General features: G+C 44.7%; 1 protein-coding gene and 1 long non-coding RNA gene across 3 annotated transcripts; one reads left to right on the forward strand and one right to left on the reverse strand.

Annotated features, from left to right (window-relative positions):
- Positions 1–46,965: 46,965 nt before the first annotated feature.
- On the reverse strand, positions 46,966–60,808 carry LOC132649222 (uncharacterized). Of its 2 annotated transcripts, XR_009587665.1 has the most exons (5): positions 60,644–60,808; positions 60,273–60,492; positions 54,481–54,590; positions 47,846–48,000; positions 46,974–47,393 (listed from the first exon to the last, which is right to left on the reverse strand). It is a non-coding gene; the product is annotated as an uncharacterized LOC132649222 (long non-coding RNA). The 2 variants fall into 2 exon arrangements; XR_009587664.1 differs by having other exon boundaries at positions 46,966–47,393; positions 60,273–60,808.
- A 195-nt stretch (positions 60,809–61,003) lies between these two features.
- Positions 61,004–81,174, forward strand: Mylip (myosin regulatory light chain interacting protein). Its single transcript, XM_060372956.1, has 7 exons — positions 61,004–61,314; positions 62,397–62,587; positions 73,479–73,664; positions 75,015–75,212; positions 75,689–75,847; positions 77,477–77,903; positions 79,593–81,174. Exons 1-7 carry the CDS (start codon positions 61,228–61,230, stop codon positions 79,680–79,682), a joined length of 1,338 nt encoding a protein of 445 aa, XP_060228939.1. The 5' UTR covers positions 61,004–61,227; the 3' UTR covers positions 79,683–81,174.
- Positions 81,175–144,179: the final 63,005 nt, after the last annotated feature.

A 144,179-nucleotide genomic window follows, 5' to 3' on the forward strand; every position in this document is an offset into this window, starting at 1 on the left:
ACCTCTGCCAACAAGTATTAGGTTACATCTATCTACTACCATGCCCAGTGGCATATTAATAAGTTAATAAATAGATGTTTGGACTGGCAAGTAATACAATGTAGAATCTTCCTTAAGGGCCTGACCCTTGGGAAACATGCCAAAGGCTTCTAGAGATGCAGATGGCTAAGACTGGGTTCTGTATCTCGGAGCCCTGCTCAGAGCCTCAGAAGGAAAATCGAGAGACCTGAACAAGCCAACAAGTAGAGCAAACGCTCTTCAGGATTTTCAACTTTCCTTGTGTTCAGACAGGTCCAACTGCTCCTTTGTCCTCTCCTGACTTGCTCCACTCCTTTTTGGATCATCTCTCCAGCCTCCTGCACTCTGCTCAGGCTTTGGCCTGAAGCTGGCAGAGAGGTCATGAGCTTGGAAGCCTGTCCCTGCGGGTTATAGACAGCAACTCCTAGTGAGTACCCTCTGCCCTCCTTCAATCTTTCTCTTAAGAACTTACGGCTTCCTCCCACTCCCCCTTGCTCTGACGGAGGCCTCCCCACCCTCTCCTCAAGTTTGGTTTGCTCTGGCTAGAGCCTGAATGTCAGCCGTGTGTTATCTCCACGCATCTGTCTCTGCTAAGCTGTGACGCTGTTAAAGTTGTATATATCAATATGCAAATTTATGCAACAACTAATGGGTAACTTAGCATTTTCACTTTTGAGCCAAATGATGAAGCATGATCACTTGCAACCATTCAGTCCTCCCCACCCACGCAGGAAGTTTTGGTGGCATAAACATTCATATTGGCAGCACATCTGGTTAGCCACTGTCTTGGTGGCTGTTTGGGCCGCTAACGGGCAATCCTGGGGGATGTAACCAAAGGGGTAGAGTATCTTGGAACTATCTGGAAAAAAAAAGAGAGAGAGAGAGAAAGAGAGGTGTACAAACTGCTGGCATATGGAAGCTAAGAAGAGAAACTAGAAGCTGGAGACAGTGAGCATACTCGCTTTGAAATGGCACAGTATGAGCCGGAGGATGTTCTGCTAACCAGTCTTTAGAGAATTGCACTGCACAAGACAAAAGGGGGAATCAATAATCTTCAATGACCTGAGAAGAAAGCAAATACGTGGAAACACTCGTATACACCATAAAATTAATGAGGAAAGCGAGCTCGATTTTGCTATATGGGTCTACGTACTTAGAAGAATGGATTTTTCATGAAAGTAATATCACAGTATTTCCTATTTATTGTATTATACAATAAATCAAGACACTTAAAGGTGCTAAATATTTAGGGGTGGTTATTATTTAAATGACACCAAGGGGGTTCTTGTTTTTCTGTTTTCTGTCTTTGCTGTTCAAGGATGGTTAAGGTCATTTCTCTCTGCTAGGGCAGCCAGCTCCACAGTGAGTGGCCGGATGTGTAGCCTAACAGCTCAAGGGTTACAGCTTCTTGTCAAGCAACTTCCAATTCATGCTTTAAACTGTTGTCAGAGTCTTACTCTCTGAGCAAGATGTTTAGAGTCCCCAAGGAAACTGAGCAGAGGTCCAGATGTGCCAGAACATGGGTGCTGGGGACGCCTCACACGGCCTAGCTGTGTTCCCATGTGTAAACTGTAAGTGGGAAGGAACAGGAGAGGCTACCTCTGCCCTATGCTTTATACACAGAGACGTTTCCTTCTGCGGGCATCTTCACCTCCTTTCTGGCCTTAGCCTCCCTAGGTGCTCAGTTCCCATAGGTTTGTACAGGGCCACAGTGAGTCATGTAAGATGGCTATGGGTCACATGTGGCAGAAAGCCAACTACAGAGGCGTCAGCCACCCTAGGCTTTTACCCTCTCATCTGAATAAAAAAAGTTCACATGCTGCCAGAGCAAGGAAGGGATGAAGATAGTACCAGGGGCCTTCAACTGAGATCTTCCAGCTTTTTACCCTGTGCTCCCTGTCAGGTGCTCGGTCATGGTGGTTCTAAGAGGGACGTTGTGAGGCCCACCTGTAGTCCTTACTCCAAGCAGAAAGAGGAGGATGGAAGAAGAGGGAGGGGCACACAGGCTGCTCTTTTAATGGGATGCACAATAACTTTCTTGGAAGCTCCTCCTCCTCCTCCTCAATTATGTTGTCAGTCTGGACACAGGGCTACGCCTAACTGCAACGAAACCAAAAGAAGTAACCATTAACCGGGCAGCCCATCCTGAGGAAATTTGCATTCTCCTTGTTAAGAGAAGGAAGGAAGAGTGGAAGGAATTGTAGGATAGAGGATGGGAAGGAAAAAGAGAGGGGGAAAATTAAAATATTGACTTATGGACTCAGAATAAGGCTTCGTCGGTAAAATGTTTGCTCAAGAATCATGAAGAGCTGAGTCCCAGAACTGATTCCCAGAAGTCAGTAGAAATGCTAGGAGAGATGGCGTGCTTGCAGTCCCAGAGGAGGAAGGTGGAGACAGGCCCCGGAGCTCACTGGCCAGCCGACTTAGCTGATCTACAAGTGCCATGCAAAAAGTGAGAGACGGGAGGGCTAGCCCCAACCAGAGTGAGAACCAGAGCATGGATTCTCAGAACCAGCGGAAAAGCCAGACATGAGTGACAGCTCCATGTAATCCCAGAAGTCAGGAGGGAGGCACAAAGGTCTTTAGAACATGGTGGTATGAGTTAAACTAACCAAACTGGGGAGCTCTGAAGTCAGCAAGAGACCCCGCTTCTATGGAGTGTGATCAAGAAAAGCGCTAGTGTTCACTTCCAGCCTGAATGTACACACACACACACACACACACACACACACACACACGAGCATGGAAAAAAAAAAAGAAGAGAAACTTTGTCTCAAAAATATGAAGGGTGACTAAAAAAGATATCTGAGGTTGGCTTCTGGCCTCCATGCCTACATGCATACATGTCCACAGCTCCACATACGTGTGCACCTGCACACACAAACACAGCTGTAGCCCCCTTCCCCCACCAAATCCAGTGGTTCAGTATTTGTACCATTTGATGCTTGTAGGTAGCAACAGGAAGTCTCCAACTTTAAGATAAAGGAGAGGTACCGTGGTAAATGGCCTCCCTCAAGTTGTTTAGGATGTAACTTCAGGAGCAGGATGTCACGGAGTTTGGTTTTGTATCTTCTACTGAACAAAAGTAAAAGAAGCCAGTAGCAAGTAGTATTTAACATCCTACGGCAATCCTTATGGATGATGTGTGGCATGATGATTACACGTTCACAGGAGAAATCTCGACCCAGCGTGGTTATTCAGACTCCGTAGTAAGATCTCAGTCGTTTAAACCCCACCAATTTAAGGCAGAGCGGAGCTCTGAGCCTTCTATGAGGAATTAAATATGAATGAGGTTTGGGGAGGGCCATTTACCTTCTGGAGGAGCCAGCATCCCTAGAAGCTCCGTTCTCCTTTTCTAGGCTAATTACAGTAAAACTTGAAAAGTGCATTAGCTGAAACTTCTGATTTTATTCTTACGTTTCTCTTAATTCGGTGTGGAGGGGCAGGCTCACGTTGTGTGAAGCCAGGTCAGAGGACAGAAAGCATGCTAGAGTTGGCTTTCTCCTTCTAGGATGGGGGTTCTAGGGATCAAATCCATCAGGCTTGATGACCTTCATTCAGAGTCATCAGGCTTGGCAGCAAAAACCTTTACCCTCTAGACCAGCATTTCCCAACCTGTGGGTCCAGACGCCTTCGGGATTGACGAATCCTTTCCCAGGGGTTGTCTAAGACTAGCAGAAAACACAGATATTTGCACCACGACACTTAGCAGTAGCAAAATTATTATGAAGTAGCAACAAAAGTGTTCTTTAAGGTGTGTGTGAGGGGGGGTGGTCAGCACAGCATGAGGAGCTGTAATAAAGGATCGCAGCGTTAGGAAGGCGGAGAACCACCGCTCTAGAGCATCTCGCCAGCCCATCGCTGCTTAATAGAAATCGGGCTCCAGCCACCCAGAGCTCACTGCTTCATTTGAAATTAGTGAGCTTCATATTTTACGAACTTCACGGCTTTGATTTTTGCCTGTCTCCGGGGACGAGGAGTTCCCTCCGTGCTGTTGTCCATGTGTGCCCGTCGTGAGAAGGGGCTCGCCTCACAGGGGATGGCCTCTGATGATCTAGTTTGGGGTAAGGCACACACAGGAGGGAATCAGGCTGTGTTGTGTGGATCCACGGTCCTCAGAACAATGCACAGACTCTGATCCACCTGTAATTTCTTCTTGGGCTGAATTGCTTACAAAATGGCCTCCGAAACTCTCCACTTCCGGCACGTCTTTGAAGATGACTTCTAAAAGCCTGGCCCTCAGCAACTGTCAAGCTCGCACCTGAAATCTGGCTCCCTGGGCATCTATAACTATTTTTAAGCAGCCTGTGAATTCCTCACTCCCGTCCCTCTTGCACCCTGGGTTTTTCTGAGCACAGCCCCTAGGCAGGCATTTGCTCTTGTTGTAAATCTGCTGCACCATTTGGTCCCCTCTGTCTGACACCATCTTCAACACTGAGCATGTGCATTCCGCACGGTGATAGGGCCAGTCCGAAAGGAACTCTGGAGCTAATTGCCCACCGACCCTCAGAAGCTGGTCAGTCAGCGCTTTTCAAATATCTTTTATGATGGCTGAACTAGAAGACTCCCACAATAATGGCAGGGCTCAAAGAGAAAGAACAAAGGTGCGTTACATCTTCCTGTGAAGAGCTGGGTGAGTGCCGAGTAGCTCCCCAAATCAAAGTCTGTCCTTGGTAAATGAGCCCCTTCCCATGATGGGCACACAGGAACAGCAGCCTGGAGAGAATCCCTAGCCCCCAGAGAAAGGCAAATGAAAACCACGATGAGCAGGGAGAGGGACAGGAGGGGACAGTACATGTGGAAGGGGTGGAGAAGGATGAGTAATTAACAGTGTTTGGAAAAGTCATATGGAAACCTACTATTTATAAGCTTCATATACATAGACAGAGAGAGGGAGGAGAGAATCAGAAGGGGCATTAATTGGAGTTATCCAATACAGGAAATGACATTCCTCTTAAAATAAAACAAAAACAAACAAAACAAAACAAAAAAAACAACCAACCAACCCCCCACCCCCAGGTTGCCAAATCAAAAACTCAGTTCCAGATGTGGGATACCTCCTCTTGAGCTGTGGGTCAGGTTTGCCCACCCGACCATGACGATAAGATCAAATTGCTGAAGCTACCACACACATTGGCCACAGGACATGAGGAAATCCATCTGGAACTAACCAGGAAGCTTCCTCCCTGATGGCTAGCTTTTACAGCACGAGATTCTAGGGACTAGAAGTTCTCTGCAGACTGCTGGGGGGAGAAAAGTCATGAGCAGCCTTACCCAGCTATGAACTCTGGCAAAATATGCCCATAGATGCAACAGTGCCATTAGGGTAGCCGTCTGCTTTCTGATTGGATTTAAGGTCCACTCGCCTGGAGGAAATGCATTTTTGGTTCTGCAGATTTGATCAAAAAACCTATGACTTCAGAGCTCACTGGCCCCGGGGGAGGGAAGGGAACCTTCTACCATTGTTCTGCTATGTGGTTTAATGCGTAGAGTTGCAATGAGAAATGGTAAAATGTTGTAGGCATTGATGGATGGTGGTGGACGTTGTGACATAATTTTAATGTACTTTACATACCCATAAAAATAGCTAACGTGGTCAAATTGATAATGTGGATGGTTTACCACAACTCAAAAGAATACAGGGAAAGTGAGACAGCTAAAGACAAAGGTGCCCAGAGCCAAGCCTGAGCATCTGAGTCTGATGCTGGGAAGTCACACAGTGCCAGGAGAGAACTGACTGCTACAAGTTGTCCTCTGACCTCTACACATGCTGTGGGGTGTATATCAAAATACACACAGAAGGAAGGAAGGAAGGAAGGAAGGAAGGAAGGAAGGAAGGAAGGAAGGAAGGAAAGGAGAAAGAAAGAAAAAAACCCTTTAATCCCAGCACTTGGGAAGCAGAAACAGGTAGCTCTCTGATTTCTAGGCCAGCCTGGTCTACAGAGTGAATGAGTTCCAGGACAGGTAAGGCTACACAGAGAAACCCTGTTTCAAAAAATAAAATAAAATAAAATATAGACAAGGCTTCTATAAGATTTATTCCCTTCATAAAAGAAAATGGCTCTTATCTATTCCTTTAGAAAGTGAAAATCTAATCTTCATTTTCTCTCATTAAAAAAAAGTTCACATGTCCTATAAAATCAAATGAAACTATGTAGAATTTCAAAACATTAAAGTAAGTTACATATGACAATACAAGATTAAACATCAACTGTTTGTCCTGGGGGCTGTGCAGGATGGTGCAAGCACCTGAAGGGCTTGGACTCAGAGGTAGAGTCAGTTCCAGAGGAGAAGGAAGAGACAAGACCAAGCAAAGAGACCAGAGCTGTACAGAGCTAGCCATGGGAACGTCATGAGGGACACTGTATAAACCTGCTCCTGAACTTCTTTCTGAGGAAGGGCAGAGCAGGAATACACCTTGAGGGAGAATGCTGCCTCCAGCTCGGCTCTGGGTGAAGGGAGGAAAACTGCAGTTGAAAGCTGACGTTTGTAGAATTCATGCCAAAAGCCCCTCCTCTCCTTTGCTATCCTTAACCTTCAGACTAATTAGTTTTAAAGTGCTATGGATTGGTCACACTTCTAGGAGCCCAGAAAAAGCCAGCACACTAGATTCTCAGTACCACAAAAGAAGGAGGGGCATAAACACTTTCTAGAAAACCCAGAAGGAACTACCCAACAAAAAGTCATTACTAATAACTATGAACTTGAGTCACTGGCCACAAAGAACAAGCCACCACAAACAGGTGCCAGCAGCAACAAGTGGTAGAAACACAGAAAACATCGAGTAAGGTTTAATGATTTAGAGATATAAAAGAGAAATTTATTATCTGAATAAAAGAATGAAAATAATAGACAAAGGCAAGAACTATCTCAGCTCCTAAAAATACCATAAAATGATGAGGAATTCCAAACTGCAGCTTAAGCCTAATTTAAAACCGAAACTAGTGAACTGAAAAATTGATTTGAAGAAATTGCTCAAAATGCAGAACTGGGAGACAAAGAGATGAAAACTATGAAAGGTTAATAAGTGTCCTGGAGACTGGGATGGGGGACTCCCCCTATATCTCACTGCAGATTATTAATAGGGAAGAGAGAATAAAGAAGGGGGAGATTTAAAGAGATAGACTTCTCAAAATTGCTGCAAGGCATTCTTCTGAACAGACACCCAAAGGCAGCTTGGTACGTGTGTCAGATCCAATGTGTTCTCCATTATGGCGAGAATGCCAAGGCACCCTAACAGCTTTTTAAAGACTGCAACCTCATGGCGTGTCGTTACCTTTGTAAAACTCAAGGTAACGTCTTTCTTCTGTGTCCCATTCTGATACAAAGCCTCATGCAGCTACTCTGGTAGAAACTCAGTTCACTTGAGTGGTGTGTGTTCATAATTTGGTCACTTTCAGGTTGAAATTTCTGTCTTGCTTTGTTCTCTAGCCCTTCTCCCTAGAAGTGTCTGTGTGTGTTGGGGCAGGGGGGAGTGTGGCTGGCATTTGGCTCTATATCAGCAAAAGCCTGGCCATTGGCATTTCCCCAAGGACCTGTCTATGCAGTAGAATCTGTCATGGTGTGTCTGGAAGCTGCCCAAGCCCAGGCTTCTCATATGTACATATATTGTTCATGTATGTATATAGGATAGATAGAGTTCAGACATCTGTTTGTTTGTTGTTGTGGCTACATAGTATGTAGTTATTCGGCATTCCAGATTCCTCTAGCTTTTACACACACCACTCAAATGAACTGACTTTAAGGGAGAAGGTCAACTGAGAATTCCATCACGACACAAGATCTCACTCTGCCCCAAGTGCTGAGAGCAGCCCTTTCACAGGGGAGTTTGCCTGGAGAAAGATGGCTGCGTGGTTCCCTGCTTGGCTTTGGAGAGAGAGAAAGCATGTCAAGAGTTTCTTTCAGCCTGACTGGGCCTAGCCAAGAGGCACATGCACAACCCTTGACCACTGTGTTCCTAAAGCAACTGCAAGTCAGGCAGTAGAACTTACAGGACAGATTTGTAATTGCTTTAAGCTGACCAGGGTCCACTTTGCAATGACGATCAATCCTTTCAGCCTCATCCTCTTACACAATGGAAAGGTGAAGTTGAGAAATTGACCCCAAACTCCCGTAGAGATTTAGATAGATCATTAATTTTAAATAAAGTAACGGTTGTCACACTTACTTGTCACTGGTGTAATGTTTTTATGTGAACAGTATCCATATCAAATATCTACATAGCCAGAAACCTCATAACCTCTCCCTCTCTCATGGCCTGAGCTAAGCCTGGGGATAGAAGTCATGGCCATAGTTTGTTACTATTGTTATTATGTCTGGGCCACAGAAACTAGGTATCACTTTGACTTTGAAAGTCAAACAACCCTTGGGAACATGCATATCAGATATTCTGCATATCAGATATTTACATTACAATTCACAACAGTAGCGAAATTCCAGATACAAACTAGCAACAAGATAATTTTATGGTTAGGGGTCACCACAACATGAGGAACTGTATTAAAGGGTTGCAGCATTAGGAAGGTCGAGGACCTCTGCTCTAGACAGTCAGTGTTGAGCAAAGAAGAGTCAGATGAGGACTCTGAAGGGCACGCTCAAGAGAAAAGCCAGGTCTTTGGAGAAAGGTATCCACACTGGCACACCCCACAGACAGAATAAAGGGAATGGATGGACAGATCTTGGTAGTCCCAGGGAGTCTGTAGCTACCATGTCCGAGACAAGAAATCCTAGACTACAAATGTGGAGTTTGGCTATCTACCTGTGAGCACACCAACCTGCCCACCCGTAAAATGCATCCCACAGAGCCCCCAAATGCACTCAAAGATACTGTCTCCTCCCTTATAGAGTGGACACAGAAAGTTGTAGGCGTATTTTTGGGGGGACTACCTTATTTGGGTTCTGATATCTACCACTCTTCTCCAACTCAACCCCTTCCAACCACCCAACACTAGGTAGATGACAAAGAAGGTCAGAGAGAAAAGGTGACATAGATCTCTTTAGACCATTTCCTGCTGGGAAGGGGCACCGGTTCCGGGGGGGAGAGGGCAAGTCCCATCTTCTTAGTCAGAATATCCAGCAATCTGGCAAACCAGCAAACCATCAACAGCAAAGGAGGCAGCAGGAACCAGTAGCAGCCAGGCAGCAGCAGGCAGAACAGCAGAAAGCCCTCCCCTTAATCACATTCTTCAATGTCTGAGAGATATTACAGGTTAATTAATGCCTATAAAGCACTTAGCTATCCATATTAACGTGCATATTCTCATTTCTCCCCACCTCATCCTGCGTGCAGTGACTATGACAGACCATTTTATACATGGAGAGAACAAGTTCTTGGACAAACCTAGTTACACAGATTTCACAAGCATGTGCTTGTATGTCACTGTGTTCTGAAGAAGATAATCAACTGTCCAGAGTTGGGACAGGGGCAGCGGTAGGTGATGGCTGAGACAGGGAAGTGTTTGCCTTGCAATTGCGAGGGCCTAAATGCAATCCCTGAAACTCACTAAAAAAAAAAAAAAAAAAAAAAAAAAAAAGTCAGTCACAGTGGTATATGCCTGTATTGCCAGCCCCAACCTACCTCAACCTCACCCCCTGGGGGAAGTAAAGGTGGGGAGGGGGACTGGCGAGAGGCAGGAAGATCCCTGGGGGCTTCTGATTCTAGTAGAATCAACAAGTTCTGGGTTCAGTGAGATACCCGGTCTCAAAATTAGAAAGGGAGGGTCACCTTGACTGAAAGTCGGCTGCTCAAAAGCACACGTAGCCCTGGGCCAGCAATATCTGTGTCACTTTGGTAGCAATATTTGTACAAGCCCTACCGGACCTAGTCAATCTGAATGTGAATTTTTGTTTGTTTGTTTTTTCATTCTGTTGATTTTTAATACAGCGTTCCACTCAGTGTCCCAGAATGCTCTGGAAGTTGCCGCGTAGCCCAGGCTGGCCTTAGAAGTTGCCACATTTCTAGCCTCCACCTTCCCGGCAGGATCTAGATGTTAACGAACTCTTGGGAGGACCTGCGGTCACACTCAGCTGTGGGAAATACTTACCAAAACATTGGTCTGTTTGGGATATGTAGAGCATCCTGCAAGGACAACGTATTGGTGACCTTGAAAATTAGGTGGGGACACGAAGTCTGGGATGTCACTACTGGAGAAGAAAGCTTCCTGTGTTAGTGTTCTCGGGGGCTCAGTGCCTCCGTTGCTGCCTAAGTTGATAAAGAGTTCCGTGGAGATGGCGCTCGCCACGCTCTTGGCGCGTGGCTGACAACCGCCCTTGCCCTGCTGGTAGAGGGCTGGCAGCCCTTCCTTTCAGGCCCTTCTTAGTCTCCATTCTTTCTCAGGCAAAGTTTTTCCTTCACTCTGGAGAAAAAACAAAAACAAAAACAAAAACAAACAAACAAAAAAACGTAAGGGTTAAACTCTGGGAAGTACCTAAAAAGATTTTAATTTTATTTATTTTTAAGAGCTAGACCCCGCTATATAGCCTATGCTGCTGGTCCCCCAACTGGGCTCAAGGAATCCTCCTACCTCAGGCTCCTGATAGTGGGTATAACACACGCGCACTGTGAGTTTTCTAAGGAGACTGTTTTCTTTCTTTCTTTCTTTTTTTTTTTTTTTTTACATTCCAGGAAGCTTATAGCATGCAAAGTAAACAGAGGAAGAATGCAAAACATGAAGATAAATCTTGGGAGAGAACTGGGTTTTAATCTCTGTTTTGTAAGGCTGGCACCATGATGGAGGGCTAGGGGGGACTCATCGAAGCCTGTGGATCAGAAGCAGAAAGGCACCGCATCTCCTCAGCTCTCTTCCATTTCAGACCAAGAATTGTCTTTCTCCCTCTTTCCTCTCTCCCCTCCCTCCCTTCCTTTTTTCTTCCCTTCTTTTTCTTCTCCCCTTCCCCTGCCTCCTCTCTTCCCTCTCTCTCACTCTCTCCAAACCATGTGACCCTGACCTGAGCAACTGATCTATTATCTTAAATACAATCCTCTTAATCTTTCTTTTGTATTTCATAGTTTTATGCTTCAGAAAATCTCTCAGAAAAGACAGATTTCTTTTTTGTGTTAAAAAAAAAAACAGTCTTCTTCCATTAAAACTCCTTCCCTTTTATTTCATTTTCACAGCATTCTTCATCCTTCTGTGCCTTGTCCTAAAATCTTATAAAACCAAGATTGGGCTCTTTTATAATTCATGGCATGTGATGCTTTGAGCCCTTCAATTTTCTTTAGAAGACGAATGGCCGCACCATTCATTTCTACGGCATGGGGCAAGGCATCTCTATTTTTCTATGAAAGCTGGGGATTTGGGCTTTTTTGATCAAGTCAGATGTCTGTGTACTGCTGTTTCAGAGCAAAGCGAAGCAGAGAAATGTAATCAAGTGTCACTTTATAAGAACTAACTGGGTGTGAGGCCAGACTAAAGCAGTGAAAAGTTTGAGTTATGGACTCCACTTCAAAGAAATCCAATTTTTACTGCTTTCAAGTATACACGAGCTCGGGATAGGCTAATCAAGTGTTGCATGATAAAGGGCCTTTGAGAGTTTTCTTTAGCAAATAGACAAAAATAATTATCCCAGTTGGCTGACTAATCAATATCAGCTGATTCCACTGATTTGTCAGCTCACCAATACCACACAATAGTGTGTGTGTTGTTGTTGTTGTTATGTATGCACATGTGTGTGCAATCATCGAGAAGCCAGAGCTACACCTCAAGTGTCTTTCTCAATTGCTCTCCAGGTTGATTAACGACACAGGCTACTTTTATTTGGATCTCAGCGATCACGTGATGCTGGCTGGTCCGCAGCCCCAGAGATCCACCTGTCTCTGCCTCCCCAGCCCTAGGATGGCATTTCCATACCAGCCAGTTTCCCCACATGCATTCTGGGAATGGAGCTTAAGTCCTCGTGCTATGTGACAAACACATTAGCATCTGGCCAGGTGTGGTGATATACATCTATATTTCCAGCACTCAGGTGGATTTCCATGAGTTCAAGGCCAGCCTGCTCCACTTAGTGAGTTCCAGGCCAGCCAGGACTGCATAGTGTGAGACCCTTTCTCAAAGTAAACAATCTGAGAGTCTTCTCTCTTGCCCTGGTTTCTTTTTATTTTACAAATGATACTCTTACAGCATCTTGCAGCAGACTTCCCAAGTTTACACCTAATTTTAAACCCACATTTGCATATGTTTTACCTTTTTCAACCTGCTTAATAAAGTTTGGTTTCAATCTTATTATCTCAGAACAGAAGTTTAGAGAAAACCCAGGACAAATGATGCCTAACAGGCTTGACAATCTTTTGCAATCAACCCTAGTTAACAGGCTTGACAATTTTTTGCAGTCAACCCTAGTTTTGTAAAGAAATAAAATTAAAAGAGGACCAAGGTCTTGGCTAAATAACTTCCATTCCATGACAGTTCATTTTTTTTATCAATTTGATTAAATTCAGAATTGACTTCCTGGGGCCTGTGAGATGGCTCAATGGACAATATCACTAGTCACCACATAGAGGAAGGAGAGAAGTGGGAAATAGTAAGATCTGGAGAGGACAGGAACCCCACAGGAGAGCAACAGAACCAGAAAATTTGAACACAGGGGTCTTCCCAGAGACTCATACTCCAACCAAGTACCATGCATGGAGATAACCTAGAACCCCTGCACAGATGTAGCCCATGGCAGTTCAGTGTCCAAGTGGCTTCCATAGTAATGGGAAGAGGGACTGCCTCTGACATAATCTGATTGGCCTGCTCTTTGATCACCTCCCCCTGAGGGGGGAGCAGCCTTACCAGGCCACAGAAGATGACAATGCAGCCACTCCTGATGTGATCTGATAGACTAAGATCAGAAGGAAGGAGAGGAGGACCTCTCCTATCAGTAGACTTGGGGAGGGGCATTCGTGAAGAAGGAGGAGGGAGGGTGGGACTGGGAGGGGAAGAAGAAGGGGCTTATGGGGGGATACAAAGTGAATAAAGTGTAATTAATAAAATTAGATAAAATTAAAAAATAAAAAAACAACAACAAAAAAGAAAACACAATCTCATAGCAAATTCCCAGATCTTCTGGCTTTTACACTCTTTCTGCCACTTTTCCATAATGAATCCTGAGCATTAGGTGAGGTAATTGTGTTGTAGATGTATCCTTTGGATTGAGCTCTAAAAATACATATTTTTATTGTTTGTGATTTTCTGTAATGATCTCCCTCTGTTTCAAAGAGAGGTTTCCTTGCTGAGGGGTGAGGACCATACTTATCTATAGGTATAAAGACAGATATTAGAATGTTTCTCCTCCGAGATCCATGACTCCACTAGTCTAGGTTAGTTGACTAGGTTTTTATTTGATTTAAGGCTTATGAGATGGAATCCATATCTGAGAGTACTAAACTGTCCAAGAACTTGAGACCAGGCATGTCGTGGGCCCAGAGGAAACACTACTGCCACTGTTCTTCTAAATCATGGTAATAAATTGGCTCATAATGCGATATTATAGTCCCATAGATGGGTGCTTTGCTCTCCCCTCATTAAAGAAGCTTCTTCTTATAGTCGACAGGAAATAACATCAAGAGCCAAAGGCTAACAATGTACAGAGAGCAAGAGACTTTGGCGAACTCATCTCTAAATAGACTTGAAGGAAGACGGTAAGACACAGAAGTGGCGGGTGACAAAGAAACAGTGTCTTCTTTCAGGCTCAGCAGAACTCATGTGCATATGAACAGAAGAGTCATGGCAGCACACATAGGACGCGCAGAAGGAGTCCCAGCACGGAGAGGAGGAAATGGACTCAAGCTCACGCTCCCACCCACACCAGGGAAGGAATTTGCACCCAGTGCCTGCTCACAAGAGGAAATCAGTTTTTCGTCTTGTTTCATTGAAAATATTTTTGTCTTGTTTTGGTTTACTTTAATTTTTATTTTTAGTATTATTGTTTGTTTGTTTGTTTAGAGAAGGGGAAAAATAAAAAGGCTGGGCATGAAGTTAGATGGGTAGGGAAGATTTGAGCCAGCTTGGGGTTGAGGAAATATAATCACAGTGTATAAAGTTTTTAATTAAAAATTTTAATTCTACTTCTAATCTAATAAAAATGGTTTTATATGTAAAAAAAAATCAAAAAACAAAAAGTTGCCCTCTGACCACCACACTTCTATGTGCATGCATGCTCACACACATCTGTAAAAAATACTTTTTAAAAAAGAAATGCATAGGGTGTGTGCCTGGGAAGCTGTTTTCAGAAAGCATGCATTGAGCTGAAAAGGCCCACGCAGAATGTGGACAGCCCCATCCTGGTGGGCTACCATTGCAGGCTAGATAAAAACAGAAAGAAGAAAAAGCCAGCGGCATGCCAGCACCTCACTTCTTCCATTTCCTGATCCTCCACCAAGTGAGCAAGCAGCTTCCTGATCCTCCTGCCTGAGGGCCACCTGCACCATGCCCTCCCCGCCAAGATGACTCTCCACTCCAGCCACGAGGCAAGACAAATCTAGTTGCTTCTTGTCAGGAATTCGGTTACAGGAATGGAAAAAAAAAAAAAGTAACTACCACACCCTCCTCTTTTCTTCAGCTTGGGGTTGGTACGTACCCAAAAAGATTGAGTTAAGACAAAACAGGTTTTTCATGGGGTGAGCTACTGGAGCTTTGTGAAGAGCAAAGCACTTGCTGATGGTGGTTGTAAATATTTCTGACTCTGGAGCAATGAGGCCTGTGTTAATGAGGTGACTTTTTTCTTTAATGTATTAAAGGAATTTGTTCAGTCAGATTTACCCTGAAAGGGATCATGCGTTGGGAATGAGGAAGGTCACAGGGTGTCTCTGGACTGCGGGTCTATTTGCAAAGTAAAATTCGAGTTAAAGAAAAATTCACCTCTGCTGAGGGATCCAAATTAAGATCCACCTCTTCCAAAAAGCCTGCTGTGGTTCATCGCAGTGGTTTCTCTGCCTTTTCTCCCTGACTAGAACCTGTCTCTGGATCCCTGAAAATGGATTCCTGGAGCCCTGAAAAATGCTCCATGGTGAAGATATACTGGGGTATGCTGAGGTGGAATGGGAGGGGACAGGAGCCAAGGTGAGGGGACCCAAGGACAAAAAGTACTTAGGAAATGCTTTTGCTAAAAATCATTACCTCCTCACTTGAGCTCTTGAGACAACCAAAAGCAGGATGGAAATTTGGTGTCTGTGAGGCTGTCTGTCTCCTTCACTTCAGCCAATGTCACAGAGGTAGGTCATCATCCTTAGCCCCTCCTCATTAGTCACCTCAGCTTGTCAAGATTCAAGAATCTAGATTCCAAAATTCTAAACTCCCTAAGAACTTGGAATATTCCACGTGGGCCATGAACTGTTCTCCTTCCCTCTGGTAATGTGGGATGCTTGGGGCATCCACAGAAAATGGAGCTGAAGCCTTTGTGCTAGTTACAGTCCCCATTGAGACCTGTGGTAGGGGTGCCTGAGTGACCACATGATGGCTCTGTATTTTCTAGTCAAGAGTGAAGGCTGCGTATTCTTGCCTTGGCTGGGCACATGAGGGCCAGTGCTTATCCTTTTTGCCACGGCTCGCCTCCATGTAGCCCAAATAACTTGGATTTTCCCCTGAACTCAAGAGCTTACCTGGGATATGGGGAGTCTCATGACATGTATCTCCTTTCCATGTTGAGTAAGCCACCCTCCCCTCATGCCTCAGGGATTCCCCTAGCCATCCAGGCTGCTGTAACAGAATATCACCAACAGGCTGACATAAGCAAGAGACATTGCTTTCCCCTCAGTTCTGAAGTCAGTAGGTAACACATAAGGTAGTCTTGCTTTCTGGCTTCTAGGTAGCCATCTCCTTTGGTATGTGCTCATAAGGCCTTCCCCAGCTGAGCCACACTCGGAAAGAAAGAAAGCATCATCTTAGCAAAACCAAGCCCTAGCATTTCTTCCTGTTCTCAGTGAAGAGCCTAACCTCATAATCTCATCTCAGCCCAACTGTCTCCCAAATGCTTCGCTTCCAAAGATCATCACATTAAAGGTTTAAGATGCAGCGTGAATGTGGAGGAAAGAGAGCTATTAGACCGTAACAGCGATATATGCAAAAAGCATGAGGTTTTGTAAGTTGGTCTTGCAACGAACAGTGAGAGGCTTGGCTCTCATGTGAAATTAGTAGAAGGAAGGACAGAAACAGAGATCAAAACTCAGGGACAATACCATCTTACAGCTTTTCTCTGAGAAATGTTACCTCTTCATGTGGGTGTTTTTCAGCCTAACTCTCTTGAAGTCTACAGGTGTGGTTTTACAGCATTTTGCCTTCTGTAAGACTTAGGCAAATTGGATGATGAGAGAAAGTTCTCAGAAATGCTTGTTGAATAACAGGAAATGACTGTTCTCCAACACCATCATATGAGGAAAGGAGTTCCATGGCTTCTTGTGAATTAAACAGTCTCAATCATTGGAGCCTCTGTGCACATGTAAATATGCACCTGCAAACATGCAAACACGTTTACATGCATTTAAATACATAAGCCTATTGGGGTCATTCTCATTGAAGCCACCATAGCACTCTTGAAGCTTTGCTTCTCTCTCTCTCTCTCTCTCTCTCTCTCTCTCTCTCTCTCTCTCTCTCTCTCTGCCTGGATTAGATAAAAGCTCTCAGATGCTGCTCTAGTGGCATGCCTCCTTGCCTGCTGCCATGCTCAGCACCATGATGATCTCGGACTCTGATCCTCAGGAACTGTGAGCCTCCATCGAATGTTTTCTCTTACGGGTTGCATTGTCCATTGTGCTTTGTCCCAGCAGTAGAAAAGTACTCAAGGCAAGCTCAATTGCCAGAATCACATGTATTCACACCGAGAGACTAGAATCCTACAGAATTATTAGTTCCCTGGGGGCTATTATAATATATGACCATAAACCTGATAGGAACAGGATTTTATCTCCTCAATTCTGAACTCCAGTGGCCCAAAATCAGTATTACTGAGTTAAATCAAGGTGCTCCTAGGGCAAAGCTCCTTCAGCTCTAGGGCAGAGACCACCCATCCTTTACTTGGCTGTAGCTCCAGCATGCCTGGACTTGAGACTTCAACACTTGAAGCGTGGGCTTGGCCAGATCCATTCTCCCTCCACTATGTCACCCTGCTTTCTTCTCCCCTCCATGTCAACTCTCTTTCTGCCTCCCTCTTTCACAGATAAGTAGTACATTCAGGGTTCGTTTGGATACTCCAAGACACTTTTGTATCTTAAGAGCCTTAACTTCACTCTCAAAGCTCCCCACCCTCACCCCCTTCACTCCCCAGGTACAGTCCTGGATTAGGGCCTGTATAAGGGCTGGTTTGGATTGTCACCTTGGAATAGTGGAAACACGCCTCTGTGCATGTCTGCAAAGGTGTTTTCAGAGAGCTTTAACTGAACTTGGACAGCATCGTCCAGTGGGTTAGGACCCTAGACTAAATTTAAAAAGAAGAGAGTTCAGCACCAGCACTCACCCCTCTCAACACGACCAGCCATTTGACATCCTGCCACCATGGCTTCCCCGCTGTGGTGATGAGTACCCTCGAGTTGAGAACCCAATCAAACCCTTCCCTCCTTGGCTTGTGTTGAGTTTTGGTCAGGTGTTTTTGTCACAGCAATGGGAGAGTGACATAGTGCAGGTATTTGGGAGGGACACTTTTCAGCCTACCACTGAGGAGTTTTAATTAATTACCCTGGACGGCCTCTGATTATGAGTGGAATGGTTGCATATAGATTATCATCGGGGCTCTGTTTTTTTTTTTTTTTGTTTTTTTTTTCTCTGCTCTGATTTTTCTCTGGCCTATTTTTGACCTCATTATCCTAGGAGTTGAGAAATGAACTCAACGAAATCAATTTAAAAATTACCGGCTACCGGCACTGGCAAAAGCTGATGAGGACTTAATTAATTGACTAAAAGGAAAATAATATTATCTGGGATTTGTTTATTCCTTGCCCAATTTAACTCAGATAAGGAAGAATCAATAATATATGGAGAGTTGAGAACCCAGAGGAAGATCAAATACATTCATTTTCTTTGGGTCTTTCTATTGCTAGTTTAACAAAATACAAATGAATGAGCCGCACAGAAGTAAATTATAAAATCTGACCTGCCAGGCAGGGGTCTCCAGTCTGATTCTCACTGTATATACTGGGTTTATTTTGCCCAGTCACTTAATTCCACTGTGGAGAGATTGAAACGTGAAGAGAATGATGACTTCATTTTATACTAGGATTCCTTAAAGATAATGTGTCCACAGAAAGCACTCTGGAAAAGGTACACTAAGGGCTTTTTTTTTTCTAATAAAAAATTTAATGCCGCAATTCTGTTTCCAAGGTCACTTGGTCCTTTATCTGTTTATTTGTCAACTATTTATTATTCACTCAGTGCCAGCCATCTGTTCAGAGCTGTCGAGGCCTCACCTGAAGGGAGAGTGTGCAGCCTGTAGTGTTCTCAAGGCCCATGGTAAACACCTCGGAATCTAATCTGTCACTGTGACTTAACTGGTCTCCTGACACCCTAAGGAGGAGGCTGTTGGAAAAATGAGGGCCAATTCTGATCTTCCCCAGCTCTTCCGAGTCCCAGACAGCCCTGGCAATGCTGTGCTGTAGATGCAAGTTCTCTTTGCAATTTCTTCCCTGCCTGTGTATCAGGGGGAAAAAAAAAGACTTTAGGTCTGCCCTTGTGGTGGTTTGAATAGGAATGGCCCCAACTCCACGCATCTGTCTGAATGCTTGGCCCCATAGGGAGTGGCACTGTTAGGAGGAAGTATGTCACTTGTTGGAGGAAGTGTGTCACTGTGGAGGTGGGCTTTGAGGTCTCCTATGCTCAGGCTACACCTAGTGTGGCAGTCTCCTTCCTGCTGCCTGCCCGTCCGGATGTAGAAATCTCAGCTCCTTCTCCAGCACCATGTCTGCCTGCATGCCGCCATGATGACAGTGGACTAAACCTGAAACTGTAAGCCAGCCCCAATCAAATGTTTTCCTTTATAAGAGTTGCTGTGGTCTTGGGGGTCTCTTCACAGCAATAAAACCCTAAGACAGCCTTATTGCCAACTAAAGCACAGACTAAAGGCGTTCCCTCCCTCTAATATGGAAATATGCATCTGCTCAATTAGCCAACTGATTGGACTGATAAAATTGTTTATAAAAAACCCCTAACCATCGGGGGAAATTCTTTTTTATTTATTATCCCTTGACACACTTCTGAAATGTATATAATGTATTGGTCATTTTTACCTGTCATTTTCTTACTCTCCACAACCCCCACTCATGTTGAACCCCTTCTTTCCAACAACCCCCTCCCATTTTCATATTTTTGTTTGTGTTTAGTTGGGGTTGCTTGCATGAGCATGGGTGAGGGATTTTTCTATTGGAGTGTGGGGTCATGGAGAAGGTGCCAAGACTTTTAGTTCCAGACAAAACAAGTGGGAGATGGTTCCACCTGTTGCTGTTACATAAACAAGTCCATAATATTTCACCCTTTGCGGCCTGCCGATTTTTCCTGTGAGAACTGCATAGGGGGTGTGGACAATACTGTGTCCCAGCACAGCTGCAGAGGGTCTGCTGGGATTACATCCTTCACACACCTCAGGCACAGCAAGTGGTAGCTTAAGTAGCATATTAGATATATTTCTCATTTCTGTGACGGAATACCTGACAGAAACAACTTAAGAGAGGAGAGCTGGGCTCCCAGTTCTCAGGAAATGCTTCATCATGGTGTGGTAAGCAGGACAATTTGGTTTATGGCACAGCATGAAGCAGTTGGTTAAATCACGGTGGCCAACCAAGAAGCAGAGAACTAGGATTAGGAAGTAGGGTTGTAACTGTTGTGCCAGGATCACGAGACCCTCAGAGATCACCAGGAGAGAACTTGATACAAGAGAGCTTTATTACGAGAGCGATTGAACTTGGGACCCAAGTTTCACTGATACAGCAGTAGAGAAGTGGGACCCCAAGCCCTGGGTAAGCAGGGTTTTTAAGGGGAAAAACTGCAAACAGGAGGTTTCCATGACAGCAAGCAGGGAGGTTCATGCCTTGATGTTACAGGATTGGGTAAAAACCATAGGGGCAAAGTGACCTTCTACATAATCACAATTGCCATTCTTCTAAACTACATCTAGAACGTTGGGGAGAATTTTCCCAACCGATTCTCATTGATTATTGCCAGGGAGATTGTCTCTATTTTCTATCAAGTATTTATTCTGTGATATTTCCTGGAGGCTGTTGCTAGGAGAGTTAACTTTGTTTTCTGCCAAGTGCACATTCTGTGATATTTCCTGGTACCTGAGTTCAGCTCCTGGTCAAGATGGCTTCTCATTTCAAAATGGAGTCATCCAGGCTAACTTAAACTCTTCATAACACTCTAGGCATCTAGTGACTTACCTTAGGCAGTGAGGTACCATGTCCCAAAGATTCTGAAGCCTCTCAAAACAGCCCCACCAGATAGGGTCCAAGGGTTCCAACACCTGAGCCTGTTGGGGACATTTTATGTTCAAACTACAATGGGTGGCATCTTCTCTGTGTCCTCTTCCTTTAGCCCCTTACAGCTTTCTGTATATGTATAAAGACTACAGGACAAAGGTGAGCCATGGATTTTATGGAAACCTTTTCTCCAGCAATCTCACCCTTCTCTGGAAACCCCATCTTCTCTAGCAGTCCCACCCCTTCCCTGGAAGCCCCACCCCTTTCCTAGTAGCCCAACCCCTTCTCTAGCTCAGTTTGGGCACTCTTTGTGCTCAGTTAGCTCACAGCAGTGAACACAGCAAGGCTCTACCTTTTTCCGTCTATCAATTCCATAAAAGCACACACTTTGCCATGCTCTTCTTTATAGCATTACTATCTTGCCTAACACCTGGCAATTTGCAGTCGTTGTATAAGAGTACATAAAAGTAAAACAAAATATATATAAAAAAAAAGATGAGATACATGCCAGACTGCTATTACTCTTTTAAATATAAATACAGTTGAAGTTACACATTCATTCATGTATCAATATTCTATTGAGAACTTCTGTGAAAGAATCCACCCCTTTTTCTTAAATTTCAAATACGTAAACACTGTCTGCTGAGGCAAAACAGAATTGAATTTTTAAGTGACCTGTCCGTGGTAATTAGGTAATTTAAATGCTTCTTGCTGCAGACCATTGCTTTCTGTCCTTGCACCATCCTGCACAGACTTGCATGTGTAATGATGTTTCAGGCAGTAAGGAAATATTTCAGTCATATACAACTGCGCTTTTAATAACTCTATCTCCCCACCCCTACGTATGTAAGTGTGCCCCAGAGTGTCCGCACGAGAACAGACTTCTCTCACTAACAGCTTGTTTCTCCGAGTGTGGCCCTCTTGTTAGGAAACATGTCACTCAGTGGGTTGTTTCCTCCTCTCTGTGCTTGGACCCTCCAGGAGAAAGCCTCCTTTGGGGAGGGGAGGGATAATACTCTCTATTACAAATGATAACTAGTACCAGCTCTAATAATAGCAAAACAATAAGATGAGCACTACTTCCACAGCACCTGCTGCGTGATAATCTTCACCCAATGAGGTAGGCGGTGACAGCCTGACTTGTAGAGGCGAAAACGGATGTTGAGCAACTAGGTGCGAGATCCACAGAGAGCATGGGGTGAGCGGCAGGGATTTGAACTCAGGCTCCAGGGCCTATCACAGCCACACTCTAGAAGCGTCCCAGCTTCAGCACCGTAGCCCAGCACGGGGAGGTAAGATGTTCAGTGAATGCCCTCAAAGTAGGAAGCATTCTTAAGCAGGAAAGGTGGATGGGGGCTCCCTTATGGGTCTAGCCAGCGCGTCCCCCTTTGATAAAGTAAGAGATTGCCTGATAATGTCAGTTTTGCTTTCTTTATATATTCTTCGACTCATGGGAGAGTGATATTCTCAGGGCACAAACGTTTGCTGCCCAAACCATATTACCCACGGCCTCCCCACTTACACTGGGTTATTGGAAGTCAGGTAGGCGGCTGGTCCAGTATGATGTTCGGCCACTCGCTTCCCTGGTCAACCAATGTAAGCTCAGCCAGAGTCATGCAGGAATTCTTGCTTCCCGGCTATGCCATACAGTGACTCGGTGTGGAGGTGCCAAGTCACCTCGTGACTTCACTATCTGTTACCTAAACACTTCAGCTTCGGTTCTGCCTCGCAGGCTGTTGTAAAACCAGATGAGATCATGTCTGTGCACGGCTTCCTCCCCTCGGGCAGGAAACTGCATCCTAAACGGTAGTTCTTCATACTGCACTCCATAACCTGTTGCTGATAAAGAGCTCAGAATTACCCTACATGGACTATGCTTTGCCTTTATTTTTGGAAATAGAAACGTTCTAAAATAATAAGTGGAAACTGATGGGCAAGAGTAGGCTGATAAAAATGTTTTCCTTTATTTAAAATTCTTTCCCAAACTAACTGTGTGCCCCCTGCGCTCTCTCTCTCTCTCTCTCTGTGTGTGTGTGTGTGTGTGTTACTTCTTGTAATGCAAACCCATGCCCGCTGAGCTCGGTAACTTTTCAATGACCCTATAATTAGGGAAGAAGGGCCTCCAGCTATTACATCTGCCAGGTGGCTTGTCTCGGCCACCTGTCTACATGTCTACATGTTTCAGCCCTGTACCACTGTGCTTCCAAGAACGCAACCCCTCGGGTCTCAGAGCCCTCCCAGCATAGGTAAGACCTGCGACCGTGCACAGGGATACATCCCCTCAGGTTAAGCATAGATTTTCACGAGAAACTGATGGGCAGGCCAGGTCTGAAGATAACAGACATTAAAACAATAGCACAAACATGTCCTAACTGACCAAATCGGATAGGCAGATTGGTAACTGGCAGCCGTGATTGCTGGGCCCACTGAGTCACTCATTATTACCCAAGGTTGCTCAACGCCCTAGAGACAACTTCTCGGACTCTAAATACAGTTGACATGACTGGCCAGGCAAGGAGGCCCTGGGATGCCTATCAGAGGCTGCTGAGAGGTGTGAACATAAAATAGGCGCCATCAACAGTGAGCGAAGGCTCCTGTGGATTTGGCAAACGGTCTGTGGCCATGCCGCCTGGCTGCTATGCTGACCTGTTTGTGTGTGTAGACTCCTTTATTCCTTCATTCCTTCATTCCTTACAGGTGCCACATGAGCTTTGGCTAGATACCTCAGGTAAACAAAAGCAGCCGTATAGACTTGTGTGTTAATTACTCATGTCATATAGCTAAACAAAAGCTGGGATTAAGACTTTATTCCAGAGAAATAAGTTATTATACCTGCCCTCCTGAGATCTTCTACATTGATCTCTCAATTGATTCTCTTTAAGCAGACCCAAGATTACCTCAGCTAGAAGTGAAGAGAAAGCTGATAGGATGAGAATTTACCTTACAGATCCAGCAGGCCAGTGTTGACGGCACCACAGACACAATCCTGTCTGCAGGCCAAAGGTCTAGGCTAGGCTAGGGAGTCCTGGCACTCAGCATGGGGTGGTGGAGATGGGGTGGGGGGCTGGTCAGGAGTAAGAAATTTGAGCGCAGCTTGCTTAGCAGGAAAGATCATTTTTAACCGTTCACAATTTGACTACTAGATCTAGAGGCAATTAATAGAAAAAAAATGCAAACAAAATAAAAATAATGAACACAAACTAACTAACACAGTATTGTAAATATCCTGGGTAGCCTGCCTCATGAGCCATGGTTCTTTATTCTTTAACAAATATTATGACTCTATTTCTTTTAAAATATTGTTTTTAATTTCTTTTGCTCCCTCGTTTATCACCCTTGTCTTTAAAAAGCATGATGAATATGGTTTCAAAATATGAACTGGAGTTTTCAGTGTAGGCTTCTTACTTATGAAATCGTGGATCACTTCCCTTGTGGACTGCAATCAGTTCTCGTAAAGGTGCGGGGATAGGGGTTTGCTTTGTACTCAGAATGGAACCCCTGTGAAGATGATACATTACAAATCCAAATGGAGCTGCTGCCTGGCTTTCCCTGGGATGGTAAATGTGCCTTTCACTTCTTCCTGCATGTAAAAATTTCTATAGAAAATGGGGGGAAAAAAAAACTTAAAACAACAAAACAAAAACAACCCTAACTCATTAGTAGCTTAAGTGATTTTGCAACAGGTTTTAAAATATCTACAATGTTGATTACTCTCTCCAAAAGTCCAGGGTGTGATGGTGAATAAAAGTGATGTGGAAAGCACACACTTGGAATGCTAAGATCTGGATGGCTGAGGTGGGAAGGTTGCAAGTTCAAGGCCAGCCTGGACTAAATAGGAAAACTCTGTTGTGGAAAGAAGAAAGAAGCAAGAAAGGAAGGAAGAACAAAGGAAAAGGAAAGAGAGAAGGAAAAGAAATGAAACAAAAAAAATGTGGTGGAGAGTTGTTTCTTCTACATTGACAGCCTCTACCTGTGCTGTTACATTTGCTGCCAGCTGGGAGAAAGCTGGTATCAGGATGTGGAGGTTCTAAACAGCAAGAGCGAAGACCAGGGCAAAGCCGCTAAGCTTCCCAATCACAGCCCTTGATTCCTCTTTACCTGCTCACTTACATTCATCTATTGCCTTCTGAAGACCAGACTCACAGCCATCACACAGTCATAAAGAAGATGAAGAATGATTTAAATACAGACGATGGCAAGCCAGTAATGAAGGCATGCACGAGACAAGGGTTGGGACGCAGTTCAGGGTGCAGTGCAAACCTGGCATGTGAGACCCTCGGTTTGATCCCCAGAACCACACTAAAAACGTACATAATATATAAGAAGCACAACAAGAAAGCAGTGCTTAATTCCTCTCGGGAAAAGTTAGTCAGGGGTGACTTCATGGACCTCGGCTCATTTTTTTAAAAAGGAAAACGTTCTCAGCTGAGTTTTAGAGAGAAGAAAGGACGGGATTCAAAAGTACGCAGGGGCACATGATTCAGGGATGCACACTTAAGTAATTTTACATGTCACTGAAGCAGAGTTTTCAAAGGATACCAGAAGACGAGGCTAATAGTGCATGTGTGTATGTTATACAGACATGGTCACGTGTGCACTTGCATACATACCTGTGTGCTCTCATCTATGAAGGTCAGAATTGTTCCTCTACCTTATTTTTTTTAAATAGTTTTTTTTTTCATACAAAATGTTCTGATTATGGTTTTTCCTCCTCCAACCCCTCTTAGATCCTCCCCAACTCACTACCCACCCAAATCCGTTTTCTCTCTCATTAGAATACAAACTGACATTTAAAAACAGTAAATAAGGTAAAATAAAAACAAACCACAATAGGACAAAGGACCGAAAAAAAAGCACAAAAAATACAAATAAAGATACACATTTGTGCACACAGAAAACCCATAAAAACAAAATCAAAATCAGAAACCATAATATGTAAGCAAAAGATCTTTAAGGTTTTTTTTAAAGAAAAAGACAAACAACAACAACAACAAAACAAAACTACAAAAATACCATTGAGTTCATTTTGTGTTGACCATCTGATGGGCACGGGCCCTGCCCTTAAGTATAATTTGCTTACCTAGTGAGACTCCTTCGGCAAAAACTAATTTTTTCTTAGCAAGCAGTTATCAGTTGGAAATAGCTTCTGAGTTATGGATGGGGCTTGTGTCGACTTCCCCTTTCAGCACTGGGACCCCCGTCTGGGTTAGACCTGTGCAGCCTCTGTGCTGGCTGCCACAGCCTCATACGTGTGTTAGTCCGACTGTGGTTATAGGGTCTTGTCTCCTTGGTGTCGTCCATCTGCACTGGCTCATACAATCTTCCTGCCTGTCCTTCTGCAGAGTTCTCTGAGACCCAGAGGAAGGGGTTTTATGAAGACCTCCCACTTTGATCCAAATGTTCCAAGGTCTTCTCCTCTCTGCATACTTTCTAGTTGTGGGTCTTTATTTGTTCTCCACTACTGTAGGGGGAAGTTTCTCTGATGATGGCTAAGAAAGACCCTGACCTATGAGCATAGCAGAAAGTCATTAGGAGTTATCTTATGCTGCATCGCTTTAGCATAACAGTTGTATTTGGTTTCCTCCTAGGTGCACGACCTATCTAGTCTCAGGTCTTGGCTACCCAACCAAGAGTCAGGGGGGTTCCATCTCACGGAGTGGGCCTTAAACCCGTTCAGATACTGGTTCTTACCTCCAGGGCTTTAGTGTCACTATTGCACAAGCATATCTCATAGGCAAATCGTCACTGTAGGCTTCAGGATTTGCAGCTGGCTTGCTGTTTGCTTTCCTCCTCTGCTTGTGTGCAGAGCACATTTTACTATCATGAACACTGGTCGTTCGGAGTGAAGGTTCTAGGTAGGTCCAGATCAACTTCTCTTGTGTTCTGTGAATTACATAGGTGTTGTCTTCGGTGGTAGAACATCGCCATCAGTTTAGACAACCTTTCTCACAAGACCTGGAACTCACCGTTTCAGCTAGATGCGCTCACACCCCGTGCATCTGCCTTGCCCTCCAGTGACATACAGCAGCACACCTAGTTGTTTGTATGGGTGCCAGTGACCCGACTCTTGGGTCCTCATGCTTGCTCAGGACACACTCCCCCCCCACCGACCTATCTCCCCAACTTGATTACATCTCTAGTTACCATCCCATCACACATCAAAGTTACCTAGAAGAAATGCAGCTGTGGAAAATCGTGCTCAGGTAAGGTTTCCTTCAGAGTGATCAGCTCGGTGGTAATCTGGGGGGAAAGAGGGTGGGCTGGAAGGAGAAGGTGCAGAATAATCACTAGCACACACACACACACACACACACACACACACACACACACACACACACAAAGCTGCAAGTTTTCTAACTCCCGACAGGAGAAAATACGGTTTGGAATGCTCCCCTCCCCACCCCTCGTGCAGGGCGAGTACGTGTCTTACAACCTAGACAACTCCTGAGGAGTTCATCCGGTGTTTAGATTGTTTGTTCACTGCCAGATGAGATAAGTCCACCCACATTGGTTATTCTCCGTCACATGAGATAAATCCACCCGTCACACTTAGATGTTAGCATTTAGACTTCTGTTTTGGTTACTGTTCTGCTGCTGTGAAGAGACGCCATGACCAGGGCAACTTATAAAAGAAAGCATTTAATTGTGGGCTTGATTACAGTTTCAGAGGCTTAGTTTATTTTTATCATCATGGCAGGGAATATGGTGGCAGTCAGGCAGGCAGGCAGGCATGTCACTGGGGCAGTAGCCGAGAACTTACTTTTGATCTGCATGACACACACAAACACACACTCACTACTTAAGATGTTATGTGATATATATAATATTGGAGGGATTTTGCATTTAATTATTTAATTTAGCCCTCCCCTTTTAAGAAGCCAGCCCAGCCAGACAGTCACTGATCTCCTCCTGTGAGATCAGTGACCCCCCCCCCCGCCGGCCCCCATCTGAGAGGTGCCACCCAGTAAACCCACCTTTTTGCTATACTTTCGGCTCAGTTCGATATTTTATGTCTCTGGAGAAGCCCTTCATGCACCACAAGCACTTTAACCCATAGATCCATCTTGAAGGCCCAAGGGTACAATTATGTGTACACTTGGGCCCCCTGAAGCCCACCAGCCACAGGCTGACATGCCTGCTCAGACCTCTAGCAAAAATAAATTAAATGAAGATAAACACTTTTTAGAAACTGTGGCCCAGAGCCGAGCTTTAAAGGGTACACACCTTTAATCCCAGCACTCAGGAAGGGAGAGGCCAGCCTGGTCTACAAAATGAGTCCAGGACAGCCAAGGCTACACAGAGAAACTCTGCCTCAAAAACAAACAAACAAACAAAACACCAAAAACAAAACTGATGGCCTATGTCACTTGCGTCTCCACTCCCTCCCCCAGAACTCAGTGATGGGACTGTACCAAGTCGCAGAGGAGGCTGGGAAATGTAGTCCAGCAGTGTACTGAGCATAAAGACGTGGATATGCGGGAAACATCCCACAGATTCTACCACATGACCGCTCCAGATAACACTCAGAGCAACAAGCTTCCTAATTTTGTTCAGCCTGAGACTGTGATGCAGCCGAAGACACCACTCAGGGAAGCTCAGGGTTTCGCTTAGTTCTAAATCCTAGCAAACCTCACTGCTCCATTTAGAATTAGAAATGGTTCAGACACAGCAAAAGCACGCCTATAAACTGGTGCACAGGATATTAAATGCAGGCTAATTAAATGCACTGTGCGTGTGTGTGTGTGTGTGTGGTGTGCATATGCGTGGCCACTCGCAGGCAAAGCATGACTGGCTCTCACTGCAAAGAAGGGAGGGTTTTTAAGCCCAAACCTTAGTGGCTCTGTGGTTTTGGCTTCTTGGCTTCACTTGGCAGGCAAATGCACTGGAGTTAAAAGCGCCTTTAAGGGTGGCTCGAGTTAGTTGCTCTTTTGGAATACATTAGGGGCTTGGTGAGAGTCTGAAGGCCCCCTCCAGTGCAGGCCCGATGCTCAGATATTTTGCTCAATACTTGTTTACTGCCCAGATAGCCTTCTGGCGCGTTACTTTTAAGTGTTACAGAGAAACCATTCACATCTCACAGAAAATGTATTGGGTGTGATTTAAAATGTCACCCAAAGGCATGTAAAAATGTCACCATAGCTCTCTGATTCTTTATTCCAAATCTGATTCCTAATTTCCTTCATCATTTTTCTGTTTTCTCTGAAATTCCTTTTTTTTTTTTTTAAAAAAAAAAAGTCATTCTGTGGCTTACACACACACACACACACACACACACACACACACACACACACACCACCTGAAAACAAATGATGAGAGGAGAGAGTTTGTCTGTGGAGGTACAGAACTCTACTCTCTAAGTGTTGCCTGCTGTGACTGGGGCAAGATACTGAACCCAAGCCCTAACCTAACTTTTCCATGAGATCTAGGCAACTTCACGGCCAGGCACAAACCACACGGTCAATAAATAATGTCCCAACGCCACAGGGACTTGTGATCTATGAACTGAGTTTAGTGTCTTAATTCCACTCTTTGATCTTTAAGCATCAAAGAGACTCCCCTCGTTCTCTTCCTCATGGCTGCTACAGGACAGAGTGGATTCATTGCCTGCAGCTGCCTAACAGAACAGCACAAGCTGGATAGCTTCACACACAAGAATCTTTCTCTCGGGGCTCGGGAGGACGGAAGTCCAAGCTGAAGGCCTTGTTTCTACCAGAATCTCAGAAAGGAAATCTGTCTCAGGATTGTCTCCTGGTAGCTGCTGCCAGGTGTTGGCTTCCTTTGACTGGCCACTGTTAGTTCACAAATCTTGATGCACTAGCCCACTCCCGTGATGTCATCATTGGGGCCCAGGATAAAAGGACCCCTGCCTCTGCTCTCTGTGCTCTTTCTGCTTTTGTTTCTTTGTTGGGGGGGGGTGCCCCCTTCTCTGTCCCTCTGTTTCTTCTGTCTCTGCCCTCATGGCTCACTTCTGCTTCCCTTCCCCCAAATAAATACCAGATCTGTTGTATATGAGGGGCGGGATCATTTTTATATATAAACTAACAGTCAACACATCACCTCAGTTTCTCTGTCTTCCCACGGCATTCTCCCTACTGTGTGTCTGTGTATATTCTCTCTTCCTTTAAGACACCGATTATTTGGATGAGGGCCAAGGTCACAGTCACAGGTTCTTCATAGCTTTTTTGTTTTTTCACCCTAACAGATATTGCAAAAGAGTGGCTGTGTTTTCTAACTGGTGTTTGACTTCCTCAGTGCCTGGGATTGCTTCTCCTCTTTGCCATGGCCAAGGTGTGACAGTAGCTAGAGAACATGGGGTGTGAGGCTGAGGGGGTGGCTCAGCTGTTGGAGTTATTTGCCTGGCATGCCTCACGCCCTGGGTTTAATTCCAGGCACACATAATTGAGAAAAAAACGCCTCCATAAGATTGCCTACAGGCAAGTCTGTAAGGCTCTGGTATTATTATTATCATTTTATTAACGGTTGATGCAGGAGGACCAAGTTCTGGGTATGGTAGGGGACTGCCACTCCTTGGCAGGTGGTCCTGGGTTGTATAGAAAAGCTGACTGAGCAAGCCATGTAAACAGCTCTCATCTGGTAGTCTCTGCTTCCACCAGGTTTCCACCTTAACTTCCTGCATTTAGCTTATCTTGAGGACTGCGTGTAGAGTTTATTTACACCGTGAGAGCTGAAATGAACCCTTTCCTTCTCAAGTTGCTTTTGGTGGTGGCATTTTATCACAGCAATGGAAACTCAGAGGAGCCTGGGACACAGTATTCCACGACTGTAATTCCAACATTCTAAAGGTAGGAAGAACAGTATCATGAATTCAAAGTCACCCTCAGCTACATGTTGAGCTCAAGGCCAACTCGGGCCAAGGGGAGAGGCACATCAAGAGAGCATTTCTAGACAGCCTGTGGTCACTTCACCCCTAACCCACAGGCAGAAGCACACGGGCCAGTTCCTCTTTGAACAAACAGCTGCCCCTGGCCATATCTTAGATAAGATCTTGTTCTTGTTTGCCTTGAGAAGCACTGAAGAGGAGCTGTGTTAGCAGTGGGCTGTCGCCACATCTTCTCGTCATGATCAGTCTGGACCCTATCCCAAAGGAATGTGACTAGAAAATGTAGAAAATTCTCTTCACAAAACAGCTATCTTCTTCCAAGTCTGCCCGTGGCCGCTAGGGAGGTGGTCAAGGGCTACAGTAACAGGGGTCACTGTGGAAGCTTGCTAACTTCTACTCAAGTTAGAACTTTAGGTCTGAGTGGATAAGGTTTCTTGGTTACACTTATTAACACCCCATGGTTTAAACTGGGCATTGGTTTATGCCTATAATCTCAGCCCTTGGGAGTTGAAACAGGAGGATTGACAAATTGAGTCCAGCCTGAGCTGCATAGTAAGTTCTGAGAAAGCCTAGATTATAGATGAGACCCTGTCTCAGAAAATAAAACAAAATTCCACAGTTCAGTTACATCGCCCTATCTTAGTTCTTATATTTTTCCCCCTGGTCTGTTAGACTCTTCTTTGTTTATCATGAGAAATAAACATTTGGAAGGAAAGATATACAGAGCATTAAACGATAAGGTTATTTGCATGCATGAGTTGCTTTGAGGAACGTTTTCAGTTCCAAAATTTCAAGCACATTATGAGACCCTGGAACGGGAAACAGGTGCTGGCTCCAGCTGTTACCTTCTGCCAACATCAGCTCCTGCTCAAAAGCCCAAGACCACTACCCTCCCTGCAAGTTGTCTGATAGGATAAGAAAATAAGAAAGTTCACTCCTCCAGATTCATTGTGGACAGTGTTTTCATGGGTTTTGACATGATTCCATCTTCCAGATAGCTAATGGGAAGCAGACCCTGACGTCTGCCTTCCTGGCTTCCTCACATGTATAACTTCTTGTCTCACCCTTTCTTCATAATTTTGAGGGAAGAATCTAAGGTGCAGAGCACAAGGTTTTGGGAAACAATGATGCCTGTGTGTTTCCTGTGTGCACTCTACTGGCTTATCCTAAATTGCCCGAAACTCTAAAGAGGGGCCGCACTCAACATCCAAACGTTTTAACCAAATCAAGGAGTAAGCGCTATTCTCTAATTGCTGAGCTGTCAGACAAGAATTGGATCAGCCTGCACTTGATTAGAGCCTCCAGGAGTTTAGCTTTGAGTCAATTGGTTTCCAAAGTCAGGCTGAAAGATCAACAAGTGGGCTTACTCTGACAGGTTAACGATCTTGATATATATATATATATATACACACACACACACATATATATATATATGTCAGGGGTGGGGGACAACGTATTTACATACATTGTTTATACTTCATTTATGTGTCTGTGTATATGAACACTTTCGTGTGGTGGGTGCCCGTGAAGGCCAAAAGAGATGTCGAATGCCCCGGAGCTGGCAAAGGTTCAGGCAGTTGGGAGTCACCTGATGTGGACACTGGAAAAGGAACTCAGGACCTCTGCCAAGAGCAGCAAGTATTTGTCGCTGCTTGTCATCTCTCCAGCCCCGGGAACCTTTCGTGGAAGAGTTGTCCCTGCTCAGGTTCCCCTGTCTTTGATAAATACAACAATAAAACCTACAAGTTGAGTTTCCACAAGGCCGTTGAAAGCTTTTTGGGAGAAGTCTCCTAACTCTGTTTTAACCTTGAAAGATTTTTAAAGATAATACCAAGCTGGTTTTGGTTGCCTCACACCCGTAATCCTGACACTTTGGAGGCTGAGGCAGGAAGTTCACCGTAAGTTCAAGGTTTACATGTGCTATGTACAAACTGAGTTCCAGGTCAGCCTGGGCTCCTGAGTGAGATGCTCGCTGCCTTAAAAAGAAAGATGGCAGTAATATGGGTGCTATTGTTTTTATGCTAACATGAGGTGTGGAAGGGAAGAATAGTAAATCAGGTTCTATTTGATACAGAGGAGGCTAGACTATTGTATGAGATTAAAAAAGACATAAAATAATGGTTTCCTTTAAAGGAACAAGTGCTTTTTCTTCTGGCTCATATTTCATCATCACGTGTGGGGTCGTGTGGAGTGGCCCATCATGATGGGGAAGTTGAGGCAGCATGAGCTTGAAGTAGCTGGACACTGTTATGATATATAATGATGATGCGGGGTGGGGGGGTGCACCACGGCAGGCCCAGGCCAAGGTGCACGCCCCTGAGGAATTATGCCATGCAACTGGTCTGGTTTGAGGAGGTTTACTGTGGGAAGGGAGAGGAGTGAGGGCCTGGAGAAGGGATAGAGACAGTGAGTGAGCCATGAGGGCAGAGAGAGAGAGGAGGCAGGGAGAGATAGGGGCCCTCCTAGAAAGGGCCCTCCTAGAAAGCTTACCTAGGACACAGAGAGGGAAACAATGTGGACAAAGAAAGTAGAGAGAAAATGGAACAGCAAGAGAGCGTGAGAGCACATGCAAGAGAGAGGGGAGGGAGCTGGAGGTGGCCTGGTGTCTTTATATCCCTGCACACACCTGGTGCACCTGGCAGCCAGGAGGGGATGTCATAAGCAATTGCTAGGAACCGGAAGGCAGGTCAGCTGACTTACTTGTATGCTAACAGACACATCCCATACAGTCAAGCGCAGTAAACAAGGGAATGACTCACGCACACTAGTGCAAGAGTCTGGCGACTCTCTATTTTTAACATGTTTGAGAACTTCCTACATGCGTTCTATGTGTTTTGATCATACCTACCCTCCAGTTCCCCAGTCCTTGGCTTCTCTACACATCTGTCTCCTGACTTCATGTCCTCTTTGTGTGCGAATTCTGGAATTTTGGTTTCTTTAAAAACACAGAAATATAAGAACATGTTTTCATTTTAATCCCAGGTGTGGGGATACGGGGCTGCTTTGGACTGTCCACAGCAGCTGACTACGATTTGCCTCATGCTCTAGCAGAGGCGTGCTTTTGCCAGCTGCAGATTGTGTGACATTTGGAATTCTGGGGACTTTTCAGTGTGTACATAAATGCTAGAGCCCCCTAGGTGGGGTTGGTCATTTGGGGATAGGGGGGCAGATGAAATTTGTTAGTAGTTATGCTCAAAGAAGAAACAGAAAAAAAAATAGATTCAAGGATCTCCATCTCTCTCCCCTCTATTCTTCTTTCTCTCCTATCTAGTGATAGGAGTTGAGATTGGTGGGGATAATGGTGGGAAAAAGAAGAACACACAAAGTAGCAAAGACCAGCTACAAGCAAAGAAGAAACAAGAAGAAAGAAATTAGATTCAAATACCTCTCTATCTCTCTTTTTCTGTCTGCCTGTCTCTATCCTTTTTTTCTCTCCTATCTAGAAATAGGGGGTAAAACCGGGGGGGGGGGGAATAAAGAGTAGATAAGAGAAGAACCCATAAAGTAGCTAAATACAGATACACCTCTTAAAGAAAAAAAAATCTGAGTTGAATCAAGTTTTCCTTTATATGTGCATGAATACAGGACCATCCCTGGGGCAAGATGCAACCTCCTATGTCCACACCCCCCAAAGAAAAATGATCTTTCCGCCGTAGCAGCCATCAGTTGCCAATAGCTCCTCAGTGCGGGATGAAGCCTCCTCCTGGACCCCTTCTCTATCCATGCTGCAATGTCGACTGTCTTGACCCTGTGCCAGCAGCCATAGCTGCTGTGAGTTTGCACATGTAACATTCATGCTGTTTCCAGAGGACAGCACTTCACAGCAGCAGCACCATCTCTGGCTCTTAGACTCTTTCTGCTCCTTTCTGGGTGGGAGCCTGGGTGGGTGGGGATTGCTCTAAATGTTGCAGTTAGGAATAAATCCTCACAGTTATTTATTCTTAACGTTTCAGCTAGTTCTAAGTCACTAGAACTGCCCACTGCAAAACAAAGCTTACCTGGCTAAGGATGACAAGCATCAGAAATCTATGGGTATAAATATTTAGAAAGAAATTTGACAGCACATCCATGTAGCAAAATAGCAGTAGTGAACTGTCCCCTAGGTGCTATGATCTTGCCATCCTTGGGCTTTTGACCAGGATCACAGAGTCAGACATGAATTCTTCTCTTTGGGGCAGGCCTGAAACTCAATCAGAAGGTGGTTGGTTGCCCCTGTTACAATCATGTCAATATCACACCAGTGGGTACGCCTTGCCTGGAAGGTTGCTATTGTAGCATGTGAGACTCAGCCCTGGGTAGAATCACTGATGCCTTTTCTTTCCCAGTGGTCTACATAGTGCCTTCCATCACTATAGAAAGTAGCCAGTGGGGAGGAAGTTTCCCGGTCAATTCTAGATTGACTTCTCTATGTCCCACAAGCAAAGTGTGTGATGTCTTTAGCAAAAGGGTCTTAGCATCCAGCCAGAAACCATAAGGTTTATACGAATAAGTAATGAAACATCTAAAATCATAATCACCTCTTCCCTTTAAACTTTTTTTAAATGTATTTTAAAGTAGGGCACTGCACTGTTTCCTTAAAACTGAACTGCAGGCTGGAGAGACTGTTAAAAACTAGGCTCACAACCCCAAATAAAAGTGAATTGCTTCCTTTTTCAGTCTAATGTAGCATTAGTGAAATTCAAGGTGGAACGGGCTAAGAATCAGCATGCAGAAAAAGCATGAAGAGTTTTCATGGAATGCTCATGTGCACTTGAAGCCCAGAGATGAGAATCAGATGTCTTCCTCTCTTGTGCTCTACCATATTTTTTGAGTCATAGTCTCCACTGAGTCTCAAGCTATCTATTTAGGGTAGACTAGCTGTTCCACAAGTCAAAGAGATCCATCTGTCTCTGTTTTCTTCAAGCACACATCACTGTGCTTGGGTTTTGGTTGGTTGTTGAGGATCTGAACTCAGTTGTGTTTTCACAGCAAGCGATTTGCCCAACAAGCCATCTTCCCAACCTTCCCCAGATATAAAACAAGCATTTAAAACTTACATAAAGTCTAAGCATTTTAAATATGCTTTGAAAGTTTAAGCATCAAGTTTTCCTGTGTATGTATGTTTTCTGTAACACATATACAGTGATGTACCATGTGGCAAAATCAGTCAATGAAGATGACATTGTATCTGTCTTAGCTTGTATAAACTCTTTTAATGGTGTCTTCATAATAACAAAATTGCCTGATGATGGATTTATTAAAATGTATCCCTGACACTAACCTATATGTGGTTGTCTGTCTATATAATGAAGTAAACATTCCTATCTGAGTTTTAGATACCTTTAGTTCATTACTGACTTAGTTAACTTAGTATTTTCTGGCACTATAATAGAACACCTGAGACTGAAACAATTTACAAAAAAAAAAAAAGAGGTTTATTTTGGCATATAGCTATGGGGGTTGGGATGTTCAAACTGCACCCAGCACATATCACACACTGCATTATGACATGAAAGATGTACGGATGGATGAATCATCTGTGAGGGTGGCCATAGGTATGTGAAAAAGAGCAAGAGGAGTCAAAGGAGCTGACCTACAGTATAGCAACCTGTTCCTCTGAGTATAAATTCATTCTCTGGAGACATTATCCAGGCCCCTGAGTAAACCATTCATCCTCTCTGAAGGCTCATCTCCTAACAGTGCAGTATTGGCAAACATATTTCATCACGAGTTTCAGCGAAAACAAAACCACAGCACTTATTTTATTTACCATCACAATACCTTCCGTGGCAGTGCTGGGAAGGACAGAAGAGAATCTTTCTTTATTAGTCACTGGCCACAAAATGCCAAATAGTATAGCTATCTCTGTAGAATGCTGTCTTCTGGGCACACCAGCCATTCGTCACCATGCCAGGCAGAAAAGCTCTGCCCACTAGAAACCGTAAGGTGGGATCTGTGGACCTTCCCAGAAAAGAAGAGGATGCAGGTGGTCATCAGACCCTCACCTGGGATGCCGGACACTCTTCCTGTCCCCACCCACCCAGCTACAGGCGGCCCCAGGAGCGGATGGGGTATATGGAGGGTAGAAGATTAACTGAAGGGGGCAGGACTCCATCTTTGAAGCCCAGGGAAGTCATCCTTCATGCTGGGTTTGATGTTTGGTGATTTAGCTGTTTTGAGCTTCTCCATACTCCTAAGTGACCTCAATAAATTCTTGGGTTCACTGAACTAGACTCGAATGAAATCACTGGTCTACCCTCGCTACCATAAGTGGAGTTCATGTCTTCTCAGAAAAAACAAAACTACTAATTGTAACAATTACTCACGTAACAACTACTGTCAGTCAGAACTTCTGGTACAGGTATCCAGATGCTAGAAGTGTACCTTAGCTGTTTGTTTTCTGTTGGAGGAAAGCAGCAGATCTGACATCCAGTCATCCCCTCTGACCTCTGCTCACAGGCACCTGGAACAGCGAGTGACAAGCCACGTGTTCCTCAGGAAGCATGTCATGACCTCCAGTGTTTCCCTTTGTGTTTGGCCTCAGCTCTCTGGAGCAGTGGTCAGAGTCTGAACCCACCGTGATTGGGTTTTGACTCCAGATGTCCTAAGTGTCTGTCCCACAGCAGCCTTTTGTGACTTGTCGTATCAGATGGTAAGCCTTGCAGCTCTTCTCCAATAAAAGCTTCATTTTATCGTCAGCCACTTGAAAACTGTAATGCCTGACAGGAGATTTCCCTCCTTCATTACAGCCAGTTCACTGAAGCATCTGTAGATGCTGATTTCTTTAATTAAATAAGAACCGTCTGATCTGGATGGTAACAATGATGGAATTCTGTTGAATCCTTTGAGCTCTGGTAAAGGGAATCCAGTAAGAAGCTACTCACAGTGTCCTAAAACCCGATTGGATTGAGCCACCCCCACTCAGTGAGAAGGAGCAAGACTCTCCCTGCCACGCCCAGTTGCCACAGGTTAACGAACACAGGTTAATGAAAGACTGTGAGAGGGCAATTATTTGCAGGAAGGCCCCACTTCTTTGGCCAACGATGGGAGGAGTGGGTGTGGCCTTGATTCCAACTTGAAACCTTGGCTTTGCTGATGAGCCGTTTAGACTGTGCTCACTAAAGACTAACTCTTGTCTCCAGTGGGTGGGGCTGGGAACAGGTATGCCTTCTGCTAAGCTGCTACAGTCAGACTCACACTCACAGATGAAATGAAAGCACAGGACAAGTTGACTGCCACCTCCCATTTGTGTGACTTTTACTGTGGAAACAAGAGCAGATATAAATTCACCCCAGAGAGAATTTCAAGAACAAGGCCAAAAGTTGATTTCCCCCTGGTGTAGCTCTACAAGTTTATTGAGGTTACTTACAAGAGCACGGGTTAAGTGACGAGTAGGACTGAAGGGGTGGCTCAGTGGTCAGGAGCACTGGCTGCTCTTAGGAAATGGATTCGTTTCCACATGTTGGCTCACAACCACCTGTAACTCCTCTTCCAGGGAGTCTGGTGCCCTTTTCTGACCTTTGAGGGTTCCAGGAAGGCATGTGATACACAGACATACATGGCCAGCCAAACACACATGAACATAAAACAAGCAAAACTTCTTAAAAGAGAGAACTTAAACCTCATTCTCTTACTGCTCCATTTCAGATTCCGGCAAGCCAGCCTTCCATTTGCTGGTCTTAGAACTTGAGAAATGATCTGAGCTTCAGCTCCCAGGTAATTCTATCGTGAGCAGTCTCCCTGGGTTCTCAGTATCGTGAAGATGGTGTCACACTGAAGAAGTCTGCTCTAGCCAAGTCTGCATTCATGGACATGGGGGTTCCCATCCCTTAGCCTCACACAACTCCAGGCAGCTTCTGGGTTCGGGTTGTAGGGTGACCCTCTCTTTTTATCGTAAACAAGCAAAACCGGTGATGACAAATATTTACTTTCAACCCCAACGTACCTAAATATGGTGTAGTAAAAATACTTAACCTGCTTTGTCACAGTATCTGTAATATCAGCCTTCAAGTGGTATTGAGCATCTGTCACAAGTCACGTTTGTTTCCTCATGTAAATCGGATTTACTAACACTCAAGGTGTTAACACTAACACTCTTCCGACCTCAGTCGAACCTCTCTGGAAGCACCCTCCCGGACATGCCCAGACACACGGACATAGGCCTGGTTAGCGATTCTAAACTCAAGGCAGGTTGACAGTAAAGGTTAACCATGACACTTCTGAAATGAAAATAATTTTCAACATTGGCGGTCATGTTATCTATCCACTATACAAATCTTTAGGTAGCTCCCTGTGTATTTGGAATACTCTGCTGGTCTGTGGATATTTTTAAAGAGAGGAGAGGAAGGACAGACGAAAGGAAGGGAGGACAGGGAAGAGAAGAGGAGGAGAGACTAGGAGAGGAGGGGAGGGAGGGAAGAAGAGGGGAGGAGGGGAGATGATGGTGGCACCTAAAGGCTTCCTGGAGGCTACTCTCTCTGATAGGCACTCACTCTATGAAGATATGGCTTCCACCCCATTTCCCTCAAAAGCCAATCTTAACAGGTTCGGAATCCAAGCAGCGCGTGAGGTTCTATGCAGGCCTTCTCACCAGGCTGCGCTGCCCTACGTACGTAAACGGCGTTGATGTGTATGGCTAAGATCGGAACGCAAAACTGTGATTCCAACATGTGAAAAACAAAACATTTTATTTAATCGGTCTTCCCTTGAGCTCTGAAAATGATCCATTTTTGTCAACTGGAAAGTGACAAATCCTTTTCGCACCTCTTGCGGAAGTGTCTTGACGCGGCAGGCCCGAGAGCGCTATCTTTAGACAGGCCTACTTGCCTTTGGCTCGACGCTGGGAATTTGGATATGGAGATGAGAATGGTTTCCTGTTCCTAAGCTGTTAATGCAAACAATATGGTGTCTGCCTTCCTTCCGGGGGTGGGAGGTGGAAGTTTGGTATGTGCCAGGTAGAGGTGCCTGTGTGACCAGACTTCTGTACAAACCTCCAGTCCCCCTAAGTCTTTAATGAGCTTTTCTGGTGAGCAACACTTTAAAACTGTGGCCATACTCATTGCTGGAGGACTCGAACGTATCCTGTGCATTCCAGCAGGAAAGGCTCCCTGGGAGCTGAGCGTGGTTCCTCTGCACTGGAACCCCGGTCTCTTCATCCAGTGCAGATTCTGGTGGTGCCCTCCTGCAATAGCAAAGGTCCCTGGACCTGAGGTGGTCCCGGAAGTCCCAGACACGCTCATCATGACTCAGGATCTCCCATGTAGCAAGCATTTCCCTGGGCGTTGTGCATAGGTCGGTGAGCAAAACAAAGTTCCTGACACATGGACCAGTGTTCTCTGGAAGAGAGTGAAGGAACCAGGTAATGCAAGCATGTAGATGATGCACTGTGCCTGATGGGGAGAAGGGCTTTGGAGGTAGGGACTGCTGGGTTGGGACATTTTACACAAGGGTTTCTTTTCCTGTAGCTGTAACAAAACACTCTGACTACAGCAGCCTAAGGGCCAGTGACATGGGCTAACAGGGAAAGACTCCTGCTGGCAAGTCTGACACCCCAGGTTTGATCCCCGGGCTACATATGGTGGAAGGAGAGCACAGATGCCCACGAATTGTTCTCTGACACAAGTATGCTATGGTTTGAGCAAGTGCACGCACGTGCACAGACACACAGAGAAAAAGAGAATAAATAAAATATGATTTAAAAAAAACAGAATTAAAGTCTTTAAATCACAGGTTCAGTCCGTCTTGGTGAGGGAGTCGGAAGAGCAGACGTTTGAAGCAGCTGTTACATCACGTCCACAATCAAAAAACAGAAAGATGCTGTATGTAGCCTAGCTGTCTTTCTTCATTTCCACAGACCAGGACCCCAGCTAGGAAACAATGCTGACACAGTGACATTCATTACTGCAATCAAAATCATCTGCATGCACGCCCAGAAGCCCCTCTCCCGTGTGAATTTAGATCCTGTTAAGGTCCCCATTAGCACTAACCCTCTCAATATCTTTCAGGCTTAGCCTTCATTGTCAACTTCCTGAATTAGGAATTACCTAGGAGACACATCTTTGGGTGTACCAATGAGAGTGCTTCTGGGGGTGTGTAAGGGAGAGAAGAAGCCCTGCCCCAAAGTGAGTGGTGCTAGTCCAGAGGCTGATGTCTTGGAAGGAGTAACAATGAAAAAGAGGAGAAAGAGGGCTGAATCTTCGCTTCTGCCTCTTCCTGCCTTCTCCTCCTCGTCTGTAGAGGGAAAACTGAAGAAGGAGGGAGTGTCAGAAGCTTGGTTTTAAATGCGCCGAGATGCTTAATAGTCTATTCAAACATACGGTTAATATTTCTAGCTCATAAGAAACCTGGGGCACAGAGAGGTTGCATGATACCCTTGAGGCCACGTACATGAACCTCAGACATCTTGATCCAGAAAGCGAAGAAGTATTTAGGTAAGGATGGAGACAGGTAAACAGGACACAAGGAATAGTTTGAAGAGCACCCATTGGCCAAATCTCACACAACTGAACATTTACCTAAATAATGAGCTAAACACACAGGTAATTCCAGCACTCAGGATGCTGTGACGGAAGGATCATGAGATTTGTGCTAGTCTGGTCTATAAAGTATCTCAAACAAACAAACAAACAAATAAACAAACTAGCAAACTAAAGTTCGCCGAATAAAATAAGAACTCATCTGGTGCTTTTCATCATCCTACTGCACAGACCCTTACTCACGCATGCTCATTGCAACTCCATTCCTAAGAGCTAGGAAACAGAAGCAGCCTAAATGTCCCTCAGCTGGTGAATTGGCAATGATAACGTGAAATATATACACAATGGGATTCTATGCTGCTGGGAGAAAGAGAGAGAGAGAGAGAGAGAGAGAAGAAAGAAAGAAAGAAAGAAAGAAAGAAAGAAAGAAAGAAAGAAAGAAAGAAAGAAAGAAAGAAAGAGGAGGGCTGGAGATTTAGCACAGTGGTTAAGAGCACTTGCTGCTCCTTCAGAGGACTCAGGCTTGAGTCCCAGCACCTACATGGTAGCTCATAACCCCTTACACCTTCAGTTTTAGGGGAGCTGATGCAATCTTCTGGCCTCTGTGGGCACTAGGCATGCATATGGTGCACAAGCATACCACACATGCACATAAAATAATTTGTCAAAAAAAAAAATAAAATCACAAATCCCAGGTGAATGGATGGAACTAGAAAATATCATACCCAGGGAGGTGACCCAGACCCAGAATGAGAAACACTGCTTGCTATCTCTTGTCAGTGGGCTGCAACTCCAAATCTCTAGATGTGCGTATATGATTTGAGGTAATTGCAGAAAACAGGAAAGTGAAAAGAGGCTATGGCTGAGGAAGAAGGAGCTCTGGAGAAGACAGCAAGACACAGGTGCTACAAAGGGAGAGCTGGGAAGATGGAAGGATTCACCGGGGAGGAGGGAGACAAGGTGATACAGAAGGAGAGGTCGGGGAGAAGGGTAAACAATACTAGTGATATTTGAGAAAGTATAGGGAAACATTTTATGTTTATTTAAAAATATTTAAATATAGTTTAATGAAGTAATGCCATTTGGGATATTAGTGCTTCCTAAGAGCCATGGACCATCTTAAAGAACCCAGTGTCAAGCATGGGGAACCTCCTTTTGAGTCTTTTGGCAGCCAGAAGACTCCTAAAGCAATAGACTATTACAATTGCCTCTGGTTTCCTCCAAGAACGTGAAGGTAAGACCTTATTGCTGAAGACACCACACACTTCAGATACAAGACTTGGAGGACTACAGCTGAAATTGACCTAAATGCTTCCTCTCTGAAAAGTAGCTCACAAATGTGCTGTGCGAAGGGCAAATAGGAAATCAATCAATGGTCCTACCCAGTTGAAAGCCTATGGGCCACAATAAAAACCAGTCCACCAAGATCTCTCCAGCGGTACAACAGCAATGCTTATGTCCAACCAACAGCTGTTGAATTGGACTCTTCAGGCCTGCCAGAAAGAGGGGGATTCCTGCCTGGTACTGTAAACCTAGCCAGCTATCTATGGCTGCTGAGGTCAAGGACGCTAAAGAAGAAACCACTACTTTCACTTTCCTAACCCAACTCCAATCTAAACACTGACTCTTGCGCCCTCAGAGAAGCATAACTCCCATCCGTCATCAAATAAGCTTCCCTCTGCAACAGATGCAGACCATTACAGAAACCCAAAACCAGGTCAAACTTCAGAGAACAGCTTGAGGGGTGCTCAGCCCCAGCTGATACAGCTAAAAGGCAACTCCTCCAGCTAAGGCTCTGAGGACATCTCAGAAGAGAGGATGGTTCGATTGTGAGAGCCAGAAGACCAGGATGTCTGCTGCATGATAAAGCCTTCTACACGTGACGGGAGCTTCACCCACGAAATCACGAAAGTACAGCTTGCTACACAAGACCGACACAATGACATCACCAATTTACATGCCAGCTCTGGTGGGGAAAACATCACAGGGCCCTGCCCCTAGTTAAAGAACTACAGGCAACTATTGGTTGCCGAGAGAGGAAGAATCAGTCTTCTCCAGCGAAGAACCCCCTGACAGGTTATCTGATCCCAAGTGGTCACTCCTAAAGATCTGTACATATGAGCAACAGTAAATGGGCTCAGCAGGCTGTGTGTGTGTATATGTTTATGAATATGTATATGATGTATATATACGTGTGCATGTATATGTATGTATACATATATGTGACGACAATAACTAAAGAAGAGGTCAGACCCTTGTAAGGAAGTGAGGCAGACAGTGGACTATGAAGAGGAGAGAGGGAAGAGTGGGGATGTTGAGAGGACATTATACATGTAGAAAACTACTCCCCCACACATTTTTTCATTAAATTTTTTAAAACAGAGATGAACAGGGAGGAGATGCTTTTCACTGAAGCAGAACACCAGCAGACAGGTAGAGAAGGCATGGTGGGGGTAAGAAGTCAGCGATTGACCAGTCGCACAAGCGTGACACACGTGAGCAAGAGGTAGCAAATCGATGCTGAAACTAATGGGTGTGGTCTTGTGTTTCTATACAATCTCAGAGTGTCACCCCCCCCAAAGTACTTAGTGGCGACAAGGGGTGAAAGTAGATTTACAGGGGAGAAAACAGGTAGATACTACTGCATCCAACTGACTTGAGTCACCATCACCTACCATGCTATATAAATTAGCATTCTCCCCTCTGATTCAATACACCAGACACAGTGAATACATCGTATTCCTGGCACACATGTAGGACTGGGCATCTGAGTATGAATACACATTAATCATTAATTAAGAGACATTCTATGAAATGAGTAAATCATCTATACTTGTTAAAAACATCAAGGGTGTGTGTGTCTGAGACAGTGTGTGTGTGTGTGTGTGTGTGTGTGTGTGTTCCACATTATAAGAAGCTAAAAAGATTTGGCAATATGTGATCCTGGAATGGACCTGGACCAAATTGACTTCTTCTTCTATTTATCTTATTTTTGACATAAATGGTGTTATTGAGGAAATTGGCCAAATTTGAATAAAGTCTATAGATTAGCTAATAGTATTTTGTCAGCACTCACTTTATGTTTCAGCAAATTATAATGTTGCTGTTTTAAAACACTATCTGGTTGCAGAAAATGCACCCTGAAGTATTTAGGGGTGAGGCAAATAATCTGCAGTGTAGTCCCAAGTGGTATAGAAACATGTAACTCGTGGGGGAGCATAATTGTGATAAAACGTTAACGACTGAAGCATTTGAATACAAGGCACACAGAACAACTTCCTTTTTATATTATTCTTACAGCTTGCCGCATGTCTGAATTTTTTCAAAATAAGTGTTTAACCCACAGATGCAACTGGTGTTTATTGTAGAGAACACACACACACACACACACACACACACACACAATACAAAATTCACCCTGGAAAAGATAACAGATAAAATTGAACCACATTAATTATCTTTCAGAGTAAAGCCAAGCAGTGGCAAATACAGTCACACTGTCATAAAACTATCTCCATTTTCATCTTATATAATTGACACTCTTTATTCATTAAAGGAGAACTGGTTGCCTAATCACAGCCTAGCTCCTGGCAAGAGTCTACTTCCTGTGTCTATAATTTGGATCTATTTAGAGATCTGATGGAGGTGACTCCTCATACCATGTTCCTCTTTGGGAGAGAGAGAGAGAGAGAGAGAGAGAGAGAGAGAGAGAGAGAGAGAGTGTGTGTTTATATGTTGTGTGTGAGTATAGAAGTAGCACAACTAATTGGAAGGACTTCTCCATCTCTCTCCACTCAATTTCTTAGAGTCAAGGTCTCTCTCATCAAGCCTGAAGCTTGGTTATTGTGCCATTTGAGGTAACCTGGCTGCCACTGAGCTCTCAGGATCCACCTATCACCACCCCCAATGCTGTTTCTACATACGGCATTTTATTTTTCTTGTGGCTGAAGAAGGTTTCTTCCTGTTCGGGTGCATCATGCTTTCTTTATCCTGTCATGTGTTAGTGGGTTTCTAAGTTAGTCCAACGTGTTAGCTACTGTGAAGACTGTAGCAAGAAACATGGCTGTGCATGTGTCTTTGTGGAAGGATTTAGAGTCCTGTGGGCATGTACTGGGAGCAGTCTGCTGGGTTCCATGTAGCTCAATTCTTAGTTCTGTGATGAGCCTCCTTATGGCCGGTTCATAATCTCCCCAGCAGTGAACACAGGCTCTTCTTTGCCCACATCCTCACCAGCGTGGGTTGACATTTGTTCTCTTAATAACAAGCCATCCCGACTGGAGAGAGATGGAGTCAAGTCATTTTTCATGTGCATCTTCCTGATGGCTGAGAACATTGAGCACTTATTAAAAAACATTTATTGTCTATTTGTGCTTCTTCTTTTAAGAACCATCTATTCATTTCTTTAGTCCATTTGTTGACTGGAGTTTTATGTTTTTGGTGCTTGATTTTTGCAGTTTTGATATGTTCTACATATTAACTGCATGTCTGATCTTTTTTCATCTACCCATTCTGTAGGCTGCCTCTTCACTGTGGTGTTTTGTTTTGTTTTGTTTTTTTCCTGTGCAGAAACCTTCTAGTATCATGGAATACCATTTGTCAATTCTTTGGGTTATTTCCTGTGGTATTTGAATCTTTTCCAGGAACTCCTCACCTATACCTATATCATGAAGTTTTTCCTCCTACCAATTCCAATACTTCAAGACTAGTATTAAGGCCCTTGAAATGTTTTAAATTGGTTTGTGTGCAGAATAAGAGTTATGGATCTAATTTCATTTCTGTGTGCCCAGTTTTCCCAACACAGTTTGTTGAATAGGCTGTCTTTCTTCCAATGTATGTTTTAAACAACTTTGTCAGAAATGAGGTGGCTGTAGTTATGTGAGCTTATTTCTGGGTTCTATATTCTGTTCCACTGGTGTGCGTATCTGCTTTCCTGGCAGTACCAGGCTGCCTTTGTCACTATGGTTCTGTAGTTAACTTGAGGTTACATGTGGCCTCTTCAGCAAAGCCCTTTCTGCTTTCAACTGTTTTTGTCATTTGGGTATTTTGGGTAAATTTAAGGATTTTTTTTTCCTCTCTTCTGTGAAGAGTGTCATTAGAATTAAATGGGGGATTGCATTGAATCTGTAAATTATTTTTGGTAATATAACTGTTTTCATGATACTAATTCTGCCTATCAATAAGTGTGGGAGATTTTTCCTTTTTCTAGTGTCATCTTCAGGATTGCAAACTCAAGGCCTGTCTGAGCTACAGGATAAGTATAGCACAGGGATGGTGTGTGCCTAGGTGTGGAACATTTAATTACAGATACAGACAGACAGACAGACAGGAATGCATACATACACACACACACATACAAGGGTGAAAAAATTCTTGAAAACTATGGCTGGAAGTAGAGGGAAGTAGATAATGAAGCTATAGATACAAAATAATGGTTGTTGATTGTCCCATTGAAGCCTAGAGTTCTGAAGAATAGTGATTATTATGATATTGGATTGATGACGTGTAGCAAAACAAGCTGAGGAGGGAAGGCCCTGTTATTCACTATCAGATTCTTTTCACAAAGCTGGTAGAAAGCAGGGCAGCTCGTTTAATCCTGCGTGCCCGTTGAATGATCAGAGGCTGTATATCCTCTCGTGACTTTAGATCAAATGTCAGTACGTCCTGTAGAAAGCCTGGACAAGGCACAATCAAAATCACTGTCAGGAGGGTGGAGACATAAACCTTTTCATAAGTAAAAAGATGAAATAGGAGAGGAACTTTCCAGGACTGCCATAATTTTCACTAAGTATTTAATATGAAACCACATTTCATCTTAAAATCAGTACTGTGTGCTTGAGGGATTAGTCTGGGACTGTTTGCTAATGTGGGGGAGGGGAAGCTTTTTTTTTTCCTTGTTTGTTTTTAAGATAAAAGGCTACCTAAATGTAACAGTCTGAAATAGCTAACATGACAGGTTGGTGGTGTTTTAGTACTCAGTCAATTCCAGTGCCGTTAGAAAGACCCCTCATTAGGGCTGCCGTCTGCATTGCTCGTCTCCAGGTTTCTTGCTTGCTTTCCATTCACATCAATTCACATTCTAGCTAGAGGCATGTTTTGAAGGTACAACTGGTCTCCGGCCCTCCTTCTCTCTGCCTCCTGGCTGTCATAGAGTGAACTATGGTGTTGTGCATCGGGAGTTTAATAATGCCCAATATTTGCTGTAGGCTTTCAAGGTGCCACACAGTTTCTGGGGCTTTGCGTCATTCCACCAACATCAGCCTACCAAGCAAACACTTCACAGGATCAGCAAACCAAAGCTGAGCCAGGAGAATAATTCACAGTCGTGGAACTGGTGATGGGGTCAGGACTCGGGTCCTTTCATTTTGGGAACAGGGACCATAACCAGTATTTTCTTTTTTTTACAATACTGTACATTTGACATAATTTTATTGAAAAATTGTAATTTAGGCAATATAACTGAGACAAGTGTATAATACAAAATCCTATGAGTTCAACTTTTAGTTTTCTTCAACTTGGAGTTAAAAGAGGGGTAAGGCGTGAGATGGAAAAGTGTATTTTACCAGCTAAGCATAGGAAGAGGAGATGTATCTGGAGGTTTTGGTGCTCAGAGACAGCTGTATTCTGAATCAGAAATTGATGTTATGGGATCTTCTCTGTGAATAGGCAGAATGCTGCTGTCGTGGCAGGAAGATGACAGTCCAGCCTTGGAAGAAAAAGAAATTACAGTTTATCAGGAGGAAGAGGTCGACACCAATCTCACACAAGCTTTTCCAGAAAATACCAAGAAAGAGATCACTTCTCAGCTCATCCTCAAGGCCAGTATCACCTAAACCAAACAAGAATGTCAGAAAAACCATCCACCACTTGGCTTCAGCTGTGAACATAGTTACAGGTCTTTTACACAATATTAGAAGATCAATGCAGAAATGTATATAGCTTTGAATTTTCTTTTTTAGTGTTTTCTTTTTTTTGGTGTTTCTGACACCCAGAACAGTTTTTTGTTATTTGTTATTTTTTTCCCAGTCACAGTGACACATGCCTATAATTCCAGCTGAGTCAGGAAGGAATTGCAAATTAGAAGCTACATGGAGCTACATGATCCTGTCTGGGGGGAAAAAGTCCAAGCAAACAAAAGCAGCAACAGCAATGAAATACCTTATTGATGTCCTCTGTGATGTCATCTTCTTCACCTACACTTTGTGCTAGCAGCAAGAGAGAGGCAGGCTTTTCCTGTCATGGCTTCAGTGTTTCTGTGCAGCTGAGCGGGGTTGGCAGAAAGAGCCTTCCATTCTCTATGCAACTCTTTGTAACTGTAAAAGATTTATTTTAATTTGAAGATCTAATGTAGTTTTCACATCCTAGACACTGTAACCTATATATCCATAGACTAAAGATAAGGTTTGGAAAATCAGACTTTATACTTTAAGGCCTGTCTAGTTATGATTTACCCTTTACAAATTATTCTTTCCAGTTGGGCATAGTAGCGCCTGCCTGTAACCCCAACACTAAGGAGAATATAGCTGGAGACCAACTTGGGCTACATAATTAGACCCTAACTTTAAAATAAACACACACACACACACACACAAACACACACAGAGGCATAAATATAAGACATATGCACACATACATGAATACATGCACATACACAAACACATATATACACAGACATAGACACATACACAAATGAATATATGTATTTCACCCTTGCAAGTGAAACCAGATCTTTTAAAGACATTATCACTATGGTAACAACAGAGTGAATTTAACTATTGTTTATGATATTTATAAAAACGTGAAAAATATAATCACAATAACTTACATTAACATGTCAAAGAATAATCCTCAAACTCTACTGCATATAAATATCACATAAACAAGTTTAATTACAAAAGACTTTGGCTTACCACCAAGATGTGAAAACATTCTGAGCTTAATCACCCCAGGTTCATTTGGAGAGAAAATGGCACTAAAAATACTTAATATTATCCAAAGGATAATTTCAGATATTAATCTGTGCAAAGTTAACAAAATATATGGAAACCAGATAATAGAAAAACTGACTACAGTCCCATACTGGTCTTTAAACCTGTATCCATGTTCAAAATGCACAGGACAAAAAAAATAGTACTAAAAACAGTGCCATCTTCATAGGCAGAACACAAAATAGCACTAGAGATAAGAAATTATACAACTTTGAAAAGAAATGTCCCTTGGATTTTGATGGTTTGATGACAAGTAAATTTAATAGTTATATCCTTTTCCTTCCTCTATATTATACACTTAGTCCTCTTTAATAGAAAATTATGTTCTCCATTGTGCGCTAAGTAGAATCTGTTACATATGTTAATGACAGTGTCCTGTTACCCATGTTGGTTCTGTCTTTCAAGAAACCAGCGAATACAAAAGACAGACAGTTTTTTATTTCACAAATGATAAAATAAAGTTGAGCTTGTAGTTGATACTTGTCTCTGACAACTGGCCAGGCCAGCACAGGCTTTTCCTGGTTAGTCTTTTGCTCTGTGGCTGTGCCGGAAATCAAACCCACAACTTGGTGCATGCTAGACAAGTGCTCTACCACTAAGCCACAGCCCTCAGCCATCAGAAGACCTATAAATCCATTAATGCACTTTTCTGACACTTTAAGGCTGGCAACTTACAATGATCAGATTTCCCCTGGTCTTGGATCACAGAGTGGGAACTCCTGAGGCTGTCAACAAACGACCGGCAGTTTAATTCCACTCCTAAAGTTTTAGAGAAAGCACTGCACCATTTCTCTCTTGAAACATCTCAAACATTGTCTTGTTAAAAATATGATTGATTTGCATATGTAGCAAGACACATCCTTCTGCTTAAAAAGGGGGAAAAAAGGCTTTGCATGACAGAACTTGTTCTGGTCAAATTTGTTCCTGTCTGCCCACCTGAAACTGCACACTGGCATGATGGGAAAATCTTAAGGAAAGTTTCACCTGTTTGCTTGGGGCAGTGGGATGGCATTATTCTAACTATCCCAGTTCAAAGGACTTGGGGGTAATTAGAACATACAGTGCTTGGAGAAACAAGAAACAGGCATTTAGTGACATTTAATCAACTGGAATTCTTTACTCTGCTTCCAGTGATCTGCTTGTCCAACCAAAACGACCTGTTCTGCATGAGTGAGGGAAAGCACCTGGATTGTTAATTAGTACTTTAACCTGACAGAGTGGGTAGATTAGTGTTAACACTCATCCTTTGAAGTGTAGTTAATGGAGATGCCGTCTACTCATACTGGAGTTCCATGGCAAAGTTTAATTTCGTTGGTTAGTTTAAAATATCTCACTAGTATTTCAAATAACACTCCAGAGTCGAAGCACTTGATTTTTTTTCCCCCCAGAATTCTTTTTAGGCACCAAGAGCAATGCCCATTCCTTAAAATAAACTTGTGATATTTAAAAGGCAAATGAAGTGGTTCTCCACCCCCCCCCCCCCGTCACCCCGTCTTTCAGGGAGGCAAACTACACCCTCCCAGTCCCTCCATTTTTTTTTTTAATTGCTTTTTATAGATGTCTGTGGCTCAAAACAAACTCAGCCAACCAACACTTTGGCCCATTCCCTCCAGGGCTATTCTCACCTGTAGAACTGGCGTGTGTTTTACTGTTTCTTAACAATGCTCTGGTGGCCCTTAAATTTGAATCAGAGAGCAAAAGGGAAATAAATTGCAGTTTGGCTTCCAGGGCACCTCTCTCAGCCCGCTCTGTGATTTTGGGTAAGCTTGAGACATGATCAACTCCCATTGGCTGATGCTTACCCCAGAGGTCTTTGGAGGCAAAGGCTGTGTAGTTTGCAATTAGCACCTGAGAGAGTGATTGGCTGTGATAGGACATAGTGACTGTCCTATCACTATGACGACCAAAAAGAACTTGTGGAGGAAAGAGTGTATTTCCCTCACACTTCCATGTAGCAATCTGTATCAAAGCAATGAGATTCAAGCAGGAACTCAAGCAAGGCAGGAACCTGGAGACAGGAACTGATACAGAGACAGTGGAGGGTGCTGCTTACTGGCTTGCTCCACATGGCTCGCTCAGCCTGCTTTCTAATAAAACCCAAGACCACCAGCCCAGGGACAGCACCACCCACCAGGGACTGGGCCCTCCCACACTGATCACTAGTTAAGAAAATGCCCAAAGCTGGCTCTTATGGAGGCATTCAGCTGAAGCTCCCTCCTGTCTGATGACTCTAGCTTGTGTCAAGTTGATATCAAACTAGCCAGTACACTGGGAGAAGGAGTTTGAAAGCATCTACACACAGGTCTTGTCTCCTTAATGACACGGGCTTTCCCTGCCCCTCGGTCAGAACGACACTTACTTCAATGGGACTGAAAGTGGAATACAAACAGGGATGCTGAAGAGCAGCCAAGGGTGGCATCTGCTGACCAGACGTCCATGCTAGAGAGGGCTGCAAGGCTGTCTGTTTAACCAGGACCTCTTAAGTTGTTCCCACTTATTATCCCTTTTCTGTGTGGCTGGGGGAGGGGAGGGTGTATGTGTATGTGTGTGTGTGGGGGGGTGATTTACATGCATTTGTCTGTGTGTGCACCCACACTCAGAGCAGGATGTCATATGCTGTCATCTCTCACTTTCTGTCTTGTCACCTTGAGATGCTCTCTCAATGCACCATTATGGCTGGGGTGGTTGGTTAGGGAGCTTCCGGGAGGTTCGTCTGTCTCTGCCTCCCAGTGCTGGTGTTAGAAGCACGCATGGTCACGCCTGGCCTTTTACATGGGTGTTAGGGGATCTGAACCCAGGCCCTCATGCCTGCAGAGCAACTGATCTTAGCCCCTGAGCCACCTCTCCAGCTCCCCCTTTCAGAATTTTTTTTACATTTTTTTTTTTGAGGGAGGGAAAGAAAGAGAGAAAGAGCATGTGCACACGGCATAAGTTGAGGTGTTAGCTCTCTCCTTCCACGTGTGGGCTCATCAGATTAAGCTCAGACTATCAGTTTAGAGTCACCTCAAGGTCCCTTGCTGCCCAAGAAAATTTTACATGACCTGGGTATAGTTATACAAATAAAGCGTTTACTGATAATAAATTGTAAATAAATTCTTTTTAGGATAATTCTTTGGTATACATATAATTTTACAGTTTATTTACAATGAATACAAGTCTGCATGCTAATGAGTGGTTATGCCTGTTTATTTTTAAATAAAAAACAAAATCTTGGCTGGATATTTGATACTACAAGACATAAAGCATATTCAATGCTGCAGAGTTGTTGGGTATTTGGTTTTATTATCTTCAATGCTGAGAACAGCACTTCACATAAATACATAGTACATATAAAGCCATTTCAGAATTTGCTGGAATTCTATCCTAATTCCAAACAAAAATTTGTTTAATCATTTCTTTTTTTAATGAGTCAAATCATCCACTCAAACAGAAAATTTGAAAATCAAACATCTTCACACAATTCGATCCAGAAGGATACTAATTTGATATTTACATGACAGAGAGACAATATGAAAATTATTTGCTTTCCTTAGTGAAACCACTGTGTTTCTGTAAGAGCAGAATCATTTCCAGAGGCAGTAAAAAATAATAATAATAATAATAAAAAAACAAAAACTGCAATTGATAACAAACGAGCCTGGAATCTGGGTCCAGATGTCCAGGTACACTGACATGGTGTGGTGTGTGGGCATGAGGCATGCAAATACCATGTGTTGTATGCTCGGAACCAATTGCACTGAAGTCCTGTGGGGCAACTGTTGTCTCAGGGAAGAGTGCTCCCATTTGTGGTGCTGTTTGGGGAGGCTTTGGAGGCTCTGTCACCGGGGACAGACTTTGAGAGCTGTCAAACTATCCTTGCTGTCTTGAGCTTACATTTAAAGATGGCGCTCTCGGCTTCCTGCGCCAGCCCCTGATCCCAGCCGCACCTCCCTGGCCACGAGAGACACAGCTCTCTGGAGCTCAAAGCCCAAGTAAACCCTTTCTTCCGTAAGTTGCCCTGGTCATGTTTTATCTCAACAACATAGAAGTAACTAATACAGGAACTCAGGGACACACTTCCAGAAAGCCCTTGGATTCACTGTGCACCGGAGTTTGAATTAATTTGGGGGTGTTAACGTATTCATAAATTTTCACTTCTGCCAAACATTTCTCACAACTCCTATATTTAGTTATCAGACCCTCTGTGGGGTCACAACCTATAGTTTAAGAATAAATGAATAAAAAGCTGTGACTGGAGTAGAGAAGCCGCTTAGAGGCAGTGAAGGGTTCTAGTGGATGAAGAAGGGAGTGGCAAAGAGCAGATTATGACAATTATTGAAGATTCTATAGAAAATATTTTACTTTTAGATTTATAAGCTAATATTTACTATCCTTGAAGCATTTAGGGTCAAAGGTAGCTTCATGACTAAAATTTAAACATTTCAGGAAAAAAAATCAATATGATAAAATGTTCCTGGCTGAGATCATCAATGTGAAACTACATAATTCTTTGCGCTATTATTTCCTATGTTGATTTAAAAACTGAATAGTAGAGGCTTGAAATTTAGTTCAGTGATAGAACTCTTGAAATTGTCTGATGTCCTGGGTTCAGTCCTAAGTGCCATAAAAAAAATAATAACAATAATAATAATAATTAGACTCAGTGTCCTAGAGTTTCTATTGCTGTGATGAATCACCATGGCCAAAGCAAATTGAGGAGGAAATAGCTTATTTCAGCTTGCCTTTCCACAGCACTCAATGTTCATCATTGAAGGAAGTCAGGACTGGAACTCAAACAGGGTAGGAACCTGGAGGCAGGTGCATGGAGGGTGCTGCTTACTGGCTTGCTGTCCATGGCTTCCTCAGCCCGCTTTCTTATAAAACCCAGAACCACCAGCCCAGGATGGCACCACCCACCATGGACTGGGCCCTCCCCCATCAATCAAATGAAAGGCTTGGGTCAAGTTGACATAAAACTAGGCAACACATGCAGACATGGAGGAGCATATCTGTAATTCCCACATGTTGGTGCAGAAGCTGGAAAACTGCCATGAGTTCAAAGCCGGCCTGGTTTATAGTGAGTTCAGACCAGCCAGGGCTGCACAATGAAACTCTGTCTTAGGTATGCAAAAATGAAGGCTCTGGGGATGGCTCGGGCGAATCAAGTGCTTGCTGCACAAACATGAAGACCTGAGTTTGATCCCCAGCACCCACGTAAAATATCCACATGTGACGGCATGCCCTGTGGCTTCAGGAGACAGAGACAGGTGGATTCCAGGGCTCAGTGGCCAGCCAACCTAGTTAAACCGGTAAATGAGACCCTAAAAATAAAAGGCGACTGTGTGTGTCTGAGGAATGATACCCAAGGGTGATCTCTGGCCTCCACATGCGCGCGCGCACACGCACACACACACAGAGTCACTCACTCATTCTTAGGTATATATGCCCACATAGGTAAACATATACAAAATTTAAAAACAAAAACAAACAAAAAAAACATTAAAGGGCAGCCTTTTAATGCTATTATTTGAGGTTATTTTGTTATTGTCACATAGAGATATAAGCAAATACTTAGCATTGCTTTTAAGTATTGATAATGTATGTTTTAACTTTAATGACGTACACAAAAATTCTAATGGGAAAATACAATTTTTCGTTTTTATGGGGTGATCTAATTGATCTCATAATCTGTCACTTGGAGTGGCAAATCCTGTCAGTCATCCTCCAGCAAGAACTGTCCCTGAAGAGAACTGCATGTCCTCTAAGAGGGCTGACAATCAGGACCACAGCACATGTGAGCCATTTAAAGGGGAACCAGCATCTTACCATCGTCCATTTTCTCAGCGTCTTGCTGGAGTTTTCTTTCTATATTTTGCCTGTACGAACCATTTTAGGCTTGCAGTTTTTCAAGGAAACATTCACAGCTTGATGAGATCCTTTTAAGAAATGCATTTGAAGCTGGTTAAAACAACTACAATCCGAAAAAGACCTCTTGTCATCTAAAGTGGGACTGAAAACTGGGAGAAGGGTTTTATTATTCTCAAAGCACCCAGAAATGTTGACTTATTTTGTATATACCATGATCCCAAAATCTAAAAACTGCCCTGAGCAATGTCATTGATAAATCTAAGTATCCTTCCTTTTGACAAGAAGACCGATAGCAATCCAACTGTCATCTTGTTTTCATGAGTGTGTATTTGTCCTAATCTTTTATAGTTCAGCTAATTATAGCTTTGTATTACAACGCCCTCCATCTAAATTAGGCCCCAAGATAAACGGATTTGCTGTTTGTCTTCCTTCTATATCTCTAACTCAGTTGATGAGTTATTAATAGTTTTTTCTGGAGTCAATGATATATATTTGAATTTGTCACTAGATAAGACATGCAGTAAAATTTAAAAAAACAACAACAAAAAACTGTGTATATGTGTGTACAAATTTTCTTCCTTCCTGAACAAAATTAAAAACCAGATCATCCAAGATGAGAAATAAAAGGTCAACACTTCTGAGTTTGGTTAGTTGGGCTTCTCCCTTTGCTCTAGACTTACGCTCTAGGTTGCTGGGCATGGCAGCCCAGGCTAATAATTCCAGTACTTGAGAGGTGGAGACAGGAAGATCAGCTACAGAGCAAGTTCAAGGCAGCCTGGGCTACAGGAGACAGTCAAAAACAAAATCAGAAAGGGAGGGGACAGGAAGGAAGGGAGGGGCAGGACAGAGGTTGAAGGGAGGGAGACACAGACTTTCCTGGAGTTACTTTTGCTTTCTGGCCTGAGCTTTCACAGATTTCTAAGTACTTTAAAACTCATTCATGCCAGGGAGTCAATCTTCACTTACTCTATGCAGACAAAAGACCAATTCGCTATTAGGCTGTTTTTAACAAAGGCAAAGGACTAACCAAGTGTAACTCAGCAAGCACCTGCTACTGTTTGACTGTGATTTGCCCTCCTAAGATTGCTATGATGAAAGCTTGTCCTCAGTGGAGGTCTGAATTTGTAGAACCTTCAGCAGCAGTCAATTAGTGTCTATGTCTTGGAGGCCCCGTCTCTTGACGGGATAATGCAAGTATTGTAGAACTGCATCCATTCCCTTGAGAATGGGTTATTATAAATTGAGTTCAGCCGTTCTAAGTCATATTCGTGCACAAATGTCCCATTTTCATTTCTCTTTCCATTTTCCCACCATACTGTGCAGCCGGAGGGCCCTCATCAGGGTATTGGCAAGATGTACGTTAGACCCTCCAGCTGCCAGGATCATGAGCCAAATAATCCTCTATGCTCTGTAAGTTAGCCAGCCTTGAATACTCTGTGATAGCCAGATGGGCTAAGTATTAAAATAGTGTTGCTCAACAAAATGTGGCAAGCTGAACAGCGTCTCAAAGCTATAAGCATCACTCAGCTGGATGACACATTCCAAACAAGTAAGGAGATCACAGAGGTGGCCTTTCAGGGCACTTTAATTGTCAGAGGACCAAATGGAAAAGAGGGGGCAGGGTTAGAGGGATGGCTTAGCCACTAAGAGCACATATTAAGTTTGCAGAGGACCCCGGTTCAGTTCCCAGCACCCATATTAGACAGCTCACAACCACGTATAATTGCAGATCCAGAGCATCTGGTGCCTTTTTCTGGCCTCTGAGAGTACTCACAAATCACGTGTGTGCTTGCACATACACTTAAAAAATAAATAATTTTTAATAAAAGAATTGAGAAGCCATATTAGCTGGGTGTGTGTGTGTGTTATGATTTTTCTAATATTCATAAAATTACATTTAGATTTGGGACTCAACAGCTTTAGCTCATCTTAATACCTTGATGTGTTTCCATTTTACAAACTGTTATGTATCACTTGCTTGTGGCACAATCAATATTTACCTTTTATTTTCTGTCTCTCTCTGTGTAGGGGGTGGGATTTACATGTGCCACATTACACATATGGAGGCCTGAGGACAACTTTAAGCAGTCAGTTCTCTACTTCCACGAGGTAGGCTCCAGAAATTGCACTCAAGTTAGCAGGCCTGGCAGCAAGCGCCTTGCCTACACTGAGCCATCCCACTGGCCCACAGTGACTATTTAGAGCACAGTATATGCAGACTGAAACATCAAGGCATCAGTCCTAAGCAGAAAGTCCTGATAAAATGACAGTCACTTCATTTCTCTCTCTGAACTGTTCTTTTTTAAGTAATCTGTCTTGAAAAGTAACCATCCTAGTAACTATCCTAGAAAGAAGGAAAAAAAGAATCATTTAAGCAGCTATCCAATTAAACAATGCAGCTTCAGATCTGCCAGTTTTTAATATAGGGGTTCTTCCTCTGTCCCCTTTCCCCTTTTAAACCAGCCAGTTCAGTAAATGAGATATTGTGCTTTGATGCTAGGCACGGAACAGATTAAACTACTGAATTTCATGAGGCTAATATTTCAAATTAGAGATTTCAGCTCACTCAACTTGTTCTAACACACTTCTGCCTGATGAAGCGTTACTTATGTGAATAATTAGCTTGAATAATGTGTGAAAGCCAAAGGACAGCTTCTCAGGCAGCAGTAACTGTTCTTTCCTCGATACTCTTACAAATGAATTCGGAGAGGAAGAGGAGGATGAGGCCATTTCTCCTCCCGAGGGCCTCTCCTGTAACCCCGTGCAGGGCTTCTGCAGCCCTGCATGCAATAGTGAGTGTAATGAGCAAAGACAGGTACCCAGCCATGTTGAGCAGACAACACACTCAACCAGGAGAATTTGTGTGGAGATAACCATTGCACTACAACTTTACACGTATTAGTCTTGCAACCTAGCACATGAGGCGGAGGAAAAACCCGTTTGTGTCTATTGGAGCAGCCAGAACCATAGTGAGTTAACCAGTACTGCCACTTGGATACAGTTTTTTTTTTTTTTTTCTTTTAAATAACCTACATTCATACAGGCAATGTTTTCACTGTGCTAGCTAAGTGTAAAGCTTTCCTCTTTTGTTTTTGGAGAGACAGGGCCTCACGCTGCAGCCTAGACTGGACAGATTCAACCCGTAGTCCAGAGTGGCCTCAAATTTGTGGAAGCCTCCCCACCTCAGGCTTCTGGGTGATAGAAAATACCGGCAGGAGCCATCACACCCTACTTGGGGGCAAAGGAAAGCAGACAACAAGAACACCGAGGGCCTCCCTGGCTTCAATCACAACTCAATCTGATTCGCTTCCCACCTCCAGCCCTGGATATTCAGAGTCTCTTCTTTTGGAGCTAGACTCAGCTGGGGCTTGAAACTGGCTCCAGACACTCTGTACCATTAGCAGATGGTGGAATCTTCTAGGAAGCGATTCCCTAACCAAGTCTTTTAAGCATAATGTGCTTTCTCACTCGGCTTTCCCAGTTCTTAGCCGGTCTCTCTCTTATCACGAGGAAGAAATGGCAGGAGGGAAGGGAGACCAGAGCAGCCTTCTCTTCCACCTGCACCAGAAGCCTGGATTTTTTTTTTCCTTTCCTGACATCAGGATTTTGTTTCCTTATCATGCCTCCTATTTTTGAACTTTTTTTTTTGGTCAGGAGGAGGGTGTTGTTTGCTTGTTTGGTTGGTTAATTTTCTGTGTGTGTTTTATGTGTGTTCACTCACATGTATGTGGAGACCATTGATATTAGGGGTCAAGATCATTCTTCACCTTTACAATTTTTATTTTTCACTAAACCTGGAGTTCACCAATGGGTCAGAGAGCCCCTGGGGTCCTCTCCACTTCTCTCAACACTGAGTTAAGAGCACATACCACCAGGCCCTGCTTTGTATGTGGATGCTAGGGATCTGAACTCAGGTCCTCATGATTCCACAGCAAGCACTTTAGATGCTTTTTTTGTTCCTTTCCTTTTTGTTTTGTTTGTTTGATTTTAGACAGTCTTACTGTGTACCCCAGGCTGGCCTCAAACTCCTGATCTACTTACCTCAGCTTTCCAAGTGCTGAGATTCCAGGTCTTTGTGCATGTGTACCACAACACCCAGCTCAGGGTTTGGTTTATTATTTATTATTCACTAATTTATTAATTTTTATGAGGTATAGTTTCTAGCCAAAGCTGTTCTCAACTTCTCTACTGAACCTACAGTGATTCTTGCACCTCTAACCCCCAAGTACTGGTGGGATTGCTGGCCCGGTGGCACATTCTTGCCATCACATACAGTGGTGGCACAGTGTTGCCAGCACCAGCAGCTGGTGATGCTGGGACCAGTTGGTGATCCTGGGGGTCAGCTGGTGAGGCTTAGGTTAAGCCTAAGGATTTGTATACACAAGGCCAGCACTCTGTCAATTGAGCTACACTCCCAGCCCTTTACCTTACTTTTGGTGAAACCACTTTTCCTCACTTGTAGCTGGTGATTTTTAAAAAATTGTTATATCTCAGTGTTCATGCATATAATGTGAAGAGGTCAGAGAACAACCTGTGGGAGCTGGTTCTCTCCTTCCACTGTATGAGTCATTGGATCAAATTCAGGTCATCGGGCTTGGTGGCAGGTGCCTTTCCCCACAGAGCCTTTCACCAGCCCTTATCTGGTGACACTTGGTTTTTAAAATGATTAGATCTTCACTGAGGATCCCACGGAAGGAACTAAATGAATATGGATTGGAAATGACCGTGTCAATCTTAACCATTCAACTGTTTTGTAAGTAAATGATGAATGCTAAATTTTTCTTAATTAAAAAAAACCTGACAGACATTTCCTGTGCTCTTCTATATTTATGCTTTTTAATAGGAGAAGCTAAATAATTTGTAGAATCATTTATATGAAAAAAAAAACATTTTTAAAAATCCCTGCCAAAACCCAAAGTAAGATAGTTGCTCCACAAAAATGGAAATGTTTTTGTCTTATTTTCTGGTCTTGTTTTCATTCACTTAGTTCGTTTATTTTTGTCCTTCCTCAGCTCCTTTCTAATAGTTTCCACTCCTGGTCCCCTCATTTTCTAGGAGTTTTGGCCTTTCAAAAAAAATTAACCAATATAAGCAATTTCCATCTTGCATCCTCTCCTTGCGCTGAAATTTCCAGTGATGGTGCGCAGATGAGATAAGGATAATCTAAATGTTATCTCCCAGATCTGCCGCCCAGGATGAAGGGAAGGAACCGCAGAGGAAGGGACATGATGCAAGCACGCACCGCTCAGCAGTGCAGTCACTGAAACACAGTCTTGAGTCTGCACAGCCCTCTCTGCAAGGGCTGTGTTGCGATCCAGCTCTTCTTCCCTGATACTTTCCCCATCTCATCAGAAGTAAGCATCACTGAGCTGCCAGCTCGAGCTAGACAGCAAGACTTCGTCTTAAGTACACAGCAAGCAAACTGACCACCAGGACAGAGATAACAACAGTCCTTGGCAGGCAGGGATGGCTAAGATTGCTTCACCGCGATTCCCCGGGGAAGATTCAACAGATATCTAGTCTCCCTCCATTCTGCTGTGAGGACACCGAGCTTCGGGGAGATGACGTTTTCCAAGGATCCAAGGCTGAAACCCACATCTCCTGGCTTATCTTATAAACCAAAAGACAGGCAAGGTAGTCGTGCAGGCGGAGAGAAACAGGTAGCAAAGACAGGAAGACTGTACACCTTTAACTATTCATCTCTTCCACTGAGATATCCCTCCTGCTAGGTCCTGGGAGGAACCCCTTACCTTTAAAATGGGGTAACATCCGGCTGTCCCAGAAAAAGGACAGAGAGCGTATCAGGTGTGTGTAGTGAGTGAATTCGATGCGAGACAGGGTGGGTAACTAACACAACGGAGGCCCCACCACTCTGCGTTTCAATTTAGCAGAATCCACGCACAGAAACCCTTGGCACGCGTCAGTGTAAGAACGGCGCTTAGATCAAGTTGTCGGCTTATTACTGGTCAACTGCAAAAAATAAAAACAAACAAACAAACAAACAAAAAACAAAACTTTTCTGCTCAGATTGCTCTTTCCACAACCCACCGTGGCAAAGCCCAGCGGGAAAGCCTTAACTTGAGGCTCCCGCTTGCTCGCTTCCCTCTGGGCTTTCACTAACCACCTGGTTATTGGAGTGACCCCCGGGCAGGAACCCTGAGAACCGTGGCATCGCGGGAGCGTTTGATCAGAGTCCCCTCGAACCACGACAGAAAGGCGTCGGTCCCTTGGAGCTGCGGCCGACGGCGGGCAGGGAGGAGCGTCGCCCAGCGGCGGAGGCCGCGGCGGTACTGGGGGTTGGGGAGCGGGTGGACTCCCACCTCCCGCCGCTCTACAGGCGGCACCGGGAGGCGGGGCTGCAGCCCATCGCGACTGCGGATTGGCTGTCGGCTCTGGGGAGGAGGGGCAAGCGCGCGGTGATTGGCGGAGGCCGGCGCCGGAGGGGGCGGGGCCTCTATAAAGGCTGCGTGGCTGTCGCGGCGCAGGCAGTCGGGCTGTCCGAGCGGCGCGGCCGTGGAGCACCCGGGAGCGGGCAGTCGTGGGGGTGGCGGGGACGCGGGCGGCCACTGCGTGGGGTGCAGGGCAGGCGGCCTCGCGGCTGCGCCTTCCTCGCGGAGCCCGAAGCCGACTTGGAGCGACTGCGGGGAGGCGACAGCCCCGGCGCACACCCGAGAAGAAGAAGCGGCGGTGGCGGCGGCCCCAGCCATGCTGTGCTATGTGACGAGGCCGGACGCGGTGCTGATGGAGGTGGAGGTTGAGGCAAAAGCCAACGGCGAGGACTGTCTCAACCAGGTGAGGGCGACGATCGGGAAGGGGACCCCCGCCAGTCCCCGGGAAGCCTCGGGGCCTCGGAGATGCTGCTCCGGAGCCCGGCGACGCTGCAGCAGCGGCCCGAGGAGCGCTCCCCGGACGCCTGGCTCCAGCCTCCTCCTCCTCCTCGCGGGCGTGGGGGAGGGCGGGCAGGGACGTAGAGGACGCGTACGGTGGGGGAGCGGGGTCCTGGGGACCGGGACACTGCCCGGAGCCGCCACTCTGCCTCCTCATCGGGTACTTTTCTAAAAGGAAGGTGGCCCCGCACACCTGCCGCAGGTGTGTGCGTGATGCCGCCCGTGGGGTCCTCGCAAAGCCCGGCAGCGCCACCCGCGTCCCGGGATGGGGTGGCTGCAAGCAGCCTCGGGCCCCGGGGTTCCCTAGCTGACCGGGTGGCCCCGTGTCTCAAGTCGCTTCTCAGAAGGGCTGGTTCACCTGACACTTGCTTGGGGATCCAGACTGTCCTGGGAGGTTTGCAGGGAACCGTCCAGGCCGTCTCCGATGTGAGGTCTTCACTCGTGTGTTTTCTTCAAGAGTGACTCAGGCTCTGATCAGTGTGTGCACGTTGGGTATGACAGGCACATTTGACCCCCCCCCCTTGAAACCTTGGGGACCTGAAGACCTGAGCTGTTTGGAAAGCCGCTAAAGCTTAGCTGACACTTGTGGCATGCTTCCTCAAAGTGTTTGTGTTTTTGGAATCCAGATGGTTAAAACTGTCCAGATAATAAGTTGCCAAATCAGCTGTGCAGATGGTGCTGGTGCAGGGAATTCCAGCAATTGGAATAAGAAATAAAATACCCTGTGGGTTCTTCTTTGTCAGCCTTTTGGGAAGTCTGGGGGGACTCTTTTTCCCTGTGCGATTGGTCATACTATAGAAGTATTTAAGCAAGGCCACGCCTCTTCCGGAGGGCTGCTTTTTGGTATGGCTGGTATCTTAAAACATTGTTTTCCAGTCTGTTATTGGACTTAAAACGAGGTAAAACTTTGTAAAATTGGTTGCCAGTCCTTCACTCAGATGGCGCCCTTGAGTTTGCGTTGCTCATACCCGATGCCTTTGTTTTTAGGTGTGCAGGCGATTGGGAATCATAGAAGTCGATTATTTCGGACTGCAGTTTACCGGTAGCAAAGGTGAAAGCTTATGGCTGAATCTGAGAAACCGGATCTCCCAGCAGATGGATGGGCTGGCACCTTACCGGCTTAAATTGAGAGTCAAGTTCTTTGTGGAGCCCCATCTCATCTTACAGGAGCAGACAAGGTAAAGCGAGGCCGACCGTAAACCAGCGTCAGGTCCCCTCTGATTCCACTTAGATAGAGGTGGCCACTGGGCCCTCCCAGAGATGTTCCTGGGCAAACTGACTTGGTGCAGAGGAAGTTAGGAGAAACTTCATTTCATTTTTCAAAGCACAGTTGGCCCGGGTGGGTTTTCCAACGCTTGTTCTGCGTCTGTATGATATTGGTGGAGAGTGGGTAGACTTCTTACAAACAAAAAGAACACCCGGACACCGACTTCCTGACAGCTCCATCTAATGCCCGAGAGTAACCCCGCCTCGGCAGTGTTACTGCAGGTCACTGTGGACTGTTCTAACGAAAGCAGGAAACAGTTCCTCTTGGGTTACTTAAACTTGGTCAGTCTTCAGCCTAGTGTCAGATTACATTGTGTAGTGGGAGCGCTCTGTCTGGCCTTCAGCAGATTTTAAAACTGTTTTAGTAGAATTCTTTGTAGGCCACTGTAACTGAATTCCACCCCACAGATGTGTTAAACATGATTGTTGGGCATTAGATTTTTTTTCCTCCTTGTTAAAATAGGGCCACCAGCCGTGGAAAAGAACTGAAGCATGTGGTCTCCTTTTCAAAGGTCAAAAAAAAAGTTCCCTCTTGACTGACTGTTACACTTTTCCCAAAGTTGAACCAAAACAGGAAAGTGATGTTTAATATTTACTACTGAAATGCAAGAGACTACAGTGGCATGTTGAAAAAAGAAAATGATTGCTTTTAAAACCGCAGCAAACTTTGGATCCCAGCACTGATGTTTTCCATACTCCTGTGGCTTGGAAATGTGCCATGCATGAGAAAAATGCGATCCTGTAGCTTTCAACTCAGAATCAGGGAACAGGCTCCTCAGAGAGATTTTAACATACCATTTTGTTGTTGTTGTTGTTGCTTATTTACTAAACAAATGATGGAAACTTAAAAATACCATTCATTTGGATTTGAAATGTCCATGTTGCTTTACTGTGGCATTTTAAAGGTTGAGAGAGGTTTTGTTTATGAAGGAAACTGCCATGATTAATTTTTAGTGTTTCTGAAAACACCTTACAAATATTCTTGTAATGGCCTGGTTACAGATTTTGAGCTGTCGCTATTCATCACAAGAGGCTCTATCTTTTTTTTTTTAACATTCTGTGTGTGTGTGTGTGTGTGTGTGTAGCAGGCACATTGTGATGCTACAGTGATTTCAGGGATTCCAGGTGCAACCCAATTCTAATGACACAAATTTATTTTTGAAATCAGCCAAAACTTGAAGAAGCAAATAACTTCATTTAAATAGGGGAAGGATAATAGCAAATAAATTGTATTGGGAATGTGTTCATGCTTTGTGATTAACTGTGGGGTGGTCTCTGCTGTGATACACTCTCCTATAATTGGGTCAATACCTATTATCAAATCTACTTTACTCATGTGAGAAAGAGATAGTTATGAATTAGTACTTGAATCAAATTTCCTACATTGGTTTTTCTGTTATCAACTCAATTGTCTTCGACTCTTGGGATTTATAGCTAATGGCACTCAAACCTGGTTCAACTAGGTTATTTCAATTGATTTTCACTCCTTTTAAGAAACCCCATAGAATGGTTAGTGTAGGCTGGACCCAGTACTAGGCCTGTAATACTAGCTGCTTGGGAGGCAGAGGAACAAAGACATGGAGGTCTGTCCTGCCTGGGGACAGTGTAGGTTAAAGTCTACTCTGGGAACTTAGTGAAATCCCATGTCAAAATAAGAATGAGAGTTGAGGCCACAGTGGTCCATGCTTGCTAACCTGCCCAAAGCCCCTGTCTGAGTAAAGAAGTGGGGGAGTGCAGCGGAAACTTTTGAGTTATGTTTATTATGTTGGTGAACTTTGCATAGTTTTGTGGAGTTATCCAAAATATAAAGCTTTTAAGAAAATGCCCAAGGTTGATGACCAGTGTGCTTTAGAATTTTCATAAAGTAATATCTAATTTGCATTTATCCTTTTTAAGTGTATGGGTGTTTTGCCCACATGTGTGTTTTTATCTTGGTTCTAAAGAACAAAACTATTTCTTTTTCTTTAATGTTATATTGGTAAAATAAACAAACAAAAAAGCCACACACACACACACTTTTGTTGACAAACTTTTTGTTCCATTGTTTGCTATAAAATATTTATGTTAAGTGCTAAGATTCTACACTGGACCTGTTTGTGAAGCAACTGAACACGGCTTTGATAATTCAGTGTTAAGAGATGGCTTTACTGAGGAACCCACGAGGGTGCATTCTGTGTGCTGAGGGTGTCTGGACACTTCATCAAGAGGAAATAGCTGGGCACAGTTGCCATCTGCAGACCACTAAGCAGTGAGCTTCTAGAAGAGAGGGTTTAAAATACTAGTTAATATACTAGTTAGCATCAGACCAGGCAGGCTGCAGAGAGGGGTGCAGGCAGGAAGGCCTGGATATCAGGGGACCCTGGGATCCAGGAGGAAGCCATTTTTCTGAAGAGGAGCACTGGCGGGGTTCAAATGTTATTAGCTCGGTAGATCAGGCTAATCTGGTTTGGGGCTTCATGTTAGATTTGGTGCCCCTATCCAGATTATTCCATTTGCTCTTGAATGGAGAGCTGGACTAGGAGAGTCCTGCTCTGCTGACTGGCCTGGGTTCTAGATGGAGACAGCAGGTATTTTCAGCAGATGTTTGCCATGCTGTGGATCGAAATGAAAAGGGAAAGAAATTAATGAGTTTTGGAAGTAACCCTGAAATCATCATCATCTTAGGAGAAACTCCTGCCTTTCAGGGCTCTTGGGTCTTCACAATGAATTTTGCCAACATTTTCAAAACCACAGATTAGGGAAGTGTGCGTTCCATCTGCACAGTGGTGACTGTGCTCTCCCCTGATGGCAGAGTCTTTGTTTCCTGACTTGGCCACATTTTCAGAGCTCTGTGGTCTCTGGTAGGGACTGTCCAGTTTAGTGAAGGTTAGCCACCATCTGGGAGTTTCCTCCTGGAAAACAGCCCCAGCACATAAACTCCGTGAGCACTGAACTAAATGCTCAGAGAATGTTGTTATCCTGGACACAGTCTTTCCTCAAGATTCCTGTGTTGGGGCAGCAGAGGTTAGCTCTCTCCCCAATTCCTAGTCTCAGCTTGTCCCTTGTCTCTGGAATGCCTTTTCTAGCACTGCCTGGGAGACTGCATCCTCCCAAGACATCACCCATCTTTCTTTTAGAGCTTGAATGTGCTTCTAACATCACAGCTACTTGTGTTCATTGTCAGTTGCTCCAGTGATTGCAAATTCCATCAAAACTGATCGGCACCACATCCTCAGAATCCAGCGAGCACACACTGTGTAAATATCTTGTTAATTAATAGAGTGAGAATTTAGAAGTGTGCAGCTGGAGATGGCTGGTGGTTTAGAATCCTGGTTGCTTTTGCAGAGGACTCAGGTTTCACTCCCAGCACTCCACAGGATGGCTCATGATCCAACTCCCTCTTGTGGCCTGAGGGCACCAGACATGCATGTGGGCACATATGTACATGAATGCAGACAAAATACTCATACACATAAAATTTTTTAAAAATTAAATAAAATCTCAAAACAAAAAAGCTTACAGAGCCAAAGCCACCAGCAAACTCAAAGCAAATGGGATGTGGTCATTTCAAACCAACTTAGGACCAGTCAGACTGGTCCTAGCCAGGGTCTTTAAGTCAGGTTCAAAGTCTTGATTAACGTCAGTTTTGGTGAAGGTTGTTTACATAATCTACCTCAGCATGGTTAAGGGTGAGTGTTCTTCATGATCTTGCAACTGCAGCCAGTGTGGCTCTGTTATGAAGGTTCATATAGCTATTGCAAAAATTCGTTCATGTTCTTTACACTGTGTATGGAATGGCAGAATAAGCCGCTTTCTCCCCATCCCTACCTCTCCTGTATCTTCTTTTTGCTCCTCCACTCTTTCCTGTTTTTACTTGCCAAAATACAGAATAGGACCCAGGAAAGTTAAACAAACAAACAAAAAGTAAAAGTGTACATGTATACTATTTCCAAAGAAATTATAAGTTGAATTTCTGAATCCTACTAAAAAAATTTTTTTTTCCAAAACTAAGGGTTTGCATTGCTGTGTGGTGTTTGAGAACCTGGGCAACTTTGGGCCCATACAAAGAATGTTTCTTAAAAATGGTATTTCACCCATTCATTTTGTGTGAGGGAGTATGTTAGATGCATGTGATGTGTGAATGTGCAAGTGCGCATGGCCATGCATGTGTATGCAGAGGCCAGAGATTGACAGGTTGCTCACACAGACACCGATTGCCATGGGTAAGGACATTCATTTGAAGTGCAGACTTAGTGCTTTCAAGTTACGGTATTCTCCTGGCACAGGCTATGATCTCGCAAGGCTGGAAGCCCCCTGTGGCAATCCTCATATCTTAACTGCTTTAGGGCCCAAGGAGGAGCATTTTTAAGAGTGGTTCTATTTGAAGCCTGAAAGAGATCGCCTTAAGCCCAGGTAGAGACCTGACTTAGTAACTCCATGACAACCATCTGCCCCTGACAGGTTTTTCTGACTGTAAGCCCCCCATAAAGTAGGCCTGATGGTTTGATACGGCTGGAGCTATTTTATTCACCAGCATTCAGAAACCTAAGCCCTGACGTTTTTTGCTCAATCTTCTGAGAAATGTCAAACACCAGGGAAAGTTGAGGGTTTTTATCATGAACACCCATATAGGTCCCCCTAGATTCTACTATTAAGTTTAATATTTCTACTTTATTATATAGTTAATCATTTATCAGTCCTTCTAACCATCCATCAACTGGTTTTTTGATACATTTTTAAACAAGTCGTGGGTATAAGTATCCGTCTTCTTAACTACTCCAGTGTGCTTACCGTTGAGTTGAAATCACTGCTTGCATATGGTTCTTTTTTCTTTTTAGTTAAAATTTACATAGGATAAAACATAAATCCTAATTATATCTCTTAATGAGATTCGATGGGCGCCTGTTTAAATAACATCTATGCTGAGATTAAGAACAGCAACAGCATCCCCATCTTAGAAAGCCCCTCATCTTTCTGCAGCCAGCCCGCACTGCCACGCTTCCCCTCCTGACGGCTGTCACACTGTGGCTCTCCACTGAAGGTTTGTTGTGCCTGTTTAACTTTATGCGCAGGAAATCATCCGGGAGGACTCTGCTTTCCAGTCTGCCTTCTTTTGTCCATTCAAATTCTGCTGAGCTCCACTCATGCTGGTGTATGGGGTGGGGAGCGGTCCTTCAGTGGTTACTTGTTCTGTTTTCTGCTTGTTTTGCTTTGTTGTGTGTTGGGGACGGAGCGGGGCCTTGAACGTTGAACATCGGTACTGAGCTAAGTGCAGCCTGCTTTGTTTCCTTCTGCCACTGGATAGTGTTCCACGCTGTCGGCTGATCCTCAGTCGTGATGAGCGTGTGTTGTCCAGGAAGAAAGCTGCTATGAACATTCTAATACAGACTTTTATTTTCTTGTAGACACATGTGTTTTCATTTTCCTTGAGAAAATACCCCAGAATACAATAGCTGGGTCATGGCAGGATTGTTTAGTCGTATAAGTTACTGCCAGACCGCTCCCCGCCAGCATCTGCACTGTTCTGTACTCCCACAAAGACTGTAAGAAAACTGAGTGTCTCCACACCCCTGCCAGCCTTCTGGTGGATACGTGGTGGTGGAGTGTTGTGGTTTTAATTTGCATTTCTGCGGTGATTAATGACGTCTGTCAGATTTTCATGTGCTCATTGGCTTTCTTTGCCTTTCCTTTGGTGAAATGTCCAAGTTACCCATTTTGATCATTTGCCTTTACTCTTGAGCTGTCCACATTCTTTATGTATCCTAGATACCAATTCATTGTGAAATCTGAGTTTTATAAATATATGATCCCCCTGTGGCTTGCCTGTTATCCTCATGCCTTTTGGTGAGTAGGAGTTTTTAATTTTGGTGAGGTCTGATTTATTCTTTTTTTTTCCTTTCTGGAGTTTAATCACTATGTTCTGAAGAGCCTTGTCTACCCTCTCGCCGTGAAGGTACTCTTAGGCTTGGTTCTCAAGCCAGTATGGTTTTATGTAGGACTATGCTCCATCCTGAATTAATTTTGTTTACGAGAATGTTATAAGATTAAAAAAAAAAAAAAGAAAAGAAAAGCTCTCTCATAGCAATTCCTGTTTCCATTTGGTTGTTTTAAAATATAGCTTGGCATTCAGAGTTCGGTTTAAAATAAACCGATGTGGGTAAATGACTCATTGGACAAAGATGGGGCGCTTGATTGTAACGGGTCTGCCTGGGGTGAGGGCCGTCCAGACAACTGTTCCCATGCTTGTGCCTCAGGGGAAATTAGGGTTCAGTTATTGGCAACTGTTTTTTTGAAAATAACTACTTAGCCATTCTAAAGACATGCTAGGATTCATTACTTACATTTTGAACATGAGGCTGAATCTAGTTATTTTACATATGTTGTCAAAAGCTCTCCAAAATGGCATATCTGGCAAGATTACTGGGAGATCATGCCCAACAGTAACCATTTTAAGTGACTTTTCTGTTGCCATGACAAGACACCATGACTAAGGCAGCTTAGCAAGGAAAGCATTTAGTTTGGGAAATCACAGTTCCACAGTTCTTTGACCCTCATGGCAGGGAGCATGGCGGTAGGCAGGCAGGCATGGCACTGGAACTGGAGCTAAATCGTATACCCTGAGCCATAAGTAGGAGTCAGAGAGAGGGGGAAAGAGAAGGAGAGAGAGAGAGAACTGGGGATGGCATAGGATTCTGAAACCTCAAAGCCCACCCTCAAAAACACACCTTCTCCAACAAGGCCACGCCTCCTAGTCCTTCTCAAACTGCTCTCCCAGCAGGGGAACCAGCTTTCAAATATAGGTGTCTATGGGGGCTGTTCTAATTCAGATCAGCATAGTAACCCATACAGTGAGCTTCCAATTGGCTTCTAGAAAGTTCTGTTACGAGTTCTATAGGATTTTTTCTGTGAGGTGGTCAGTGTTCAGACAAAAGTCTTCTGATCACAAGATAAATGGTTCTTGTTATTTCTTAATACCATGAAAAAAAATGGATTTTGTTTTTTATATTTTTAAAATGTTTAGTGGAGGAGTGTTTGCCTGTGTGTATGTATAAAAATTATGTATGTATGTGTATCATATGCATGCTTAGCGTCCACAGATCTAAATCCTGTTTCTCTGTAAGAGCAACAAGAGGTCTTAACTGCTGAGCTATCTCTCCAGCCTCTGAAAAGGCATGGATTTTAAGAGAGAAATTGTTGGAGAATTTTGAAAAAAAAAAAAATTAAGAGTATGTGCTTTGTGGCCATCAAGATGGCTCAGTAGGTAAAGGTGTTTGCCACCTGGTATGAGTTCAGTCCCAGAGACCTGCATGGTGGAAAGAGAAAATTGACTCCTACAGGTTGCCCTTTGACCTCCATTCTGGATCTGTGGTCATAGATGGCTGTTAGGTGGGTGCTGGGAATTGAACCCGGGTCCTCTGAGAGAGCTGCCAGTGCTCTTAAGCACTGAGACATGTATCCAGCCCCTCACCCAGTTTTTATAGCATGTGTGAATCCTTAGTACCTATGATGCCAACCCTTGATTTAGCTACAATGGTACACTCTAGGCCCATATATTGGAGATATTCATTTTCTTAGTAACTGAGTAGAACTTCAAAAGTTAATTTCCAAGTGTAACCCTAGGAATGTGTAGAAAATACAGTATAAGCTTGTGTCCATAAGTAAACATTCACTTAAGACAACGTAGGTATTTTTCAAAGCCTTTCTTTTGTAACTGATAAAGTTTTTGATAGGTCATCAGACCTGGTGATGGTGGCCGCCCTGCTCCGTTACATTGGTGCCTGGACCCTTGTCACCCAGAAGCCCATCTGTGGCTGGAGTTATTTTGATGAGATATATCCCTTTCCTCCAAAGACTGGGTTCCATCTAAAAAGCAACTACCAGACATGTCCATCTCTGTAATCCCAGGGTGGGCAGGGCACGGAGCAGTGTGGGACCACTTTTTATTGACTTGAAAGGGGGCCAGAAAGCCACAGAAACTGCACTGCATGGCTGTGTAAGCTGCCAGGAGAAGGAGTGCCTGCGCCTGCTGCTGATGGTAAGTGAGCCCAGTTTGCCTCAGCTGGCTGAAGAGCATCACTGTGCCCTCCCTCACAGTCTCATCCACTCGCGGGGAAGGATGGGCAGCGCTCTAGGCTCCTAGCCACCTGTTTACGTTGGGTTACCATTTCTTCCCTTTGCTTTTGGCAGCTGTCCCTCCAGAAGTAGGCGTAGAGAATTTGGAAAAAGAAATTGAATAAATTTGAAAAGTCGTCTTTGGCAGCTTTCCGTACTGTTTAATAAAGCAGGAAGCAGTTTCAAACTTTATGCTAGGAAAATAAGTCAGAAAAGACCTTTACATTCACAGTAATTAAATTGAGAAGGCTCAGTTTGTGGTGCTAATCTTAAAATCTTTTGGCACACAGTTTCTTCTTGAGTGTAAGCATAGATTCAGGCTTTAGACTCCTGAAAACATAGCCCCTGGTTGAATAGGAAAAGGTCCATTAAGATTCCATTTTCCATGAGCAACACCAGGATTTTGTGAGAATGTTAGACCTGCATCTGCTGATAGATTACCCTTCACTATACCCCACCTTTTAAGACAGAGTCTCACTATGTAGACCAGGCTGGCCTGGAACTCACAGAAAGCTGCCTGCTTCTGTTTCCAGAGTGCTGAGATTAAAGGTATGAGCGACCACATCGGCTATCTGTATAGCTATTTTAAAAGCATTTTTCCCCCTGTAGCAATTTATTTGCCTCAGCAGGGCCTCTTTCTCGGTTTAGCAGTATGAAAGAAATACTTTAAGGACTACCAGATGTCTGGGTTAATAAAAACTGTGTCTGTTCTCTTTGAATGCTCCTTTGCATTTTATGATGATTTCTTCTTGGGGCTTTGAGTATGGAAAAAAACTGAAACATTTAAGAATGTTTCATCATTTTAAATATTTATGATTACTGAATATGCAAAAGATTGATTTATCTTCTTTCTTAGTTAAGGAAGATAAATGGCTCTTGTCAGCCTGATAGTTTGAAGTTCTCAACACAGCCTCTTGCACTGGTCACCTCTCTTGTCCTAAGTCCTTTTCTTATGTTTCTTATGCTAGTCACTTGAGTGGCAAACTTGGGTGTGGTACAAAAGTGGAAGCTATGTTGAGGCCTGGGAAAGTGAGGAGCTGGGCTTGTACGGGGTTCAAAGTCTCACGAATGCCTGGGTTTCATTATGGTACCCTTAAGCACATATGAGAGACTACCACAAGTCATCAAAGAGGCAGATTTTATAGCCTGGCCTCTGTGGTGACTCAGATAACCTTGTCAGGATTTTGGACAATAAAAACAGAATCTGTATTTTCCCAGAAATTTCTGTGGCATGCATGCCTTGCAGTGAATGTAGAATTTAATGTTGCATGTACTAAGGGTCTGCTCAAACAGAGCAAAGCTGAGGATGGAATATAAGATCAACACAGATGCACGGTACTTTACAGGATTTTATGGAGCTCTTTGGTGTTAGAGGCAATTAAGCCAGCCCAGGTGCAGCTAGCTAAGGAAAGAAGTTGTAACTTGTTACATAAAGTAATTGGGAAATAGATAAGCAGTGCAAGGTAGATCAAAAGGTGACCAAGTGAGAGGGCAGGAGAGAAAGTCATCGGGGCAGGTTGCTGCAGGGCTGCGTCTTCCACATAGAGGGATGGTCCCTCTCCAAAGCACAGCGGCAGGAGGTGTGGCTGGAGCCAGCCAGAGGAGCAGCCTGGGCTTCGACCACCATCATGCATCCCTGCGAAGGACTTTGAGCGGAAAGATGGAGCCTTTTCATTGGAAGCAATAACCGCAAGCCGTTTGCATGGCAGCCTGGGCAGAGTGTGGAGGGGAGAGGGGCCCTGGGGTCACAAAAACTCATGCCTCTACGCTGTGAGCAGTAACAAGGACGCCCAGATGACAAGACTAGAACTCATCTGGAGAGCTCTGAGAGGAGGTGCTGGGGAGAGGACTCAGCGAGAATGGCTTGTTTGGCAAGCATATCGGGACCTCAGTTCTGTCCTTACAGCCCAGTAAGGAAGGCCAAGCATACACCTGCCTACCAGGCTAGCCTACTAGGTTATCTCTAGGCCAGTAAGATGCCTGTCAAAGGAGGTGGGTGGTGTTTCTGAGGATGATAGTGGGGTTGGCCTCTGCCAAACTCTTCAACATGCTAAAGAACATCTGTCTGGTGAGCATTCTTTTCTCCTGTCCCTGAAGATCAGGATCTACTACAAGATAGGTGTTCTAGCTGAAAATAGTAGTTGTGCATGACTGTAATCTTCAGAGGCAACAGGATCCAGCACTGAATGCCATCCTCAGCTGCATAGCAAGTTTGAGGGCAACCTGAGCTACATGAGTCCCTGTCTCAAAAAACCAAACCAAACAAGCAAGAAAATTGGTTTTAAATTTCCTTTAAAACATTGTGATGCTAAACTTGCTCTGTTTCTATTACTACATTTTTCTGACACTTCATTTACTGACTTGAAGAGGGAGTATGCCCTGCTGCACCTGTAGAAGTCAGAAGACCAACTGTGTGGAGTCTCCTTCCACTGACTGGGTCCAGGGCATAGATCCCAGGTCCTCAGGCTGGCCGCAAGCTCCCTCGCCTGCTGCGCCTTTCCTCTCTACCTGTCCACTTTGCTTAAGAAGGAAAGTACTTGGTCATGGAATTGCAGAGCTACTTGAGCTTGTTTGGTCGTTTTCTGCAGCGCCGGGGATAATACCTGGGGCCTTAAACATACTAGGCAATCGCTCCATGCCTGAACCACACCCCAGCAGGCTGGCCCAGATACTGTTATCCCAAGTCTCAGTCACTCTCTCTTTCTTTTGCAGGCATATCTTTTTCTTGCACATTAAAGAATCCCTCTTGGCAGGCCACCTCCAGTGTTCCCCCGAGCAGGCAGTGGAGCTTAGCGCCCTCCTGGCCCAGACCAAATTTGGTGACTACAACCAGAACACTGCCAAGTACAGCTATGAGGATCTGTGTGAGAAAGAGCTCTCCAGCTCCACCCTGAACAGGTGAGGCCACCAGAGGCTGGCGTGCCTGCTCACAGCCACCAACTTGATAAGGATCAGGAAATTGGCCTCATGGTGTAGTTGTGGAGTTGGTGAGGCGGAGTCCAGATCATTGCCAGGTTTAACCGTCATTTTTAGAAAATTCATGTGCCTTTTCCTTAAGAAACCTACCAACACAAAACAGCCCACACAGATAAATGCCCTTCTATGAAATGCCATAAATAACAAGGATCTCGAAAGTGCCTGACCTTTTAAATATGCAAATCTCCTACAGTAAAAAGTCTAGCATGTTTATTGGTATTTGCTTCATCCCAGAAAGAATTACAGTAAGATGGCTAACATAGGCAGCTCAGTTACCTATTCCTATGTAACAAGCTTACCCCAAACTCAGCACTTAAACCAACAGACATTAACTGTGGGTATATAGGCAGGGAACTGCTGTGGCTCGGGCCACACCGAGCCTCCGAGGTCAGTCTCATCGAAAAGCCCGGCTGGGGGAGGCCTCCAGGCCCAGATGGCTCTTGTGGCTTCTTGGTCAGCCTTCACTTGCCACCTGACCCCAAGGCTCCTTCCTGGTGTGGGAGCTGGCTCACCCGGCATGAATGACCAACAGAGGAGAGACGAGCCAGGGAAGAAATGAGACCTGCAATCTCAGAAGTGAGTTTCACGCCAGGTCTTCCACCATTTTCTGTTCATTAGAAGCCAATCATTAATCCAAATCATACTCAAGGGAAGGGTACACTGGGAGGCCAGATCACCAAGGACCACAGGAAAGACAGCCTTGCCACAGCAGAGAACATAGACTCTGTTTCTTCCGTTGCAAATAACCTAATCAGTCCCCTGTGGTGCCACCTGGCAGGGAGCTTGTAAAGTGGAAGGAGGTCGATGTGTGAGGGGTCTAGCCTGTACTTCTGTCTGTGTGTGTAGATTTTCCCATCTTTCAGCTTACAGTATTCCCAAATGATGGGTTCTCAATATTTGTTTAAAAATGTGTGTGTGTGTGTGTGTGTGTGTGTGTGTGTGTGTGTGTGTGTGTAAGACAGCTGAGAGTGAGTTCTTTTCTTCTACCTTGTGCGTCCCAGAGATCACACTCAAGCTTGGAGCAAGCACCTTTACCCATTGATCAGTCTCGCTGGCCCCATAGTTGTCATCTCCAACTGTGTCTTAGAAGTATTTTACAGTTAATTTGACTAGTAAATGAAATAGTAATATGCCATTTGGTGCTTTTGTGTTCATTAAGGACCATGTCATTAATGACTGTATTCATTAATGGCCTATAATTCACTGGTGAAAATTAAAAGCTTTATAGAATGCATTGATCTGTCTAATTTTGCACCTTTGGGTGTCCCACAGTATTGTTGCAAAGCATAAGGAGCTGGAGGGCATCAGCCAGGCCTCTGCAGAATACCAGGTTCTGCAGATTGTGTCAGCAATGGAGAATTACGGCATAGAGTGGCATGCTGTGAGGGACAGCGAAGGACAGAAACTCCTCATTGGGGTTGGACCAGAAGGCATCTCAATCTGTAAAGATGACTTTAGCCCTATTAACAGGTAACTCAAATCTTCGGTATACATGCCTATGTACATACATACATTCCTACAATCCCAAGTATGTATATCCACCTGTTGCTTTTTTCTGAATGCAGAGAATGGGCAGAAATTCACCAGATACCTCTAACAATAAAGTGATTCCTTTTTTCAAGTATTAATTGCATTCAATCCTTAACTATTTGATTGTTTCTTAAATGCAAAAATACACTATGGTGGCAGAATTATTTTTCTTAAGTGGCTCGGACCATTGAATACCTGTGTCTGCTTCCGCATGTACTCACACATGTTGAGGTTACGCCAGCCCATGTCTCCACACCACAACTGCTTATCCTGCATCAGCACAGCTAGCTAGAGTCATCAAAGAACTCCCCAGACAAATTGTTCACTGCCAAGTCGTGGGCTGCCTACTAAGGTTTGTCAACACCCTGCTGAGCTGCCCTTCTAAGCTCTCTCACTTTTCTCCTCCTGCCTTCCAGGATAGCTTATCCTGTGGTGCAGATGGCCACCCAGTCAGGAAAGAATGTCTACCTGACCGTCACCAAGGAGTCTGGCAACAGCATCGTGCTCCTGTTTAAAATGATCAGCACCAGGGCAGCCAGTGGGCTCTACCGAGCCATCACCGAAACGCATGCGTTCTACAGGCACGTACCATCAATGTGTCTCCTACGCTTAGGGCACAGCTTAATGTGTTTAGGTGACTGGCAGGTTTCTGGGATTCCTCCTAGCCCCGAGTCCATGAGTGTTGTACAGAATGTGAGAGAATAGCTAGCTACTCTGAACGCTTCCTTTTGCAGAGCCCTTATCAGCACAGAATTGGGTGGTCCTGCGCTTCATAACAGTCTCCTGCTTATCTCTCATCTTCCTTCCACAACCACCTTCCAGCATGACCCCACTGGTTGGGCCTGTTCACCCTCGCCTGGGTTCCTTGCCTGAACAGTGGCCCAGGTTATTCCCTGCTGAGAAAGACCCTGTCCTGAGCCCCCCACCTTACACACTCCGAAAAATTTTTAAATTGAGTTGAATTTTCCTTGGCGTGTTTTGAGACAAAAATCTCACTGTGTGTTCAAAGGTGACCTGGAATTCACTATATACCTCAGGCTGGCCCCAAACACCACTGCAGTCTTCCAGCCTTGGCTTTCTGACTGCTGGGATCGCCTGCACATACCACCACACCTGGCCATTCCAGACTCTAGAGGGCCTGAGTTGTGATTAGCCTCATTCTTATAAATAATAATAATAAATAAAGCCCAAAATGGGGTTGGTAGGAAGCCTTCCAATGTTTTATGTTGAAATAGACTGCAGAGCAGAACAGAAAACTTGTAGACATGTTTAACATAAAAGCCATGACTTCAAAGAACAAATGTCTCTTTGCTTCCACAAGCTGCTGGATGGCCCCTCCTAGCCAAGGGGGGCTGGAAAGTCTCATCTCTGTATTTACAACTGCTTCCATGCAAGTATCTGGAGGCCCCTGAGAAGCACAGAGGTGGAGTCACTGAGCTACTAAGCCTATAAAGTGAGAAGAACTCACTCAGACATGCACACAAGAATATTTATTATCTTGGTAACGAATGTAGCCCAGTCCATAGAGTACTTGCCTAACATGCATGAGGCTCTCCATGAACTGAGCATGGTGTGCATGTATGTACTCCCAGCACCACTTAAGAGGTGGGGGCGGGATTATGAAATGCCAAGTCATCCTTGGCAGCATGGTTCAAGACCAGCCTAGGTCATATGAAACCTTGTCTCAAGGAAAAAAAAAAAAAAAACAAGTTGGGAATGGGACATATATAATGACAACAGTCGAGAGACAAAGGCAAGTGGACCACTATGAGTTAAAGGCCATCTTGACCTATATGGTAAGTTCCAGGACCTACATAGTGAAATCTTGTCTCAACAAAGCAACAACAACAATAATAATTGAACGTAAGCACTAATAATATTAAATGTAAGACAGGCATGGTGGCACACAACTGTAATCCCAGCAAGCAGAAGGTCAAGAAGTTTCAGGCCAGCCTGAGCTTCAGTATCTCAAAAAGCAAATAAGTAGGGAGAAAGATGGATGATAGTAGATAATTAATAGATAGATTAATAGATAGACAATAGATTGGTAGATGGATGGTATGGACAATCAACATTATAGAGAGGAGATAGATGATGAGTACTAAATGTTTGTTGCTATACTGTTTTATTGATCACAGCAGTCTGATAATCTGAACTGTGAAACTCCTGGGCAGTTCAATATTAACTAAGATGCTCACTCTTACCTTCAGGTGTGACACAGTCACCAGTGCCGTCATGATGCAGTACAGTCGTGACTTGAAGGGCCACTTGGCATCTCTGTTTCTGAATGAAAACATTAATCTTGGTAAGAAATACGTCTTTGATATCAAAAGAACATCCAAGGAGGTATATGACCATGCCAGGAGGGCTCTGTACAATGCTGGCGTTGTGGACCTTGTCTCCCGGAATGACCAGAGCCCTCCCAGCTCGCCCCTGAAGTCGCCTGACAGCAGCATGAGCTGCAGCAGCTGCGAAGGCCTCAGCTGCCAGCAGACCAGGGCACTCCAGGAGAAGCTGCGCAAGCTGAAGGAAGCCATGCTGTGCATGGTGTGCTGCGAGGAGGAGATCAACTCCACCTTCTGCCCCTGTGGCCACACTGTGTGCTGTGAGAGCTGCGCAGCCCAGCTGCAGGTAAGGGCTCACTTAGCGCTCCTCTCCGATAAGAAGCATCCAGTAGGAGCATTGTAGGTGCAGTGGAAAGTACCCGTCTTCGCTTGCAGAGGACTTGGTGTGCAGGGACTTACATCATCGTGCCCTGTAGAAATGTGTGGGTCAGCACACTCTTGTCACCATTTGCTTTTGGAAATGAGGTCCAGATTGACAAATTAGTGCATCTCGAAGCTAAACCAAGAGCCAGGGTGCAGGCCTGCCTCTTCCATTTTATGTTGCCTCTTGCTCCCTGATACTACTTAGTAGGAATGTCTGTATTAGCTAACTAAAATTCTAGTTAAAGAATACGTAAATTAGCCAGGCGCTGTGGCACACACCTTTAATCTCAGCACTCAGGGAGGCAGAGGCAGGCAGACCTCTGTGAGTTTGAGGCCAGCCAGGACTACACAGAGAAACCCTGTATTGAAAACCAAAAAACCAAAACCAAAACCAAAACAATTTTTTGGATTATTATTATTATAAGTGACATTTACTCTATTTGTGATTAGTTTATCTCTATCTTTGCATTTACCTGTGTGTGTGTGTGTGTGTGTGTGTGTGTGTGTTATGCACATACCACAGTGCACACGTGGAAGGCAGAGGACTATTTGCAGAAGTCAATTTTTCCCTTCCACCATGTGGTGCTGAGCATCACAACTGGGTTTCAGGCTTGGTGCAAGCATCCATACCCACTGAACGACCTCACCAGCCCCTTCATTTCCTTTTGTTACTGTTCAGACCTTTAGGGGTGTCTTCTATTAGCTGTTCTTTGCTAGCAAGTTGAACTAACTTTCACCAAAAAAAAGAAAAGCAACTCATATATCACATTTCTCCTTTCTTGTACCTTACATTTCCTCTCAAAGTAACTTTTCACTTGGTTTCACTTCTCAAAAGGTTCTGCTAAATGTCACTGTGGGTGTATGTAAGCCTAGCCATGCATGTCAGCTAGTCCCCACAAGCTACGACACTACAATACAGAGTTCATGAGAGGATTGAGCAGCGAGCTCAGGACACCCGTGCCTTCTCTGGGAACAGCCTGTGCTGATGCAATGAGGGGTTTCCCCTTTAGAGTCCTGGCTTTATCTTTTCCTGCCCTATGCCTATATTTCCTAGTGACCAATGAAGGATGTGTGTTAACCAAGAAGCCACCAGAGACCTGTTGCCCCTGGCCACAAGGGCATCTGCCCACTGACGTTGTCACCAAGATAGCTGAGGCAGGGCCTGTCTATGGACATATGTCCAGCATGGTGGCCAGAGGTGCAGTGACTTCCTCCTATATGTGTGCCTACAGCCCTTGTAGAAGGAAGGCTCAAGCTAACAGAAGGCTTGGGAAGGTGGCTGAGCCAATCAAGTGTCTGCTCTGCGTTGCAAGGCACAGGGACCTGAATTCAGTTCCTAGAACCTGTGTAATTAAAAAGCTGTGTGGGAGGGGTGGGTCAGAGGTCGGAATAATTGTAGGAATTCTTAATCCTGTTGCTGGGGAGGGAGAGATAGGAGGACCCCAGGGGCTCACCTGCCAGCCAGAAGCTTAGCCAGTGTCAGTCTCCAAGCCCGTTACCGAGGAACTGAAAGCCTAGAAATTGCAATGGCAGCTTATCTAGAAAAGTGAGTGTGGGTGCACCAAGGCCCCGGTTCTGCAGACATTCTAACTGGTGCTGGCTTCTTTTCTAGTCGTGTCCAGTCTGCAGATCACGTGTGGAGCATGTCCAGCATGTTTACCTGCCAACCCACACCAGTCTTCTCAATCTGACTGTCATCTAATGCGTCCTGCGCTTACTGGACATGCCATGTCCCCACAAGCCGCAGTATTGTAAACTATAAGAATAATAACTTTGTGAAGAAACATTTCACTCTCAATACCCATCTGCCACAAGACATTTTCAGAAAAGAAGAAAAGAAAAACAAGAATGCAAGCGCTCCTCTTCCGTGAGTAGAAGCAACAGCCCCCATGGCAACCAGGAAGAACTCTGGGACATGGACACATTCCTTGGACTTTGAGGCTTTTTTGTTTGTTTGTTTGTTTGACTGTTTTTTATGATCAAGTAAAGGAATAGATAAAATCATCTCTGTCAGTCAAGTGGCAACATAGCCACCAGTGGTACCTTTTAGGAAATGATGTCATATGTCTCAGTAACTTCTCCCTAGGCAGCAGATTTTGTAAGAGTTTTCAGACTTCCCTTGGTTCTTTTCGTATGGTCATGGAGTGCTGAAACTTTTTTAATAGGAATTCTTTTCTTAAAGAAATAGTCCTCGTTAGAATGTCATTTCTGTCTTTATAACAAGAACGACTGGAAAGCTAGCAGATTGGAAAACAATCCAGGGGCTTCTCAAGGATTGACAGCAACGTTGTCAGACGGAAAACAGTCTGGATGAGAGTGAACAGGTAACTCGGCGTGGGTGGCCTCCTTCCTAGCCCCTCTGTTTCCCTCACCCCATGTCCTCTGGTGATCAAAACGCTGCCAGTTTGGTTAACAAAGACTTACATGCACTGCCTGGGCTCTTGAGCTAGCGGAGTATTTGGAGACTGGAAAGGGAGAGTGTTTTGTTGTAAGGGACAAGCAAACAGAAAGAGAGAGGGAGAGGGGGAGAGGGGAGAGACAAGAGAGAGAGAAGGGAGGGCCCGAGAGCCTCCTGTCATGCTCGGTGCCTTTTCACATGCCCCAGCTGCACCCATGGCTGTCACTCTGCTTGAAGATCAACCTCTCTACAGCCTTAGCTTAGGTTCCTCGGTAGAGTCTCCTTTGTGTATGTTTTAGTCCACTGTTTGTGTTCTTAAGTCAGTGCTTCTGTGTCTATTGCGTTGCCCCTCTGTGTCTTTCAGAGGTGGGGTTACTTCATTCTGTTTCCATATTGTTAATCATACCCCACCCCACCCCCACCTGGGCATTTTGGAAGCTGGTGAGCTAGGGGGGTTTCTAGGGTGTCAGGAAAGCTAGCTGACCTCATTGGGTGCAATACTGGCTAAGTTAAAGCTGGAAGCCTACACTGTCACTTTACTGAGATCTCTGAGTCTACGTTTCATATTGCCTTAATGTAGCAGTAATGTGTTTATGCATTTGTTTCTTTGCACAGACATTTTGTCAGATATTAAAACTCTACTTTTTTATGGCACATATTAGCATATAAGCCTTTATTCCAAGAGGTATTTATTTTTTCACTTGTAAAAAAAAATAATGTTTCCACATAAAAACTCTGTTATATGCTAGAGGACTTCTGTCTTTTATATTCAGGATAATAAAGAATTTAAAGCAAACTGTATTTTCATGGTTATTGTCATTTAAGTCACTTTTCAGCTGAGTGAGCACTCACCTCAAGCTTGGGAAATTTAAAGATATTTCAGGTGCTCATCTTCATTGAGAGAATGTGCCCAGCTTTTCTCTCATATATGTTTTTGGACATACAAGATTCGAAGGTAGGTGAACATGATGCTGTGACGTACATGGCAGATAAAAAAGGAAAACTTGGAGAGGTGGGTAGCAAGATGGCTCACCAACTAGAAGTGCTCCCTGCATAAGCCTGGTGACCTGAGCTCGATCCCCGGAACCCACAGAGACATGGACAGAGAAAGACGACTTAGCAGAGCTGTCCTGTCATGGTCACACGTGGGACCGTCAGGACTCAGTGATGGGAGAAAGTGTTCTGTGGCACTGACTTCCTACAGTGCCACTGCGTGTTGCTGCTGCTCCTGCTGCTGCTGAGCCTTAGAAGGCTTCTGTGTCAGTGTGTGCTCATCTGTTCTGAAAATGTTTTCTGTGGCAGAGACTATCAGAAAATGTCTGTTCAACTGATACCTTTAAATTTGGGAGACAGACCCAGCCCATCCTCCCATTGGTTTCTAGGAACCTGTTCCACTTAGTCAACATAATTATTTGACACCAAGTAAGTTATTGAGCCCTGGAACTTTAAGGGGGGCGGGGGAGAATAGTCAAGGTCACAATTTATCATGTACCTAAAGCAGCAGAGTATTGGCATCTTGGTGATTCCCAGTGTTTGTGTAGCACCTGTGACATGCATGGAAGTTCAGTGCTGCTCAGATTTGTAAACATTGGCAGTCTCAGAATGACAGCCAGGATGAATGGGTGGATGAGTGACAGGCCAACACATGAATGATACTGCTTGTACTCCATGGGTCAAAGGCTTCTTAAGCTGAGCAACTAGCATGACAACCCCTGTATTGCTTGGCATTCTAAAAGCACAGGAAATGAAATACTGTTGAGCCTCTGCTAGGGCCCAGGGGAAATGTGCTTCAGAAGGACTGTTGAGCAAGACCTTCGCTCTAGCTGGGAAAAGACTGCACGGCCATGTCAAGGCTGCAGTGCAGCTGGTGGGTGCTGCCCATGCGCACATGTCAATGTGGTGGTTAAGAACTTAGGCTCTGAAGGAACAGATGGCTTGCAGAAGCAGTGAAAGAAACCTTCCGTTCCAGCTTTGACTGTGGCACCTTAGAACCAGGCCTTCAGAACCAGGAACTGGTAGGGCACGGAAAGCTTGTACAATAACTAATGCATGAGACAGAGCAAGAGGAGAACAGGGAGAGAAGCAAGAGAAGTAGGGGCAGGGACATGGCTCAGTGGGAAAAGACTGACAAAGTGGAAGGAAAGGGGTAGAGAGATGGCCCAGCAGTTAAGGGCATCAGCTGCTCTTGCAGAGGACCTTGGTTGGATTCCCAGCACCCGCACAGTAGTTTACAGCTACCTGGACTGTCAGTTCCAGGGAATCTGATGCCTCTTTTGGCCTCTGCCAGCACTAGACATGCATGCAAGACATAAACATACCTGCTGGCAAAATATCCACATACAATTGGATGGAGATAACCAATTCCATAGAATTGCCCTCTGACCGCCACACACTCACTTGACATGTACACATACAAGCACACTGTTCATGCGCACAATAATAATATTTTTTAAGAGAATACAATAAATCAAAAGACTTCGGGAAGCATATCATGAAGGCAGTTCTTCCCATCTTGAGAACAACTGAAAGAAGGACCAATAGGAGGAAGGCTTAGAGACTTGTTGCTCAGACTACGTACCTGGCAAGAAGCAGCCTGAGGAAGAAGGGGTTATTTGACTCACACTTCAGGAGGAGATGTGCATACTCCACCAAGGAAGGGAAAGCCATGGCAGCAGGTGCCTGAGGTCTCGGGTTACATTGTGTCTGCCATCAGAAAGCAGTGGACAGGAAGTAGGCTAGGCTATAAAACCCCAAAGCCTGTTGCCAGAGACCCACTCTTTTAGCAGGACTCCTCTTCCTTAAGATTTCACAATCCTCCAAGCCAGCACCACCAGCTGAGGACCAAGGGTTCAGACACGTGAGCCTATGGATGTAGGGGGAACCTTTCACGTTCAAACCACAATAAGAACAATCTATGGGAACAGAAAAAAAAAAAATTGCTTTGGGTCCTGGGACGCTTACATTTGCGATACTTGGAAACCCACAGACCTGGAGCCAGTTGGAAACCTGGGTTGGGATTTCCCAGGTTGGGAATAAAGAAGAGGTTGGTGGTAAACATATGAAAGTGACCAAAGAAGAAGTCGATATCCCAGAGGAGGTGGGGCTGAAACACCCTGTTTGAAACTGTTTTTGTTAATAAACAACCATTCCTTTCTCACGTGGGCCTTCAGGATAACTAGAAGATAGAAGCCTAGCACCTCTGCCTTCATTTTGTATCTGTCTCCTTTTACTTTGGCTAAAGAGACAGATAAATCAATGTCCTTAATCTTTCCCCTGAAGTCACCGTGGATTCACAGCACAGCAGAAGACCGCTGGACAGAGCAGCCACTCCCAGATACGAGGCTAATTATCCCTGAAAGCCAGGCTGCATCCTAGAGTGACCTTGTAGGGAGTGGTTTGATGTGTTTAAGCAATGTCAGCTGTAAGGAGGACTTCTTCAAAACACCTCCCTAAAACAAGGCTGAGGCGGAGGCCAACTGATGCATTGACTGGAGGTTTGATTGTGCAGACCCTTTGCCCTCCTACCTCAGTTCCTCCTCTATTTAAATCCAAAACTCATGCCATATCCCCAAAGGTGCCCTTGGGGTCTCCGGCCCCTTTATTTCTCCTCCTAGTGTGATCGCGTTGAATAAATCTGCTCTTCACCACTACTTTTCTCCCTAATTGGCATATTAGAGCATAGAGCCAAGCCTATAAAACTCTACTTACAGAAGCAGAAGTGTTTTGATTCTGTGGTTTAGGTGGGCACACACTGGTTAGCAAACAGAGGGATAAGCAGGGACCCCGGGACCTTTGCAACCAGAAATGCTGATGACTCTGGGATTTGACCTCCCAATGATTCACTTTACAACACTTGAGCAACACTCTCCTCCTTTTCCTGAGGTTGACAAAAGCAAGCAGAAAGCAAACTGTTTCCCCACCTCTTCCTAGCTCCACCATCTGAGGACCTGTCTTACACCGTCACAGGACGGGGGACTCATGAGGCCCGTTCACCCCAGGAGTTGTCTCTGCAACAGCCACTGAAAGGGAGGAAATCATTGTCTCATGGGAGAATACTTGTGGATAAAACCCGGATGAATTTCCACAAACAGCTTGGGAAATAAGTACTGTGGAGGAAGAAGTTTGTGGAGAGGTCTGACCCCAGGCACTGAGACAAAGTGTGGGGTATTCACTGTTACAGCACAAAGGGCTGCAAAGGATGCTTGTGGGCAGACAGAGGGCACAGCGGAAACCAAGTTTGGACAGAACTGGTGGTGGCTGTTTCCAATAAATCGCATAAGCACATATCAATTGCCAATTAATAACGAGTATCACTGTGACATTTTTCATGCACATGGGGAATGTAATTTGATCACATCCACTTCCCTTCCTACTACCCTCTGTTGCCTTCCCTCCCCTGGTGCTCTTCCTCTTCCCTAAACAGTCCCCTTCACCTTCAACCTGGATTCCACGAATGTAAATTTTTTGTTTTCTTAACCTGATAATTTCACAGTTTGTGGTGGTGGTGGTTTGTTTTGTTTTGTTTTGAGACAGGGTCTCCTGTGAACAAGGTCCCAGGCTGGCTTTAAACTCTTGACCCTCCTGCCTCTGCCTCTGATATACAGGCATGTGCTCTCACACCCAGTTTCATATACTGTTTTGCTGCTGTAGAAAAGACTGCGAGTGAAGTCTGAGCACTAACAGAGTTGAAGACCAAAAAAAAAAAAAAAAAAAAGCATGCATTTCTGTGTTTCTTATTGGTAATGTATCCCATGCCTTCTCCCAGAAATCCTAAGCATTTACAAACTCCTTCTAGTCACATTTGTTTGAATTTACTCTAAAAACTGTGAGTTTTTAAAGAGTTATCCCTCTTCAATGCAAATCACAGATTGAACACATCTGCCAGCTACTTAAAGCAGTGTGTGCTTCAAGGGAGGCCAAACATCTGTTCTCGCAGCTCACAGTGGTGGTAATGGGAAGAAAAGCCTGGAAGGAGGGAACCCCCCCATCGAGGCTATTCTTCAGTGAGAAAGAAAGTCCGTATGTGTGTTTATGAAACAAAACGCTAATCAATAGTGCTAAGACCCAAAGCGATATACAAGCTCATGTGATCAGCCCCGAATGAATGCCAGCGAGTGCCAGAAGGCGTTTACAAGAAGTTGAAGTCTTTGTCCTGAAGGAAACACAGAATTTGAGTGACGGGAAAGGCAGACAAAGCGGAGAACAGGAAAGAGCCCAGAGGTCAAGAGCAAGAACAAAAAAAAAAAAAAAAAAAAACAGCAAAGGAAGAAAAAAAGCTGAGGCCACTCCTGAACTCCTGAAGAGCTTCTATGGCTGGAATAAAGACTTCAAGTTTGATTTGATGAATGCATAGAGACTACAACAAGATGTTCAATTTGTTTATTTACCGTTGTGCACTCGATTTGTTCTGATTTGTATTCATTAATTTGAGTATTGCTTTGTTAGCTCAGCAAATATTCATTAAGTACCTAAGATCAGGCTGTCGATTAGAACTGGGGTAGTTGTTCCAACCCAGGCAATTCTCCCTCTCTCTCAATCTGTGTGTGTGTGTCAAGTGTGCCCTACCCACAAGGTATTAGCAATGTCTGAGGACATTTTTCTAAATTGTCCCACTGGAGATCTAAACTGGTTTTTGTGGAGCGGCAAATTGGCTCAGCTGGTAAAAGTCTTTGCTGCCAAGCCTGGTAATCCGGGATCCCGGGGACTCACATGGTAGAAGGGAGAAGCCATTCCTGCACACTTTGTCCCACACACAGAATAAGGAAAATGTAATGATGTTTTTAAAAAGAATGTTGTGGCCTAAAAAGTCAATATTCCTACTTTTGTAAAGCCTTGGGTTGGAGAGCAGAGAAGTCTGAGATGGGGTCCTCGCTTCCCTTGGGACACTAGGTGGAGATGAGATTGCAAATCAATTTTTCCAGCTCACTTAGTTCCACAAATGAAGCAAGTTGTGGGTGCTATGGAGGGCACAAGAAGGTGTCACCGTGCTTTGCTAAGGGTGAGACACTTCTAGAAGTCACATCGCAAAGGGTTCTTTAGAAGATGAATCCACTTCCCCGGTAGGAAAGGTGGGCAGACGGAGGGTGTTAACAAACATGGCGTATTGGGCAGCCAGCAGACAGGTTGACATAACTGGACTGCAGGATACATGACTGGATGCACAGGTGGAAATAGTGAGGAAAGGGCTGAGAAGTTACACTGGGACTTTCCCCAGGAAGGTGACATGGTCCTGCCAACCCCTCCTCCCAGCCTCCCTGATAGGGAAGCTGCTGGCTGAGGGTGGGGACGTAACTCTGTTGGCGGAGCGCTTGCCCAGTCTGCACAAAGTCCAGGGTTCGATTGCCGGCGCTGTATCATCTGGGCATGGGGGCATATGCAAGACATCCTCAGTATACAGGAGGTGGCAGTAGAAGGGTCAGAAGGTCAAGGTCAGCCGTAGGGCCTTGGCTGGGCCAGGTGAAGCCATGTTCTTTAAAACGGTAACAGGGTTTAAAGGTCCGTGTGTGGAAGACTGGATCTCCTGCAGTCAGAAGGGCTGGGGCCTTTAAGAGAGCAAACCTAGCAGGAAGATGTCGGGTCACTGGGGCATTTCCAACTTATCGCTCTGCTTCCTGACCCCCACAACTGCAGGGCGCTCCTCCACTTCCTCCCACCGCGACACGGCTACTTATTTCATAAGACCCAGAGCATCAGGGCCAGCAACCAGAAACTGAAGACTCTGAAACCACAGGCCCAAACAAACTTTTCTCTTTTCCGGTTGATTCACCTCGGGCATTGGTTACAGCAATGGAAATCTGAGCGGAAGAGTCCAAAACAGTAGTGAAATAAGATAAAAAAATATCTGGGTTCCATGTGATTTTATCCACTTCCATCTTGCTCAGAGATCTGACTTTCTATCCTAGGCTCCAGTAAGTGTGTGTCCCCTGAGGCTTTAGTAAAGGCAACAGCGAAATGATCCCTAACTAAACGTTTGCCCTAGAGATGGAAGCCAGCAATCATCCAGCATTTAAAAGTTCATCTCCGTATTCCTTCATGTGATGAAAACGGCAGGAAAAAAAAATGCAGCATGGCTTATTAGTAACAATTTACCCATTTCTTCCCTAAACGGTTAGAACACACTGCCTTTCCCAGCTCTATACATCAGTATTCCGTTATTAAAGCTGTCTATTTTTCAGTGCTAAATCCTCAAGGGATTCTCCCCATGAATTTAACATGACTGGAGAATCTTGCTTGGGGGTAGAACCTGGCTGCAAATTATCTGAGATAGGATTCTTAATAAAGAGACCAAAATGAATCATAACATTCTCGTGGTTTCAAATGCGGTGTCAAGGTCCCCCTTCACCCCCCTCCCCGGTATTCATAATGGAAATGGGACAGCTTTAGAACACAATTACACGCAACAAATGTCTTTTGTGTTCAACACTGGAAAGGGCTGCTACTGCAGGCCAGAAGAATGTGCGTGTCAGAGCTTTGAGAGGAGAGCAAGCTTCTAAAGGGGCCATTGTGGGTGCTGGAGAGACAGCCCAGCAGCTATAAGGACTGGAGTTTGGATCCCAGCACCCACATCACAAGCCAGGCATCCCTGAAAATGTCTATAACCCCAACTCCCAGAGTAGAGCCGGAGGAAGGGAGATTGCTGGGACTTGCCAGTTTCCGGCCTAGCAGAGACAAAAGTCTCATGTGCCGGAAGGCTGTGTCTGAGGAATAGACACAGCGGTGGTGACTTCTGCTTTTGTATAGGCATGCACACCTCCAAACACATGCTTGCTATCATGAAGCTATAGATCCACATAGATAGATAGATAGATAGATAGATAGATAGATAGATAGATAGATAGATAGACAGATAGGTCTGACAGATAGACAGATGGGTGGACAGACAGATAGATTTAAAAACATGCGGTAGAGAAGCAGCTCACGGTGAGAGTATGTGCTGCTTTTGCAAAGAAGCACCTATAACTCCAGCGCTGAGCACTCTGGCACTCTCTTGGCCTCTGCCAGTGCCTGCCCTCATATGCAAACACAAGCCTGAGTGGTAAGCATGCATGCAAGTGCACTCACATTCACTTCAAAACAAAATAAATCAATTTAAAAGGCCGTTCTAAGCTGAGGATGGCAGTACGTGCCTATAATCTCAGCACTCCAGAGGCAGAAGTGGGAAGTTGTCTGCATGTTCAATGGCTTCTTGGGTTATATAGCGCATCCTAAGCCAGCCAGGGCCACATAGTAAGATCTGGTCATCAAAGACAAACCCAAACAAATAGAATAACTCACAGACAATGATCATACTGGGTAAACAGTGAAGAGGACATCCCTAGAGTTAGGGGCAACTTTGTGTGTGCAGCTCTAGCTCCAAAGGATCCAGCACAACGCCCTCTTCTGCTCTCCACAAGCGTACACACAGAGAGAGAAATAAATAACAAAACAGTAAAAAATAAAACAATTTTTTTTTTACCTGGACCTGTGGAATCTATGCATGGGAAACCTTAACTACTGCACTGAATTCTAAAACAAAGTTTTCTTTCTTCATATCACTTTCATGTTTAAAAGTTTATTTTCCTCCTGAGAGGCAGCCATTCTACCACCCTCTGATTCCTTTCTGATTCTGTAACAAAACATCCAAGGCCAGAAAATTTATAAAGCACTGAAGACTATTGGCTCCAGCTTTTGGCGCCCAAAGGCCCAGCACACAGCACCAGCATCTCTTCATCATACACGTGGCAAGGACATCTCATGGAAAGCCAGAGCTACCTGCTAGCTCCGGTCTCTCTCCTTACAACGTCCCTTTGTCATCGTGGGGAACACACCCTTATAACCCAATCTGATCCTAGCAACCTTCCCAAGTCCGCATCTCCAAACATCAATCCCAGTTGACTCTGGACAGCATATTCTCAACACAGGAAATTCTCAGACACATCCAGCCCATAACAGCCATCCACAGAGGTCAAGTCCGTGGGCTCTTAAGCCACTCGGTTGAAGCAATGAAAGGAGGAACCGTGACTCTGCCCGCCTCCGTGTACTGCCTCTGAGCTTGAAAATCAGAGGCTGAAGCATGAAGGAACAGCTCCCGCTTGAATGCAGACATCCAGGGCGGCAGAAGCAGCTTGTTACCTTGAGTAATCGGAGCAGTAAGTCAGAGCCACCTGGTTCCTACCCAGAACCAAAGACTCTTCTTGCCTTGGGGCCACGAGGTGGCAGCCTTAGGCCCAGCCCCTGCTGCAGGTGTCTCTCCACACCTGGAGAAGGCTTCCACTGCCAGCTCTGCCGTCTGTGGAAACAGCTGTTCTGCTGCAGGCCCAGGAAAGCATTCCTGCCTTCCTGTTTGGTTCTCTTACAAGAAGGCGTCTGAATCTTACTCATTCCCTCCCTAATTAGATTTAACAATCAGGTCTCCCATTAACCGAAACTTCTTCTGTTAGAGACTGTCTCCCATGAAGGCAGCAGCAGGGACTATGTGGGTGGTGAGGAGGGAGGGGGCATGCAGAGGAGGGCAGGGACATGGAGGAAGGAGGAGAAAAAAAGAAGAGGAAGAGAGGGTGTAAAGACACATACGTGTGACAATGCCGTAATGAAACCTATTACTTACTGTGTTAACTTTAAGAAAGGGAGAGCTAAAATGGACAGAAATCGGGAAAAGACCTACACTGTATACAATGAGCACTGTCATATATTTAAGGACATGTGAGGCTTTGGCTCAACTGGTGGTTTGCTTGCTTACTTTGCATGGAGCACCTGTAATCCCAGCACGCAGGAGGTAGAGGCTAGAAGATCAGAAGTTCAAGGTCGTCCTCAACTACACAGTGAATCTGAAACCATTCTGGGCTGTGTGATACCCTTTCACAAAACAAACAAACAAACAAACACAGAATTCAGAAAGTACTTGCCAATTACATTTGTGGCTGGGAGGATAACCCAAATTTCGTTACTCTTTGACAGGGCGTGGGGTACGCGCCTGCCATCCAGTATTAGGCACGAAGATTAAGAGTTCAAGACTAGCCTCACTACATAATAACGTAGCCTCAGCTACATAATGAGTTGAAGGTCAGCCCAGTCTAGAAGAGATCCTGTCTTAAAAAAAAACTGAAGACAACAACAACAGAAATTACTCTCTAAAGAAAAAGAAAAAATGGAGTTCATCTTTAACCACCTCAAGTCTGCAGTAGCAGTCAGGTAACTGTCACGCATTCCATGCACAAAGCTGCAACTTCTCGTGCACACGGAGGCCCACTCTGCAGCCTGGCAGATGGTACCCTCCTAGAGGACGGCGTTTAGAGATCACAAGCGTTCAATAAGCTTTGGTTGGATGACTAGATGGATGATGTGTGGAGCCTTAAATGGCCCAGACTGTCTTACTCTGTGGTCTCTTCATCCCCGAGTAGCTGGCAAGGAGCTGCTTGGCTCTGGCTTCCAGTGTCGGAGCAGACGAGTGCCAGCCACCTGGGTAGGGCTGTGCATATCTAGTGCGCTTTGAATGGATGTGAATTTAACTGCCAATTACGCAGCTGTGGGGCTGTAAAGCAGGCGGACTCAGTGGAAGATGAGACTCTTACAGAAAAACTCTAGGTTAATGGGCAACCCTAATTGCTAAATCTAATTAAGAAGGAAATCGGTTAAATTAAGAATTGTTCATGGAAGAGGAGCAAAACAAGACGCTGATGGGCAAAAAAAAAAACCCAAACATTTCATTCTTTGTTTGTTTTCGTCAGCTTCCTCTGAGAAGGAAGAAAGCTATCCGGACTTCAAGGACCCAAAGCTCTGGTCCCAAGTTGCCAAAGGCCCAGAAGAAAGAAAACTGTGGCCTGGCCAGCCAGCTCCTCTTTGGCTTGTACTCAGAGGAAGCTGACATGTCGCCTCACCAAGGATCTTAAGGAGACTCTGAAAGCTCAGGCTTTTAGACTTGAATCTCTGCCAAACAGCTTCCAGTTTGGAGGGCTGGTCCTCCTGATTGAGCAAAGCCTGGCCTGTCCTGCTGAGAAGCAAGTCGGCACCAGGCACACCGCCTCCTGTCACTTGGTCTGAAAATATGGGCTTCTCATTCACATCTGCAGTTTCTGATATGTCTACATTGTCTTCAGCAGCACCCCGAGGATCTCCGAGCTCCTCACTTATCCTTGAGAAATCCAACAACATGAATTAAAATAGAGAAACTTACAAGACGTCCATCGAATTCCAAGAGGATGTGGGATGTGGAATGCACTCAGTCAAGAACGCACCTTTATTTAGGAGCATATGCTGAGGAGGAAGAGTGTAGCCTTAGCATTGACTCTGTCAGGATTCTAGGTGGACATGTGTAGATCAGGGCATCACACACATTCTCTAATCTTGGATTTCTTTGCTTCCAAAACACTGGGGGCCAGTGAGATGGCTCAGTGGATGAAAAACACTTGTTTTTTGTCCGTGTTAACAGCTGAGTTCAAGCCCCAGAAACTGTACTGTAGAAACACAAAATTGTTTTTGATCTCCACACAACCTCTCTCTCTCTCACTATATATATATATATATACATATTGATTAAAGGTGCTAGTGGCCATCAAGAATACATTACTGAGCCGCTAATTTAATAACCACCCTATAAGTAATGAATTAATTTATTAATAAACTGTCAGGCACTCTCCAGACCACTGTCTCAGACCTTCAGAAACAATGGGAGTTTTTATTAGTCCCTGAACAGCTGAATCTTTAGACTGCTGTAACAGCAGCGCTGGCTACACACTGTATAACTCCTAAAGGGCACCAAAGTTCATGCCTCAAGGATTTGTAATCAATTGCCTATCATGGGTTCATAGCACATTACAACAATAACTGATAGATGGAAATACAGCATTACAATGCAGGGATGCCTTTCCCTGCTTTGCACAAAGGCAAGTGCTGTCCCTGGGCACTCGAGACAAGCATTGGCGCCAGCTCCCTGAAAGAAAGCAGCAAGGCTTGGGTACTGCTGTTCAGCCGCAGGCAGGCTCATTCAGAGAACTGGAGACACTGTGGGATTGTGGAATGGGCTGAAATGCAGCTCTTTCTGGACAGTCCTTTGGTTCATAATGTTGGCTGTTGTGCTGGTTGTCCTTCTAATAATAATCAATGTATTTTTGAGGCAGGGTCTCTCTCCTATATTCCAAAATGGCCTCAAACTTGCTATGTAGCAGAGGATGAACTCAAAATTCTGATCCCCCTGCCTCTACCTCCTGAATGATGGTGTTGCAGGCAATCACTGTCAAATCTTGTTTATGTAATGCAGAAGAATGAACCCAGAGCTTTGCATGTGCTAGGCAAGTTCTCTGTCTACTGAGCTGCATGCCCAGGCCTAATAATCAAGCTTTTACTTTATTATATCCTTATTGTGCTCAAAGAAAGCCTTGAGTTCTATCTACCAAATCACAAACAAATGAGAGACAGACAGACAGACAGACAGACCATTGGTGCCTACAGACCAGTTCCCTCACTATTTCTTTCTAACAACAAAACCCCAATTTTATTAATTTTTTTCAGAATAGGAAAGCATATTTTGCTGATTTAATCTTCCTCCCCAATTCTGCAGCCCAAAATCTCAAGTCACCCTCTCTCCCAAAGATTATACACACATAAAGTGACCAGGCTTGTATGTAGATACCACTGAACCAGCTTCTTGTTTCAAAAGATGCGTTTGAGCTGGTTGTGGTGGCTCATGCCTGTAATCCTAGCATTATGGAGTTCAAGGTCAGCCCATGTTAGAGAGCAAGACCGTCTTAAAAATTATTCTAAGTCTTTTTTCTTTTTTTTTTTTTTTTTTTTTTTACATTTCTATATTCAGCTATTTGCTTCCTTTATTCTGTAATAAAGGGCTTCTTAAACATTTTCCATTAGGGACCTCTTTTCACACAAGAAAATTTCATGTGAGCATAGGCACATAGGTATATGAAATAGGTATACAGATCAGTTACTGACAATAAAGAAATTCATTTTAGAAAAATTTTTGGTATATTTATCATCTATTTTAGATAAATCAAATCAGTGTACTAACATGCACATGTTTGTTTAATTTCACATACAGAATTAAATCTTGGCTTATATTTGATTTTGCAGGGAGTCAGGTTATCTTCAATATTTCTGAGTTGATCAGAAATATTTTGATTTTATAATCATCAGTGCTGAGAATACAGCTTTACATAAATACTTACATAAATAAACACAAAATGGCTGAAGCATGATCAGGGCCAGTTCATAATTTGTTAGAAATTCTCTCCTAATCCAAGCCAAAACTTATGGAATGTTTTTTTTTTTTTTTCAAATGAAATTCAAGTAAGCAACTCAAATAGCAATTCTTAAAAATCAAACCTTCTGGGCTGGCAAGATGGCTCAGTGGTAAAGGCATCTGCCAACAATAGTGATGCCCTGAGTTTCAAACCCTGGGACCCCATGATAGAGTGTAAGGACTGACATCCTCATGTTGCCCTCTCTCCTCAGCGAGAACTTTCTACCTCCACACAAAATAAATGCTTTTCCCAAACCAAGCATTCTAGCACAATACAATCCAAGGACAATTAGGCACTTAAATGCTGATGAATGATGCTAAGAAAGTAGTAATTCCGTGTTTCACAATGAAAACTTTGTGTTCCTGTTAAGAGCAGAAAACTTCCTACGTACAGTGAAAAAAGAATACAGCAACTCATAACACATAATAGCCTCTGAACTCCGGTGAGCCAGGCTTACACAGTGGCATGGATGATATTGTGACGGCATGTGTTAGTATGTATATATGCATGTAAAGGATGCGTGCTGTGTGTTCAGAACCAAGGCTGCAGTGACAGTGTGCAATTCAACATGGGCTTCTATGACCACAAGCACTCCAGGTCCCATACGTATTTATTTCCAATTAATTTTTGGTTGTTGCGCATTTGGAGACCCTTTACTGTTGCCAAGCTTTTTTGCCCTTCCCCGACATACAGTTATGTAACCCCATGTGCAGTCATGGACAGCAGCGTAAGAAGACAGATTCTTTGGAACAAGAGTAAGAAAGTTCCTCTAACTGCAATTCGACTTCTAAACAGTCATCTTCTTTCTTTTAATGGCAGAAGCCTCAGGGGTCCGTCCTGCTTTAGCAAGCGTGTGTGTTTGATTACTTTGCTCTGTAAATTCCTGGAAGAGAAGGGGCTACAATTCTATCATGCCCATAAATTATGAAACAGGACTCAGACTTCTTGAGAAAGTGCAAAATAGCTGGAGACTATTCTACTTGTTTTTAATTGTTAGCAAGCAGAAACAAAAAGGGCTATGTAGGGCCATTGTGGCATACCCTTTTAGGAAAGGTTTACAAATCCAAAGGAAATGGGGCTACAGAGGTATGTACTGAGCCCTCTGGGGCTGATGGATCTGATCAGGGGAAAGCTGCAACTTAGGATGCTCTCCTGAGTAGTCACAGACCTTGGGCGCTCATTTTAACTTGGCTTGAAGACACTAACCTTCCCAACACCCATGGCTGTCTCTTCGAGTCTACACCGTCTCCTGGCTAAGAGTTCACAATCTAAATCTGAAGATCTAGCCTCGCATTTAATCCTGTCTGTAGACCTGCAGAGACGCGAAATGCTATTTTTAATCTAGTACCTAAGTAAAGAGAGGAAGTTCCTCTCCAGAGAATGGAAAAGATCCAGGCTTCTTCCATACTTCCTGTCTGTAAAGGTACAAAAGCAGCTTCAGGGGAAGGAGCTCCCTGAGCTGCCTTTTAACCGCTAGCCCCTGCACCTCGGAAGCTAAAACAAAGGGCTTTGCACTCCAGCACTTTGCCTGAGCTAAAGCCAGTGTGTAATAATCACTGGGTCCCGGGTAGAGGTTTCAAAAGAGCACTGAGTCAAAGTTGGCCTTTGGAAAACAATCTGGAAAATAGCCGCCTCTAACTGTATAAATGTTTAGATTACCACTGGGTTTTAATTGAATTGAACAAGAGCAAAACTTTGCACATCTTTACCCAAGGCCTCTTTGTCTACTGCCTTCTGAGCAGCATCTGTACAGGGGGCATAGCAGAGGCTGGAAAACAAATGAAAGAGGAAGTAAGAGATGCCTAAAAGTTGTGCTTTGTTTGACCCTGATACAACATGTTTTTTTTTTCCTACTTGAGTTTGTCACTTGTTATTTTTGAAGTGTATTTGAAACGTGTTATTAATATGGAAGAGTAATTAACACCAGCAATGATCAATGGAATCCACCCCCCCACACACACACCATTCTGTGTCTACTCAAATACATAAATTCATGGCCTGTGGCTCTCCAGAGGTGCAGAGAACAAAGCTGATTGAGATGAAAGTTAGTTTCCTAAGCTGAATTGAGTTCAGAGTAAGGCAGGAGTTTTAACAGCCTCAGGGCCCAGCCTGCACCCTCTATCATGCAGGATCTTGCTCTGGTGATGGCAGGCTTGTTTTGGCAAAGCCACAGCTTGCCCTCTGGTTCTCAGGTCAACTACCACCATCTCACCCCCTGAACCCTCCCAGGGTCTCAAAGTCAGCAGTGTTCTAAGTGTGTTGGATGCTACTGGGGATGGCCATATTAGGCGAAGTAGATGCCAGTGTCAGAAAGACAAATGTCTCTTCTCCGGCTCATGGATTCTAGATTTTCATGGTCACGCAACACCATGCATCTGTACGTAAATAAAAGCGGAAGTGAAATTGTCCAGGGAATGCAAAGAGGTTATCTGAAAGAGGGTGGGTATGAGAACGCGGGAGGGTGTGGGCAACAGAGAGCACACGCCTGCAAAGAAAAGCTTTAAAATTTAAAGAACTTTGAAAGGCATTCAAACTTACCAGGCATAACCTTTAAACCCAGCACTCAGGAGGCAGAGACAGTCCAATATCTGTGAAGTAAGCACCTTTACCCACTGAGCTATCTTGCTGAGCCTTATTTACCATTCCTTGCCTAATTGTATTACTTCCAGTCCGGTGTTAAATAGTAGGCACCCTTGTGCTGTTCTCTATTTTTAATACGAAGTCTCTAATGTTATCAAATTAAATTAACCAAGGTAAGTTTTGGGCTACAGTGCACACACACACACACACACACACACACACACACACACACACGTGTGATGTAACAGCCTTTCAGTCAATAATGGACCATATTAAAGTTGATGGCAGTGCGTTGTCTCCTAGGTGTGTGACACGCTACACCATCCTATAAACATACTCTGTGAGGCTCATGCAATGATAAAATCAGCTAACTCATTTCTCAGAACACGTCCTTATCATGAAGTGATGCATGGTTGTATACATAATCCCATATACGTAGGTAATAAAAGCTGTGTGCAGTGATCAGTACTTCTCTGTCGATGGACTCAAAAAACTATAGATTTAAAAAAAAAAAAGTATTTGGAGGCCTAGGTCAGCCATCAGTGCCCCCATACCAGCTCAGTTCATCTGCTTCGTTAGGAAGCTAGGAAGGATTTATTCTTTCTGCCACAGATGAAAAGTGGAATGACTGAGTTGATGGAGCCTCTTGGTGCAGAAATCTCTGGAACTGTGAAAATAGCTGGAAGGGAAACAGCCATGGCAGCCATCATATTTGCATTTTATGTCCAGGTTAGACAACATCACAGTCTTTTTGATCTTGAACTTGACAATAGCACTGTGAACATTACCTTTTTCCTTTAGGGGTTACTTAACATAATTGATCTTCTTGAATTTTTTATGATTATAAATGAGCTACGTTGAACAGCATTAGAGAAGAGTTTTCACATTTGAGAAGGTGTATTATCTCTAGCATCTAACTTTCTCTTCTTGACATCTCTTTTCCTGACTTTAGGTATTCCAATACGTAATTTTTGGTGGAATTATTATACTGACAATTCTTGCACAAGTACTTTTACCTAAAAGAGAAAGTGGGAGCAAGAGAAAGAGAGAGAGAGAGAGAGAGAGAGAGAGAGACCTATTACTACAGTATAGAGTCTGAAAACAGAAGCAAGGCACTTGTCTGGAAAAAGCCAAAAGAAAAAATCAAAATTAAAAAGATTGCAAAAAATCTGTGTCTGTACTGAAAATCTACAAGCTTGTGACTATTCCCTAAATAAAACATCAGCTTATGGAGCATTTATGGTATACTAGAAATTATGAGTAAGATGATTTAAAGTACCAGAAGGGTGTGCATAGGTAATATACCAACACTATGCCATATTACATGAGGGGCCTAAGAATACAGAGGGTCCTAAAACTGATTCCCCATAGGTACCAAGAACTGACAAAGCAAATATACATCACTTACATATTATTCTAGTTTTAGTCTTTTCCAAAAAGGCTTGTGAGTTGAAGATTTGTTCTGCAGAAGGTAGATCAGTCATTGAGAGATGATCAGATCATGAGGCCTTTGACCTTATCAATGGCTTCATCAACAGGGGCATTTGACGGGAGATGATGAAACTTTCCCAGCTGCAGCCTAGTTGGAAGACATACATCTCTCAGGTTTGTCCTTGGAGGATGTGCTTTGCCCTGCTTCCCTACTTCCTAGCCACCACGGGGGAAGCAGCCTCCCTAACTTTCATCACAATATTCACAGTTCCACCAGCCTCAGAAGCTATGGAGTCAAGTGACCAATGACTGAGCTGAGAAACATCTGATAGCAGGAGCCAAGTCCACTTTTATTCCTTTATATTTTTTGTCTTGGGTACTTGCCACATTGATGAAAAAGTCTGACACATTTGCATAGTATCAAATAAAATATTAAAGGCACATGTCAATGAAGAGGATTGGTCATCAATTGACGTTTTATTGAGTGTTTTCAACATGAGTGAATGTGGCGATGGCTACATGGGTTCTCTTTCTCTGGCTATCAGTAATATGAGGGATAATATTAGCTCTCTAATAATGATTCCATTTGGAACATATTATTCTTGCATTGGGAGTGTAGTAAGTTTATGTGCACGTAGGACAGAAATTGACATCAGATGTCTTTCTCAATCACTTTCCACATTATTTTTTTGAGACAGGGTTTTTTCCCCCCTCAACCTGAAGCTTGCTAATTCAGCTAGACTGGCTGGCCGGAGAACCCCAGGGATCCTCTTGTCTTCGAGGATTGTAGCGTAAGCTGCCATGCTGACTTCTTACATGGGTCCTGGAAGCCTGTGCTCACATGTCAAGCACTGTAGCTATGGAACACTGTCCTTTTAGTGTGGTCCCAACCTCCCTTCTGCTGTAGGATCCAAAAGCAGTGCTGGGGGAATGCATTAAAGATGAGGCCAAGATAAAACATACATACATACATGCATGCATGCATACTACATACATGCATACATAAATATCTGACTTCTTTAGCAACTAAAAGTTAAAAAAAAAAAAAGAGGAAAAGGACACAAATTATGCCAGTGAAAAGCTAAGCAAGATTTTCCTCTTCGACAACAAGCAAAGAGAGTTTATATACCGTTCACATTTATAACTTAAAATAATCCTTCGCCGCTGATGAGGAACGTCCTATATCTCCCTGGATAGCAACTATAATTAGAAACGAGTCACACACGCACCTTCCTTTTCATCACCTATTGCCAAGCACGCCCTCAATTTCTAAAAACATTTCTGTCTTTAGCGAAAGAATGATAACAGAGCACCGCACAGGGCCTGCACCTGCGCAGTGTGATTTTTGCTGTCTAAAGCTGGGGAGTTCTGGGGGAGGCAGAGAAACAACCACCAGAAGCTTGGATGAAAGAGAAAGTTCCCTCCTCAGAGCCTCTAACCCCGCGGAACAATGAGAAACGCTAACGAAGACCAGTCTGCCAAATCCCTTCCTAAGATCCCTCAAAACTCCCGAAGTCACAGAAGCAAAGAAAGCCTGAGAAATGGTCACAGCCAGGAGAAGCTGAGAGATGCCAGGTAGAGCAGCGTGTGACCCAAGAGTGGAAGGTTACTGGAGCAGAGCAAAGACGCTGGGTAAAAACGCCGACCTTTAGGGGCTGATTCAATACATTAATGTGACAAATGGGCCACAAAAGCCATGATGGACATGGATGTGCAGGAGGCAGGGATTCTGAATGGGCATGACAATTTTTCTGTAAGTACAAAACTATTCTAAAATGTAAATTTTATTGTCATTATTATTATTATTATTATTATTATTATTATTATTATTATTATTTTGTAGTCCAGGCTGGACTGAAACTCACTAGGTAGCCAAGGTAGGCCTCAAACTTGTCACGAATTTTCCTGCCTCATATTCTCACATGCTAGTATTACAGAGTCACAATGCCCAGCAAAAGTCCATTTTTATGTGACTCTACATTGTATCGATGGTTTAAGTGTGTGTGCGCACCTGCCCATATCTGTGTGCCATTGTTAGTTTTATGGTACTGGGGCTGGAACCCGGGGCCTCACACATGACAGACAAGAGTTCTGTCACTCTACTCCCCCAAAAAAGTTTATTTTTGAAAATACTAAAATATGTTTAGAAGATCAGGAATACTTTCACCTCAGGCACCAAGAAAAGTAGAATAATATTGTTGGACTCCGTATCCGTGCTTTTCAAACTCCTCTTTAGTGTCAATTAGAGCACAGTTAGCCTTTGCGCTTGGGAGAGCATTCAGAGGTTTGGGTAAAGGTGTTTGGTGGAGAGAATGAGGAAAAATCAAGATGAAAAATGAAAGCCCCAGGTAGATAAACAGTTAAACCCTAGATAAACCCTAGTTAGTAGACAGATACTCTTTTCTTCTTCTTCTTTTTTTAAATTTATTTTTTATTTATTTTTTTATTTGTTGTTCTTCATTTTTATTTTGGGGAGGTGTTGGGTCAGGTCCGGCCTGCAAGCTAAGACAGATACAAGCCTGATGTGGCAGTGCACACCTAGAGTACCTGGATCCCAGAAATCAGGAGGAGGAGGCGGGAGCACATTCTGAGATACATAATAAGATCCCTCTAAAGAGAAAGAGGGAGAAAGGGAGACAGAGGAGAAGGAAGAAAAAAAGACAGAAGGGAAGGAGAGAGAGAGAAGGAAGGAAGGAGGGAGGGAAGGAGCAAGGGAAGTAGCAAGGGAAGGAGGAAGAAAGGAAGGAAGGAAGGAAGGAAGGAAGGAAGGAAGGAAGGAAGGAAGGAAGGAAGGGCAGGCCAGCCATGAGTTTTGAGTCCAAAGGGACACCCAGGCAAGCATGATTACTATGTTTCTCACCCTCTCCTCATCTTTGCTCATCATCAGCACCTATTTTCCAGTCGGTGCTGAAAACATGTCAGTGAGTAAGTCTGGTCACAGGGTCCAACATTTCCCGAGACCTGGGCTTCTCTTGGCTTTTCTTGACTCTTGAGTCGGCTTGCCTAGCATGGAGATAAATCTCCGCTGCTCCTGTGGAAGCAGCCTGGTCTCCTCGCCCCGTAAGTCATGAGGTCTTCTGCAGGATGTCAATGAGAAAGAAGGAGCAAGCGGCCCAGCTGCTCAAGCTCCAAAGGCCTGAAAGAACACTTTTGCTCTTCACTGCCCCGTGAGCGGCTCCTGCTCAGAAAACCTGAGGCGTTTCACCTACAGAGGAGCACAAGCTGAAAGACAGCAGCCTCCTGGCGCTGACCTAGATGTGATGAACAGTGGCCATTGTGGAGACAGACAGCTGCTGGGCCTGGCTGTGGCAGGATGCCCACTGGCTGGGCAGTGCAGTCCATTTGGCGTCTTCACCTTGGCTACAGAGTGGCCTTTTCACGCTTTAGTTCCTTGCCATTTGCGTTTAGATCCCCTTCCGTTACCTCTGACCACATTTTCCCTGTGTTGATTGAAAATAAGACCACTGGTGCTTGTGGTTTAATTCTATGTATGATCTGGCATAGTGAGCTTGTGGGAGAAGCAAAAATTACTTCCAAAAGGACTCCTCTCTCACGTATGGGGGATAGGCATCCAAAGCTGGCAAGCTGCGGTCACGGGGTAGACTAACAGTTTTCTCTTCCTCTGTTACGAGGAAGTCTGATTGGTCTACAAATACTCCCATCCGGCCCGTCTCTTTGGATATGGACGCCCAGCCACTCTCTGATCACCCTTCTTCCGGGATGATTCAGAAATCACCATAAGACGTTGAATACTTCCAGGCAGAGCCACTTTGTAGGCAGCTCTGAAAGATTCGGACTCATTAAAAACGTTCTGTGGCCCCATCTCGCAGTCAACAGTAATTCTTCGATAATGTCGTGTTCCCGAGTGCCTTTGGTCCATTGCTTCAAAAACACTTTTTTCCCCCTATAGTTCAGGCTTACCATGAAGTTACAATTCTCCTGCCTCAGTCACCCCAGTACCTGGGATTACAGGACTGGAATTCTGGGCCTTTCTGGAAAACAAAAAAACAAACAAAACAAAACAAAAAAAAAAAACAAAAAACAAAACAAAACCTTTTTATTTGTCTTATGTATTTTTGTCATTTTAATATGGGTCAAGATCAAAGCCATATAGAGCAGTTGGTTATATCTCTTTAAAGCTACACTTTTCTCCCCTCCCCCCTGCCTACTCCCTCTCTCTTTCTCCCTCTCCACTTCCACATTTTGGAGGCATTATTAGTTGATTTGTTTATTTATGTATTTATTTACTCATTGTAGCCAGCATAATCTGGAGCTCACTATATGTCTCACATTGACCTCAAAATCATAGCAATTCTCCTGCCTCTCAGTTCCTCAAACGCTGAGATAACAAGCATAAGCCACCCACGCCCAGCTTCTGGGATCGTTTTTTAGCTTTTACATGACTTGACAAACAATGAGTGCATATATCCACAGTCCTAACATGGACTGACATGGTGCTTTGGTGTATGTGTGTACTATGAGTACATCAGTCCAATGAAGGGTGCACTGCACTTCCTTAACATGCTGCAGTGAGAACATTTAACAAGGGTTGTTGGAGCAGCTTTGAAATATACCGTAACTGCCATTATCCGTAGTCGCTGCTGTGAAACAGATAGAATCTTCCGCTGTTGGTCAGCTCTCCTCCCACATCCCACCCCATGCCTTCCGTTAGAGGGCTGGTTTCCACTTCACACCTGCCTTTCTGGGGACCTTCAGAACTGCGGATGAGTAAAAAGGATGGCAAGATACTCCAGAAGACGGGGGTTTCCTAAGCACGTGCAGGCGATTTTCCTAGGTCAAAGAGCTATCTAGATAGGGAGGCTGCAGCGATGTGTGGAGCTATCTCAGATCCGGCTTCTCCAGGGAGAATGTTCGCATGTTCATCCATTCCCAAACATCTCAGGAAGCAGGTCTCCTTCCTGAGGGCATGTGCAGCTGCATCTCCCAGACAACTACGGGAAACTAGAATTTACTTATTTCCATTTAGGTGGAGATATGTTGGAGTCAAGCATTGCTGAAATGATCGAAATGCACCACCTATATGGGTCTCGTTAAAATGGTAGCGCAGCTTTATGAAGTCTGTGCGATGACCTTCATCAGGGCTGGGCACGTAGCTCAGCTCGCAGAGTGCTTACCCGGCAAGTGTAAAAGCTCTGGGTTGAATCGCCAGCACTGCACAAAGTGGAGTGTGTGGCACATGCCTGGCATCCCTGCGCTTGGACGTAAAGATAGGAGCATCGGAAGTTCAAAGTCATCCTCAACTACATGGCCAGGCTAAGCTACATGTTTTTGAAAATACAGCATCATATCATCTACTTTCCCTTATCAGAAGAAAGAAAGAAAGAAAGAAAGAAAGAAAAGAAAAGAAAAGAAAAGAAAAAGGGAGCAAGAACAAAACTGAGTACTTAGCTGAGTATCTGAGTACCTGTGTAGTTTCAAGCAGCTGTTTAACTGAATACTGGTGCACCTGAGTGCTTAACTGAGCTCCTGAGCATCTACCTGAGTGCTTGACTGGGTACATAACTGAATGCCTGGTGAGGTACCTCCTGAGCAAAGATGATGTTGTCTTGAGGGATCATCAAACAGAAACCTGAAGTTGAGCTCTCATGAGCAGCGCATTTGTCAGCAAGAGATCTTAAAGGTCATAAAAGTCCCCCCCTCCCCCCGAAGGCAGAGAGTTAGCACACTGTGGCTTGATCTTTTCTCTGCCCCCACCCCCGAAGCTCGGGTGTTGAGGTCTTGATTCCTAGCCCAGGCCATTCAGAGTCCACCTTCCTCCCTGCCACCCTGACGCCGTTTTGCTCCTGGGCCATCGTGACGTAAACAGGCCTCCGGCACACATTCCCACCATGCTGTCCTGTGCGGCGCCAGCCCCAAGCCGCTGGGCCAAGTGACACCATCAGAAACTTGGGAAACCTTAAGTCAAAATAAACCTTTCCCCCTTCAAAAGCTGGCTTGTCTGAGGGCCTTCTTCTCAACCGTAACAGAAACCACCCGCCACAGTACTTTAGTCCAGAACCCTAGCCATGGAAGTTAACTGCTTTACTGTGATGACAAGTGAAACCATGAACAACAACAACAGAAAGTGGTGCGGACCTACAAACTCAGCACCTCAGAGGCAGGGGCAGGAGGATCACCAAGTTGAAGGGCGGACTGAGGTTACGCAGTTACACACACTCTCGCACACACCACGGCGCACCACGGCACACCACATCCACATGCACACACGCACTCACGCACCCGTTATTCAGGGCTTAGTAACTGGTTACATCAATGAGAGGCCCTTACACTAACTTCAGAGTCCCCTGCTCTGACAGCCGCTTTTGCGAGGATGAGGACACAAAGAGGAACAAGCAGTTTCTCGGGGTAACATGCCCACAAACAGTAAAAAAAAAATATGGAGCAGCGCCAATAAATACAACACGCGCTTCAGTGGGATGGGACGGAGTCGGGACAGGCACTGAAGTGACAGTCCTCTGATAAAGGGGGCGGTGAATGCTGTAGCCAGCCTCAGGATAGTAACTGCCCTGGGAAGGCGGAAGCATGGAGGTTTTGCTGGAAATAGCCGGAATGTATGCAGTCTCATGAAGGTTATAGGTTAGGGATTTGTCCCATTTGTTTAGTTAGTGTGTTTGTGGAGGAAGGGGCATAGACTGAGAGAGGACAGTTTGTGAGAGTTGGTTCTCCACGTCTGTTATACAGGCTGCTACAGCCTTTACCCTTCTAGCTGTCCGGCTGGCCCTAGATTGCTTTCATGGGCCCTGTATGCCGAGTTATGCCAAGTGTAAATCATATGCTCTACTTTTTTGGGAGAAAGTGATCAAATTAAGGAGAGCCATTGTATCTACAAACAGGAAGCACCAGCCTGGTCCTCACCTCCCGAAGGAGTGCCTTGCATAGAGTAGGCTCGGAGTTGGCGACTGGGCCACGACTTACTCAAGCAGCTTACAATACTCTCTGGTACCTCCCAACACTACTGTGCAGCTAGCTGTGGCAGAATTACCCAGGCGGCTGCTGGGCTGGGGGTGGGGGGTGTTTGTTTTAATTTTAAAAAATGAATATACACCGCTGTGATCTAATTGAGTAGCAAGCAAGAAAGGTAGGTGTGCTAATCTTTTCAACCCGATGGGACTTGGAATCATCACGTCAACGCACTTCCGGATGTGCCTACAGAGATGTTTCCAGGAAGAAACGTTCACTGAAGGAGGAAACCCCTCCCTAAACGCAGTGGGCGCCATTCACAGGTTAGGAATCCGGACTGAATTAAAGGGAGAGGGCCGCGGGGCCACCAGCCTTCACCTCTCTCCCCTTCCTGATGGTGGGTACAATGTGCCTCTCACGCCCTCTGCTATGCTATGCTTTCGCCGCCACGACGTTGGGGACCCTCCAGCACTTCCTTCACGGTACTGTGACGCATAACTAATGCGACAGGCGAGGCCTGGTAGCCAAGAGCGTTGAGGTTTGCAAGAGAATGTTGTCTTCCGAGCATTACCAGCCGTTACAGAGCAGCTGAGACTACCCATAAGCTCCAGCCTGCTGCTGTTTCCTCGCCGCCCAGCTGAACAGCGTTCGGCCCCCGCCGCACCGCTACCCTGGGAGGGACGAGGAAACGCAGAGCATTGAGGCTGACTGATGGGGGGACTCCACGACGCAGCCGCCGTGATGGGGTGGCCCTTTGCAGCGATGCAGATCCTGTGACCAGCTGCCCCGCCCAGGCTCCCGTAAGCTCAGTCAATTTCCTTGATTCACCAAATTGGGCCTGGGTGAATTTTTTACTTTGGCTTGCCTTCGGAAGAATCGTGGCTTTGACCTGACCTCTGTGTCCTGTGTGGAAGGAGAAGACATTTGTTGACACCTCAGGCACTGTGCTAGGTGCTGCTCCTCAGCCAGACCTACAGCGGAGGGCCACAACTCACTGTAAAGCGCTGTCTGTTGAGATAAATTAAGCCTTTCCTTTCTTACCTTGCCGGGTCGCCTGTCCCAGCAATGGAAAACATGACTACCTAAGTTTCGTCTGTCTGCTCTTCTTCAAATTAAAATGTAAGAATAGGAACACACATGTTATGGAAGCGCTGTTGCCACCTGGGCGTGTTTTGAAAAGGTTGATTTTGGAGAGCAAGCAGCTCTTTCCCAGCATGCCTTTCCTCTTAACATTTGTTTTGTTGTGGTTGTTAGCCATATTGCTTAGGAAATCCAATCTGTTGCTTCTTAGCTCATTAAAATGCCAGGTTAATGGAGGCTATTGACCAAATACCTTCCATTTGAAACAGGATCTTAGATATATTTTTCAGTGTAAATAAATTAAAATTCAAGATGCTTGGGTTTGGCTTGAAATGCATTGCCCATGGGCTATGAGCGACTCTGAACTGAAATAACCCGATCCTAAGCCTTGCTTCCAGCTTCATGCTCCTTAAGAGTTCCTTGTTTGCACAAACCACTCGTGACTGCGAAGTGGAGGAGGAGGGAGGCTTAGGCTAGAAGCACAAGGAAATAAGTCATTCTCAACAGTCCTGTCAATTAACGCTGTAAGATCCTATGAAGCAATTTAAAGGTGGGTTTATTCCAGCCAAGAAAATTGGTTGGAACCTTTACTGCCACCTGGAGGCCTTTTGGCTGTACTGCAAAAATAAGAAAAAGTTCAGACAGTGGCTTGTAAAGTCCCAGGCATTTTGTTTTTTCCATTACAAACTAACTAGCTTACTATAAAATCCTCAGGGGGAATGAACAGTCCTTAGGAAAGTGGGACTTTCCATCAAGGAATGGGCCATCGAGTCAGAAAGATGGATTGTTCCAGAAATCACCCCTCATGAGCTAAAGTGGCTGTGCTTGACTCAGCAGCTACATTTTAAAGCTGCTCTGTAGAGGTGACTGTCAACCGCCATCATACGGCTTCCCAGAGAGGAAGGCTCAAGAGACAAACAGTACGAGTGCGTTGAGATTTCCATGGTTGTAGAACGGATGGTAATTGTGTTTGTGGACTTTCTGCCACTGAGGGAACAACAGAAGAAACCCGCCTAAAGGAGGGACGTTTCGTTGCAATTTCTGACAGGTTTCAGACCAAGAGGCCTTGGCTTTGGGCCTGTGGTGAGGCAGTGATCCAGGGCAGGGTGTGTGGCAGGAGGCTGCTCTCTGCAGCAGCCAGAGGTGCAGAGACACAGGAAACAGCAGGGGTCCTCATTTATTACCTTTAAGGGTGTGCCTGAGACCTAACTTCCCGCCACTGGGCCCCACCTCTTAAAGGCTCCAACACCTTCTAATGCCTGCTGAAGACACCCATGGTCTTCCTGAGCCATTTAAGATCCATTTCATAACACTGTTTACAACTGGCTACATCCTAGAATCTAGACTTGTAGCAGGTTCTTTGATGAATTTAGACAAGACAGATGTGAGATACAACATGGAGATTTTATGTCCCCCATGATATTATTCCCAGGGGGACAGCATTTATTTTTCACAGTATTTAGAAAAAACTGCATCTTAAAAGCCTCCTGTCTGAGACATTGCAGAGGAGGGGCGAAAGGAGTAATAGACTGTATTTTCCCCCCATGTGCTATTTTAGAATAACTGTCATCTATGATTGAGGTTTTGCTTCTCATTAGGATTTCCATCTACTTTGTGTTCTTAAAAGCTGTTGTTTTTCTCTGCTCTGTGGGTGGCTCCGCAGTCTTCTTGGATTAGCCCTGGACTTGGAAGGCCTTCCATTTGTAGAGTTTGGGGAAAGGGTTAGTTCCAAGCCAGTGGATACCGGGAGGCCTCCCACAACCAAATGGAGCTTCTTTTGGGTGTTTTGAGATGATCCCTTTCTGCCTCACACATTAGAGCCTGTGGTAACAGACAGAGCTATTTTCTGGTCTGGTGGGTTTCTTGCCAGTCCTTACCTACCAGGCAAATGATGGTCAGAGGGCCGACTCATTAGTGGCAACTCCTGGTCTGGCCTCCAAACTGCCTCTCACAAGCAGAAGTGAATGGTTATGACCTGAGTAGAGAAGGGAACAAATGCCCTTGTCTTCTGTGGGTGCTGTGTATGATACAACAAAATGACTGGGCAGCATCCAGTGTCATTGGAGGTTAGTGAACAGAGTTAACGGGGGAGATTGTCAGTGTTAGTCTTTCCCATGGAATGATTTGATTCCCCAGGCAACTTCCTGCCTATGGCTTTCCTTCCTGTGACTGAAAAGCAGGCGCTTTTGTGAGCATCATCCACTTTCGTGTCTGGGACTGCGGTTGGACAGTCTCTAATCTCCTGCGGTTAGCTCTCTCCTTCTAAAAGTGACACCAGAGGCATCACTGGCTCCAGGGATCTCCGAGTATTTCATGTTTCCATGCAAGAAAACTGCCTTATGCCCAGTGTGCCCCTTTGAAACTCAAGGACAATGGTATTCACTGAAACGCTCTGCTTGTAATTAACTGCCTTGGGGCTGGGGATCCTCAGATGGGAGCTCAGGCTCCCTCTTCCGTTTACAGGGAAACCATTCAGACCTCCTGAGATGAAAGCAACCAGAGTTGCCTGTGGAAAGAATTAGTATGTTTTAGAAATGAGAGCCGAAAGCAACGGACAAGTAAGCCTAAGGCGGCGTGTTGACGTTGATGAAAGGCGAAGGGCAGGCAAGTGGCGTGGGAGGTTTGGGCATGTTTGTGTGCTTACGGCAGACTCCGCTTCAGCAATACCAGGATAATCGGGAAAGAAGGGTGTCCCTGGGAAGTCAGACAGTGAAACACACACGTCCAGTGGGTGCCTTGCAGTGGTCTCTGGTCATGCTTGATGGTTCTAAAGGTAAGTCAGGACAATGACAGAAAGACAAGCAGTATGAAAATACACAAGCACACTTCTTCAACTGCACAAAAGCCAATATGAGCCTCGAAAGTCACAAGTTAGACCAAGAGTGGGCCTCCTCCTGTAGTTAGAAAACTTGCCTAGTGCGGAAGGGGGAAAGAGAAGAGCTGGCCTCAGCTGACCCATTGACCTGGTGAAAACAGATGCCCTGCCCCCTTTTGAAGAGCTGAGCATCAAATTGAAGGTCTTGTGTGGTAGGCAAACACGTTACCACTCAGCTATCTCCTCAGCTTATGGCCTTATGCAAATTTCACTCAAGATGGCCATCTTCTCTAGAATAACTCTTCATTACTGAGGAGGGATCCAGATGGTACGTGTTTCATTAAGAAAAGTACAGCACAGAATCTACCTAAATAATAATGTGAATACGAATCCCCGGGACTGCACTTTATAGAAGTTTGGGTTTTGTTTTGGGTTGTTTGTTTCTTTATTTGTTTTTGTTTTCTGAGACAAGGTCTCACTATTTAGCGCCAGCTATCCTGAAACTTGCTATGTATACCAGGCTAAGCACATTACAGAAATCCATTCAGATTTAAGGAAGTGAGTCCTAATCAAACTCACTGAAAAGTTTTCTTTTCTTCCCTTTGCCTTGCTTGGAAGGTTGGGGATGAGAAGCAGACATAGCCTTTTAAAAGTATAGTCCACAAGTCTGATAGTATATGCTTACAGTTCCAAGACTTGGGAGGTAGAAGCAGACAGGTCAAGAGCACCCTTGACTACCTACTGACCCCACAATGGTGAACTTGGTCACAGAGCTCAAACATGAACTACAGAATGAGGCCCTATCTCTAAAAAGGAAAAGGGTCGGGAAAGATGACCCAGTTAGCAAAGTGTATGCTGTGCATGAGGCCTACAACCCACACCAAAGAAAAAGGTGGAAGGTAGACAAGAAGGACTTGCTGGGTGATGAGTCTAGCTAAGGCAGTGAGTTCCAGGTTCAGCGAGAGATGCTATCTTAAAAATATATGGTGATGCAATTGAGAAAGACACCTAGCATCTACCTCTGGGTTTCACGTATGAACACACCTATACCCTCGTGAGTGTGTGTGGGAGCATGATCACACACACACACCAGGCATGGCAGGACTTGGTTATAATTGTAGCTACTTGGGAGGTGGAGTTCAAGGTTACCTCCAAGTATCCCAGAGAGCCAGTCATAGCCAGTCAGAGCTACAGAGACCCTTTCTCAAAACATAGTACATGGCACTCTCTAATATAAGGACTTATGACTCTCATTGTGGTTTCAAATGTGAGATTCGGTCTTCAGTTGGTAATAGTGGTTGCCAGTCCTTTTCATCCTTTGCTGAGATTGCTAGGCACAGACTCAAGCATCAGATAGAGTTCCGTGGCAGCACCGCCTGTAAGGAATCGTGGTTTCCAGCGCGTATCCTTATGAGGCTTTCAACTACACCAGTCCTCAGGCGTGCCTTTAACTATTGCTGTGTTCAGAATCAGAGATGTGCCCTGTTAAGGGAGAGATGCAGAGGCACCCGGGTATCAGTCAGCTGAGGACCTTGTCTGTGAACTTCAGTGCCATTTCAGTCATCACTGAACAAAGGTCTCCCCTGCCCTGTCCCTTCCTGTGGCTTCTATTCCTGAGGGATGGTTTTCCTGTGGAATTTTAACTGCTGCCCTGGGCCTGGGCTAACCTCATGGTTGTGAAATGGCAGTAAAGCAGCTGGGCAGGGCAGGTGCCTGGCTTTTGTTTATCCGGATGGCTGGTTGGTTTGAGTGTGTTTTGGTTTCATGACAAGCTCTCACCCCATAGCCCAGCTTGGAGCATGTCACCTCTGAAAACACCAGGTCTCATGACCATTTTCCATTCTTCACTTGTTTAAATACCTTTTCATTTGGTGCTTGGATTTTTTTTTCCTTTTTGACTGTTTTGTTGTTGTTATGCTGTTAAGTTTTTATTTTACATTGTGTGTGTGTCCAAGCATCAAAGCGCATGTGGACAACCTATGGGGAGTTGGTTTTCACCTTCCACCGGTGGTTTCTGGGAATTGAACTCAGGTCCTCAGGTTTGGCAGCAAGCACCCTTACTCACTGAGGTAGCCCACTTGCCCTGTTATTGTTTTCTTGATACAAGGTTTCATTCTATAGCCCAGGCTGACCCAGAACTCACTCTGTAACCCATGCTGGCCTCAAACTTAAAGCAATGCTTCCTCTGCATTCGGAATGCTGGGATCACAGGGGTGAACCACCATGCCTGGCTTTAACTGTCCTTTCCACAAGATAAGCTTCTCCCTTTACCTCCTCCTGACAGAAACTGCAAGAGATCATAAATTCTTTTGTGGGGACGATAGATAAGAACGAGTCTTTGATTTAGAATTATGCGTTCTCAGTTTGGGTCTGCGCTCCATACATTTCCCTGTGGCTGGACATCCCCCTTGCTTGTCGTCAGCTTGATGGTGAATGAGGTCAGGTGGAGTCTGACCTGCACTCCTCAGAAGAGGTGTATGAGATAAAACCACACCGGGGCCCATTCCACATTCCTTGTTCCTGACCCACGCAACATCCTGTTGGCTTTTCCTTTCATAGCTTCACACACCACTGTTTTCGGAGCTGCGGACAGGCAGGCGCTGTGACCCTCCACATGTTGCCTGGCTGCACGTGTGTCCCTTTGGAATTTAGCCGAGGCCTCCATGGTGCGGTAACCGTGCATGTCTACAAAACTAGCATCCTGTAGACCACACAAATGTCTACTCAGGGGGTAGCCTGGCTCCTTGAACCAGACTATGGCTTCCGATCTCAGGGAAGCCTCCTGTTTCAGCAGGCACCCAGGGGCACTCTGCTGAAGGGAAAGTCTTCTGAATTAGTTTTTCACTCATACCCGGAAAACAATGAAGGGTGGAGTCTGCAAACCCCTTAGATGCTCTCAGCACATCTGTCCTGCTGTCTTAGTGTACTTGGTTTCTTTTTTGGTGGCCACAATCTCTTGAGGAACTGTATCTTCCTTGGTCTCAACTTTGTACATACTTCTTTTCTAGGCAAAGGAGCATTAATTTTTCCTTCCTGTTTCATACTATAAACCTGGCCATAGGGATTCCTACCTACTCCATTGAATGGCTTGTTGAAGCACTCTTGGCAGTGTTCTTGAGAAACCTGTGGGAAATATTTCCTCTACTTGTGGTCTGACAACCTGCCATTGTATAGAACAAAACGTTAAGCGATGTGTTTGGGCATTCCCGGGTTTTCTATATTCCTAGAGATGGGGTTGAATCAGTATTGTTCTTTTTAGCTTTTCTTCATCAGTCTTTGTGGTTCCCAGCAACTAATTCTAATTATTAATTGTATCTAGTTATTCATTCTTTCCATCCTTTTTTTTTTTTTTTTTTTCAGAGACAGGGTCTCACTGTGTATTCCAGACTGTCCTGGATGACATGTAGATCTGAATGGCCTTGAACTCACAGAGTTTAATTTGCCTCTGCCTTTCAAACACTGGAGTTCAAGGCATGTCCCAGCAACCCTTGGCTTTCTTTCTTCTTTCATTCATTACACTGTAATGCATTCGCTGAGCAACTGCCATAGTCTGGGTGTAAAAACTAAATAAATAATAATTAAGTTAATTGGACTCCCTTTTCATAGAAATGTAGACAAAATGCAGCCTGATTCGCTTACCCCATTAAGCTGGCCCTTGGAAACAGTGGTGCTGGTGTCTCTTACATTAGATAGCTAACTGACCTTGTGACAACAAAAGATTGAGAAACCACAGTCTGAACTCCTCCACTTTTAGGAGGAGCTTGTTCAAACTGAGGCTCTAGTCCCACAGATTAGCAGAAAGCATCAATAATAAGGTTAAGCAAGTGCCTACCTGAGTATTAGACCTAAAGAAGTGGCTGAAATTAAAAATAACTAACTAGAGAATGAAGCCCTCTCAGAACAGATGATTATACTCTGAAACAGCTCCTCTTTCAAAACCTTTGGGAACATTCCGGTGAAGGCCCAACTGCTCTCTTTTCCTTGAATACACTCTCTTTTAAGTATCCCTGAAACGTCTAAGGAACACTATGCACCTTCATTCAAAACAAGAGACACGTGTTTTTTAAATGCTTACAGTACGTTTAAGCTTGCATATCAGGATCTGACTTATGCTCTGACTTGCGGAATTATAAACAGAAGAAAGCAAAACAGAGCCAGTCTTTTCTGATACTGAAGGAAAGAACACAAAGATACTGACAGATATTGTAATTTGATTCATGCCAAATGCTGGGCAGCCACCATAGATGCACTGCCTTCAATCCCAGAGATCTCCTGCATACTGTCACAGAACTTCCCTCTCTCCCTCCCTCCCTCCTCCTCTCTCTCTCACATACACACTTTAGATATAAGGAAACTGAGGCAAATAATGAATCAAAACAGACATAGTGGTGCCTAATTATAATCCCAGCATTTGGGAGGCTGGAGCAGGGGATCACGATGAGTTCAAGTCCAGCCCGAAGTACATTGTGAGTTTAAGGCCAGAATATGCTATGAAGAACCTGTCTCAAAAACAAAAAAACCAAACAACAACAACAACAACAACAACAACAACAAAAAAGTCAGAAGTGGGACTCGAAAGCCTATACTCCTTAATGGGGGTTCAATTTCAGTCACAGATTTATCCAGTTAACAGCTGAGACTGGGAACAGCATCCTCCCCCAGCACTCACGGGCAGAATTCCAAAGAGGCTTTGTCTACAGATCATTAACCTTTGACCCATAATTTCACAGGCAGCTTTGTTTGTTTCAGGATTATGGTTCATACACATTCATTTGCTGGAGGAAAACACGTAAGAGAAGGGCAAAGAGCTGTGGACCCGTGTTCTAAGGGCTTTGGGTTTAATGTTACCACGTTTTTTAAGTGTCATCCATAACAGCTGCAGATAACATCTGTCCTTTTAATGCAAAGAGAAGTCATTCTTGTTGATCTGTGCACAGGCTCCATGAGGATGGTTCCGGGAGTATATTTAAAACACTGTTTTCCTCCCTAGGCCTCCTTTAACAAAGGCTTCAAGAAAAGACCCCGGAATCTGCATTTTAAAGTTTCAAAATTGATTTTCAGACAGACACCCATTTTGGAACAGTTTTAGTTACTCTTATTGATGCTATGACCAAATATTTGACAGAAAGCAATTTGGGGCAGGAAGGGTCTATTTTTGCTTACAGTCTGAGGATCTTTCCATTGTGGCAGGGAACATGCCAGGAATCTAGGAAGGCACTGCAAAACGCTAACAGGAAGTGGGGCCAAGCTATTAAATTTGATAGGCCCTCTTTGACCCGTTTTCTCCCCCAGCAAGTTTCTAACCACCTTTTAAAGGACCCACAACCTTCCAAAGCACTGCTACCAGCTGGGTACCATGAGACCTTTCACATTTAAACAACAACAGAAACCTCTAATCCAAGTTCATCTTTAACAGAGTGGAAACATTTCCTTTCGTCCGTCCTTACAGGCAAGCAAGCACTCTCCCCTAGGACACAAGCAAGCGGGTGCTCTTGCCTGGGAATTACCAATTTTAAGAAAGCTTGGATTTTGTTCGTTTCTTGTTTCATTTTGGTTCGAGGTTTTTTGTCTGTGTGTTTGTTTGTTTTATGAGATAACATAATTAGTTCGACAATCCTTCCTTAATTTAATTTAAACTGGCTCACAAGTTAAAAGTACTTTACTGTTCAAACCTAAAGACCTGACTTCAATCTCCAGAATCCAGGTAAAGGCAGAAGGCGAGAGCCATCCTCTGCTGAAACGCATACCTCAGCACACAATAATTTATAACTGTAAATGTTGCCTGTAATCCATTCTCCAGGTCCCACCCTCTCACTACAATTGCATGGATGGCTTAACATTCATGATCTAGAAAATCAGAAGCCTTTAGATATTCAAAGGCATTTAAAACATTTCCCCTTAAGGTTTCTCTCACGTTTGCTGAAATCATTATTTTAGTGATTTTGGACAGGTCATAAATTCAATAACCTTCATTATAAGAATAAGAATTCATGAGGGCTGGCAAGATGGCTCAGCTGCTAAGGATGCTTTTTGCCAAATCTTGTGACCCAAGTTGGACCCCCAGCACCCACATGGTAGAAGTCAAAGAACCAGCTTTGAAAATTTGTCCTCCGATCTACACACTCATGCTGTGGAGAGTATTTGCTAACCTGCTCCCCCCCCACACACACACGCGTACACACACATACTACACAAAGTTAATAAATGTAAATTTTTTAAATGAAAAATACTTTAGAGACGATCAAACTCCAGGGCCCAACAAGTAAGGAGCTAGTGGTGTGGAGAATAAACTAAAATAGTGATGTGCTATCATCTCTTACCTACTGGAATGGCACCTCTTTGAAAGCACCAGAGTGTTTTCTTACTGACACTAAGGTGGGGAAAATATATTTCTGAAAGTATGTGATTATACAAACTTGTTAGAAAACAGTCTGGTCATATCTGTTTAGGTTACGTTCATGTACAGCTTTGACTCAGCAATTTCACTACTCAGAGTCAAAATAAAAAGTTCCTAGAAGTAAAAAAAAAAAAAACAAAAAACAAAAAACAAACAAACAAACAAATAAAAAACCCTTACATACAAGAAAAGTGACAAGACTTTTTAAACTATGTTTTTAAATCATATGTATGTGTGAGAGTATGCATGTGAGTGCAGATGCAAATGGAGGCCAAGGGCTCTGAGTCCCCCTGGAGCTGCTCTTACAGGCAGGTGGGAGCCACCTGACTTGGGTGCTGGGAACCGAACTCGGATTCCCTCAAAGAACAGTACACCCTCATAACTGCTGCACTGTTTCTCTGGCCGGGAAGATTGACAGGTATCTTAGTTACTGTTCTATTGTGAAAAGACACCATGACCAAGGCAACTTATGAAAGCAAGCATTTAACTGGGGGCTTGCTCACCACTTCAAAGGGCCAGTTCATGATCCCAGTGGTGGGAAGCAAGGGAGCAGGTCCGGCTTAGAGCCGTAATTAGAGCTCACCTCTTATCTACAATTTGGAGGCAGAGCAGAAGCTGGGCCTGGCACGAGGTCTTGGAACCTCAACCACCAACCCCAGTGACACACCTTCTCCAACAAGGCCAAACCTCTTAATCCTTCTTAACCAGTCCACCAACTAGGGACCAAGCATTCACACACACTAGCTGTGGGGACCATTCTCGTTTAAACTACCACAACAAGTACTGGCAAGACCGTGAACCAATCTGAAGTTTCACACACTGCTGGTAGAAGATTCCGTCCTTCATACAATCGCTCTGAAAATTTGTTTTCTTGTGTCTTTTAAATGGACACACCTGTCCATTCTCATTATGATTTAGAGGCAATACCACCCTTGGTTTGTCCTATTGGAGATGGGTGCGTACATTCACTGGAAGAGATGGAGAAAATGTTGGCCATTCACACATGCTGAACAGTGTAAGCCAGCAGTCACGGTTGGGACGTTTGTTCCCTGCAAAACTTGGGATAAAATTTGACTGCCCCTGTAATGGGCAGGAAGGAAGAGGAAGGAAGCTTTAAATGACCTCATAGACCAGTGCTGGGAGAGAATGGCAAGCTAGGCTTTCTCTGGCCCTGTTGGCTCCTCAACCACTTTCATGTAAAGTACAAACTCTGCTTCTCCAGTGGGTACAACATTCAAGGCGCCGTCTAGGAAACAGAGGCCAGGCCTTCCCCAGGTACACACCTACAGCCCCTTTTATCCTGGACTTCTCATCTTCTAGACACACGAGAAATACATTTCCATTCTTTCTAAACTACCCAGGCCACACAGCAGCCCAAAATGGACCGAGATGCTACTCAAGCCATAAAGAAAAGAACAGACAATTGAATTGTCATGTGAACTCAATAATATGTTATATGAGAATAAGAACCGGTTCACTGTAACTCCAAGCATTGGTATAAATGGATCTTAAGAAATGATCTAAACGTGACAAAGTACAGACATTTTTCCATCTGTATTTAGACCCCCGAATACATGAAAATTCACAGAACTCAGAAGGTAATGGATGCAGCAGGGAGGATGAAAGTTTCTGGAAGCAGGTGCTGTTCTGTCGCCTCCCCTGTGAATTAGTATATGAATCGATTCAGTTCTAAAGGCCACTGAGCTAAACGCCTATCTGTTAACGGCACAATTTTAGAGAACATCCTACTTGGGGACGGGTGTATCACTTTATTAGTTGACAGTTTTATATATGTACATAATATTTTTTTATTTTCATATATGTGTATAGTATATTTCTGACAATTTCATATATGTATATTCTAAAGTCATAAATAGTGATTTTTGTAACATGGGCTTTAAGCAAAGTTTGTTTTGAGGGTCAGCTCACCCATTTATCTCCCTTACAAGGATCAGTCAAGTTTTTTTAAAAATCAGGTTTTTTAAAATAAAATTTTGTTACCTATTGACTGAAACATGGAGTTACTTACCAACTCCCCCCGCAACGAAACCTGGAAGGAAGGGTTTCTAACTGTCCCTGTTTGTTTATGCTGCTGCCTAAAATATACGAAGAAACAAACTGTTTTCCCGATTCTCCATCAAAATGCTAGCACGAAAACCTTGCCATTTCCTCAACTCACTGTACAGCTTTGACTGCTAGATGAACATTATTTAATCTGACCTGACCACTTGGAATTTAAAAGTTGCAAAGTAATTATATCTGCTGGGCCACTGACTGAAGGCAAGCGGCATCAGCGGATGAATTTGGATGTTGTGAAATGGGTCATGGCAGCAGATGGCCTTACAAGAAACAACCTCCCCCCCCCCCAAAAAAAAAGACAGCTCTGGCATGGGCGTCTCTTTCCCCTTGACTTCCTTAATTGAAACCCGCCATGTGAGAGTGGGAACACTCAAATCAGGTCACACAGATCTGGCATGTCTGTGTGGTTAGTCAGAGAGGGTTACGAATTGCTAAGGAATAATATGCTAAATTGAAATCACCATATGTTAAGATCTGAATGTGAAGCCAGGGCTCTGCTCTAAATCGCCATCATCGTTAGCCTTTATTAAGTGCTGGTGTCACGGGCTGCACACACACTGGCTTGCTTGATCATGACCCATAAAGCCAAGAGTGAGGATTATTAAAATCTGTGCTTCACAAATGAAAAAAAGAGAGAATGAGGAATAGGCTGAGCAAGTTCAGAGTGAATGTTATTTTGGGGTTTGTTGTATGAAAGATTTAATTGAAGTGTGAGGGTGCTTTGGCTTCATTAAGCTCAAAAAGAGCACATTCGGATCCTGGTTTCTTTTTCTTTAGATTTGTTTGGGGGCTGGGGAATTAGCCCAGTGCATGTCTTTTAAGCATCCAGTTGGCCATTGAGCTCCACCTCTACTCCTGGGTTGTGGTTTTGAAGCTCCAGATCCCACTAAAAGAAACCAGGGCACCTTGGACCAATGGACAGCTCCAGATCGAGGACTGGAAAGGTATAAGATGAGCCCTGAACATCCCATCATACCAAATAGACACACACACACACACACACACACACACACACAGTGTCTATGTATTCTATGAATCATGTCAAAAGCTCCCAGAGCTCTTCCTGAGCAAGCATCAGTGAGAGCTGATTGTTAGATTGAATGGAAACATACAGAACAATGTTTGTTGAAACACACAACATACATTTAAATCCATGCATTCCCAATAGTCCTAAAGCAGCAACACACTGATATTCTGAGACTCCAGGGAATCAATAAACTACTATGAAACTTGTCCACTAAAAGGAAGAATCAAGAGTTTCCCTCTTGACAGGAGCCACACAAGAAGACCAACAAAGCCAGAAAAACTGGGCCTGGGGGTGGGGAGGGACTGCAGAGACTGATGCATCAACCAAAGACCATGCATAGAGAGGACCTAGACTCCCTGCTCAGATGTAGCCCATAAACAGCTCAGTCTCCATGTGGGTTCCCTAGTAAGGGGAGAAGAGACTGTCTCTGACAGGAGCTCGTTGCCTGATCACTTCTCCCTAGTGGGGCAACCTAGCCAGCCCACAGAGGAAGAGGATCCAGGCAGTCCTGATGGGACCTGATAGGCTAGGATCAGACAGTAGGAGAGGAGGACTTCCCCCATCAGTGGACTAAGGCAGAAGGATAGGGGAGGAAGAGGGAGGAAGGGTGGGAATGGGAGGAGATGATGGAGGGGCCTACAACCAGGATACAAAGTGAATAAATTGTAAAATAACAACAACAATGACGATGATGATAAGAGTTTTCTCCTTAGTGCTAAAGTTTATTTTGCTTTTAGTGTCTGGCTATGCATAAAGTTTAACTTTTAACATGGCTAAATTTGACCTTTTCTTCTATAGATAAAAGTGATGTTTGAAAAATTATTACATATTTAGGGAATATAAAGGTGTTCCTTTTTTTGAATGAAGAGAAACATTTTGCATGTTAATGTTCGGGTTATTGCAGCTGGAATTTATCTTGTGTTTGATGTTTGGTGGGGCAAAAAGTATGAATTATGGCCCGGGGAGTGGTGTATGCCTGTACTAGGAGTTACATGGGAGGCTCTGGCAGGAAGTTACCAGCTAGGAGCCCACCAGGGTGACAGTGAGACCCTGCATTGAAGAAGTGAGATTAACAGGTTTTCTAAACCGAGGTAGTATCTTTCAATTACAGTGTTATTAGATTTATAAAGAACAATTGAACATGAATAATCATTTTTTTCTAATCAAAAACCATCTTTGGGAAAGTACTAAAAGTTTTCATTAGCGGTACCACTTAAATAATAACAGAATAAGCACATGTGTGTTGATGCTCTCTTGTGGGTGTGAGACAGCTGAGTTACCATGAGTGCCGTGTAGTTAGAAGTTCTGTGTTGAAATGTGTAGTTTATGTTATTTTACATTTTTGCTTTCTGATGTCTTCCTTATTCGGTATAGACTTGATTCTGGTATCATAAAATTAAGTAGGTAACTTTCCCTTTGAGCTTTTATTTTAACTCTCTAAATTTGTAAGATAGTTGTTATTTTTCCCTTTAAAGACTTGAAAATTCTCCCTATAAAAATACCTGGCTTTGCTAGATTTTGATAAAGCATTTTGACTACTGACTCATATCGTCTAATGCTTTAGTTAGTGGAGTGTGGTTGACACCTGTAATGCCAGCACGTGGGCGATAGGAGGAGAATAGAGAGTTTCAGGGCCGCTTAAGAGCCTACCTCAAAAATCAAAACCAAAGTTTCTTAATTTTAAAAAGTCCAGATACGCTAGTTAATGCTATTTAACAACAAAAATGCTCAAACTTCATGACTTAAAATAACACATGTCATCATTGCTTTGCGGGTCAAGAATCCTCTCTCTCTCTCTCTCTCTCTCTCTCTCTCTCTCTCTCTCTTTTAATACTTCTTTCTTTTTTATGTGTATGAGTATTTTGCCACCATGTGTGTAGAGTACCTGCAAAGGCCAGAAAGCATCAGAGCTTTGGGGACTGGAGTTACAGATGGTTGGAACTCACCATATGTTTTGGGAGTTCCACCATATGTTTTGGGAGTTGCCCCACCCTGGAAGGTTGGAGGAACACCCAGTGCTCTTAAACACCAAGCCCTCACTTTAACTCCGAGAACCCATTTTGACCTTAGCTTGCTGCAATTTGCCCTCCTTATTCTCTCACAAGGCTGCAGTCCAGGTGAGAGCTGGCATCATATTCATCTCTGACAAAACTGGAGAAGAGCTGTTCCTAATTCAGTCCTGCCACTGGCATCAGGTCTAGGCAGTTGTTGGCCGGGAAACATTGGTTTCTTGCCATTCCGGCTTTTCCAGGTTGCAGGCCAATAAACAACAGCTGGTTTCCTACCTATTGGACCAGCCAAAGAAGCTGAACAGAGCACACAAGAACTGCAATACCACTGTAACCTAATCTGGGAAGGCAACCGTCTCAGTCAGGGTTTCTATTGCTATGAAGAGGCACCATGACCACAGCAACTCTTACAAAGAAAAGCATTTAATTGGGGTTGGCTTACAGTTCAGAGGTTTTGTCCATTACCATTATGGGGAGGAGCATGGTGGCATGGTGCTGGAGAAGGAGCTGACAGTTCTACATATGGATAGGCAGGCAGCAGGAAGAGAGAGAAAGACAGACAGACAGACAGACACTGGCTTGGCTTGGGCACTTGAAACCACAAAGCCCACACCCAGTGTCACACTTCCTCCAACAAGGCCACATCTCCTAATAGTGCCACTCCTCTGAGCCTATGGGGGACATTTTCATTCAACCCGCCACAGCAACATATCACAAAAACTGATTGGCCGTAAGTCTGATCCTTCTTCTTCAATCTACTTTGGTGAATAGTGTGTTTCTATATGGTAATTAGTTCACCTAAGTTTTCTAATTTCTCACGTCAAGGTCTCAATTTTATCACTCTCAGGGTGCAAAGGCTATAGCAAGTCTTTTAACCTTGAAAGAAATCTACCTCTGTCCTAACTAGGGCTGATCTGGTGACTTCCTGGTGCCAAGAGCCAGATCCTCTCATTCCCCTTCCATCCTCAATTCATGGCTTCTATCTTGTGGTTTGAGGCGGTTTATTCAAGAGTGGAGGGGTCCATTTGGCATGACAGCAGCCATCCTGGGGATGACTGCAATTTTGTTCAGGGTGTTCTAAGCTTTGAAGAAGAGGCAGAGTTATTGAAGCACTGAGCTGAGCATACTATACCAGCCCCTGATTCCTAGCCCGTGTCTCAACTGCCATTAGAAATGTCAATAGTTCGGTTTCTAGGTTTTGGTTGTTTGTCTTTTCTTTTTTTTTTTTTTTTTGAGAAAAGCCTCCTTTGCGGTGAGGTAAGGAGGTCTTGAGTTGTGTCCAAGTATCATAGGCAAGGTTAATGTGTGCTGTTTCTGGGCCTGTTTCCAAACTTTCCATGTACATTGCATGCTTTCTTTTTCACCTGATCATTGGGTGGGTTTGTGTGCTACTATTTTAGGAAGAATCAAGTAACGGATTCCTCAGTGCAAATCTTCAAGTCATTTGACTAAACACATGTTTTCTCCAAGCCCCTTAAATGTGTGCCATTGTCAGGTCAGTGGCTTGTTCTGTGCTAGTCCCCAAGGTAAAAATTGTCTAAATCCAGCAGTCACTCCCAGTGAATTTTTAATCAGTTTCAATGTAACTGAGTCATTCCATTCCTTGTTTTATTAGGAACTGGAGAGGTCTGAGTCATCTTGACCATGTACAGCTCCGTTTTCCCCTCATGACTTGAACATATGTCTCCTCTTCCGTTTACACACTGTGGGATCTCAAGAGCATACCGAATATGTCATCCAAGATCCCTGCTTAGCGATGACAGCGTAGCAAATGCCCCTGCCTGTCAAGTCGGATTTGATCACAGAGCAGTTCCTGCTGGGTCTTTTGAATCCAGACTCTCCTCCCAGACACTCTCTCCATGTCGCTGGCACCACTGCCTTGCTCTTACAGTGACTTGGTGATTTGGTGGCCATCTCCAAACTGAAGCCTTCCCTTCCTGAAATGTGGTTGAGATTAAAACAGGATATATATCCAAATGAAGGCACCACAAGGCCATTCCCAGCATTTTCTCAATAAGTTCTGTTTATTTTTACACTTTTCTTTCCCCATTTCTCTCCATTTAAAGCTCCTTGTAACCTTCATTTGTTTGTTTGTTTTCTACCCATCATTCAGTTCAGGGAATTCTAATCAGGGTAAGAATTCTCATCTAGGTCTTCCAGGAGATTATGTTTTTGTATAGCCTTTTGCCCCTTTCTTTTATTTTCCTCTTCTCTTCTCTTTTTCTGCTTGCTTTGCTTCCTTTGCTTCTTTTCTGCTGTGTTGAGGGTCAGACTCAGGGCTTTGATGCTTGAATGTATTGACTGCACTGTCTCCATTGAGCTGTAGCCAAACCCTGTATGCAGAAATTCAAGAAGCAGGCCCATCTATTTTTATATGAACCTCAATGTTCAATGGGACCAAAGACATTTAAGGACTATTACTGTGGTCATATTAGTTCGTTAATTTGTTCATTTTCTTGGTTTAGTTTTGACATTATATCATTTTATCGTTCATTTGTTTGTTTATCCTGCAACTTCCTGAAACTTTGGGGGGAAAACTCTTAGAGACAACTATTCTAATTTTGACAATTTTGAGTTTTGTAGATGCTTCTGTGGAATGCGGCAGTGGAAATGCTGGAAAGAACAGAGCTGGGGATATAGCTCAGCTGGCAGAGTGTCTGGCTAGCATGCACAGAGCCCTGGGTTTTAGCATCACAGAAAAATGGCACACATTTATAACCCACGACCCAGAGGTGTCAAAGAAGGGTCAGAGTTCAAGGTCATCTTCCGTTGCACAGAGAGATGGAAGCCGCCTGGGACATATGAGACCTTAAGAAAATGTTACAAATATGTGGCTGGATAAATGGCTCAGTAGTTAAGAGTACTGGCTGCTGTTGCAGAGGAGCCAGGCTCAGTTTTCAGCATCTGCACGGCACCTCACAGCTATCCCTAACTCCAGATCCGTGGAATCCAACACCGTCTTCTGCTCCCTTTGGGGTCAAGTGTGAACCTGGTACATATTTACACATTTATACATTCAAGCAAAATGCTCACGTACAAAAGTGAGCACATCTTTGAAAATGTAAGTTAAAAACACAGCAGCACCACAGAGATGAGCGATGTCCGCCTGAGAGCCGAGTTTGCCCCCCAGGACCCACACGGTGAACCACGTCTCACTCGTTGTCCCCTCGCTTATATCACACACATATCCATGCACACACATGCATCTCACATACATGTCCACACACATACAGACTCGCACACCACGGTGGAAAGGTATAATTAAATAAAACCAAAAGTCCTGGCTTAAATGGCTCCACTAATAAACTCCATCAAACGAAGAAAGACATAATGCCAATTTGTATTTTTTTTTAATACCAGATATTTGGACCAATAGTTCTGAACATTGCACGTTTGATAGGGGGATCAAGAACAAGCTTGAAAAGCTGAGATTGGGGTACAATTCCTTTCTGCGGCTATTACTACCTCTGAATTTAGGGGTCAGCTGAGAGGGAAAAGGGCGACCGGGGAGGGAAGGGCTACCTTTGGGAAGCTCAGTGTCTGTAATTTAAAAATTGTAGTTCCCTGCTTGAAGAATAATTGCGGTGATTTTAATACATCCATTTTATAATTAAAGAACAAACGGCCACAAAGGCGAGAGAAGCTAATGAAGAGATAAAGCTGCAGAGCCGCCAGCATAGTAATGCAAAAGAAACTGCATTACCGTGAGCGCTTCGGTCAAAAGAACCTTTTAAGTCACAGGGCTGTCCTGACACTAGTTTTTTAAGAGGTGAACGCACCCTCTGATTACTCAGTTTTCCCCACAAAGTAATGAGTTCATTTACCATTTTTATGATTTTTCCCTGTGTCCTCTCAGCTCTCCATTTTTTCTTTTTTTTTCTATTATTATTATTATTAATGTTTATTACAATTTATTCACTTTATATCCAGGCTGCAGCCCCCTCCTTCCTTTCCCCCCCCCATGTCCCTCTCCTAGTCCACTGATAGAGGAGGACCTCCTCCCCTACTCTCTGACCCTAGCCTATCAGGTCTCATCAGAACTGGCTAGATCATCTTTCTCTGTGGCCTAGTAAGGCCACCTCGACAGGGGAAGGTGATCAAAGAGCAGGCAACTAAGTTCATGCCAGAGACTGCCCCTGCCCCCTTACTAGGGAACCCCTTGAAGACTGAGCTGCCATTTTTACTTCTTCCCTCTGGACATTCCTTATCTTTCCCAGATCACCAGGCATGGTGGCATAAACCCGTAATCCCAGACCACGGGAGGCTGAGGCAACATAGTTTGCTCAAGTACAAGGGTAGCCTGGTCCTCATAGCATAACTTTGTTTCAATAAAATAAAATGTCTTAGTTAAATTTAATTTAACAGGGTTGGGAGAGGGTTTAGTTAGTAAAATCCTGCTGTGCAAGCATGAGGTTCTGAGTTCAGACCCCCAGAACCCACAGAAAGAGCCACATGGTGGCTTAAGGTCAACACTGAGGAGGAGGAATGGCAGACAGATGGCTCACTGGACAGCCAGCCTAGTAGAATGAGTGAGCTTCTGGTTCATTGAGAGATCCTGTCTCAAAAAATACAGAGGTGTCTATAAGATCAAGCCAGTCCAACATAGATGTGGGAGGGGCCTGGGCCCCGCCCTTATGGGAGGAGTCCTTGACAATTGATGGCTGCTAGCAGAGGAAGCGGCTCTCTCTGTTGACATGGCCATCTGCAGATTCTCATGCCCCAGGGACGCTCACACACCCTTGCCCATATGGGTGGCACTAATTGGAGTTGGAGTTATAGGTAACAAAATAGAAAATTAAACATAATTTAAGATATATTAATTATATAAATATAGGGTATTTAAATATATTAATATTTTATTGTGTTATATTTATATTTAATTATATGTTAAATAGATTTAATATTAACTGGACATAGTGGCACATGCCTTTAATCCCAGCACGGGGGAGGCAGGAGCAGGTGGATCTCTGTGAGTTCAAGGCCAGCCTGGTCCTCATAGTAAGTTCCAGGACACCCAGGACTATTATACAGAGAGACCCTGTCTCAAAAAAAATCAATGACAAAATAATACATGTATTTTATACATAAGTATATTTAAAATACATATAAATGAAAAAGGGCATGCAGTTAGGAGGGAGGTGTGTTGGGGAGTTGAAGCAGGTGGGTGATATACATCATACAAATGTATGAGACTTTGTAAGAATAAGGAAAATTGTTGAAATTCAATAAATAAAGGCGCAGGGAGAACACTGCCTTCTGTAAGGCTTTCCGCAGTGAAGCCGCTGGAGATTTCCCTTCCCAAGAGAGACCCAAGATACCGCAGCCAGGGAATAAACAAGAGAGAAGCGGAGCCCTCCAGCAAAAATCCACCTTCAGCCAACCAGGAGCCGACAGCGTTCAGAAATGACTGTCCTGTGGCAGGATGGTTCTAACTCTTTTCGTTCTTCTTTTCTACTCTCTGCTGAGCATTAACACGACCCCAGACAGGAAGCCCTTAGACAGGAGGACAGGCCCAGAGCCAGAGAATCCCTGAACTAGATAATCCACCTATGAGTAACAGCCCCATCCCCTTACCAGAGCCAAGTCCCCCACCAAAACCTCTCCCTGCTGGGGACTCGGGGCTCCTCCTGCATGCCAGCCAGTATTCAAGGCGGGACAAACAGCTAGCCGTCGGCTCAGACATCTCTGTCCTCACGAAGAGCGACGTTCTCGACTTGAATGTGAATGCAGACTTGGAGACTGTACGGGCTCGCTCGGTGACTCTCCGCGTTTGCCTCTGCTGGCAAAGACCAGCAGTGACGCCGGGAGACAGGGGCATTTTAAACCACATTTTTTGGCTCATTAAAGCCATTCTCTCCTTGTTGCTCCCCATGTCAGTCAACCTATTCTCAAGGCGTTTTCTCAATGGTGCACTTCAGGGAGGCTGGGCAGGGACCTTTCAAGGAACTGGAGGCAGTCCAGAGGCTTCACCAAGGCAAGCTTATTCTGGGGCTCTGGCAGACTTTGAATGGCGCTTCTACCTTTGCAGGCTCCCACACGAAGCCCACTCTGCACAGTTTGCTCATGAGCCATGAAGTTTATTTCATCTCGCTTCTGAAGTCTTGTTTCCACCACACAGCGAACAGCCACCACAAACAAGCACAAACTCAGAGGTCTCTTTGGAGGACTTCCCTACCCCACACCGCAAGACGTGCTAGAGGCACAGAATGCTTCGAAGTTAAGGGAAAACACGCCCAAGAGCCTCATCAGGGAGAATGGCTTAGAGAACTTTCCGTGCGTGAAAGGAAACCAGCTTCCTGAATTGGTGGGGAGAAAGCCGTGGTCTCTCTTCTAGAGGGCCATGGCCAGTGTGGAAGATACTAAGGTGCTGGGAGCTTGCGTTGTAATTGCTGTGTTTGTTTGTGGTGGTGGAGATTGAACCACGGTCTTGGACATGTTAGATGAACACTCTCACGCTTAATTGTACCCCGAGAAGCGTCTTTCCTGGTGTTTCAACGTCCTGCCTCGGAACTTGTTTTAACTTAGCTAAACCCAGACTTGACCCCAGGGCCTAAGAGTTGCGTTGCTCTGTTGACATATGCCCTGGGAAGTCTATTTCTCCTCATTGGGGTGCCGGGATGAATGTTAACGCCTGGTTCAGAGAGCTGGAACACCTAATTCAGCGAGGGCGGAATTAAAAGCCAGCTTTTTGTGCAGCTGCCGTTTGAACGGTCTTCACTGAGGTAATGGGCCATCGTGAAACCCAAATGGTCCAGTTAGAGAGGGAGAAGTTAAGCTGTAGTTTTAGATGATAAAATCTTCTATTACAAATCCACTAAAAAACCGTTAAAACAAACAGGTATTTAGCATGGTTGCTGGATAAAAGATCAGTACACAAAAATCAATGTGTTTCTATGCTGTAGCAATGAATAAACTAATATAAAGGTAGGGCCTGGTGAGATGGCTCAGCAGAAAAAGCCTGGGGAGCTGAGGTCCAGTTCCAGCACTCACAGAAGGAACTGACTCCCTCAAGTTGTCTTCCGATGTGTCCCCTCCCCTCACACTGTAGTATGTGTAACATGCACACACACACATCAATAAGTGTAATAAATATTTATTTATAAATAAATAAAAATAAAATTATTATTATACTTAGGAATAAGTGTAACAAAAAGTATCAAGCCCATATTCTGAAAAGTGTAAATAAGTGCTGAAAAAAATGAAGACCTAGAAGAATAGATAATTATTCTGTGCTCATAAATCCATACAGTATTGAAGAAATGCCTGAATGTCTACATTTATCATGACAGTATTCACAATAGCCAAGCTATGGAGTCATCTTAGGTGTCCATAAAGAAATGAATGGATAAATAAGATGTCACAAACACACACAGGAGCCTTTTATTGTTGTTTTAGTTTTGATTTTTTTTTGGGGGGTAGAGGGAGAGGTTATAGACAGGGTTTCTTTGTGTAGCCCTGGCTTTCCTGGAACTCACTCTGTAGACCAGGCTAGCCTCCAGCTCAGAGATCCACCTGCCTCTGCCTCCTGAGTGCTGGGATTAAAGATGTGGGTTACCAATGCTCAGATCACCCTGGAATTTTATTCAGCCATAAAAAAAAATTATACTGTTTACAGGAAAATGGATGGAACTAGAGATTATGTTAAGTGAAATAAGTGAGACTCAAAAAATGTTCATATTCTCTCTCATATGTAGAGTTAGATTTTTTTTAAAGACATGAAAGTAGAAGGGGGACTATTAGGAAAGGGTGGAACAGAAGGAGGGGAAGATGGGACAATAGAAAGGAGTGAGGGCCCAAATGTGGCTAAAGTGTATCACATACATATATGAGAATATAAAAAAGAAGCTCATGAATTTCTACATTTATCATATGATAATGAAAACTCTGAGAAAGGGTCGCGCCTGTAGTCCTGACTGTCCTGGAACTCACTATATAGAACAGGCTGGCCGAGAACTCACAGCTGTCCATCTGATTCTACCTCTTATGTGCTGGAATTAAAAGCATGCACCACTATGCCTAAAAAAGGGGGTGGGGGAGAGGATGAATTGTTAGAATGCAAATACTCCACAATTTGACAGATAGAATCAAAGGTAATTCATATCAATTTTTCATTGGAAATCTTGGCAGAAATTGAGAAAATGATTCTAAATTCACATCAAAATTCAACAGATCCAGAATAGAAAATAAATATTTTTCTTTTAAATAGCAAAGTTGGATGAGTTTCACTTCCCCAAGTTCAATAGTTGACCAGCAAATGATAGTAGCTGAGACAGTAGGGTACTGCAGAAAGACAGACATCATGAGGAAAATGAAAACCCCTAAGGAAAGAAGAAAGTTTTGTAAGGAAAATACCTGACGAGGGACTTGAACCTTGACTACACAAAGAACTATTACAACCCAGCATCCAAAACATAAATAACAGAAATGAGCAAAGCCACAAGTAGATGTTTTTGAAGGCAGACGCACAACTGGTTGGAAAGGCACTTACGAAAATGTCAAAATCATTAGTCATAAGAGAATGGGCATTAAGACCTCAATTAGATACCATTCCATACCCATTGGAGTGGTTGCTAGACTTTTTTTTTCTTTTAAGCAGAAATGTCAAGAAGGGAATGGATACCTTGGAGTTTTTGTTCCCTGCTTCTGGAACTACAGAATGACATGGCTGCCTTGGAAAGCTGTCTGCTCTTTCCTCAATCATGTAAAGACAAAACGACTGTAAAGCCGGGCAGAGCTGCCCTCACATACACAGGAGAAGTGAAAGCAAGTGTGGCCGTGTGTACACCTGTACAGCGTGTTCACAGCCATCTTCATAACAGCTGCAAGGCAGGTAGGCACGGGCCAAAGTCCACCACCAGCTTTTTTCCACAGCGGAATATTCTTTGGAAAGAAAATGAAATAAAGTGCCAGTATCCATGAGAGCATACGCATGAGCTCTGAAAACCTGCTCAGTAACTCCAGGCCATAGGCTGTGTGTTTCCATTACACGTTCTGGACTGGCAAATTTACAGACAAAAAAAAAAAAAAAAAGTTTCTTTGCTGCCTAGGACTGGAGCTGGCGCAGGGAGGGAGGTGGTGAGACATTGCAGTGGAGAGCGACAGGAAATGGGGTTTCTTTCTGGGGTTACCCAGATGTTTTGAAACCCCTGCAATGCTGCTTGCCCATTCTATGGCTATTCCTTAAAGCCACTGAAATAAAATCGCGTCCATTTTATTTTTCATTTTTGACAAAGTTTCTTTTCTCCATGTTGTCCAGGCTGTTTGCAAGCTCCTGGGTTCCCATGATCCTCCTGCCTCGGCTTTGTCGGTAGCTGGGACTGCGTGCGCACGCACCAGGGCAACCAGCTCCTACACTTGAAGTGCGTGTGTTTAGAGTGTGAGTTATAACCGGTGAAGGCCCTCTGGAGGGATACGGCTCCATGGCAGAGGGCTTACTTCTGGAACATTTGGGCTCCGGCACCCAAACAAAACCGTTTTTAAACCAAAGAAACAAAACCCAGAGATGTCGCCCTCTGGCTGCATTCTCGTTAGCCGGCTAGATTCTAGACTGGGTCTCCGCAGTGCCTTTGTGGGTTTGTTGCTGTTGTTTGGTGTCTTCTAGCTCTAAAAAAGGGGGGTACAGACATCTCAGGGGGTGGCTGGGGTAACCGCAAAGAAGCCCCAGTTAGTTGAGAAATTCCAAAATATCCTCTTAGGAGAGACAGCCCAGGACCCTCCAGGGAGCCGTTTAAGACTGCCCAAGCCCGGCGCACGCCTTTAACAGTCCCAGCACTTAGGAGGCAGAGGCAGGCAGATCCCCGAGTTCGTCTGAGGCCAGCCTGGTCTACAAAGTGAGTTCCAGGGCATCCAAGGCTGCACAGAGAGACCCTGTCTCAAAGAGAAACAGAACCGAACAGAACAAACCAAACAAAAAACTAAACTTTTCACAGGAAATGAGTTCATGTCTTAATGTGAAATTGAAATTTCCAAAGGACAATCCTGTTAGGAGATTCCGAAATTGGGCCACTCCTGCCCCCTCCCCAGAGCCCCTGAGAAGGGTCCGCTCTGAGCCTGCAGGCACCAGGCTGAACCGCAGGAAGCCGCCATCTCGCTAAGCAGATCATCGGCCCCTCCATAGGGCTCAGCCCAGTGTGAGCCAGGACCGGAAGGCAGTGTTTCAAGGGCCCCATGCCCCAAGCTCCCTCCCAGGGCCCCCACTCAGTGAGTGCAGCGGTCTTTTCGGTTTGCGGAAGACGCTGGTCTTTCCTTGGCTCAGCAGAAAGCTTGCCTGTTGGTAAACTCAGCTGCGTCAAGGCTGTACCCAGCAGGGACGGGCTGGCCAGTCCCAGCTAAGAGCAAACCAAGAGTGGCTCCAACCGCGCCTTCGGGGCGCCCCGCCTCTAGCCCCTGTTCCAGCGAATTCAATGCCCTCTTCTAGCCTCTAGGACTACCCACCCTCCGCTTCATACACCCACGCACAGACAACCAGCACACGTAATTAAAAATAAAACATGTCTTGTGAGTTTTTTTTTTTTTAAAGAGTGAATGCAGTTACCAGTCTTCTGCTAAGACATACAAGGTGACGGACGTTTTAAAGAAAAACAAAAATTTAAAAAAAATCCACCTCATATGATTCACTCTCGAGCCTGAGTGGCGGACACGGTGACTGAAGGTTGACAGGTGACGGTGGGGGCAGAGTGTCACTTCTGTGGCGACTGTAAGCCAGGTGTGGGAACGGCAGTCCTGGGAGCTGGAGACAGGAGGGTCACCAGCTGGGGCCCGCCTGGGCTACACGGCGGAAAAGCGTGTCAAAAATAAGCCTCCAGCAACAGCTACAGCTATGACAAGATTCTTACCCCAAAATACTGACATGATTTTCATCCCCCTTTAAAATTATTCACCGTGCCAAACACATAGCTTGCTGTAAACAGCTTCCCAGCAGTTATTCGGCCCACCGGGGAGTGCTCAGAAGGTGGAAAAAAATCTCCCCCAATAAGCTTCTTAAGTTGTAAATTTAATATACGTATGTTTGAAACTTAATTGGACCGACTCATACTTTTTAAGAAGACAAACGGCCTTTTAACTTCAGCTTCATTTTTTTTTTTTTTCTTTTGAATTTGGGAGAGACGGTACTTCTTTCTTCCCGGTTCTGAAAAACATCCTCGGTGCCTTCAAAAGCTGATGAGGCCGTGTGCACAATGTCTCCTGCCCGATACAGAAAAGGCCCGGTGGGCAGACTTGGCCTTCCACTGCCCCTCTGCGCAAATGTGCCCCTCTGGGTTTGCGCCCGGCTCTTGTTTTCAAACTTCTTGCTCTTGTCTGCGCCTTCGAATCTCTCCTCGCGTGAAGGAAGGACACCCTCTTTCTCAGCCTCTAAAAGCCAACGTTGACTCGTGGCAGTTTCTGTTGTTCTGGCCTGCAGGCTAGCAAGCATTCATAGATCGGCCAGCACAAAGCTTGCCGGACCTTGCTTCCTGTCTGGTGACCCAGCTCCCCCGAATCTCAAATAAATGTTTCTGTCAGGAGACTGAGCGCCCAGCTGTGCAAATTGGTCACAGATGTAATTGCATTTGCCCTCTGCCCTGGAAGAAAACATGCCTGCGGTTGGGGGTTTAGATGTCTGCGAACGAAACACATCACTCCTGACTTCGCGTAACAGCCGTGACGCCCAAAATAAACCGCCACAGAGACGGTGTCACCAGATGTACCGGGTTGTTGCTACCCAGAACTCAGGCTGGTCAACCAGTTACCCAAACCGGACTATTTCATTGGCTGGTCAGGCGAGGTCACAAACCAAGCTTTCCCATTGGTCCCTGCAATTCCCCACCAGGACCCTCAAGCCCCTCCCTGACGTTTGAAAGACCTGCGCAAAGGGCCTTGGTGCCAAATTCCTGGAACAACATGCCAGGGCAGCCACAGAACAGCCACACCGCGGGGCAGCTGCCGGAATCTAATTAAAATAAACACAGCTCTGTGCTGCGGCACCCTGCCCAGAACCTCGGGGTTAATCCACCCGCACAGCTTTTCTGGAGAGTCTGGCACCGAACTTCAACCCCCGCGGACCACAGCGGGACGCCAACTGGGACAGAGGGGTCATGCCTGTCTGAAGCTCGCCAGTGGGACGGCCACAAGGGCACCCTTGCCTCCCAGCAGTTTCTCTGAGTGGCTTTGCAGGTCCAGAGATTGTGCTGCTGGGTAGCTGGGCCCCATGAAACCCAAGACAGGTGGAAGGAACTTTTAAACGAAGTGCATGGAACTTTCCAGAGGGCTGGCCAGGGACCGTGGGCATGACAAAGGATCTGTGGTCCTCAAATATCCCTCCTCTCCCTCCTCCTTCCCTTCCTCCTCTTCCTCACCCTCTCCCACTCCCCTTTCCTTTCCTTTTTCTTTTTCCTCTTCTTTGTTTTGGTTTGATTGTTTAAGATGGGCTCTCACTTATGTAGCTCACACCAGCCTAAAACTCACAGCTCTCCTCCTGCCTCAACCTCCCGGGTTTCTTGAATTACAGGCATGCACCACCAAACCCAGCTTCATTTCCTTCAATTGTAAAAGGGAAAATAAAAGCCAAGATTTAACTGTGTCTCAGGGAGACCACCAGGTAAATCATGGTCCATATGAAGTGCTTTTAAGACAGCCCAGGAAGCAGGATGGGGTGGGGGGAAGGAAAAGAAGAGATGGGGAGAGGAGAAAGGTAAGAGCAGCAAAGCTTCTGTTGAAAGTTCAAGCTCAGAGCTCGTGTTCTCTAGAGAAAACCGAACAAAAGGATATATGCCAACACATGGGGGATTTATAACAAGATACAGTGTGTATACACACACACACACACACTCAGGGATACCACTCAAACTTTCAAGAGGACGGAGAAGTGGAAAATGTTCCAATATAAAGTGATATGGATAAGCCTTAGGTTATTACATTTTTGACATAAACAAGTTGCAAATGTGTGATTCCTTTATGAAGTAGTGAAACAGTCACGTGTGTAGACAGTAGGAGCAGAGGGCTTGGCAGGGTGGGTCCAGGGAGAGGAACATCAGCGAAAGTTGTCAAAAGTGAAGAATCTGCTGTGCACTGCCATAGCTATAGCCAACAACAGCGCAAGTCCCCTGCCTCAGCCTGCTGGCCCGGTAGATTCCAGGAAAGCAGCACCATACCTGGGCTTACTTTATTTGCTCCCTCATTAATAACTGGAAGACAGTAGTGGGGCTGTTTCGGGTGTGAGTGTGTGTGTGTGTGTGTGTGTGTGTGTGTGTGTGTGTGAAAATAGTGAAATGTGTTTCTGTGGGAGTGAGACCAGGTGAAGGACCACAAGTGACGTCCTTGAAAGCAGGAACTCTCAGGTCCACCTGGGAGAATGTGCCAAAGGCTGGCTGAAGGGGTGAAGCTTCACCTTTGTGTCTTGGGATAAACAGGACAATAACAGCAATCGCTTGCATTAACATTTGAACAAATTTCTGCACTGCTGTGCACATCAGTGTGGCCAGTTTTAAAGATGGAAACAACTCGTTTGGGCTATAAGCTTGAAAATGAAAGGTTGAAGAATCTTGGGAGCAGATGCTGAAGTCGGGGCTATGGCAAGGTCTGGACTGTGTTTTAATGTCTTCAGAGTGAATGGGGAAACCTTTGCTTCCCGGTGGAGCCTGCTTTACCATCATCCGTGGTCCTCAAATGTCTTCACAGTCCATGCAGTCTATGGGTCCTCACCTTCCGTGTGCACCAGGGAGCAAACACTGCCTCCCCTCCCCACAGGGAAGGCAGGCTGGCCCTTTGATGGAGGACTGAATGACCCCCTCTCAAGAGCCTGCCTCTGTGTCTCCTCAGCTGTGCAGGAAAAAACACACACATTATAAGGCTGGAACTAAAGGCCATGCTTATGGAATAATGACCCCCTGCTAGAAGGAAAACGACACAAGTAAGTTTAATGGAGCTTCTCCCCCCCCCTTTTTTTTTCTTTTTTTGACTGAAAGGATCAAGAATTGGGCAGCATTCAAAATGGGAAGAGGGGTGCTAGAGACGTGGCTCAGCCCGTAAGGGCACCGGCTGCTCTTGCAGGGTGTCTTTGATTTTCAGCACTCACATGGCCACAAACACCTGTTAACTCCAGTTCCATGCGATTTAGTGCCCTCATCTGGCCTCCAAGGGTACTGCACACACAGACACACACAGACACACACACACACACACACACACACACACACACTCAGTGAACAGATAGTCAGGCAAAACACCTATACACATACAATAAACATACGTAAACATGTTTGTTAAAACCAGAAGTTCAAAGAGTGGCTGAACACAGACACAGGGTTCACATTTGTTCTTTAGTAGTCATAGCTAGGAATCGGTCTTTTCTGAATGTGGTTAACGGGAGGCTCCTCCCCTGTCACCAGTCTGCTGTTTGACTGTCCTTGGCAGAAGCTTGGGCTATAGATTCTGTTGGTCCCTTGGTTTTGGATTCTTTGTTTCTGTTTCACTTTGAAGATGGGGGTCCCCCTCATAGGGAGGCTGGTTTCAAACTCCTGGGTGTAACCATCTCAGCCTTCCTATGATCTGGGACCACGGGCATGTACCAGCTTACCCGTCCAAGATCTGTGTTTTCAAAGCCAGTTACAAGGACTACTCCAGAGTTTTAAGTCTTGCTTTGTTTAGGTAGGATTTCTAAAGGCAGAGAGAAGTTCAGACTAATAGCCTGCTTATTTTCTTTAATACAGCCTGAACACACGCACACACACAGCCCAGCAGGAATGTTACACTGGTTGTAGAACAGATTTGTTTGTTTTGAGCTGGGAAGTTTTTAAGAGTGCATCAGAGATCAGCTTCCTCGTTTCAAAGGAAGGAAAAGACTGCATTCCTCTTGGAAGATGGTTAAATGCTTTCCCCTGCCATTTCTGGTAACTGCAACATTATATTGTCAGAGGATGAAATGACAACAATTTGGCTTAATGATCTTAATTGGCTTTATTTTCCATTCAGGGATTGAGCAAAAGCTTCAGTCTGTAAAAACAGAACAATGGGCTGGAAAAGAACAGAAACAAAACCTAAATCGGATTAGCCAAGGGAAAGCTACTTTCCTTATGAGGTGATAGTTAGGAGAGGGGATAGAGCAACAGGGAAACCGTGGCTTGGCTAGCCTCACATACTCCTCAACCCCAGGTCTGGATAAGGAATTCAGGAGAGGAAATTTCATTGTCACTTGAAACTGAACTGTTTGGGACATTTGGCTGCTGTCTCTGCTTTCTTGAAAAACTAGACAAATAACTTAGTTTTAACTTGGTGACGTGAAACATGGGCACAAGTCAGTCTGCTTGAACAATGGTCCTGGTAACTTCGATTCAGTGATATGTAGGTATACTATATATGTTCATTATATACATTCATTGTGTGTATATATATATTCTTCTTCCTGTGACAAAAATTCCCGACAAAAGCAACTCAGGAAGGTTTTTGGCTCACAGTCTGATGGTTCAGGCTTGGCAGCAGAGACTTGAGGCTGCCCACCACGTTATGCCAGGAAGCAGGGCCATGAATGCTAGTGGACCGGCGCGCTCTCTCTTTTATTATTCAGTCCGTGACCTTAGCCAGTGGGAGGGCACACCTAGCAGGACCGGAAGTTCCTTCCTGTGGAGGCCCTGTGAAGCTTCGGGATTGGACCACAATCTAGAGGCAATGAAGCCACACCCACACCGCCCTCCTGTACTTAAGGTCAGTGGAAGGACCTAGGGAGTCCCTGCCTGCCCCTGGGTGCCGTTAGCAGCCTAATAGAGTAGAGCAGCCGGAGACCCTGTTGCCCTGGTTGTTTGTTTTGTCAGCTTGACACAAGCTAGAGTTTTTTGAGGAAGAGGGAACTAGCCAATAAGCAAGCCTCCAGTAGGGACTGATGGGTGGTGGCTCCCATAGCAGGCTATGTGTTCAAGAAAGCCAGCTAGGCAAGCCGAGAGGAACAGTGTTCCTTCAGGGCCTAGGATTTATTTCTGGCCTCTGGGTTTCTGGCCTGACCTCCCTCAGTGAGCTGAGTGTGAGCTGAGACTTGCAAAACAAACCCTTTCCTCCCCAAGCTTGTTTTTGGTCATGTTGTTCTGTTTCATCACAGAAATAGAAACCGTAACTGTCACACCCATTAACAGGATAAAAAGATAAGCTAGAGACCCAGGAAAAGATAGCTGCAAGTTACAAATCAGACAAAAGACCAATATGTAAAATATCAGGAAATCACAACTTCTATGCTTTTCAAAAAAATTAGAAAACAGATAAAAGACAGGAGCAGACATTTCACAGAGGAAGATATACAGATGGCAAATGAGCACACAAGAATTTGTCCAACATCATTAGCTATTAGGGAAATGCAAATTCAAATCGTGGAACGCCCACCCAAACAACTAAGCCGATACCAGGACTGGGTGTGTGGCTCGTTGGGGGGGAGGCAGGGGAGTGTTTGCCTAGCAGGCACCTCCCCTCTGAGTTTGATCCACAGCACTTAGTAGACCAGTGCACAGGGAGGCAGGGACAGAACGACCAGGAGTTCAAGGCCAGCCTGGCTAGAGACCCCATTAGAACAGACACATCTGATCAGCCAGCTCGGCTGGTGAGTGGAAATGGTACAGGCATGCTCCAGAAACAGCTCTACTCTGGAAAACCTCGGCTGCTTCTTAAAAAATTAAGCATGCAACTGTCACGTGGCCCAGGAACGCTCACCTTGGACATGCACCACAGAGAAATGAAAGTGTATGTCCATGCAAAAGCCTGCATGTGGGTGTTCTCACAAAAACACAAGTCTGACCGATGCTAAGAGTCCATGAGCACGTGTCAGTTCTTCAGTATAACGATGGGCGGACTGCCCTTCGACTTAACTTCAACCTCAAGTGCCGGGTCTTATGCAGAGAAACAGCTCAGGTTCCCTCATAGAGGGGAACATAGGAAAGTGCCCCTGAGCTGTGTCACCGGGCCAATGAGACAAGGCAGATGGTAGCAGGTCCCCCCCCCAACACACACACACACACACACACACACACACACTAAGCTCCATGGGAAGAGCAGCTCAGACCAACATGAACTGAGAGGAGGAGATGTGAAAAATAGCATAGACTTTTTCAGAGAGGCCTAAGTGGGAACTCCAGCTGGGGGTGGACATTAACCATCTTACCTAGCCCATGAGGCCTTAGGTTCAACGTCAAGTGCAGAAAAACAAAAACTGTCTTTGAGACAGTCTTCCTACATAGCCCTGGCTGATCTAAAGCTTGCTGTGTAGACAAGGCCAGAAATCTACCCACCCCTTCCTCCTGAGTGCTGGAGTTAAAGGTGGAAATACCACAGCTGGCAGACAACATTTTTAAATGAAACTCTAATGTGTTTTCCCGGGGCCCAGGGTCCCGGGAAGAAGGCATTGCGACAGGGAATAGAGATTGCAGTCAAGGTCACCAGCCAGCCATTCTCCCTACCTGAGGGCTCAATGGCACAAGTTTTTTTTTTCTCTCACATAAGTGTGATAATATGTCTCCTGGCCAATGCCCCTTCTGGAGGTAGTCGTTTCTGAAGGAAGCAAACACAACCCTCATGATTCCTGCTCAGGCCTGGCCTCAGGGTATCCAGAATCCCATGCAAAGGCAGGAACTACACCGGGGGCACAGGGCCCCTAAAACAAAGTGTCCTCTGTTCTTGTCTGGCATGAACGGAGGTCTAGTTACTGAGGTTCTTCTGTTTTTCTCGGGATGGGGCATACACGATATACATATAGACAACATGTGATAAACATATAGAGAATACATGCTATACATATAGACAATATATGATATACACATAAACAATATGTAATATACATAGAGTAATATGTGATATATAGACATACATATGACAATACATGTGATACATATGACAATACATGTGATACATATGACATACATATGACAATACATGACATACATGCAGATAATACGTGATAAACATAGAGAATACATGCTATACATATAGACAGTATGTGGTAAAACATAAACATATGTGTGCTTGTGATATATGTCAGATATAAGCAGAGGGAAAGACGTGGGTATTCTGAGCCCCGTGTCTTTGCTGCCTGTAGAATCTGAGGTCTCCTGGCATATGCCAACTGCACAGTTTCTTCTGTTCTGAAACTCATATCTTCTGTCTGGGCAAGTCATGCGGTCTTTGTGAGTGCTTTCCATATAAGTAAGGGGACTGAAACGTGGCTTCCCAGCTCTTCTCAGTCACTCCCTGATCCTTTAGTCTCCGGCCCACCAGTGGCCAATAACACCTTCGATTTCCCCTTGATTGGCTAGACTTTATTGCGAAACCCGTTGCCAGCATCAGCCAGTATTTGTTAAAGGCTATAACGTGCTGTTGTGTGAGCAGAACATTCCCGCTAGAGCGGTGACAAAATTATTCTAATACGAGGACATAGCCATGGATAAAGATAATTCCTACTCAAGACATCTGCAGAACTGAAAATTCGAAAGCCAGTGTCTGAGCGCCCTCTAGTGGTGACAAAGGCGCATTACTCCCCAGCATCATTTTCCAGCACAAAGGACCTAAATTGTTGCAGTAAGATATTGGCGTAGGGTTTTCTTGAATCTCATTTTCATTTTCTTCCAGAACCCCTGATATTGCGGCAGGACATGGCATATGAAGATGCAAGTTAATTAAAAGAAGCTTCTAGCATCCAAGATCAGGAAAAAGCGACGAATACTGAGAGGCTGTATAAGATGGAACAGCTTCTGTTAGATGCTAGGGAGAAATAGCATCCTGGGTGATTCTTGCTAGTCTGTCCAGAAAAAAAAAAGTGAGTTCTAGCTGCAGTTTTTCAGTCGGCAATGACAGAACCTGATTGCTTATTGATTAATTGCTTTATTACGCGGTGGCCTAGAGCAAGCAAGTAATCTACCACCAGGACTGATGTTTCCTTCTAAGTTCTTTGAGAAATACGAGATTTATCCTCTGAGTGTGTGTATGTGTGTGGTGTCTGTGCATGCGTGTGCGACTTGAACATCTCTGGGCCTCAGTTTTCCTTGCCAATAAAAAAAACTAGACTAATAAATTAAAATTTTTTCATCCCTAAAATTCTCTTTACAAAACTTGGTCTGGAAAGTTCTATTCTGAAGTAATATGGGATGTTAATTTTATTAGCAGATTTTGTTTTGTCTGGAGGCTGGGTCTTACTGTGTTGTCCAGCCTGACCCCAAACATTTGGGTTCAAGTCATCCTCCTGCCTCAGATTCTCAAATAGGGGGAACCACAGACACCTTGATACAACTTGAGTTATTTGTTTGTTTGTGTGTGTGTGTGTGTGTGTGTGTGTGTGTGTGTGGTGGGGGTGGTATGTGATATGTGGCGTGTGTGTGTGTGATATGTGTGTGTGATGGGGTGGTATGTGTGATATATGTGTATTTCTGTAGGGGGGTCTATAGTGTGTGTATGTTTGTGAATGTGTGTGTAGGGGGGTTATTTCCTTCATCAGCTCTATGGTAGCTTCTCTTGGACTGCTCCTAGGGAGAAAGGAAGATTCAAAGATCAAGCTAGGTATAGTGGTTCATGCATGTAATCCCAGCACTTCAGAGCCTGAGAGCAGAGGATCAGGAGTTCAAGACCACCCTTGGCTACACAGCGAAGTTGAGACCAGATCCTCATTCAAAAAACTAAACAGAATAAAACAATAACAACAACAAATCCAAAGAGGCAGGGGAACTAAGGGTGACTTGGGTAAAGTTGTTAGCTCATGGGATTGTTTGTCTCCCTGGAACTACAAAGGAGAGAGAGAGAGAGAGAGAGAGAGAGAGAGAGAGAGAGAGAGAGAGAGAGAGAAAGCAAATGAGCAAAGACAAAGCGTTTTCCAGCCATTTCCTCCAGAGTAAAATCTTCCTTGAGGAAGCAGGCTCAGGAGGCTCCCGAAACTCAAAGCTCACAGGGCCCCTGTCTGGGGCTACGTAGCAAACGGTTTCAGGTTGAGGAGACTTTTTGGTGTGGTGTGGCGATTCCCAGCTAGCCATTCACAGTCCCACCACAGGGGTCTCTCCTGAGCAGGGCAGAATGAGGATGCCTCCTGTGGCGTGCGGGGGCAGGAGGAACACTCACTTGCCCCTCGTGCTGACGACAGTGGAGCTGGGGAGAAGGAGCTGGAAACGCCTTCACGAGGTAGCAGCCCGGGTCACTAGCCCTTCAGGGCCCAGAGCTTTGTGTTCAGGTTCTGAGGATCCTTTTTTTTTTTTTTTTTTTAAATCAACACAATTATATTTTAGAGTAATGGGCTTTTTATTTTTCCTCCTTCAAATAGAAAGTCATTGTTGACTATCAAAATAATTTCCTCCACATAATTTCATATAGCACCCAGGGCCACGTTTCCAGGGGTGGCCCTGTTCCCCATGCACTGGGCCCTCCAGTAACAGTCATTAACCAACTGGATGCCCTGGAACTTACCTGCTGCATTTCATTTCTGAGACAATATTTCACTGTGTAGCTCCTGGTTGTCCTGGAACTCACAGTGTAGACCAGGCTGGCCTGGAACTCAGAGATCTGCCTGCCTCTGCCTCCTGAGTGCTGAGATTAAAGGCGTGTGCCACCACCTCCCGGCACCACAGTGAATCTTAACAGTGTAAATGCACTGAAAGAATTCATCCAGAGCTGGAGTGATGGCTCAGAGGTTAAGAACACTGGCTGCTCTTCCAGAGGACTAGGGTTTAATTCCCTCTTCAGTTAAATCTTTCTGGAAATAAGGTCACAGGTATTCCCAGAGCCATGGCCCTCGGCGATTCTAGAACTAGTGGAAGTTGAGGGAGCGTGTGTGTGTGTGTGTGTGTGTGTGTGCGCGTGTGTGCTCATGTACGTGTGTGCGTACATGTGTCAGCCCTTTGGGGAAGATATCTGAGAATGAATGTGGAAATTGCCTGAAATGTCAAAGCTGAGTTTCAACACCCAGGATGTCCTCCGGGTAGCCAGCATGACTTTCAGCTCTAGGAGAACACAGTTCCCTACTGTCCTAATAGCTGTTAGAATTGCCATGCTCTTAAGAGGATGGAAATTTATGGAAACATGGCAAGATTCCATTGAGGTCAAAGCGTTTTGAAATTGGCCATAAGCGATTACTAACACTCCCAAGAGTGTGAGGGAAAAGTTTCTGCGTCAAGGAGTCCATCTGATGGAAACTGAAGACTCCCAAGGGTACGTCAGAAATTCCCACAGCGATGGGCACCTGGGCAGTAGGTCAAGCCCTCACATCCCTGACTTCTGTTTCAAACCACAGACAGCGCCCAGCGTGCCTGGCCAGGGCCACTGATGAGATGCTGACAGGTTCTCAGCCAGTTCTCTGACTGCTGAGCAACCTCTCCACAAGTTGAAACCCTTCCTAAAAATAATTACATGGGGAGATATCACAGGCTTAGGGTTTGTGCTCCCCCCAACCCCTCAGAGTCCTCAAATCCGTACACTGAAGCCCTAACTCTACTGTTGCTATACGTGGAGACAGGAAGTAATTAAAATCAAATGAGATTGTGAGCGTGGCCCTTGGAAGACACCGAGTCGGTGCCTTTGTAACAGCAATTCTCAACCTTCCTAATGCTGAGACCCTTTAATACAGTTCCTCACGTTGCAGTGGCCCCCAGCCGTAAACTCTCGACATTCTCAGCATGGAAGGATACGGCGTTAGTAGAGGATATGGAGGCAGAGGCAGGGGGATTTTGAGTTCCGGGTTAGACAGAGATCCATGAAGAGATATTGTCTTAACAAACGCACACACAGAGCAGCGGTTCTCACCTTCCTAGCGCTGCAGCCTTTGCCACAGTTCCTCCTGCTGTGGTGACCCCCAACCATAAAATTATTTCATTGCTGCTTCTTAACTGTAATTGTTGTTAGCATTATGAATGATAATATAAATATCGGTGTTTCCCAATGGTCTAAAGGAGCGTTTGACACTCTCCCCCCCACCCCCACCGCAAAGGGTTCAAGACCCACAGGTTGACAACTGTTGCCTTATAAAAATAGACACAAGAGAGCTCACTCTTCTCTCTCTCTCTCCACCACATGAGGACTCAGGGTGGGGAAAGTAGCCCTCTGCAAGCCAGAAAAAAAAAAAGAGCCCTCGCCAAGAGACAGAGCGGCGTGAGCCTTATTCACATTTATCATATTTCTGATATCTGTGCTGCTTTTGGATTCAGGTGGTAACTCTTCATACAGCAAGCTCCACACTGGGGCCATGGGCTCCTGGGTTATGCAAAAGCATCCCGAGAGAAGGGACTTAGGGGCCTTAAAATTGTTTGGTTTCCTCCCACTCTCTTTGCTAAAACTGATCTGTCACAAGACGCAAGGGATGGATGGATGGTCTCCCTTGTCCTCCAGCCCTCTCATATGTACACAGGAAAGCATTCCTACTCCCCATGAGAAAGGCACCTCTCCTGCCCAACTGCCAGTGTTACATTGCCCCCGGATGCCCTTTGAAATATTCCTGTAGGTGCTGACAAGTCGGGACTTCTGACACCGAGTTCAAATCTCTCGGCAACTCCGGTGTCTATATTGCTGTTTTCAAATCACTGTGGTGTCATGACATAGATTATTTCAAGATAAGGCTTATGATAAATCACTGTCCAACCTAGTAAGTACACATTTTTTAATAGCAAGATATTGGCTTGGGCTGACCTTCTGCACTAGGTCCGACAGACCAAACCAATATGAAACACACTAACATGACAGTTCAGTGGTACGTCTCTCTAATTTATTCATCTGACATTCCAAGAAGTCAAACAAGAATGAGAAATGGTAGCTGCATCTATAAACAGGACAGTTTTTAGCCAGGATAATAAGAAATACCATTTGCTCTAACCTTGACCCAAAAAAAGCAACTTTGCAATAACTAATATGCTTCTTGCTCTTTTTTTTTCTTTTTCCCTCCTGCATTCAGACCACCCACTGTTCTTTTTGATACCCAAACCAACCTCACTTAACCAGCTCATCATTTGGTGTTATCTGATTCTAAGTAACTATTAAAAGGTAGTTAAGAGGGTCTTTAATTTAATTAGCTGATCTTTAAATGTAGAGCAAGATTCCTTTTACTCAGGCAACTTTTTCTCATTTTCCAGGCTTTTAGCGTTATAATTCAGGAGTTTAAGGAATTGAACAGCATTGTTATGGTACAACAACATAGATTTAATTATACATAACAGTTTAACATATATTAATTATACATAATAATGGGCTTCATTTCGGCATGTATATATGTTGGTCATGTCCACCATCCATTACCCTCTCTTATCTCACCCTATTTTCAAGGATCCCTTTTTCTATTCCCAATGAATCCCTCTTCTCCTTTTTGTGTGACTTGGCAAGTTTAATTAAAGTTATTTATGTGAGCATGGGGGGAGGGCTATTTACAAACACATGGAACATCTTACGTGTGGCTACACCACGAAGAAAATGCTAAAATCCTCATTTATTTATGTGACCACATATTCTCATAACTTCTACCTAGGTCTTTCTTGCACTAAATAATGCTCACCTATAGATATATGAACTAATGGAGGGATGTGAGGAAGGTCCCGTGTATCTAAGCAGCACCTCACATGAATTCTAGGCTTTCCTTTTGGACCACATGGATGCTGGCACTTCTTCAGTTCCCTCTGGAGCTAGATGCGGTCATGGGATTCTGTGACAGTCAGGCTCTGCAGAGAAAGAGAACCGATGGTGTGTTTGGTTGGGGGTTTAAGACTGGCTTCTGTAGTACAGTCTAGGCAGTCAGCAGCGGCTGTCTCCCACTGGAGAGCCCAAGAACTGGTAGTCTCTCAGTCTTTGTAAGTCTCCTGGATGGTTGAAAGACTCAGTAGGGAGCACCACCCACAGGAAGGCCCTCGGCAGATGCCCTGGGCTTCCCAGTCTCTACAGCAGTGAGTTCAGTAATGTTCTCGATAAATTTCCCAGTATGTATGATCCAGCTATCCTTCCTTTGTCTCCAGCTACTGGCAGCACTTTAGAATGCTTGTTTGTTGCTGCTGCTGTTACTGTTTTGTTTGTTTGAGGGTTTCATGTAAACCAGATTGATCCTGAACTCTTTACTCTCCTGCCTTGGCTTCCTGGATGCTGGAATTATAGGAATGTGCCAGCGCATGAGTTACGGTTGATTTAGAATTAAGAGAACAGAACTTGCAGACTGAGCTAATGAATAAACCAGCCTCCTTACCACTCAGAAGAAAGTTCCAGGAAGGAGCTCAATGCACCATTTACTTCGAGAGTCCTGGATAGTTTGTATAGTTCACCAAACATGAGCCACATGC

This window comes from Meriones unguiculatus, chromosome 19 (assembly GCF_030254825.1).
Source record: "Meriones unguiculatus strain TT.TT164.6M chromosome 19, Bangor_MerUng_6.1, whole genome shotgun sequence".
NCBI classification, from domain to species: Eukaryota; Metazoa; Chordata; class Mammalia; order Rodentia; family Muridae; genus Meriones; species Meriones unguiculatus.

What these genes read in the sequence shown, in the direction of transcription:
- Mylip (XM_060372956.1), top strand. Translation starts at nt 61,228, where the DNA reads ATGCTGTGCTATGTGACGAGGCCGGACGCGGTGCTGATGGAGGTGGAG. An exon ending in TCCAGCTCCACCCTGAACAG is followed by an intron (nt 73,665 to 75,014) that starts GTGAGGCCACCA and finishes GGTGTCCCACAG; the next exon opens with TATTGTTGCAAAGCATAAGG. An exon ending in ATCACCGAAACGCATGCGTT is followed by an intron (nt 75,848 to 77,476) that starts CTACAGGCACGT and finishes GCTCACTCTTAC; the next exon opens with CTTCAGGTGTGACACAGTCA.